General features: G+C 40.6%; 1 protein-coding gene across 2 annotated transcripts; it reads right to left on the bottom strand.

Annotated features, from left to right (window-relative positions):
• Positions 1–25,974: 25,974 nt before the first annotated feature.
• NRP1 (neuropilin 1) lies at positions 25,975–139,155 on the bottom strand. 2 transcript variants are annotated; one of them, XM_066551649.1, is made up of 17 exons: positions 138,906–139,155; positions 135,529–135,703; positions 93,033–93,214; positions 88,367–88,594; positions 80,692–80,847; positions 77,800–77,966; positions 59,719–59,874; positions 56,890–57,034; positions 55,119–55,450; positions 50,483–50,627; positions 47,513–47,617; positions 44,485–44,544; positions 37,201–37,332; positions 33,191–33,462; positions 32,621–32,714; positions 30,982–31,041; positions 25,975–29,732 (listed from the first exon to the last, which is right to left on the bottom strand). In XM_066551649.1, the coding sequence occupies exons 1-17, from the start codon at positions 138,970–138,972 to the stop codon at positions 29,440–29,442; spliced, it is 2,769 nt and encodes a 922-aa protein (XP_066407746.1). In that variant the 5' UTR covers positions 138,973–139,155; the 3' UTR covers positions 25,975–29,439. The 2 variants fall into 2 exon arrangements, with proteins under 2 accessions (XP_066407746.1, XP_066407754.1); XM_066551657.1 differs by having other exon boundaries at positions 47,534–47,617.
• Positions 139,156–144,179: the final 5,024 nt, after the last annotated feature.

Raw genomic sequence — 144,179 nt, 5'->3', positions numbered from 1 at the left:
AAATAGAACAGTTAGAAACCCAAAACCACTTAATAGGAGCTTACCTTTTTGTCCTATCTTAAATGGTAATGAGTGTAGCTGATGATACCATTGCAGCTCATATATTACCAGGACATACTAAGTTGTGTGATCTGTGTAGTGAGACATATGGGGACATTGCAGGCATTATCTGGACATGCTGTTGGGATATTTTATTAAAATACATTTTCTAGACACTATGTTATGCACCTGGAGCCTAATGTATTCATAGTTAATAAATTCTAATGGATATATAAATGTGCAGAGAAAGTAAGGTCAGTGAGAAGGTAGATGTGCCCCATAAATAGCACACTCCAGAGTTTTTTGTCTGTGTGATGACAAATCTCACCTTCCTTTTATTTTCACCCTCCCCACACTAAAATACTTCTCCTGGGAAAAGTAGCAGAAGGATCCAATGAATATGTGATTCATGGAAACATCAAGGAGGAATGGAAAGGATAATCTAGTTTTTCACATTGCCATGTGACTTGTCACAGAGAATACTGTCACTGGAAAATCCTGACAGAAAAGAAGGAGGTTTTTCAAGCATGGCAAAGGCGATAGACAGGGACAGACATGTCTCACCAGAACAGCTGAGAAGGTGCTGGCCTTACTGGAAAAACCCTGCCTTTTAGTTTTCTGTCACAATTTTATTATTGCTCTCTGTTTTATTTTATTATTGGTCTCTGTTTTAATCTGTGTCTTACAAAATGAAATGGTCCTTATCTTTCATCCCCATCTTGTAGGGATAGAACTGAGCTGCTATTACCAGGCAGACACTGGATACTGTAGTTGCAGTCACTGGAGCTGTGGGATTTCTCCTTCAGCACCACACACTGTGTGGTGCTCAAATCCCTGCAGAGCCTGTTAGGGAACACCCATTTGTCTGCAAGTGCACGCTGTAAACTGGTAAGTTTGACTTTCCAAAATTAAGAGGAGCAGAGTTTGCCAGAGGCTTGATCTGGTCATCACTTCATTTGCCTTGTGATGCCTCGGAGGGGCTGGGTCCTTGTCTGCTCTGCTGGCTCTCCCAGCAGCCAGGATCCTGGGGTGGCTTTGGGTGGGAGAGATGGCTTGTGAGGTAAAAAGGGTCTTATATTTGCAAAGAGGGACCTGCTTTGCCACTTTTTTTTTTTTGATAATCATAAGAAAGTGAGAAGAAAGATTGGAAGGATGAACTTTGCTGACCCTTAGGTGTGACAAAGTCAGTTTATGGCCCTGATAAATACCTGCCTCCTCTGTGTGTCATTGCACTGGAGCTGGTGCTTTTGCTTTTGGTTGTGCTTGAGTAAATACCATTATTCTGTCTGGGCTTGCCATCCTTCTAGCTCCTCTTGAGTTTCTAAAAGAACCTTTGTGCTGAGGCATTTCTCACTGGGCACATACTCCTGAACCCACCATGAAACATTCAGCAGTGACAGCTATGCAAACAAAATCCATGCCAATTCCACCTTTGAAAGTTGAAATATAGGTTTTTTACTATCATTTCTGAGACTCTTCCCCTTTTGTGATCTTTCTAGGCTACATGAAATGTGGTTAATTAACCTGCCATCACCTTATTTTCCATGAATCCACAGTCCCATTATCTACTTGGTATGCTGAAGCTTTTCAGTGATGTATGTTCTTCCCTGCACAGACATTTTATTTAACCTCTTGGTAATCTACTGAGTTAATTCCGTTTTGCATGAGTTGTTTTGGCCTTTTTTTCCCTTTGTGTGCTGGTATTCCTAGTCTTAGTTAGTGTTCTTACTATTAATTTTGAAGCAGAAAATCCACATTACTGTAAGGTGCCCTGGATGGTCACTCTTTCAGTTTGATTTTTAACCCTGGTCTGGACTTGTCCCTGCTTTTGTGGAAGGAAAGGCTTCTGTGTCTTTGCAGAATATACATTACAATATCTCACTAACCAAAATTTTGTTTTCTTAGATCTTAGGGATTTTTTTGTCTGTTGTCCTCGTTTTCAGTGAAAAGGAAAAGTACAAAAAGAGGAAATTTACATTTAATAAAGAGGCTATGAAAAGTTGAAGCTTAAAAATGTCCTCTGCTTGAGGGAACCTTAGGATTGTGAAATAAATAGGTTAAATTTAGATAAAATGGAGAAAGATAGCTACCACTGCAATGCAGTGAAATGGAATTAAGGAGTCTGAGTGATTCTTTCTTGTAAAGGTCAACATCATTGACTGAATTTTTGTGAACCTAATAAATTCTAAGATATGCTATAAATAGGAGCATCTCAAGGGCAATACTTAAGTCATTCAATTGAAAAATGGGACAAAATAAATAGTAAAATGATAATGAGAAATGGCAAATCAAGTTAAAATGGTATGTTTAGACCTGGCTTTCTTGATAATACAATTTTAAAATGTTACCAAATCAATTCTTATTTAGAATGCATTTTGGAAAGAGATTAATTTACTTTGGATACAAACCAGGTTTCTATACAGGTTTTCAATGATGCCAGCACTATGTGTATTTGATTATTTCTAAAGGCTGTCAGAACAGTGAATATCTCTATTTACATATTTGCAATTTGATATGAATTTTGACCTGTAAATCCAACATTTTATAAGAAAATGAACTAATGTATTTCCACACTACATTCACTGTAGAATGACAATATTTTATTTTCATTTTCACCGATGAAAGTACTATTTATTAGTAAGGAGGATAATTAGTAACAGGCTTGTAATAAATATTGTCAAACTGTTTTTTTTGACCTAGAATTCAGGGAACTTATATAGTTATTACCTTGTAGGAGATCAAAACAAATTATCATGGTGGTCCATTCCTATTTTAAATTATATTCATACCTTTATAGAAAATGTTTATTTTTATTCTATGAATCAGACTTGAGGCTTGTCTCTTTTTCAGGAAGAAGAGTGTCAATTCTCAGCATCCAAAAATGTTCTGTTCCCAGCTCCTGTAAAAGCTCCTGTAGTGCATTTCATCCCTACTGTAAAAATTTCATTGTCCTAAGATCACATCATGACTCAGAGATCGAGTTTGTCTTTGATGAATTTGGGGCTTGATCAAGTAATTACATTATCAGGAGATGAACAGGAGCTGGAGAAGGGATTTGAGCTGGTGGCTGCTCTCTGCATCAGTGCAGAGGATGGCAGCTGCCTCCAGGCTCCTCGCTGTGCTCTGCCTCCACTGATGATGCTCCAGCTTCACCAGCCAGCCAGGAACACCCTGTCCTCAGCAGAACACAGGCATCTGTCAGATGGAGAGTTAAACTTCAAACAGGGGCAGCCCTGTAGGTGTATATTTTACAAAGCTCTCTCTGATAATAGTTTATGTAATATTTAGCCTCTTTCCTGAGCTAATTCTCGCTGGTCAGTGGTGAAGGACAGCATCCAGATCATCTCTGTAAGCTGAACTGTCATGTTAAACTGCATCAGAAGAAAAATGGGAAGCTGTGGACATATTTTCTATTATATAATCCACTTCCTTGGTTTAGAGATCTTTTTCATTCCCCTGTCCCTCAGATAGATATGCTATACTTCCAAATTAATACTTTTTGACTACAGTTCAGCCTTTTTCCACTTGTTTGTCTGCTGGGAACGCATGCAGCAGATCAAGGTAAAGCAATAACAGGAAAGCATCTAAGCTTAGAAGCACAATAACCAGAGGCACTCTCACAGAGCAAGTGGTAAGGTCATGGAGAAGTCACAAGGAGGGCAGGACCTAAAAGAAAAAAGGACTGAAACAGGATATGTACACAGAAATAATGCTGATAACATCTTTGTCTTGTGTTCAAAGCACTCTGGTCTGTAACAAACAAGAGCAAGCAATACGACTCAATGAAGGATGGAAGAGTAGCAGGTGGCTCTGGGCACCTGTAATTCTTGTCTAGCAGAAGTCAGGGTGGTGATGGAGACTTGCTTACTCAGGTCAAAAGGATTCAGGATGCCAGCAGATGTGCAAGGGACAGCAAATTGCCTGAGAGCACTGGGGGAAACAGCTGAAGCAGCTGCTGGTGTTGCAGGAGCAGAGGACCAGGACGAGCACGTGCCAAGCATCAAACCAGGAGAGGAGCCATCCCTGCAGCAAATCATCCCAGTTAAACTGGCTCTTGTTCCCCACACTGGAAACCTTTAGTCAAGCAAATGTCTTTCACCTAACTGTGCGAGTGAGTTTTACTTTATTTCTGTGCACTGAAGGTCTTATGAGGTCAGCCAACAATAAGCTGGGGGTTCTTAAGCTCTGTAACATGTAGTCAAGACTGACTAGGACAGAAAAAAATGTGGAATAAGTTGTTTTAGTTTGACCTTGGTAGGTAGCTCAGCCTCACACAGACCCTGGCTCACTCCCCCACAGCAGCTGGGTGAGGGCACCAGAAGGGCAACAGTGAGAAAACTCCTACACTGCTACATCAGCACAACAGAGCCCAGATACATCCAGACTCCAGTGGAGTTTGCCTGTTGTACACATCTTGAACAGCCCTCCCACTAAAAATGGGCTTTTTTGCTTTTGAAAACCATTAGGAAAATGTATGGATTTTTTTATCTTTAGGGCAATTGCAATGAGGTACTCCAAAAGGGAAAATAAATACTCAAATTACTACTTTTCAGCTTGTTTTGAGGAACCTAACAGCCAGACAGAGCTGTGCTCTATAATTATGGTATCCAAGATAGATGAACCTAAATAGTTTTTGTATAGATTTCTGAAAGATCAATATTGCTGCTTCTTTTTTAAGCCTCTCCTGTGACATAGATAGATACATAGCTAGAAAAGTTGTATATTTGGCTGCTGCAGATGTGGGAGAATTTCTGACAGGTTCCTTAAATATACTGAATGAAAAAATTAGAGCTTTCATTATATTCTCTGACATGGAAAAGTTTAAGATGTTACCTATAAAAGTAATGTAGTGATTTCTTCTGTAAAAATGGTCTAGCTTTTGGAGGAAAGAAGGTCCTCTAAGTGTATGGTATTTGGATACCTAAGCTTGTACCTAATAATTTGAAGGGGTGTTGGTAACGCTGGGTGATTTCCTTTCCCTTTTACAAACCCCAGGGACAGCAGAAGTGAAGGTCACATCCAAGACCTGCTTTTGTTTCCGAGTCCTGTCATATATTTTCTTGGGATCAGAATTTTAACAACAAACTAAAATGCAGTTTGAATCCCACTGTTCTTTTTCCTTCATGGGGGGAATACAGAGGACCAGAAAACAATGCCAGGAAACCCTTGCATTTATTTTTAGGTCTATTCGTTAACGGCTTTCCCTCCTCCCCTCCAGACAAACTCCTGCTAAGCTGATGACTGAGGATTGCAAAACCTGCCCCTTTCTTGTTGTGTGTTCTGCTCTCGGCTGATCTGAGGGCCTGGAGAAGTTCAACAGTTCAGTGAAGCAATCCTCTCCCCACGAGGGCAATGCACTGCCCACATGAAACTGTGATTGTGATTAAAACAGAAAAGTGGTAGCTGGAAAGAATCTAAATGCACATTTCCTCCTGTCACTGTGTGGTTTTTGCACTTAGCAGATGGCAGTTTCATACTTGCTGTGAATCCTCCTGTGTGCCCTGTGGGCAAAAAAGGCAGTCCAGCCTTTCTCCCTCTCTGCTCATCTCCTTGCTGGCTCCCTTGGGCATGATCTGGCAGAAAATTTAGCTCCCAAAAAAGGCACAAAGAGCTGAAAGAGCAGCTGTGGTCTGGTTGACTGTGTGGTTGCACAAGTGGCAGCAGCTGAGTGGGAACCTGCACCCAGGGATCCTGGGATGGTGGGATAACACTTGGCTGGTGGCCATGCAGTCTTCAGGGAGCTTAAACAATTTGTGATATATTGTCAGGTAAAGTTGGTAATGTGAATTACTCAGAGGTCTGTAGCCCCACAGGGATTCAGCAGTAGATGCCAATTAAAGGATCAAAGAACCAAATGCCAAAATTAGGTGGTGATATTTGCAACAGAGAATGATTAGAATAGTGAGGTGCTAATTTATGCAGCTGGAAGAGAACTTTAGAGAACTAACAGGTATGGGTGAAGTAAAAATAATTAAAATTATATTTAATGAGTGAAGTAGGAAAGCAGGTTAGCACTCTGCTCTCTGAGGAAATGAGAAGAAAGATAGAGTGAATAGTGAATAGAGTGAATAGAGAAGATAAATAAGAGAAAAAGTAGTTAATGGAGGAAAAATGAAAATCACTAAATTTTTCCTTTGTCTTATATTTCCTTTGTCTTTGTATTATAGAAAGAAATAAGAAAAATATAATTGTAACATCAGGGGAATTTCATATTCCTTGATGATGAACCCATCTCAGCTCCAACAGTATTTGATCATCTGGATAGACATCAGTAGGAAAATCCTCTGTCAAAATTAATGAGTTTTAAGGACGATAGATTAAAAAAGCTGTTCTGTAGATGTTCATTTGTAGCTAAGGTAAAGTATGCTTTTTCTGGCTGTATAGCACCGTATTTCTGCCAGTAGGTCGTGGAAAAGCATCTGGCTTATTCTTGCTCACAGAAAAGGACATAACAGTGCATTGCATTGTATGGTGAAACTACTGACTTGAGCATCTGTTACAATTAGGGAGGAACTTATTAATATATTAATGTTAATGCCATATGGCTTATAGAGAGTTTCTTGCTCTTAAAATTCCTGCTTTTTATATAGGGCTGGTCAATTGTAAACCAGCAAGTTGCTCCAATTGTGAAGCATTACAGTCTTTTGTGGGCACTGGGAAGGTGAGAGCCCTGAGACAATGCTGTTGGCATGGAGGGAGGCAGTGCCAGAACTAGGGACAGAAAAGAAAGCTCTTGATCTCCTGACTACAGCATTTTGCATTAACCTAATATCTTTCTTGAAAAAAAAAATGACACGAAGAAAACTGGAAGGTTAAAATAGCAAGATCAGTGTACTCTGCTAAATTAGAATTTATTAGCATGAGAAGCCAGTGGGGAGAATTTCAGGAGGGTCTGAGTGCTCAGCTGTTTGCATGGCATTTCCTGAAGGGGGAGAAAATCCTTTGCAGAGCCACAAAGGTGCCCCAGTAGTTACAGGCACCCTTCCATAGCTCATCCCAGTGTTCCCATTAACTCCCCACACCTTGAATCCTTGTCTCTGAATATCATCTGAAGAAGGTATCTTGTTCATCAGAGGAGACCTTGAGTTTCAAGCAGTGTCTGGCAATTGCTTGGCCACAGACAGTGTAATTCAGCTATTGGTGTGTGCATGTGATTGCTCCCTACAAACCCTTAGATCCTGCATCCTGCTTTCCCTGGCAGGCTCAGCACCTGTCCCTATCTCTTGGCACCAGGAGGCTCTGCAGCTCAGACACCCAGCATCACAGGCTGCCAGTTCTGCCTGCCAGCCTGTACAAGGGCTTCTTGCTGGTTTATTCCTCAAACCTCTTTGGAGGTGGCTTTGTCTCACTCTGGTGGCAGCAGCCCCTGGTGCAGATGCCTCTCTTAGGCTGTGTCTGATGTCTCCAGACTTTGGTGCTTCTAGGCAAGCCACACGTGTGTACCTGACATGTGCTCAGCCACACTGGTCTCTTTGCCCATTAAGAAGCAGTGTGTGTGTGAGGAGGGAGGATAATTAACATGAAACTCATCAAGACACTTTCCTTGAACTCTATGTCTGTATTTATCTGGTGGTTTCCTGTCAGTGAGTTCTCTCATCTCTCCTCAGGAGGACAGAGACCACCGCAACATCCTCCTAGCCCTCTTAGCTTCAAAAGCATTATAGAGAATTTATACTTTGCATGTTTTAAAACACAATTAAAGGTACAATTTGATCTGTCTGTGGCCTGTCTAGAATTGCTGTATACCACAGGGTATTCTTATTAATGTATAATTAATATTCATTAACATGGATTGCAAAGAACCAGAAAGGCTTTAATGGTGTTTAGGGAATTCTGGAAACACAGAATACTTGCAAAGAGAAATTTATTATTGTCTTTCCTGACAAAGTGATTTTTCAGGTGTGAACACATAGTGTCACACAGAAATACAAGTTAACAACAAATATTGTGTTGTGGTTTAACCCCTGCCAGCAGCTAAGCACCACACAGCTACTCACACACACCTCTGCCCTTGGGTAGGGAGAATTAGAAAAAAAATTGAAACTTGTGGGTTGAGATGAGAACAGTTTAATAATTGAAACAAAGTAAAACATAATGCTACTAATAACACAAATGAAAACAACAACAACAATAATTGTAATGGAAAAGAGGGAGAAAGAAGAATAAAACTTTAAACCAACACGTGATGCACAGTGCAATTCCTCACCACCCAATGACAAATGCCCAGCCTGTCCCTGAGCAGCAGCCTGTGGTTCCTGGACGCTCCCTCAAGTTTTTATACTGAGCACCATGTTCTGTGGCATGAAACATCCCTGTGGCCAGTTTGGATCAGGTGTCCTGGCTGTGCACTTTCCAAGTTTCTTGCACACGCTTGCTTGCTGGCAGAACATGAAAAACTGAGTGAGTGCCACAAGCAACAACTAAACCATCAGTGTGTTATTGACATTATTATCTATTAAATTCAAAACACAGCACTGTACCAACTATTAAGAAGAAAATTAACTCCATCCCAGCCCTAATCAGGTATGCATATGTGCACGTAGGTGTGAACTTTTTCAGAGATTTTAGAAGAGAACTCTACAGTGTAATTTCCTGTTTAGAAGAGAATGAAGAGGTTGTCATGTATATGAACACAAATACTTTGAATTAAAAGAAATAAAATATTATCAAACTGGAATAAAATGTTTGTTAATTTCAGGCAAAATTTGAAGGAAAAATTAAACCATATTAGTATTGTGAGTTGGGCTGTGCACAATTACATTATGATGTTGGCACATTGATGGATTTCTATAGTTTTAGCTGAGATATTAAATTTGTATCTCCTCAATTTTAACCATACAGGAATATTTATTCTTTCTTAAAGCTCACAGCTGTATTTACCTTGCTAGGTTAAATAAGCTAACATTTACTGTGTTCAGAAAATAGTTACAGAGAGCTGGCAGCAGTTCTACAGCTGCTAAAGGTCCATGATGCTGTTAGTGATAAAGCAAAGACTTCTTGGTTTTTAACATACATGAGTTGTAATGACAATGCTGTTATTGCATATGGGGAATTTGTTACAAAGCTGAGCCAGTTTGCCTTCAGTAATCAATCATTTGCTGTGAGAGGTTTCATGTCTTGTTTGAAGCTGCTGGTATAAATGTCTCTCTGAGACAGGATGCTAGACTTGATAGAAACACAGAAACTGCCAGGTCAGTTCAGCCTGCAAACTTTGCAAAATACCATAGGAGTATTTTTAACCAAGCTTCAGTACAGCTCTTATGACTGAACCTATGATATGGTGTGACAGAAATTAGGCTTGATTGCAGTTTCTTTTTATCATGGTATAGTTTTTCATCTGCAATAAAAAACCTTTTCTCCCAATGTGAATGATGAACATAGAATATTGTTAGCTTCTAAATAGGTTTGTTCAGTGAGAGAGACAGAGGGAGAGAGGTTGTGCTCCATTTGGCTCAACTGGAGTCATCCCATGAGCCCTCAGCAGTTCTCTGCCTTTCTTATGGCTTTTTTCATGCTCCCTCTGGTTCCCATAGAAAACCAGCAGAAATGAAACCCTCTTTTTACTGAGTCTCTGGCTTCCATGCATAGCTCTTTCATGATCCTGCTGATGTATTTATTGGCCTTTGGAGGTTAAGTGAGGCACAAATAGCACATATAGCTTTTGGAGATGAATTCCTTTATTCTGGCTATGTCTGGACCAGAGTTTAAATAATTGAGCTCACACTAGTTCAACTTACTAGTACTGGTATTAAAATCAGAACCTCTAATGTCATTGTACGGCTTGATTGGTTTAAAAACTCAAGAGGCTTGTTTGAACTAACACTTTTATTGGTGCTCTTCTGAACCTGTAGGTGCAAAAGCTTTGACTTTCATTGGGTTTCTTCTCTGCAAAGAGAGCTGGAAGTGTCCCTGGGCAGTGTCCTGAGGCCAGCAGTAGAGCTCCTGGGAGTAATGCCAAATATATGAGGCATAGAAAAAATAATGAATTGAAAATAGTACTAACTAGGCCAATCTAATTAATACCTTATAAACCCAGGAGTTTACAAAATGATGGATGCAATTAGGAATAATGTGAGTCCTTTGAAATCCTGGCCTTGAGACACATGGATGTTATGTGGTGTAACTAGAAAACAGGATTAAGGTCATTGATAATATTCCTAAAAGAAATAGCAAGGCAGTGAATGGAAAAGACCAGGCTCAGGAGTCTGATGGTTGGGTATGGAAGTGCTTAATGGTCAGGACTCCTCAGCTCCTGTGACTGTGCTCAGTGAATTGAGCAAATTGAGTGTGGCAGACAGTTTGAGACAGAATTTTGGGCTCCTCTTTTACTATTTAAGCTATGAACATTCAGGCTAAAAAAATACATGTCCCAGTTCACAGAGCATCTGTGGGCATTGGGTTTTTCACCTGGAAGGTGAAATAGGTATTGCTGGTAGGAAGCTGTGGCGTTGTTTATAGCTTCACTGTGATTTAATGGAGACAGAGATTCCTTCTTGGGCTGCAGAGGCTCAGACTATGAGTGCTTGAGTGGCAGTGAATTTAGATTCTCCTTTTGAGGGAGAAAGCCTGTTGGTAGGGTAATTCAGAGTGGAAATCACTGGTGCAATGATATTTTCTTTTTGACATAGCCTACACTTGGGTTCAGTTTCCTTGAACTTGCACAGTAATAACCCATGCACAGGAAAGCCCTGTCTTTGGCTATCTCTGCTGCAGCATTCTCTGTTTCTAGGATGCATGGAAAATACAAGAAGTCCAAACAGCCACAAGCTTTTTCTCCTCTGTTAATCATTATCTTTTCCATACCAGATCGACTCAGTTCAAAGATCTCCTACCTGCCTGGTCCAAAAGGAGAGCTTTGCCACTAACCTTCCATGTGCAGTTGCTTGGCAACACAAGGTAAAGATCTAAACAAAAGGACAAAGAAAAATGATTTAATTCCCAAGACAGCCTGAGCAGATTTGGAGGTAGCTGCTGGTAGTAGTCTTTCTCTTGTTTGGCTTATGCTACAAAATTTTGCTCACAAAGCAGGGTGACACCCTCAGTTATCACCGATACGCTGAAAAAATCCTCGTTGCAGACACACATATGGCTGCAGAAATGAGTGTTTCCTGGCTTGGCTCTCACTGTCGGGGGAGGAAGGTGTAAATAGAACAACAGAAAGCTGCAGCTTGGTGGCATATGTTCCCCCTCACCTGGGAGCCCTGACAGCAGAGTCCCCTGCTCCTCTGGGCAGCAGAGTACCCCAAGCATGTGTCTGCTGTGACCCTGATGTCCCTTGCTCCTCTCATCTCTGGCCGGGAGGAAGCTCTGGGGGCTGATTCATGCCCGTCTCTTGCTGTCCCCAGCGCGGGTGACATGGCTCATTATGTACCGCGGTGGCAATTGGCACTTCCACTCAGTGCTGGAATGAGATGAGTCCTCGCAAGGCGTGTAATGTATGCGCTCTCCGTGCCAAAGTGGAGCCTATCTCTTGTAAAATGGCTTTGATACATCGATAAATGGAGCTAGCTGACAAAAATTCCTTAACAATGAAGTATCATTTCAAAGCCAATATTTTTTTAGAGTGCTGAAGGTACAAGGAGCCCTAATGACTAACAGAGGATCGTTATGTATGCAGGTGAAAAAGAAAGATGACAAGGATTTTAAATCAATCTATCACATTATGCAGTTACCTGCCAGCAGTGAGTTTTTCACCCCTTTCATTTTCCGCTGCCAAATACCACATATTCAGGCTGGTAAGCAGAACATTTGGGGGCAGAATTTACATTAAAAATGAACCTTTTACATAAATTATGACCTCTTTTGTTTCCCTCCTGACTGATGCTCTTTAGCTGTCACATGCCCATTGTAGAGGGACTATTCTTTCCCTGATGCGTGCATGTAATTCTCATTAACATCAAGGCGACTTACAAGTACTCATTTGGGAAAGACAGAACCCAAAGTGCCTCTAAATGCTTATGACAGGGGTGCCCAGATTGCCAGGTCCTGCAAGCAACAATCCAACATGTTCATCTGGCTGAGAGCCTTTCCCTCCCCAGTGACTCTCCCAGGCATCCTATGAGTCCCACTGCCCCGACCCAGATGTCCCCCCAGACAGTGACACAATCCCCCCCTGCTTCCCTCAACCCCCCCCAACAACTCGAATCCCTCACTGCCTCCCCCACACTCCCACATCTCCAAACAGCCTGGGCCATCACACCTTGCTGCTGCTGGCCCACCATCTCTGCTGGGTGTGCCTGCCTGGTCCAGCAGCAGCCCTGGCAGAGGCAGGCAGCGCCAGGCAGCAGCAGCAGCTGGTACAGGCAGCAGCAGCTTCTCCAGCACCTGCAGTGCCACCAGCTGCTCCCTCCGAGTGCCACATGGCACGGGTGAGTTCTGCAATCTGCTGGCTCCTCACACGCCGTGGAGCTTCCCGAGCTGGGGAGAGACAAGCACGTGTGAACCATCCCTCCTGCCCCCAGCAGGCCTCCATGAGCAAAGTGCCCTTCTTACCTGCCCACACACATCTCCTGTCCTCTAGTCTGAGCTGCTGTTCTCCCCAGGTCTGGTACATCTATCTGGTGTAGGAAAGTGAGACCATGCTGGGTGTAATGGTAACACAAACTGTGTGTGGAGCCCTGCCTTGAGGTCACTGACTGCTGGGACTGTGAAGTGATGGTGCCACTCTGGGAGGCCACCTCTGAAAGTGAGGAGCTGTGTACACTTTGAGAAACACTTTCAGCTTCATGCCCAGCTGACACGATCCCCCTGTTAGGCACAGGCAAGGAATTTGGCTGCCTGCAGTTTCTCTTATTCCCAGATCCTCTTGCAGCCTTAGTACTGCCACAGAATGTGTGAGATGAAAACTGAGTCTCCTGCAGACTGGTGGGATTGGCAGGTGGGGGAGAGGGAAAACTGCACAGTTATTCCAAAGGGAAGGTGAAGGGGAAGATGTCGGATGAAAATTTGATAGGAAAGTTTGTTCAGTACCTGTAACTTGTCTTTGTTGATAAAAGAGCATTGAAGCTTAGGTTCTCATTTGAATAGGGCTATCATTTCCTCCTCTGTAATACGTCCTTCCATCACTGTAAAATAAAAACCAGCCCAAGCAGTGGCCTAACTGATGTAGGGGAGCTTAGAGAATGAAAACACCTCTATATCACTGATTTTTAAGGGCAGTCAGCCTGTATTCCAGCCTTTGAAGAAGCTGAAGATTAAGCACAACAATACAGTAACTCACAAAATAACAAAATCTCTACCACATTAGACAGAGAAGAGAAAACAGCCTCATGGAGGAAAATTCCCTGCCAGTGGCATTGGCATCATCTTAAAAGTAGAAGTCATGAAAGAGAGAAGTATGGCAAAACTGCAGTTATGAATCATGATTTTACCTTTGGGAAGAAGTAGACCTGTGCAGAGGAGAGGAGAGAGTGAGTTGCTCTCTGGACCAGCTGTTTGAGTGCTGAGGCTGGGGTGATTCTCAAAATCATGAGGATATTGGGCCCTTGAGGTTTAGATGAATTTAGAAAGCATTTTTTAATCTCCAGAATTTGCTCAGTATGAAGTCTTCTGGGTCTATCCTAAATTAAAACAACAGAAAAAAAACATGCCTCTGGTTATCTTATAATTCTCTATAAAGATGAATCTGGGGATATGCTAGTTTGAGTTAGACATTTGCCTCCTGCCAGGTAAGTGAATGAATTTAGTTTCATAATATGTTGCAGTCAAGTAAGTTCAACAGGCCTAACAATGCACATTGTGATATTTAATTTTGCAGTTATTCTCAGTAAGAAATGTAGCACTCTTCCCCTCCCCCCACCCCCTTAATATCTCCTTCTTTATTACTAATCTTATTTGGCAAAAGTCTTCTTTTTAGCAGCAGAATGGATGGGCAAACTGAGAGTGGCAAAATGCTCTTTGCAGAGAGTGAAACTGGCAAGTGCTCGACAGATCAGAATTGTATTATGTGGCAGGGCTCTCAGGCTGGTAAACATGTGCAGTTCTCAGTATTTGCTTTCATGTGGGGAGGGCGTGTAGTCTCAGTATTTCACATATGTCACCTCAGGGGAAACAGAGCCATTATACTGGTACAGACCAGGTGTACTGGTGTCTGTGCTGAAACCAGTCTGTTTTTCAGTAGATCTAAAATAAAACAAATTTCATTGAGTCTAAAAGTTCACATATCTTTCAAGAGTTTCTTCCTATGTCTGAAGGAGGGACTAAAAGGATGAGCTATAGAAGTTCGATGTGAGAGAGGATCAAGGCTGTGAGAATGGTGAGCAATGCATATATTGACATTTCAACCCTCAATGAACCAAGGAGCCTTGATTCAGAGGTGGCTGTAGCTACATGGCTGCTGGAACATGAGGGGTTAATCTTACCCAGACAGACACCTGAGAATTGTGAGCTGAATTGCCACGTGGAGGTGCCCATCTCTACTCACAGAAGGAAATTACATGGCTGGTTTAGACCCCATTTTGAATGACTAGTGAGATGAAGATGAATCCCACTGCTGTGACTCAGCGCTTGATCTCTTTTTTGGTGTTTTGCAGGAGGATGTTAACTCACTCCTTTCAAGTTTCTGGCTTCCATGTTCCTTTCTTTGCTTCTTTCCATCCTTGTCTTTTCCTCTTCCTCATGATATTCCTGAGCAACTCTTTGGCTAGAGACAGCAAATGGAATCATGGAATAGGATCATAGAATATCCTGAAAGGTTGCAATATCAAATTTTAAAATTTGTTGTGTGAAGTGGAAAAAAAAAATGAGACCCCCATTTCGTGTTGCTTTGTTTTCTTTTTGGTGACTGACTGATAGCCTGGTGACTATACTTATCTACAGGATTCAGAGCCCTCTCTGCCCTAAGATCAATTGAACTGTGACCCTGGGTTTTACTGGGTTCCCCTCCACTTCTAGGAAATCTACCACCTGTGGACAACTAACATAGGAATTTTAATAGTAGAAGATTTTTAATAGCAGAAGAAGCAGTAGAAATCTACACCTCTGAAAGCCTTGTGTTAAACTAGTTAGGATTTTTAAACATGAGTAAAATGAAGCTGCAAAATATTGCCCATTGTCAATACATTTGGGATTTTGGCCTCACCCACTCTGTGACTCTGGGTGGGAAATCTCTGTCCCCCTTGTTTGTGACATTTTGAAGTCACTGCACCATGTATAAACCTGTCCAGTGTGATTTTTGAAGTGCTAACTTGGGTTTTGCTAACAGGACATATGATGCCTTTCTGAACTAATTTGAGTTGTCTGTGCTGAGCTCCATGTTGTGGCTACACCATCACACTCAGTATGGGGCCAGAGTGTGAACACAGCTGCCTTCCTCAGACAATTGAACATGTAAGCAGAGAAATGCTTCAGTTTGAAATAGTAGCTTTATGTTACATCCTTTTTATGCAGGAGACTTTCTATATTCTAGGACTGCCTTTATGTTTGCTCAGATGCAAGGGGAGAATCACTGCAGCAGTTCAATGGTAGCAGGAAACAGTAATGTCTGGAGCAAGAAGGAAAGAACTATAACCAATTGAATCCAGACAGGTGGACTTGTGCCAAGCTAGAACTCAATTAAAACACTGGGATTAAATCCACTTTTCTAGTAACACCCTCTTTAATTAAGGCAGTAATATGACTAAGCTCTGTGTCTTCTTGTTAGTCATTCAGTGCAAAATCTTCAGAAAGAGACAGATGAACCTGTATGTTGAATAGTTAGAAAAATGGAACAATTTGCCAGAGCCAAATGCTCTGTTTTGTGAAAAGGCAACAGTGTTGGTGACAGCTGGTTCTATTTCACAAGCTAAAGAAAACAATAGAAACCATTGTCTGTACAGAGATGAAGACATATGTTAGGAAACTGCAGTTACACTCATTGCTTAATGAACTATTTCTCTTCACTTATATTTAATTATTATATCTATGTAGAATCTAGGGTCACACATAAAATATACAGTATTTTAACTACTCCTCAGTAACTCTTTCAATATACTCGAGCTTGTGTTCAAGCAGGTTTCAAAACAAGCTTTAAAAATATTCTCATAGTGCCAAATCCCTGCTTCGGGGGATCATTTCATCTTGATTGGCTGACAAGGTATGTTTTTATTCACTCCATGGGGGTAGTTTGTTTTAGAGGTCTAAAAATACCCATGGTCTTTGGAATATTAATTCTCAGAGCTGGACTTGCATTGCTCTTCGGTGTTTGGAAAAGAGTGAAGTCTTTGCAGTCAAAAGATAATGATTTATTGGAAGGTGGAATTCAAGCTTCTAAGATCTGAACTATGGTGCAAATAGAGTTCAATTTTTCTAGAGGTGAGATGGAATTTAAAAAGACAAATCCTGTCACTACCAATGGCCATCAAACAGATTTTAGAGTCATATAGTTTTGTTGTGTTTGGAATATTGAGATGATGCCAAACCTTACAGATCTATTTTAAAGTATTCTTGCTGATGCACATGATGGCCACCACATTCTTGGGTCAGAAATCTTGGATAGATCCATGTTAATCAACCTCCTCTGTTTTTTTCCTTCCAAGTGAAATAAAGATCAGAAGAGTTTAAAAAAACCTGAAAAACTGCTGAATGATTGTGATATGCTTGCCAATAGCAAACAGGCCAGCAAGTTCTTGAGACTTTGGCTTGCACTGAATAATAATTTACAGCAGGAGTTGAGCACTGGAACTGACTCGGAGAGGAGAAGACAAGACTTGTCTTCCAAAGTTCCTTTTCTACTGAGAGAAATAAGCTCTCACAAAGTGTAATTCAGAGCAGCTAAATTGGATGTTTAATGAGTTCTGTGAGTTACGTGCCTGAAGTGAACCCATACCTGCTGCAGTCATGCACCAAACAGCATGGCTAGGGAGAGAAGTTATTTCAACTGCTTGAGGAATGAGGAGCTACTAACCTTAGAGAATGATATAAAAAGTGGCTTTGTGTATTTGCCAGCATCAGGAGTTGTTTGAAACTTGCTATCTGGGGGCTTCTTACATTCCTAACGCACATTACAAACTTACAGATCCTGGTTTTTGTACAGTAAAGTCAACAAATATTCTGCATTGAATGTAAAAACAAATTCAGTGCTAGGAGATATAGCTAAGCTGTTATGATAAAAGGCTGAAGCTCTGATCTGTGCAAACAGTTACAATGACTATTTCATATTTGAAAGTCTGGGTGAATTGTTAATGACCAGTTTTCTCTGCTTCTCCAGTTGGTTAACATCAACTTTGTTAATGTTAACCAATTGGAGAAGCAGAGAAAATTAACAATTCCTTCTACAGCCTTTTTTTACTATGGCAATTACTACTTCTCTGCTAGTAGTCCTCTAAGGCACTGACATTGTTTTTCAGCTGGCAAGAGTGAACAGTAGCTCTGAATATTTCTCAAAAAGCTCCATCTGACTTTCTGTGCATCTTTAGTTGACTAAGACCTGTCAAACTGGGTCTGGCAGCACCATTAGCAGGAAGAGCAGTGACATTTTGATTGCTCTGTACTTTCTCCAGCTTCAACATAGCTCAGCAGATCTGGGGATGTCTGATTACTCCAATTTAAAGGGCTTGGAAATGACTAGCCATTTTCCATTTCTCTATAGTCTGTGCATTTTATTTGCACAATATCTTCAGACATTTGCTAACACATGTACCTAAGAGATCACAGATGCCTCCTGTGCACACTCATATTTGTTTTAGAACATGCACCAAGCTGAGACAATAATCATAAAAGAAAAAAATGCTTTTTTTTAGAATGATTGAAGAGAGACTCAGAAAACCTTTATCTTCATTCTGCACAGTGAGGATGGAGAAACAGAAACTGTTCTTGGAAGTGACTATAATAGGAACTGTAGAGATTTGCAAAAATATTGCAAAGTAACATGGAAATAATATGAATGCCTGTGTTTCTTTGGTGTACCAAGCACCAAAATATCAGAACAAGCTTCCTCAAATTGGTGATTCATATGGCATCTACTGGGACCAGTCCTGTTTGCCCACATAAGTGCAAAAAGAAAGAAGACATGTCATGGCCCTTTTGTTAAAATATATATTCATATAAGAAATATGATTTTTCCTAATAAAAAATGATCAGAAAAGAACTGGAGGTTTGCTGCAAGCACAGTGGTGTCAATAATAATAACTGTAATAATTCTTACTAACACTTCTGATGATAGTTTCTACCAGCTCATTTCAGGGTTTTGTCAGGTTTCATTAATATACTCACTAAGCCTTCTTCTGTATTAAAAGCAGACTATGATTTTGGGTCATCCTCATGCTGCCTGTCATGGACATAAGTATCCTTGTTGCTGAGAAAAATACTTAACAAACCATCTAAAGTAATGGTTAGAAATGTGTGTGAAGTTATAAAATAAAGCTGGAAGTTTCAGAAGTTTGAGACTTCCTGGAGAGAATTAAGAGCTGCACCTCTAAAATAGATGCTTTTTATTCACAGAGTCACAAGAGAATAAAACTGTAGGTAGAGCAAATCTCTAAGAAGAAAACCTTCAGCTTTATGTGAAGTTACACACATAGATCAGAACAAAACCAAATCACAAAAAGAAGTGAGAAAATGAATAGATGATTGTGAGGTAGGTGACTATAGGTCTGAACTGCAGCACTGTAGGAAACAGTATAATTACCTTGTAGAGCCAGAGCAATACCAATTTAGGAAGCAAATTTAGCAGGCCTATAAAAAACCAGGTTGAATTCTTAGTTCTAGACTGTGAATAAAGACATGACTAGACCCAAGGCTACCTAAGTATAAGGGTAGGATAAAGCTTCTTCTTCTTCAAGGCATATCATAAATCTGGAGGTAGCAGTGGCTGACACAGTGATGAAGGACCCAGTGTTCTACCTAACTTCAAATTTCATATTTGCATCCACTACCAAACCTGAGCCAGTGGGTTTTGAGACTCCTACTATGGCCTAAGTGGTGAAATTTTGCTTCTGCTCTCCTACTAGCAGGTGCACAATGCTTCCAGATGTTAAAACAAGCTATGATAAAAATCAGTCAAAGCAGTTAGGATCCTTGTCCTTGGTAAAACCAAACAAAGCCATAACTAGTTTGCAAATAAGTAGAAATGCTTAGGAATTTTTTTCATTTAATTTTATCCATCTAAAATATAGGCCCTTAAATCCAAACGATTAATTCAAGCTACTGTACAGATAAGAGCAACTGGGGCTGTAAAAGGAAAATTCACCCCATCAGGTAGGTGTTTGAAACAGTGAATGAAACTTACAGTGTGGACATGATGCCCAACATAGCCAGTTATAGACAAGCTGGATGCTACTCTTGAAGACTAATTGACCACATTTTTCTTACCATCTAATGCTTTTGATATATTGATCCTAAAATCCAGAAACTGCTCTGGAAAATACAAGAGACAGAGCAGGAAATAAAGGTGCTTGATGAAGACTCTCTGTTCAGAACCAGCTGTGGTCACAGCAGCCATTACAGCTCCTCTCTGTGAGGTTGGAAAGCATTTTCTGCATCTTCTAATATTGCTTAGCTTTACAGGACCATGAATTGTGATCCTGTAGGGACTATCACAATAGAAACATTAAATACAAAGTCATTTATTTCAAAGAATATTATACGCATAAAATAGTAGAGCAAAGTAGTTGCCGAACATTAAAGACTTTCCCAAATCTGAGTTTTATGAAGTAAAAGAGCAGAAAGAACAGCCTGAAAATACTTCTGCTTGCAGAGAAGCTCTTTGCATTTCTAAATGCATTACACAATCAGAAGGAATCCACAAGCCTGAGTAAAACCTTCAGATATTAAATAACTGCACACGCCTTTACTTTTAGGCAAACCCTCCATTCTAGGGCTTCTAGTGCTCCTTCACTTTCTGATGTAGAACCATGGCTGCATCTCAGCAGATATGTACATATGTGTGCTTTCAATATTTAATGCATGAACGATGTGACATTGGTTCAAATGTATATATTGTTAATCAGCAGCAGCTCCGAAGAAAGTTGGCAACAAGGCTGAAAGTTCTATTGCCATTGATGTCTAATGAAGTGACTTTAGCAAATATGTGCCCATATGAAACCACAAAGGTCAGGCTTGTGATGAACTGTACACTGTATTTGAAACCCAGAAGAAACAGTAATCTATATTAAAGTTCACAACCCGTGTGAAATGAGACTTGATTAAAATTATACAAGTTGTTAGCTCTGAATTGGTTCTTCATGTGAAAAGAACAAAACTTACCACACATAACTGTTCAGTATAAAAAGCAGTGAAATCTTCTCGTGCATTTAAAGCAGTGCTTAGCATTGTAATAAAACTCATGGTTCAGTTGTAATGTGGGGTCAGTAATGCAAGGAGCAAGAAGTATGGCGTTAAATTAAGCAAAATGAGAGATCTGACTGACTATCAGTTTAGCACTATTACTCATGATGAGAAGTAAAATGAAGTTCATGACCCCATCTACTCTGCCTCTACTCTCTGCTCCTTCGTGTCCTTCATCAGGAGGCACTTCCTCAAGGAGATTCATAAATCCATGGTTTTCCCCAGTGAATTGGCAGGCACACATTCTAACTCTTCTAGCCACCTTCTGTAAACACAGAAAGAAAAGCTGCTAGTCTGAGGCAAGTTACTATATCTTCTAGTTGTGAGATGTTTGGTATTTTTCTCTTAAACCATATGGTGACATCCTCACAGCATTTTTTCAGTCTGTCTATCTAGTGCTGCATGCATTTGCATACAGTACACAGTACAGGGAACCAAATAGTCCTCATATTAGGTTATAATGATTATTATAATGCATATAACCTATTTATTACTCATAGTAATAAGCTGGTAATGTTTTATTTCACTTGGAGAGCAACCTGATCTTTTCCAGAAAGCAGCTACGATTTAGGTTTTCATAAGCAGGACTACTAACAGGATCTTTGGTAAGACACTTACCCTATTGAGAAATCCATCTTTTGCAATAATGGCTATTAAGAGCCATAAACTAATTGTAGATAATGGCCTCCCATTCAGCAGCAGTAATTCAGCCACTTTATCAAGACATATGGCTTTAAGTTGACCACTTTAAGACCTCAGTACGCATGAAGAAAAGGGTATAGATTGTGAAAAGACTTGTTAAAAGTAGCAAAGATGATCCTTAGTCACCCAGAGACTATGGCAGTGAAATAAGAGTCCGGATTTCAGGTGAACTTTCAGTAACCTCCTCTTACAAATAAGATAGTGATGTAAAACAACCATCAAGGCAGGAGAGGCTCGGTCAGCAGAGCAGCATCAGCTGGGAGAATGGGAGATCTGGTCCCACACTGGGCTTCCCAAGCTGGTAAATGGGAGCTGGGGTGCACCATACAAGACAGAGCCTGGGGAAATGTGGCTTAACTGGCAGCCCTCATCTTAAGAAGAAAGACCAAAGAAATGCAAAAGGAAGCGAATGTGGTGTAGGGCATGAAAATGCATTTGAAATGCAGGTTATGAGTACAAAGTGGTATCACTTCCCGCATATAACTGTTTGGAGAATATGCAAAGGGCTTGGTGTTGAGGGCCTGTGATCTTGCACATGAAGAGTCATGGTTCCACCTTCTCCTTGCCTCAGTCTCAGAGGTGCATGGTTGTAAGGAGAGGCTCTGAAATGTTGCAGGGTCCCCAGGCAGGTGCAAAGAAGAGCCCTTTATTCCAAAAACCCAGCCTTTTAAGGCAATTAGCTGGTTATCAGCTACATGGTTTTTAATCATAACAAACATAATTCAACCAACCACCACACACCTCATTATGAACACATGATGGTTACATAACTTGTTTTTCTGCCTCTAATTCAGCTGAGTCCCTTTCTCACAGTCCTTTTCTGCTTAGCTGAAGTAGCAGGCCTGAGCCATGATTTTGGTAATTCTAAAACATGGATAGTCCATGTAAGCTGTAGGTAGGACAGAGTTGTAGTTCAGTCAATTCCATGTTTTGCCTCCCATCTTCTGAAGACTGATTAAAAGAGAAACTAATAGAACCAAGAATAAGAAGGTCCTTTCTGATTTACTCTTAACACTCAGTATTTTCTTGCTTTACTTCCATTTTTTTTCAGCCATGCTTGGGGTAAAACCAATACTTGCCTACTTTGATATTCCTGTGTTCTCATCACTTGGCAGACTTATTAACCCTTTCCAGATGTTACAGGTTAATTTTCAGAAGGTTTCAGTGGCTGTCTCCTTACTGCTTCACAGACATCTCAAATACTATCTTCAACCAGTCTGGTGATTTTCCTCTTCACTCCACAAAAACACATTTTAAAATAAAAAGAAATTTTTATTTCTTTACATATTCAGTGGATTTTTTTCAGTTGTGTAAATAGAAGTTGGACAAAGCTATCTTTCGTGTTGTTTGTTTTTCTTGATGATAGAGCTATGAGAAACATAGATTAGCAGGTTAAAAGTAGAGAAAGATGAAACACTGTGGTCTACTTAGTAGTCTCAAAAGGCAAAATGAGAGTGACCCACTGACCCACTCTGGTATGCTCACAGTTATAAAGTTAGTAAGTAAATATTTAGTAAGAATATAGATATAAATATTTAATAAATGCAAAGATATCAGGCATGATGTTGAAAGCACTGAGGCTCCCTGGAAGGCAGATTATTTATTAAAGATGTAGTGTCTGAGTCTCTGACATGGAGTACGCATCCCCAGCAGGGATGTGGAAGAGGAGATTTTGGAAAAAGTGGGCTCTTCTCTCTTCTGACACAGTGTGTGTGGCATTGGGTGGCTTATTTCATGGTATTCATTCCTTAGTAATGCATAGGGAAATGTTATAAAAGTGTTTGAGCAGTGAAGGAAGCATAAATTGCACGACAGAAAAATATATTAATAGTAGAAGACGACACAAGCCAGTAGTTCAGCCCAGGCAATTTATTTTGAAACAAGTGGCATAAACCAACATGTTGCAGAGGAAAGGGAATAAAGGAAAGGGAATAAAGAAGAGATTTCAAGATGAAAATGATGCGAGAAGAATGCCAGTGTAAGAGCCCTGAGATGCTGCCTGGATCTTCAAAGCCACATCCACACCTGTTGCCTCTCTGAGTTAAGTAATCTGCCATTTAGGTTCAGCTAACAGATGGGTTGGTACCCCCACTCCCTTCTTCCATGCCTGTGGATTTAAAAAGTGCCTGGCAGATGCCAGAGACATTTTTATATTGCAGATATTTTTTCTTAGAATTGTGAGGTTGGTTTTTTCATTCTGTCAGGGAAAATGAAGTAATCAAAATGAAGGGAGTTTCCTGGTAATTCTCCTAGCAACTCCTGTCACCAGAAATACTTGTTTCCTCAGGCAAGCCCTTTATCCTCCAGACTCTCAACATTGAATCCCTCAGTCTTTGTCATGGCAGCACCTGCCAAACCCTGCCAAAACTTGTCCTTACCTTCTACACTTGAGAGAAACACCTGCCCTCTCTCTCTGGTAGCAACAGTGCTTCAGTAAGACTGCAATTCCTTTTTCAATTCAGACCCACCTCACCCATTATGGAAACACAGCCATCTGTAATAAAATACAGTGCATGGCGCACAGTGATGCAGTACAATGACAGGGACATGAATCAACTGTCTGAGAGATAAGTAAAAACAATGTAAATTTAAATAGGAGAATATGATTATTGAAGATGGAATTAGGTTTGGACACATGATAAGACTCCATCCATCTGTGAAAAATGCCAGAAGATTTTTTAATGAGATTTTAGGTTATAAACGTTGAGACACCATCAGTCCTGAGGTGATAAGATTAGAGCTTGATTGTGTGTAGTTATGAGAATGGAAATGTATATGGAGAACTGACCTACTGTGGAAAAGCAATTAGGGACTACAGGGGGACTAATCAGCAAATAAAACAGCTATATAACATATCCCATGGCAAAAAAAAAAAAATCAGATGTACTCTGTTATAATTTAACAGACATTTGTAGATAAAATTGTGGTTATGGGTGACTTGAGGGATAAAATGATATAAAATAGGAAATTAAAGCTCTAATAAATTAATGTTGCTTGAACCAATATGCTGTTAGGCATAGTGTATTGCAAAGGACAGGACAATTAAGGAATGGGAAGGGAATTACTTCTGTGATGAAATGTCCAGATGTGACAGTCTAAAAATCCAACCCAAGCCAGCTTTGACATTTGACTTTGGCAAAGTGGCTTAGAAGAACTGACTTAGGAACGGACTAATTGTACACATGAAAAGACTTATGAGGGTCAAAGTTATGGGTGTATTATCTTGCACCTCTCAGGTCTTCAAACACTTCATAAAAGGTAGGTTCTGAGGCTGGAGGGGCTTCATCTCCACCAGGACTGGCAGCTTCCCTCCAGAGGGCAGGTGGCACAGGTGGGCACTGCTGTCATTTCCATGCCTCACACAAACTTACACTGGCAGTGCTGCCCTCACCCTCTCCTCTGCATCTGCCTTTTGCTGTGCAATTTTATGTCCTGCCAAAAGGAAAGGAAATGGGACTGGCTATGTGGCTGCTGGATGTGGAGTGATACATTTGATTGGAGAAATAATAAAGGGATTTACTTTTACTACCAGCCAAAGACCCCTGTTACAGACCATGTCCCTCATAGCTGTGCACTTCTGGCATTGTTTGTCTGTAGCTGACCCATCTGTTATTTCCATCTTCTCTTTTTCTTCAAGTTTAGAAGTTATATTCTGAAAAGTAACTCAGATGCCATTGCACTATTTTTGTTCTTGCTTTATGCAGCCCATTTAGTGTGGAAAACTGAAGGTTTAGTGCCAAGCACTTTAAGCTTCTAGGCAAATCTCTGAATGAAAGAAAGAGAATTTTCTTAACTTTAAATACTTGTCTCTCTTTCTTGAGCTTCATCCTCAACAGATTGACTTTATAGATTTCCCTTTTTCACGGATCAATTCCATTGCCATTAATTTTGGTTGGTTATCACAGAAGCAAACAGAGTGCCATGAAGCATACTTCTAGTGAATTTGGGTATAGTGGTTCTATGGACAGCAACTTTCACAACCACCTTTTGGGAACAATCCCTACTCTGAGCAGGGATTTTGCTCAGGTGCTTGCTGAGTTCCATCTCATGTTTTAAACAGGTACACACAGCTCTGCTCCCTTGAGGAGACAAGATTCAATACATTCTTTTCAAGTGTTAACAATGATCAAGTATATGGTAATAAGCACAGTATTTTTCCCATGAGTAGTAAAGTAGCGGAAGTAAAATGTTTATACTGCACCTAATGACATACTGACAGCCTGTGCTTTGTTCATGTGTGCAATGTAAAGAAAAGATTTGTCAAACTTTAATGTGCAGAGTGCTGACTATTAAAAGGAAACAAAATAAGAAAGTATTGCATAAAGCAGGAAATGTTGAAGCTAAAGCTTCTGGTCTGGATGCAAGCTTTGTCAAGGTCTCTCTGCACATGACCATGTGTTCATGTGTTCCACAGGTGAGTTTGGCACCCAACTGATGCCAAACCAGGCCCAATAGGCTACCCTGACTGCATTTGTTCCAATCACCAACTTGTGCTCTGCCTTGGGAAATTTGGCCATGGCTGAGTAAATCCTGATGACTCCCCATGAAATTTGCAGGGAGCTTATTGGTGCAAACTTTAATACAGGAGCAGAGATTTCGTGGAGTAACACATCAGAAATGGGCAGTACTTGGCAGTAAATCCCATCCCTGCCCAAGGGGGGTAACACCTGCACAGGGTGCTACACTGGGCAGCCCACGGCAAGGGGCAGTGGTGGCAAATCTGTCCTTTTAAATCCCAGCTGTTTGGTGAAAAAGCAGGAGTGTCTTCCAGCAAGGAAGGAGAATGGGTCAGGCAAAGGTGAATGCTTCTATCCTAAACAATGAACAAACCCACCAAGGTGTCTGTTGGAGCTGCCTACTAACAAATAGAATTGTGATTGAAACACTGTGCTTGTTGCAAGATGCTAAATAAAACCATCCATTTAATAATACCAATCCATTTTAGTATAATAAAATACATCAGCTATGGGATATTTTATGAAAATGTTTAATTCAACTGTTTCTTTGGAATGTAGTAGTCATAGTTTGGAAATTTAAATTACAGTTCAGTTCTATGTGGTTTTTTTATGCTACTCAGTGTCTGAGAATACAAATGTCATTTAAAGTTAAGGCTTCGCTGTTCATTTTGAATCAACAATTTACAAGTGTCATATTGTCATAGAAAATAAAAATTTCTGTAAAAAAAATTTGCACAAAGTTTTATGATGGTACAAAACATGAAGCAATAATATACCAGTAAAATGAAATCATTTTACTACAGAAGATTTTTATAGTTTTTCAATAAAGAAAAAAATATGTTATTTTACACTTTAAAAATTATGAAACAATCTAAAACAATATAAACTGAACATTTTGTAACACTGCCTTTACAAATTAATAACTTTATAAACATATAATTTTTTTAAATATATTTATCAGTGCAAGATACTTTTCAATGTAAAGTTGCAGTATCATTTTTCCTTTATTGAAGGACAACTTTAATTCTATTACCTTCAGAGAAATCTAATCTTCAGTGCTAGATCCTCATTATCATATTAATGTCTGAAGACCACAAAGGAGATAATTTTTTTATGTTCACAATTCTCAGTATGTTAAAAGAAGGAAAAAACCCACCAAATACCAGCTTTTCTTTTCAAATAGATCAAGACCCAAAGCTGGTTCGGAATCTATTGAAAATCAGTGGGAATATTTCAAAAGGTTTTGGGCTTGGGCTCCCCAGTGGGATTTTCTCTTCAAGGCAATATAAGCATGTAACTCTTAGTCAAGTTAGTGGACTAGAAGTTTTTCAGCTAAGGAGAATAGACCCTTATTTCCTGACTCACACAGTGGTGGTCTGCTGAAAATAGTTTTGAAAAATCCTTTTCTTCTTTGGGTTAATTAACTAGCTGCTGCAATGCCATTATGGTCAAATTACAGTGTTAGAAAACCAATGCAAATCCTACCTCTGACAAAGTGAGTCTGTCTCTTGGGACAACTCATGGACTAACTTTTAGGCAAAACTTTCAGGCCTTAGGTGCACTGTCTCAGCCTTTGGAGGACCCAAGGTTGAGAGGCTGGGGAGGTAGCTCTTCCATCAATCTAAGGCTTGATGACCTGAAGTGGGTGTTTGGGTTTTTGGGATAGTCATTGCCTTTAGGACTCCTCTGAAGTAGCAAGTCTCCATACTTTTTTCCTATTGGGACTTCCTTTAAAATATTTTCAACTTCAAACCTCATTTTCACCTACTGTCTCCCTCCTTTTTCTTCCATTTCTGGGTTACTAGTGGATTTTCTACATATTTTTCTATTTTATAGCTCATACTGGTGAAATTATACACTTCAAAGCATTTGGTGTATAGATAGGGGTGGATTCTTTTGCTCCAAGTAATGCAAAGCTGAATTAGCCCTTCTTTAATCCTAATCCTGGACAGGATATTTTATTGCTCTTCTACAAAAGCAATTTTGGAAAAGACTAACTCAGAAAGTCCCGATCACTTCCCTGACTCTACTCAGGAATTTCAATGAGGAAAAACATGAGTTCAGCACTTGGTAGGATGTTCCTTTCCCCACATTTGCACTGTTTTTCTCTGCTGGCTGATGGATACCCAGGGGAAGGCTGATGCTGCCCCCAGTTATGGCTGTGCTGTGTGCAGGTCACTGCAGAAACCCAGGGGCTCCCCTTGCACCTGCAGGAGGGGAATGACCCCTCTGCTCTCTCACTGCCTTGCATGGACCCCATGGGAAACATGCTCTTGTTTCTTTTTACCCTGTTGGACCAGCTGCATAGGCTGTTGAATATTATTTGACCAATAGTATTTGCCCTAAAATATTAAAAAATTGCCCTATCATTGTCAAGCACATTTTCCTGACGGCTTTGAGTTCTCAGTTCACTGCATTGGTCACTGCCTGCACTTGCGGTCAAGCAGAAACCTCCTGCTATGAAATGACAACTGGATATAACATGATGGTAGGAACATACCCTACATACATTGTGGGACTTCATTCTGCCCTCAGTGCACACTCCTAAGCCCAATTAGCATTGATTAGCATGAAAATAGGTTACTGAGAGAACAGAACTCCGAGTTCAGGTAGGGGCAAGAAGAGGAAAGTTTCTAGTTTTAAAGGCAATCTTTTCTGTAAGGGAAGCATTTTCCCCAGTGTAATTAACAGGCAAGCTGTTCAGGATAAAAGATGTGTTTCATGACATCAGGAAAAAGGATACTGTCACTTTATGCTGTTAAGAAGAAACCCAAAGTTCGACTTTGGAGGATAAAGTTAAGAATTTTCCCTTATTTTTTAACACAAACTCTAATAAAATCCTTTGCCATTACCAGCAAGTTAAAGCTGAAATTTTCTTTCCTTGGCAATGGCAAATGCTTATGAAACCTACTCAGAGAGACAAAGAGAGAGAGAAAGAGAAGAGAAAGAGAGAGAGATTTTACATTTGAAAATACATTCTATATGAAAGAACAATAAAAGGGGATATTGCAGCTTTATACAAAAGGGTCAAGAGACATGAAGTTGAAATACAGAAAGCAGAACAATCAAGCCAGGTTGTCAAATCTGATTAGCCCTTGCCTTGGCTGAGGCTGTTTTCTTACACTAAAATATACTTTTCTTTTAGTCAGTGAGCCATCAGAATATGATTAAAGACAAGGGCGTAACTGCAGAGAAGCTGTAGTTAATGTTAACACAATGAGAAGCAGTACAAACAAAAAGGCACTTGAGAGGACATACACTAGCCAGTGCCAAGGACTTTTTTTGTTTAGTTTTTAGGCAGTACACTTGGTTACCAGTTGTGTCTGATGATGGCACATACTCTTTTATGGAGTTCACAAGCACAAAATTTAGTACAACACTGAAAAACATCAATAAAATTTGACAGTATTGCTTCGTAAACAGAGCTGACACGCTATATCGGTACTGATGCAGCAGTACTTTCAAAAACATCCTAACCCTTCTTTGCCTATGCACAACACGAGCAATTATACACAAATACAGGTGCAGAAGTCCACTAAATTGCTGTTACTCCAATATTTTCTGGGCACTGAGCTATAGACAGCATGTCCATCCAAAGGACCCCACTGGATACATTTTGTGACAGCATCTTGGATTTTGCACAGTAAAAACGAAATTATCCATTAAAGGAAAACAAAAGAGAGGGAGAGAAAGAAAGACAAAATGAACTATAAGTCAATCATACTTGGTCTCAACACCAGCATCCGATTATTTCAAATAAAACCAACAGAAAAAGCAGACTGTACATGATTCAGGTTGTTAACACAGATTGTTGTCCATGTTCATCGGTTACACACTCATTGAAGCTCCTGAGAAAAGCTTGGCTCAGTGTCATCAATGCACTTTTCAGCCTGTACAGTAAAAGATCAACAGTTCCCCAGCACGACCGAGTTATGTCCTTCCATCCCGATTTTCTGACTTCTCCAGTTGCTTTATGCCTTCATGCTTCTGAGTATGAATTCTGTGTGTTTAGTTTGTCTTTTTTCAGTTTAACACCATCGACGAGTTCAAAGTTATAATTCTCCAGTGCAGACAAGTTCCTCTCCGACATCCCATTGTGCCAACAGGCACAGTACAGCACAACTCCACAGATGGCTCCTAAAAGCACCCCGAGTGCACTCATGGCTATGATGGTAATGAGGATTGGGTCTAGGGTCTTCAGGACATTGCCTGGCTTCCTGGAGATGTTGTCATCATAGTCATCACCTGGGCTACGGTATGGAGGTGTAAACCCTGAAATTGAATAAAGAATTGCAAAATTTTTGTAACTGATCCCAGCGAGAACTTTGTTTAATGAATTGGAAATTTTGAGAAGGCCATCAATATTTTTAACATAAGTTTTTTACATAGTTTTAAAATCTAGTTTCTGCAAGGTGGTCATAAATAGCTGAAAATTGTGATGTGGCCCAAATAGCTGTGGATTTTTTCCAGACTGTTCTCCAATCTTTAAATCTGATGCCTGTTAGTAGAGCTGCGGTTCTGCCTTGGATTAAGTGGGAGTCTTGGGAGTGAATAAGGAGGTCTTTTAATCATATTTTGCCATGTTGCAGTATATAGCTCAAAAATGTTAATCAATTCCTACTCAGCTCAGAGTGAGAGGTTAGAACTTTAGACATTGGTTGGGAATATCCAGCCATTTTATTTCTACTTCAATGACTTTAGGATTGGATGTTGAAGTGTAAATAGTGGCAGAACTGACACAGAAGAGCACTCTGCCCTCTTGTGTTAAATATTCACGAGGTATCATAATGTTTTCCCTCAACTTTTTTAGTTTATGAAAATGATCCAAAAGCAGCAAACCCTGTAATTGTTGTTGGAAAAGCCAAAAAGTCTTTTTGGACAAACTCACTCTCTTTCACTGAAATCAATTATAGCAATCCTGTTGACGGTAACAGAAAAAAAAATTAAGCTCATTGCCTGAAAAATGCAAGTATATTTTATTAGTGGAACAATATGACAATTATGATCCATTTAATGATCCATTTACTGTTATCATCATTGGAAATGATAATGCTTTGCTAGACTGGTCATAAAATGGCATTTTCAGCCAGGTCTGTGAAACATTTAATCTGAAGAGATTTGAGCCTAATTACTGAGGCACAGTGCGAGTCATAAATTGTAAGATATAATGATAGAGCTTTCTTCAGCAGTGGACAAGCCTTCTAGGTAAGAAAATATTGAGGAGCTATAATGTGCTTGCATGTATATGAATATAATGTAACAAATTAGGTATATGAAATTTCAAATGTTTGAGATAGGCAAAAATAATAAAAAGGACAAAAGTCCACATGACATGGAAGAATAAAACTATTACAACCCTCAAATAAATGAAAATCTGATCATCTCCTCCAGAAAAATCATAACGCCTTAATACAATATGCAGTTAGAGAACAAATCTATAAATAAATAAATAGAATGCAAAAATTCACATTAAAATACACATTAAAATTCATTCCCCTTTAAGAAATAACACAAATTTTACCTGTTTGATTACTTTCTGGGTCTTCTTCTTCATCTATTTCATTCTCCACATCAGTTGATTCTAATGAAGCAAAAGAATTGACATTGATTATTAGGGTTACAAACACTGATTGACTATCATGCTGGCAATAATGGTATGGCAGATTTTCCTATGTCAGAGCATCATTATGGCGGCTTGACAGAGCTGCTCATTATAATGGGCTCTGAAAATTAATGGAGAAAAAAAGAAAGATTAAGAAACTCCCCTCCGCCCAGTCTTGGCACAGTTTTAGTTATCAGCAGGGGTTTTCCATGCCTGGGAAAGAGAAATCAGTGTGATGAATTAGCATCTCGTTCACTGTATTTACAATTTTGGAGCCCAATTCCATAACACTTCATCAGCATAGGCATAGTTAATCACAAGAGTAGTTTCACTGGCTGCAGTGAGACCACTTGTGTTTGGATTTCAGACTGAGCTTTTGGGTTTAGCTCCCTCAGGCAGAAATCTTTGCTCAACATTCGGTTTGAACAACCAAAACACGGAGGTAGGAAAGGAGTTATTTTCCTTTCTCATGCTGGAGTCAATTAAATGCAGACACTGTGGTCTCAGCACCTCTCTTGGCACTGGGGACAGTGCAGGAGGACTAAGCAGTGTGTCCTGCCTCCCTTTCCTGCCAACTGCCAACCTGGTGGCATTTGATAAACCCCAGGGGTTGGACCACGGGGTAAAAAGAGATTGTTTCCTCATCCTGCAGTGAAATTACCACATAGCTGAAGACTGTCATGTTACCCTCAAAAGGATGTTAGCTACAAAAGGTGAGGAACACCCTCTATTATTGCACTTAGTTGTATTGTTAAGTCACACAGAATAAATTTATCTTCTTAATGCTATGAGTTCTCATCTCTATTCCCTCTTTTATATAAAAGTAATTGCTTCATCTCTGCTATGAAGGACAGTGTTCTGTTGCTTGTGTTTATCTGGGGCTGCTGCTGCCAAATTACGTGCAGTACGCAATGTGCATATGATCAGCAGTGACTGCAATAACTCGAGACTGGTCAGGAATAAAAGGGCTCAAAGAGCATCTCAGGAATAGCCTGGCTCAGATATGGGAAAGGCCATGTCCTAACGTTGCTTTGTGTCCCACATGTCTGGGAACTGATGACTACAGCAAATGAGCCACAGCAAACTCAGAAAGACAGGACAGCAGAGGACAGAGCAGGGGCCTTTTCACCCTATCTGCTTATTCTGTAAGGGTTTGATATGGCCCTTTAGGAAAAATTAAGAAGGCTTTGTAGTAATTGATCTAAAAAGGGTGAAGAAATAAAATTGGATTTTGTGCATTAGGTAAAACAGGGTCCTGCAACAGGAAAAGCAGAGAAATTTGAAGAGGGCAGCAATATGAAATACAGGGAGAGACATGAAATTGTGAATATGCTTGTGACCCATGTCAGTAGGATGCCAATTCTGATCCAAACTGCTGCTATACCAAGGTGACACCCGTGGCACTGCTATGAATAAAACTGTGGGCTGAATCAGGATATTTTCAGTGGAAACGTAGCTAATAATTATCTATTCCTTTCTCACAGATAAAATCAGCAATCAAGACAAAATAAACAATATTTTGGAGGAGAACTCTCTGTGTTCTTATAGTCACACTTACTTCGGCAATCCTCTTGTGCTACGTGATTGTCAATTTTAATATCATCCACAGCAATTCCTCCGGTTCCTTTTCCAATTTCTCCCTCAATAACCACCTGGAAAAACAAGATAGAGTTCACATTGTTTTCATTTTAGCATACAACTACAGCAGTCAAGATTTCTTAATTAGTTGTTAACACACATCTTCACTTGAAGTCACACTTGCGCTTCAATCGTGGCCTGAAAATCTGCATTGCCTTTATGAACTTATACAGGCAAATGTAAATTATGTACTGACAGGACTTTATGAAAGACTTTTGCATCAGCAAAACTGTGGCAGAGAGGCAGTTTTGTGACTCATGATAAATTATATATAAAGTATTTATTTGGCCTGTGATAAGAAAGTGTTTGTATCGCAGTAATCTGAGATACCATGAAATATTTCACTATTATTAGTCACAGCAAGCGTAGCTCATCTCTAGGTGTAATATTGTCTACATAAATCCTTCAGTGACATCTTTTACTGTGGTATGTAAAACACAACCAGCAAGGTGTTGGTCGCGGTAGCTCAGTGAGGAACGGCCCAGCTCACCTGGTAGTGTTTCACAGACTTGTGAAGAAGAACTCGTCCCTCCTTCCAGTAGTTTGCCTGGTGCCCACTCAGGGTCCACAGCACCTGGTCGTACTCATCGGGCTTCTGGTAGCGCAGTTTGATCCTGAGGGTGCCAACGTGCGCGCCCGACATGTGGTACCAGAAGGTCATGCAGTGGGCAGAGTTCTGCGAGTAAATCACGGGGCTCAGCAGCCGGGCCACTTTGCCTTTCTGGCTCTCATCAGCTTGGGAGTAAAGGAAATTGCCATCTCCTACTGTGACAGAAGAACTGTGTTAAGAATAGCCACCAGCTTTAATTTTCTTTGTCAACATAAGAATCCCTGACCACCCCGTATCTTTTGCTTTCTTTCCATGCTTATGGGTCAAACATCACAAACGAGAGTCAGAGTGCATTGTTTTGGGAGCTCTAGGAAAGCTGATATGCTTTCAGAAGAGGACCACAAAGCTGATCAGAGCACCTGTCCTCTGAGGACAGGCTGAGAGTTGGGGTTATTCAGCATAGAGAAGAGGAGGCTCTGGGGAGACCTTATTGCAGCCTTTCAGCCACTAAAGAGGACTTACAACAAAGATGAGGACAGACAAACTTTTTAATAGGACCCATAGTGACAGCCTAAAGGGTAATTGTTTTAAACTAAAAGAGAATAGATTCAGACTAGATATAAGGAAGAAATTTGGTGGGTGTTGAATCATTGACACAGGTTGCCCAGAGAGGAAGAAGGCACGCTATCTCCAGAAACATTCAAGGTCAGGCTTGAAGATGTCCCTGGTCACTGCAGGGAGGTTGGACTAGATGATCTTTAAAGGTCTTGTCCAACCCAAGCAATTTTGTTATTCTTCCCTTCCTCTGGCCATCTCCTCTGCTGTTCACTGAGATATTTTGTGCCAAGGGTGAAGCGTAACAACATGCTCACCACATGAAACACACAAGGCATTTGTTTTGTTAAGGGAAGGGGGCACAAGCATGTTTGGTGAGACAGCATTATGTGCTCCATTAGTCAGTGTGCACCTCCTGAAAACAGCCATCCCTGGTTCAGCAGTGTAGAGAGAAATCCTTAGGGCCTGTTCTATGTTAATTGTGCAAAGAGCTATTAAAACAAAATTCTGTTTGAAGTAATCTGTGCTCAAGGGGCAAGACTAGAATGGGAAGAACACTGAGAAGGGTGAAATGGCTTTGAACAGCCATGGCCAGAGATCAGGAAATGAGATTTAAAGCATGTTCCCAAATAGAGGCTGACCATTGTCACAGATGGTGTCAGAATGATGCCCTTGATTTTTGTAACAGTATGTTGGGCTCTATACATTTATGAGCCTTTTTCCTGAAAGAGTAAGATTATAGCTTATAATATATTATATAGCTGATTATAGCTTTCTCAAGGGCATAATGGATTCGTACTTGTTGAAATCTGAACACCTAATACCCTTAACTTGGAAACTTACTTTCTCAATCACACTGAGAGAGAAGCATGTGGGAGTGTGATTAGTTTGGTAACAGAAAATTGCTAAGTAAGATACTGACTATAGAGATGTGCTTCTGAATTACATCAGCCACACATCCATTCCAGTCAGCTTTTGAACAGTGTCTTTGCAGAGAGTCATGGTGGAAAAACATGAAGTTAATCCTGGCATGTGTAAGAACAGATTGCATGTGCAATGCACTCACACAAAAGGATGGAGTCAGCGTTTATTGACATCATCTTATTGAGAGTAGGAAGGATAAAAGTAATAATAAAAAATACTATTTCTCAAGTATTGCTGAAATAAGTGTACATATCTCTGTTTATACCAATGCTCAAAGGAAAGAAAAGTAAAAAGAGGCAAAAGTTGTTTTGGAAGGGTGGTATTTTGGCAGCATTGGTCTTTGCCTATACATAATATCCTTGAATTTCATGTGAATAGTGTATAATTGGATTGCAATGATATAGTCCTGCACCAATGAAGACAGGAATCTGAGCATTGCTACTCTGGTAAGCATAAGAAGGACAGAGTAGTGAGATGGGAACCAGGAATAAGAGGAGTGGGTTAAACCCAGAGCCTAGACCTAAAAAATAAGAAAGGAACACACTTCTTCCTACATGAGACAAGGGTGTTTTCTTTTGTTTGGATCTTTCTGTGAGCAGAAGAGGTATCCAGCCCAATATGTATGTTGAAGAATTGTATAGAAGATGATGTTATATTGTAAAAAAACTTAAGCTTTCCCCCCCCCCCGTCTTTCTGCAGTAGCATCTTGTCCAGCTTCTTGAGCAGGAATGCTTGTCTATACATTCTTTCCAACTAACTTCACTTCTGTGCAGAGCAGCACAATGTGCAAATCTCATCAAAGAATGGGGAAATCCAGAGGGAGGAAAAAAGGAAAATAATCACAGCATTAGGATGGCTGTCTGAGTTGGAAGACCTACCACTGGCCAGATTTCATCACAAGATATATAATTTGAAGTGACATGCAGTGTATCCTGCCATCTACAAGCAATTGCTGTTGAAGATTAGTTCTGTGTATTTTTTCAGCTTTACACATGTGTCTGAGAGAAAGATGTGCCTGGGAGTTGCTCACTGTGGTTTTCCCAATACACAGGGTGGCCTTGTTGTGCAGCTGAGGGTTTGTTTGGGACATGAGTGCCATTCAGACTGCTCATGGTCTGTGTTCACACCCACCCCACTCACTCTGTGCCTGCTGGCAGGCAGGTCACAAACCTGGCAAGTGAAGGTGCCCTTAGACTCCAACGAGAATTTTGGAAAATACTGAAAGTGCAGTAGAAGAAAAAGGGGCAGCCTTTAAGATTTACTAAAGCTACAGCTCATGGAACAAATAAGTTTTCTGTACTAGCAGGGCACAGTGGAAACAACAAAATCTCATTTGAAGAATATAATTTCTTCATCTCCTGATTGAAGACAGGTTCTCTCTCTATAATCCTTGATGGCAAAGTGCAGATAGCTCTCATTTTCAGAATATTATTGCAGTGCCAGGTCAGGAACTCTGTCTTCATTGTCTTAATTAGAGCTTTACTTATGCATGCCTTTTAGATTTTGTCAGTCTCTGGCTAACATAGCTTTTAACCTCCTTTCAATGTCAGATCCTACTGAGCCATTTCACTTTACTCTACATCAATTTTTCCACCATTACAGCCTTCACTTCAGCTAACTGCATTTAGTTAATTTGATGCCATTTATTTGTACAATGCCATTTATAGTCAAAGTATTACAAGTTTTTTTTTCCCCTGAAACTACTGTACTTGTCTTAAGATTCAATTGAAAGTGTCTCAGAATTTAAAAAGTCCAATTTTGTCTAATTTCCTTGTCATTCTCATTAAGCAAAGGGTAGCAGGAGTGGGAAGGGGGAATCATCTCAACCCATTTGATTAATCTGCACGTATGCAAGCGAGAACACTAAAGCAAGAGGCTGTGCAGGTCACACGGTGCCCTCCCTTCTCCACTAGCCTGCAGCAAATTTATTGCCTAATTATGCTGAGCTATGAGTTAGTTACTGCAAAACAAACCAATCAATTCCCCAGCGTGATATTTTTTGAAAAACTGTTTGTGAGCAGAGGATGGCCCTAATCCCCAGCTCCTGCTGGAAAGGAGAAGGATGTGATAACACACCCATCTGGGAAGTTTCACTTACATATAACACTTTCCTGTGGTAGGTAGCCCCTGTAACTACAAACAGGAATAATGTGAGGTCATTAACTGACTGACTGTAGTAGTTGGTCAGTGATATTTGCAAAATATTTGGTCATTCAGATTTTTTTCTACCCCAGGTGATGATTACCCAAAGGCAAGTCAGGGGAAGGGAATATCTTCAGTTCCTGACAAGAAGCAGTCTTTATTCCCCAACAGAAAGGACAATTACAGTCAGTTGTGATTACTGGTAATGGATTAGGTTTACTAGAGAACCATCTTTGTATCTTAGGCATAATTCACTCTCCTGTGATTTTGGTATTAAACAGAACAATCTCATCAAGTGTGAAATGGCTACATCATGAACTCATGATTACCTGAGTGGTCTTGAATCGGCCCGGTTTTGCTGGTCAGGATTGCCCACCTTAAATCCACCTGGTTGTCGTGCTCCCAGTGGCACAAAGTCTTTTGGGATCCCCAGCCAAAGCCACAGTTGTATAGTGGTGGCTCTGCAAAGGAAGATAGAAAAGAGGGGATGAAATGGGGTTATTAATCACATAATTTGGAATTTGTACTTCAAAACAAATGCACACATTTGACTGTTAGCAGAACCATTCCTTCCCGAGACTCTGGGAAGCCATAGCAAGAACAGCCCTCCTGGGAAACTTGAAAAATCACTACTTTTTGTAAAAGATGTGGTTGCTTCTTGTCTCTTTATGATCCCTATGATGGGATTTTTTTTTTCTGTGGTTAGATTAATTCTTCTGATTTGCCCGCATTATCTGATAACCAAGTTGCAGCACAGAACACTCATAAAGAAAGCTCTGGCTTACTTATCAGATGTATTTTCTGGTTATCAATATCTCTGCACTGTAATGGTGCCACAATTTGAAACTCTCAATGAGATTTGGAAAAAAAAATAAGAACAACCAGAAACATTAATGGAATGTCCTTGGCAGGAAAGGATTTCTGATGAAGTCTACGGTTCTTGGCTTCAATAAGGAACTTTTTCACCATCTTCCAGACAGTTAAGTAGGCCCACAAGATGGCAGCATTGAAATGGACAAATTGAGAGGGAAAAGGGACAAATGTGGCTGATTGCCAAATGAACTCAAAATAAGCTTCAAAACAAGCTCTGCATAAAATAAGGGAAGTCTGGTATTATGGTCAGGATGAGATCATATCTTGTTTTCAGCTTCTTTTCAATTCTGCCCAAAGGTTTAATACATAGTAGCTTATTTTCTTCAATAGAACTAGGAATTTCAATTGAAAGATTATACAAAGATAGCATATAAATCCTTTGCATTTCTTATTTTCAGAAGCAGTTTGAAATCTTTTGAGCATTTGGTTCCTACCCCCTTGATATGAACTTTTATCTCACCTTGAGCAGTGACAACTCCCAGTAGAGCAATACTCTCCCAAGAGCAATGTGACCAAATCTTGGAGTATTTTCTCAGGCATGACTCACGCCTTATTAAAGGAATAACTTAGGTTTACTTTAATGAGATGCTTTGTGCAAGTATGAACTAAGAACAAAGGACTCTATGCTTCCATCAATATCAGCTCTGAGGGAAGAATTGTGTTTCTTGCCCATTATTAATAAAAAAAGCCAGGAAAGATAATGCGACTCTTAGAATGTGCTTGTTTATTGTGGGAAAATAATGAGAAATATGGGAAGTGTGTTGAGACCTGCAGTTGGCCATACCTTTGAGGTGGAGCTCTTCCAGTCTAAAGAGGCAAAGACCTCCTGCATGTACTGAGCTGTCAGGGAAGGCTGGTTAGGCTTTTGAACTCACAACCCAGATTTTAATGGAAGGTAAACTAGAATAATAATTTTAACAACACAAAACCTCAGGTGAGTAGGCTGAGACAGAATGGATATAAAAAGGGTTCATCTATCATTCTCTCCTTGCCTGCTGTGTCCTTGTTTGGTAGGCCCTTGCTCCCAGACACAGTTTTTTCTCAACTCACTGGATTCCTGCATTGTGGCCACCGTGCCCTCTCCCCTCTGGCCCCTAGAAAATTTCCTTCTGTCAGCAGAGACATCTGAGCCTGTGGCAGCTCCTGCCCCTCTGCTCTGCCTGTCAGTGCCTCCCTTGGCTGTGCTGTGGTGTCTCTCTGCACTGAGCCCTCATTCTTCACTCCTTTCTTTCATCCTCCCCACCCCGCCTGCCTCCCCCCTCTCTCCTGCTGGCCTCCAGAGGGGTCTACTCCACATTGTCACGAATGCAGCATCCTAGCTGGGAACAAATGAATTCAACAGATAATGTCTGGAATTACACAGGAATTCAATGTGGAGGAAAGATGTTTCCTGGAGCACCCTAGCCCTTTCTAGGAAAAAAGCAGATTGTGGTGAATAACCTCTCTTTGGGCTCAAAATGTTGAAGAAGCAGAACTCAGTCTATGCACACATGAGTGCAGAAAGGTAATCCTGGAATTCCGTCTCTTTCGTCAGTGCATTAGATATTTTTTTCTAGACAATGGGGCCGTGATCAAAGACATCTTACCCAAAAGGGGACATCTGAAAATCAAGGGGGGTTTTAAAGGAAAGAGAACGACATTGCAATGAATTAAAGAGTTTTAAGATTGTGACAAATAGCCTTTCATTGTCAAGGAGGCCCAGGGAGAGCTATATGGCATGGCTTTAACATCAGAGCCATGAGACAGAACTTTAGAAAAGATTTTAGAAAATGTGGAACAAAATTATTCTTATTAGTCCCAAAGGATTATATCAAGCAAAGTGCTGATAGCCTGTGTGGTATTCAAACCACAAGAAAGGAGAACAGTGGTAGATAGATCACATCCATCTGAAGATACCACACAGCAGAAATGAGCACAGGGGACAAAGACAGGACTGGTATTGTTCAACTCTGAAAAAAAAATAAATAGCAGAATACATAGGAGAAGTATGTAAATGAATGATGAATCCAGAGACTCAGAACAGAACAATATTCTGGTTTCTCCATTTCACAGCCTAAGTAATGTGAGATATCCAGTGAAGCTCAAGGTGGATCAAAGGAAAAAAATCCTCATATGATGTGAGTGGTACTTGCTCCATTGAATGCTGCTAAGATTGAACACAATTCAAAGAGAACTGGATAGTGACATGGACAAGGAAAACATCCAGAATTTAATAGTTAATTCTAAAGTCCAGGAAGTGACAAAAGCCTTTTACTTCATGCTCTGATGACAGTTCTGAACACTGGGATCAGAAGGAGAGTTTCAAAACAGAGCTAAATTTCACAGCTCCATCTAATAAATACTTTCTTCCACTTTCATTTGAAATATATAGTCCAGGAAATTGGCAAAGAGCCTAAGTCTGATATGCTTTGGCCATGCCTGTGTTCCTTGGCTTCAGACTCAGAGACAGCATGGTGTAGCATAAAAATGAACTTGTTTTCCACGCAGAAGTAGAATCCACTGAAACGGAGGAGAATTTGACCAGTAACCTGCACACAGTTAGCTGTTTCTTGCTAGGTTCCTGTTGTTTTCTCAGAAGTTATTGTGTTACTATGTTCCTTAGACAATCATAGCAACGGGATTGAAGGTCAAAGGCAAGGCATTTCAGAGTGCTCTTATTTTACAAGCTTCTTAAACATGCCATCTCTTATCGCCTATTCTTATGTCTCTTCCAGTGCTTCTCCCAGGGACTCATAAAAAAGGAAAAATAGGCCTGCTAGCCAATTAATAATGGACACTTGTAGCATCAGGATAGGTTCATTATGGTTCAGTATGGACAATGGATCTGCCCCAGAAAAGGCAGGCTAGTTCAGCCCTTCTATTAAAGGTCCCGGGGGGCTGAGACAGTAGCTCACAGCAAGCTGCAGGCAATCTGTCCTCTTCTTTGTCCTTGGGCTATAGCTTGGCAGCTCTGGTGGAAGGAAGGAAACTGGGGACGAGTAGCAATTGTTGGGCTCCCTCTGCATTGCTGGCCCATTCCCATGCTAGGATAATTCTCCTGCCAATAGGTGATTGATCTCTGGGTTTGTGTGTATGGAGAGGACAAAGCAAACCAGCTATTATGTAATCAAATAGCAGCAGCTCAGATGAGAATTTGGGAGGGAGGTGTGACAAAATCCCATATGCCTTCTTCAAAATGTAGGGTACGTGATACTGAATTAAAACAGATTTATCCTCTCAAAGAATAACCAACAGCTGTACTTTTTGACCACATCTTGCTCACAGCTGGGACCATTACTGCACATGAACAAGAAAGTAATTTGAAAATCCAGTTGAGTGAGTTTCTTGCAAGTCCATTAATCTTTTGTGGCCCACAGACTTTGACATATTTTTATAACTCCTTCAACAAGAGGCAAGAAGAAGCATGATGGCATTGAAAATGATATGAAAATGCACTCTAAGATGCTCTTGCCAAAGGGTAAATCAACATTAAAATAGGAAATTACACACATAATTTGGACCACTTCAAAGTGGCATATTTGGTCTGATTTGTATTTGCATTTTTATACCATTTATGCTGGCAGCACAGAATTACCTTAAATGATAGTAAATGATAATTTAACGGCCTTAATATCCCTTTACTGATACAAAGTTGCTCCAGCATAAATGAGAATCAGACCTATTCTACCTTTAAATTATTTTTAGCAGAGATTTTAACTTCAAGATTTTTTAGTTATATTTTTTCTGACATAGCTATTACATGTGTGAAAAACAAGGTACTTCTCAGAACAGTCTTCTTTACAAAGGACTCAGATTACACACTGAGAGCACGTAATGTAAATTAACAGCTTGCTCTGTATGTAAATAGCTAAGAGACAAGCATTTCAAATAGTCCTTTAGAATTTAAAAATATGTGCTCAAAAACGACTAGATGTTAGAAAGTCTTAGGGCTGAGAACGGAGGTATTTACCTTGACAGATGGATTTGTGAAAGACATCTTTTTAAGTTTGAGGAGGAAAGTAGATCCTCTCTTAAATAAAAAATAAAAATTCAAACCTTTAAACATTTTTAGCAGCTTGAAATCACGATTCTTTTTATTTTATTTCAATTGAGTCCCCTTGAAATGAAATGTAAACGTCTCCTTGATGGAACCGTTTGTTTATATACAGAGGCTTTCCAGCTATTTGCTCTTAACTGTTTCGATAGTGTATGAAAGCTGGTTGGAATAGGATAATCTCAGGCTTTGACACACACAAGCACATTAGTCTGGGATAACGAGATTAGGGATATTTGCAGGCTGGAATGCAGGCAGAAGGACAGCAGAACGTGCTGCTGGCACCTAGTGCAGAGTACCTGTGCCATGGCATGAGCTGCTGCTGCTGCTGCTGCAGACAGGGCTGGTCAGTCTCTGTCCCCAGGCACTGTGGCACAAGCTGCTGTGGCCACCACTGGCACCATGGCCCTGGTGCAGGGTCACCCACTGGAGCTGGCAAACTGGATCTGGAATAGCTCCTTGGCTTGGAGCTCATCATTTACCTCATGGTGCGTTAGCATCTTAAGGTAAACCAAGCCTTAAAGGGAATTAAGGCCAAAGCTGAAGGCTCAGTCCTCGATGTGTTAAATTCCTACCTTGTTCATCCTGAGAAGAGCTGAAAGAGTGCACTTATCCTCAGGCAGCAGAGGGCCAGGGGCCCCCAAGCAGCCCTGGAACTTCAAGGGCAGTTTAAACTGTGTTATTTGTGGCTGACAGGGCAGACTTGCTCCCAGCTGCACGGCCCCTGCTCCCTGTGTTTCACTGTGGCACTCGGGTCCAGCCATGTCCTTTCGGCAGAGGGAAATGTTTATACCACCTCCAGGCCAGGAGGGGCTTCCCCATGCTGAGGGAAATTTCTGTCTGCCCGTTTTTGGGAGTTTTTGGCTGGTTTTCAGTGAGGGATTATGAGGCAGCTGGAAACCTTTATATCTTAAACTGGAAGTTTTGGAAACCTTATTCTTATTTATTAGCGTCTGGCTGATCTCTATCTATGATCTTTGTAATGTGCTGCCATGTGGCAGCCTGGAGTTTGGGATGTGAACTCGTCCCTTATTCCCCGGAAGGAAATGGTTCCTACGAGCACAATGCAGGGAAGTAACACTGGCATGCTCTGAACAGAGCCTCAGAAACTCCTTTAATAGAGAAAAAACATGGCACATCCCAGAGTAAGCAAAGGTGGTGCAGGAGGGAAGTAAGGAGAGAAAATGAGGATATCTTAATCTCTGGTAGTAACAGTGTCTGTTACTGGAGGGTCCCGCCCAAGCCAAGGGGATCGAACACAACCTGCAGAGCAGCTGGCACTGCTGGGGAGGGAGTGAAACTGCACTGCACAGAGGCACTGTCTGAATTTGCAATTTGTTTAAATGCAAGAAGATAGTTCAAAAACTGTAAAAAATCCTTCATGTCATCAAAATAGAAACCTAACAGATAATTTCAGACATAAAAATTAAAATGCTTTGCTGTAAATCCACAGCACAGAATCTTTTCTCACTCTGCATCCCCAGCCCCTTTGCAGAACTGTGAGATCAGCAGCAGCCATCCAGCCCTTCAGCAGCACTGACTGTGAAGAGCAGGGTGTAGGTGTCCCAACAGGGGGGACTGGCTCACTGTTGTGTTTCTCATTGCACTGGTGCTCCACGAGTTGCCTCTGCTCATAAAGCAGGGCAGAGGTAAAAATAGTGTATGCTGACTTAGCCAATTGGGTGACCCTGGAGACAAATTTTGAGGAGAGTAAAAGCATTGGCCTCTGCAATATCTGAATGCAGAGGCCGAGAGTGGGAACAAAGTCTGAGCTAAGTCAGCTCTATTTCTTAATCAGATCAACACCATAAGTGTCCTTTAGGAATTTTTTTACATTATTAGTCCCTTTCTTTCACTTGAAGCAAGAGTGGATTGTGTCACATGGTTGAGGAAACAATGATAAACATTTACCCACCCTGTTAATAAATCACTTGCAAGACTGTGCCTGACTGTGCTTTAATGGAGGAAATGGGAGTAACTGAAAACTGACCTCTTTATTGCTCCACAATTATTGGTGCAAAGGATTTTTAACCAGTGCTTATAGTTTTTGGAGTTTGGGTTTTCTGCCCAAATCCATCCTCTCCCCCACTCCCAGTAAATTGCACAGGATATTAAAAAAATGGTATGAAAGCTGAGGAAGCAGCAAACTAAGGAATTTGAAAGCTTCTAGCTATTGTATTAAGTAACAAGGACCTGCTGCCAGTGACAACTTGGTTTTCCCTTTTCAAGTTCATGGTAGCAGTTTATGTAATCCCATTTCAAGAAAACTTGCTAGAAAACAATATTGTAGAACTACCAGTTCCCTGATGGAAAAAACTGGCAAACTTTACTTGTCTTAGTTTTGTAAAACCATGGATATAAATAGTGAGTGGGCCTGTGTGGCTGTTTTTGTTTTCCTGGAGTTTGCAAACACACTTTGTGTCACTGACATGCCACATTTAAACAGTGCACTCTGTGATTAAGTTAGTTTAATTTTGTCAGCACTTGGCATTTGCTGATGCAGAAGGAAATCTTGTTCTCTGCTGTATCTACATGTGGATGAAAGGAATAAAATATTTACTGTACAGAGCTAAGAGACCAGATGCTTCTTTACTTCAGAGACTTCAAGGAATGGTAAGTCAGGAAGTGCTGCAATTCATTATTTTGTCTCTGGCATGAAATTTGGGTATGGAATTTATTGTGGTTTTAATAAGAAAATTTTTTTTACCTGGTTGTAATGTATTGTCAATTACTGTTGGCTTTTCTGTATTCAGCACTGTAGTCCCACCTGGAAAAGAAATTATGCGTATCATGATACATGTGACACAACAAAGGACACAGCAGTCATTAGGAATAACCTATATATAAACCTGAAATATTACTGTCTTTATTAGGCATGTAGGTAACTGAGTATGCGACCTTAAGCATGAAAATATGACATTAAAAGTCTGGTTTTCTTTATCAAAAAAGCCCCACAAGAACTCTTCATTAAATAAAGCTGTGTATCTTTGGAGTCCTTGCAAACACCAACTAAATCATCCACAACATCTCCCTGTGACTGTCCTTGATTTATAGACACTGATTTGCTCCAAATCACATGGGAAGTGAGCAGCTGGTCTTCATGACACCTCCTAAGAGTCACTATTTTGTTCATTTACCCATGACCTGCTGTTTCTCATACCAGGGATGTGAGGTAAAACTGGGCCTCTCTGTAAGTTGTTTCATAGCTGTGTTGTGAGACCAGCTCACAGGAGAGGCGCATGGAAATTGCCAGACTTTAGGATCTAGTCTAAGGTAGTTTTCACCTCTGTCTCAAAGAGAAGGAAGAATTAAGGACTTCCCCTTTGTCCTTTTCTTCAAGCAGATAAACAAGAGGTGAGTGAGGACATGGCCTTCTCCTAAGCTTACTAATTGATATTTTTATAATACTTGACTTTTTAAAGCAAGCCTCATATTCATAAGGAAACAAAAAGGAAATTAGTACAATTATAAATGCACGGTGGGGTGCTGATTGCCAGTCAATGACTCCTGTTTTTCTTTTCTCCAGCAAGCAAGTGCTTAAAGCATTATAGAAAGGATGACTATGATGACTTCCAATAAGAATAAATGCCCAAGCTGTCTCAGCTTTATACTTGTGAGAATGATCTGATGGGAAATGCTATATACCACGCAAATAGAGTAGCTCTGTATGGGGTCCAAATAGAGCAGGAAGGAATTTGGCCTACAGCACAATTAGAGTTAATTGCAAGGGAGGCCTCACTGTGGCACTCACATATGTGCAAGTGCTGTCAGGGCAGCGACTCTGCAGTGGCACCACACTTGCACTGGGAACAGGATAGAGAGGGCAAGGCACTCATGAAATCCCCTCTGCACTGCCCTGCTATCCTTAATGGGCCACAGGACCTACACACCTGCCTCCTATGCAGTTTGAAGGAAAAAAAAGAATGTTTACAATTAATTTATTGGTAAAATCAGTTCTGTGCATTTTGCTCTGTGCATTTATAAGTAAAACCATATATAGAATGCAGCATTTCTCCAATGTCCAGAACAACTGGGCATGCACTGCCTAGGGTTTCTAGGTGTTGTAAAAATAAATTGTACTTCAGTGTCTGCACTTTTGTAGGAGGGCAATGCAGTAATTTTCAATATTAATACTGAAAAACATTCAGTTCCTTAGAAGAGATGGTGCTCAGGAAGGCTGGCAGCTGTTCCCTTGTCTTAGAGATTATAAATTGCCCCCTAAGCACAACCAGCAGAAACTGCCAGAAGGTTTTTTTTCTGCTCAATAAATGTTCCCTAAGGGACATGTGGGATGGAGTCCTGAGCTCCTTGAAGTGCAGAGACTATGAACATGGAAGGTGCTTGCATAGATCTGTCTGCTTTCCCTGACAGAGCCTCCTCTATGTGCAATATGTCTCTACCTATTGGGCTTTGCAAGACAATGTAGAGCTCTGCAGGAAGCTCTAGTGTTCCCTGACCTGCCTCTTTCTTTTCTGAATAATAAATAAATAAATTACATTATTTAGTAACATTGAAAGCTTTCTGAGCTACCTTAACACAATACAGACTATTTTATCAGACTCCCTTCATGGCTGTTTTCAAAAAGAATAAGGTTAATCTGAGACACTGATTTGAAAAGCAGTGACAGTGACCATGCACTGTCTTTTCCACTCAAGAATTGTTTTTCAATATATGATTTGCAGTGTGCAATTACAGGAGATATTGGCAAGCTCAGAAAGGGTTTGATATTGAAATTTCACTTTCATTTGTATCTGCTGCCTGATGTTCTACTTGGCTCATTCCAAAAAGCCAATCTCTTACCTAAGCTCACCCAATGACCTCTTGGACAGCTATTGCCAGATTTTAATGCTATTTTATGTCATGGATATAAGAAGCAATAAACATTTATTAGATAAGCACATCAGGGAGCAGTGATGAAATAACTTGTGTCACTGCATCTAAAAACAACCTCAATTACTGCAGATGTATAGATCTAATCAAACAGACACAGAGATTTGTGGAACAAGTGACCTCCAAGAAGAGATCAAAAGCATAGAGGTGCAGTGTCAGCTGCCTTAGAAGAACTAATGATTCTGTGCAGAAGTGTGAGGATATGAAACCTAGCAAGCTTCCTCTATTTCAGATGCAGTTTATGTTACATCTCCCCCTCCTACTTTTCTGCTGGTGATAGCAGCTTGGAGAACATCAGCCCCTCTGTGGCTGTAATGCTGTGTCGGCAGGGAAGCTCATGGAAATATTTCTGGCAGTGTGAGTATGTGGCAGTGCACTCTGATGAAACAAATCTGTTTTGTTTCTGTCTAGGAAAGATTTGGGAATGAGATTTGAGTCCTATACTAAGTTTTAGGTAGGAAACTTATGTGTAAACCAAGCAATATTCCAAGTTCTTCAATCTCAGATAATAAATCTCAAGAGTATTGTCCAGCTTTTCTTCTTAGTAAGAGAAAGTTTGATTAGAAGATTTGATTAGACTATTTGATTAGACACAATTACCACTCAAAAAATTGCCCTCTCTTCCATCTAGTCACTATTATTTTCTTCAAAAATTACATAGCTGAGAAAACAATCAAAAGTATTGTCATATATAAAAGGCAGATGCCCATGTTTTGACAGCACTAACAATACAAACTGCATACTAATGTCCATTAATATTGAGTGGTTAAATCAGCACAAACATTAAGCTGGTGATGGATATGAGCTACAATGAAGCTGCAATGGAATGAGGATGGTTTCTGCACCTGTCAGTTGGTAGTCATCACCTGTGCCACTGTGACAGTTTGCCTGGTCATCATCACACTCATCCACGGGCTTGCCTTCGGAAACGGTAGGGACAGCGGTTGGAGCTGAAACAAAATCCATTGTTCAGTTAAAACACGAACTGGAGAACCATCCTGCAGCTGGGAGTAACATCCTGATGAGCACCATGTGTTGTGTCTGAGGATTGAAGCAACTCTACTTTGCAGGTTGCTTAGTACTTCTTTGGAGTGGGGAGTATCTGCTCTGCCTCCTGCTCTGAAGGGCTGAGCAGAGCTGGGCAGCAAAGCCCCAGACTATCTATTCACTGGGTGTTTGTTGTTCCTATCAAGGAATACTGAAAGCCTGGCAAAGCAGAACAAGAGTCCTGGAGGGCTGTGTGTGGGGTAGAGACCCCATAATTTTATTGCTCTGCAAAGTCCCAGGGAGTGGGCCTGTGCAGAGGAGCAGGGGGGTGCATACTCAAGGTGGTATTTCCCTAGCACCCAATGCTTTGCTGAAGAAACCTCTCTGCAGAGCACACATAAGGGAGGAAATGTCTGAGCACGGTTCTGGTAACAGCAGCAGGAAGCCAGTGTGATGTGGAATGATTTTGTGCTCAATGAGGACACATGGAAGGTGTTTCTTTTGTTTTCTGTTGAAGCTATAAATAAATAAGACATCAGTGATGTCAGTCATCCCTCCTGGCCACCTGCTTGCTTCTTACTGGTGCTGACTTTCCGGTAGCTGCTGCCTAACCAGTAAATGTCTGAACTTTGTTATTACAGTTAAATGCTTCAGGTTCGTGTAAGATGCCAGAAAACACATAGCCCAGAATCTGCAAAGCACACCACATCTGGAAAACCAGAACACAGAGACTTGGTGCTACGTTTGTGTTTCATGCCACACATATAGTTCCCTGTCTTCAGTTAAGCATTCCTGGAACGTGATCCAGGCTTTTGTCTCTTCTCACTTACTGTTATTTTCATCAGCAATCTTTTTCACTCATTATAGGCTATGCAATAATGTATGTCTTTTGCAGATTCTTCTTTTCCCTTCTACTGCCCTCAGCATCCGTTGGCCACAGAAGATCACATACACTGACTTCTTGGCTTGAAAATGTCAGGAGAGGTTGTAGTTTTTCAAGTAGCTGTATTATGGGATAAAACATGCCTCTTTAGGACCCTGACCTATGCTTTACAGGTTCAATCTATCCCTAGTTAGAGAAACAGTTCTGTACCTATTATGAATTATGCAGAACATTTGTTACCCACATTGCTATAAAAATCCCCTCTGGGGGATCCCTCTAGCTTTCTACATCCAGTTAAGTTTCTTATCTTGATCTTTGTGTCCCTGTATAGCCTCAAGCTTGCCTGCATCTCTGCCATCATTTCATGTATGCCCCCCTGGGATGCTTCAAGCACACAAACCTTGCCCTTGCTCATTACTGCTGGAGAGCTGATTTCTACTCCCCTCTGTGCCAACTTCCATGCTTCTTTTCTCATCTCAACTCTTTTCTTGCTCAGTAAATCTCAAGTGACTTCATTCAACTCCCTTCTTAAGGTGCAATTATACAACATTAAGAATTATTGTCCTTCTCCCACAGGCAAATGGGAACTGACCTCGCCTGTCCATGGGTGACCTACAGGTGAGCATACATCAAAAGTATACCATAGCAGAAAGAAAAAATGTGAAAAGATGTGTCCCAGTGGAAAAACAAAAATGTCCTTGCTGTTACAGTTTGCCTAAAAGCAAAGGGTCCTCCATCTCACTGAGCAATATATTCTTGTGAGGTGGTCCAAGACTCACTCCTGGATGGCTGCGTGGCTACAGGAGCCCTGTGGCTGAAGGGCCTTGCCCAGAGGTTGTGAGTTTACATAAGGCAGGTGCTGGGTTTTCTTTTTTCTGAGCAAGTAGCACAATAGTTTGCAGGAACTAAGTATTCCCACAGGAAATGAGGACTTCCTGCGGGAACTAAGAAGTATTTCCAGCCTCCCCACTTTCCGGGCCAAGTAAAATCATACTAACTCAATCACTAAACTAAAAAAAACAACACAGAACTCATCAGTTCTCACAGCAAATGCCTCCCACACTTCCCTCTTGGGGGAGAAATGGTGAGAAAGAAATGGAGGTAAAGCAGTTGTTTCCATTCATCTTGGGTTCAGCTGCTTCTATAAGAGGTGTCATATGAAACCCCAAATAATATGGTTTGTTTTCCTGTATTTTTAAGCTGTGTGGTTTATAAGCCTCACCACTGTGTCATCATCCACCAGATAAAATTGTTAAATTCACATAGTGTTATCTGTAGTTATCTATGAAGTTAAATAATTATGTTTATATAACAAAAATCAAAGCGGACTTCATGTCAAAGTCCAAGGACAAATGTCTAAACTTTGCTTTTCCTGCTCTTTCATCTTCTACATATTCTTGCAAAATTAAAGCTTAGTAAAGCACAAAGAGGCCCCCTTTAGCCCCCAAAACTAACACCACAGACACTGTCCAGTCAAGTGATCTTTGCCTACCATTGTTTGTGGTGTGACTTTCAGGTCCTTTGAAGGATAGAGGGATGTAATTACTATATTTAGTGCAAAGCTCCCTCTGCATTCTCAGAAAACATCTCCTCCAGGGTTGTATCATGGTAACATAAAATTTAAGTTCCTGTCTTTATTCTCTCCTAATGGCTCTATGATTCTCAAAAGTATAATCATAAGGATGCTTAAGGGGATGGAAAACCATGTGGAGAATATCACTGTGATTCAACAAAGGAACGGGAAAAAGAATAATAATTGTGCCTTGGGTGCATTTAAATGTTGCAGAGAGGAGCTGAATAGGCCAAGAACCAGCACTAATGGCAGTCATGGAAGTGAGAGTCCAATGTGCTGCCTGTGCAGACACAGCAGTCTTCAGCAGCAGACCAAGTAGAGAATGTATTTATGAAAATAATAAAGTGCATTCATTTCTAGCAGAGCAATTACCTTCAAGTTCACAGCCCAGCAGCTCCATTCGCAGCCCCAGTCCCCCGTGCGTGGCTCTCTCAGGGTAGACACGTATGAATCGTGTCGATACAGGTTCAAAAGTCCGCAGCTCAGGCGTGTCGTAGTTGGTGTTGCCTTCAAAAGTCTGCAAAGCATGACAAATGCTACTTGTTAAAAAAGAAAGAAAAGAAAAGTCCATTTTCCACACTCATCTTTTTTCCTTCATTCTGCAGCCTTTGAATTAGGTGAGCCGTAGGCCATATTCTAACGGCTTAGTAAGTGTCAGGCATTCCTATCCTAAATGAGAATGGAAAATACATTGTTAAAGCTTCTCGGAAAAGTAATGCATTTCATTTTTCATAAACTCAGTAGCAACTAATCCATCAGGGTCATAACAAGAGCTGAGTGTTTAATGAGACATGTTTTTAAATGACGCTCTGATCTGAGGTTTAACTGGGTGACATTTCCAACACTTCTCAGGGAAAAAAATGGCTGAGGTGAAGATCCTGTCACCTTTTAAGTGGTTACAATAATAATCCAACTATTCAAGAGAAAATTTCAATCTGATTTCCCCCAGTGACAGAGCTTCACAAGTTGTAGCTATTTCAAAAGGCATAAATTAAACTTCAGGAGCAGTGGCTGCAAGAGTTCTTCCAGTGAGCTGGCTATTGAAGAAGAATTAGAAGAAAGAGAAAAAAGCTGCTTCCTGAAAAACTGCAATATAATCCAACAGGCGAGGCAGGTCAGCAAATGTACGTTTCAGACAAAAAATCTCATCTCTGAATCGCACTTTGGGCTCTTCAGACATAATACAACTCTCAATGGCATTTCTTTGATACCTTCAGTTTCTCCTTTTCACTAATCTTTTGCAAATAGAACACATTATAATTTGGACTTACAGCAACGCCTCAAGTGCCTCCATGTAGATGAGCAGTCCTTAGAAGGAATCAACTGAACAAAGAAATGGTCCTTGGCATGAAAGCTTTATAGCCCAAGATAGGCAAAAAGCAAAAAATGCCTATTTCATAGCAAAAAATGCCTTCAGAATATAATGTACAAAAGCCTTTAAAGCACAAAATATGGAAATGCATATAACAATGAAGTAAAAGTATTTCCACGTTTTCCATGAATTAGTGAAATGGCAAAACTCTAAAAAACATCTCTGAACTGCAGTTCAAATTTAAGATTAGAAATGCTACCATAAGATACTTCTAAGATATTGCTGTGAAACCGGAATCATTCTTCAGGAAGAAGCCATCAGCTGCCCTTCATTTTGGATGAGAACAAAACCCAACCTGCAATGAACTCCTTCTATTCATCTGTAGCAGAGAAAACAGAGGCCATGGGAAGAGCTGGCTGAATTCCTAAGGCAGAAAGCCAGCACAGGTAATCCCGATTGCCTCTTGTATTTTCAGTGCAGTTCTAAAAGCCTTCCTTGTTTTTACGGTACATCTCTGCATTATGATCACAATCCTTCCACCCACTGTTTACAGAGTGCCAGTTGCAAAAGCCAATGGTGATGGGAGACTGTGAAGAACTAAACCAAAAAAAATAATTTTAACATCAATGCCGCTTCTCCTCCTTCCTAGGGAAATTGCACCTCCAAGGTGGCTTCAAGGGGCACTGGCTGACCCAGTGTACTGTCAGTGCTTGGAAGACAGTTGTCACAAATTCATGTGTAGAGGGCCTGTCAGATCTAATTGACATGGAATTACATATTATTATATTTGAATAACAATATAGTGCAAATGATCAGAAAAGCTACCTACTATATGAAAAAGAATGAATGCCACTTTATGTGTAAAAAGTAGACAGACACATGTATCTGAGGAATCCTTGCTCCCTTTTTTAATAGTAGTCTTAATAGCAACATATAATAATGAAAACTGATTTATAAAAGACATCACTATGGAGTACTGACACATAGACATTAGGATTCAATAGGCATCTAGAATTACATTGAATCACTGTCCTTTGTAGAGCAGAGCTGCCTGTGATTCAATTTTGACTGTTCATTTAAAACACATACTGATACTCTTTGTGGGAGAGGAGAGAGGAGTGTACAGCAAAACTTCACTTGTGAGTGTCCTTTATATAAGCTATGTCACAAATTGCTGCACTCCACAACAAAGATAAGGTATAATAAATAGTAGTTAAACAAAAGAGGAACTAAAATGGTGAGCAGAAAAAAAATCTGCCTAACTTATTTTAAAATCAAAATAAACATTGCAGAAAAATTTTAAAAGGATGTTCCAAATGGCAGGGTGTTCTGAAGTTTCTTGTACCAGAAATTATGAGAGGAATTTTAAAAACAACAGCAAAAAACTCCCACAAAACAACTCATCCTACCCCCATAGAAAAGTGGAAGGAGGAAAAGAAGCATGAAAGAGAAAAATTACTTTATGGAGTAAGTGTGAGTAAGCAAGCCCATGGACAAGAAATACAAATTGGATCTTGAAATGGAGTTCTGCATGGTTATTTGATGATTTGTGATTTTCACTCCTTTGAGTGCTTGAGCTAAAGCACTCAAAGGGGGAAACATTTTGCACACTCAAAACCAGCTGAAATTGGGTCAGCCAAAGAGGAAGGAGTTATGGCAGTCTTTGTGAAAGCAGCTGCAGGCATGAATGACAAGATCATGTTAAGAAACAAGGTGATGTTTCACCCTTTGGACACATTCTGTGGTTATGTTTAGCCTGTCACTGCTCTTTCTTCTCTGAAATGCAGTTGTTTGTTTATTGAAAGTCACAACTTTAACCAAGTGAAACGATGTGTTTCATTTCATATAACAGGGCTGTTTCTAATCCATGTTCCTGCTGTGACTCATTATAGCATCCTGTCCCATCCAGCTCTACTTACAGTTAAAAACACTACATTCCAGTATTAACATTTTAAATTCCTCAGGCTCCAAAATCATGGGATTTATCCTATTCTCTTTAAAGAAGACTTTTGCTTTGGAATAAAGTTTATTAAATATAATGAATTTTTAGGAAGGATTATAATTATGCCACAAGAGATTTGAAGTCCAGCCCTCTCTGTTCCATTAATCTTGAAAGTTAATTTCTGGTGGTGATAAAAACTGAGGATGGGCTCAGTGCATTAGTTAGCACACTAGTTTTCTTGTCAAACTGCTAACTTCTGACAATGATGGCAAGTGCCTGTATTAGAAAACAGAAAGCCATGCAGCAGACGGCGCGCTGCTTCGAAAGCATATGGCATTATTTTTTTCCCTCGTTGAGCCACAGTGTAGAAGTACATGTCAAAACAACATCTATTTTAGAAAGAAAATGGTAAGATCCCATTGTTGATTTACACTCCCTTCACACTTTATGATGAAGTCAAAACTCATGGTAACAAGAGAAAGGAGATGACTGCAAAGGCTGAATCCATTTAGTTTTAATCCCCCAAACAAATGATGAAAAGTGAGAAAATGCAGACATATTCAGTGAGATTAAAACAGGAGAGAATGAAGTCCAATATTTACCAAATGTGCTTGGAAAAGCTACATCCATGGGCCCACTCAGCTTTTCCTTTAAGGAAACACAGGTTCCTCCAATGGATGAGTCTATACAGCAAAACAGCTTTTACATCTAATTTTCAAACTAACACAGATGAGATATGGAGCAATTCCCAGGATCCCATCTGCCAAGCACCACAACAATTTGCCTTTTGAGGGCACGTTTTGGTATATGATTCTTTGGTCATCTCAGTACTACAGCACCAATTTGTGAGCAGGGCTGCATGCCTACTCATTTCCTCAAGGAACTGGGTAGGAAGACTAAGAAAGAGTTGCGCCTTTTGAGGCAAAGCTGCACTTTGTGAGCAGAGATAGCAAAATGGGATGGAAGACTTCAATGGGACTTGGTGTAAATAAGCTAAATCCCCAGTGTAATTTAGGTCCTGAAATGCATACATCCAAAACCAAATCAAAACAGATACATTCCCAGAAACTCTTCTGGGCCACAATTATTTTCTTTTCCTTGGAATCTAACCCAGCAATTCATTTGGCCCTCCTTTGGAAATGGATTCCCAAGCATCCTCCAAGACGCTTCCCTTTTGAGCGTAAAATAGTACTTCTCACTTGAGATAACATGACCAAAATTTCATCACTTTCTTTTGGAGGAACTTGGATCAGATCATTACAGAGAACCTGTGAAACTCTCAAAGCAATCTACAGGCAGTCGAGAAACACAGTTGAGGTACCCCATTGAGCTGAGTAACACCATTCTCATTCTATAGCTCTAACAGAAAGAAGCAAACAAAAAGTAATTCAAATAATTTTGTCTCAAATAAGTTTGTTCACTCTCAGTTTTAGAGTTCAGCTTTTAAGAGTAGACTTTAAAATCCCTTTGCATGGGATTTTGCAGTAAATGGTGAGCCAGAGAGGCACCCATGTTGCCAGGAGTCAAGCCTGAACTAAGTGTTGAATCAGCAAAACTTGCTGCCAGAGAGGTAAATGTCCTAAGGCCAGCTCTTGCCCTCAGGCATGGGACAGCTCCCACAGCATTCCTTCAGGGCTGCTGCCCTTGGAGTTCTCCTACTTGGCTTCACACCAGCTGTGTGCTCTTCCTGAGGTCAGACAGAGATGTGTAGAAATGTAATGCAAACTTTTCTTCAGTGCAGTTTTTGTCCTTACCTTTATCTTTTTCTTGCTGGAATCCATGATCATTTTCCAATCCGATCCATTGTTGCTGTAGCCAATTTTGAATTTTTTCATGAACACTTTGTTTTCTCGGTGCTTGCCTCCTTGGACAATGATGCCCCTCACTATCTTTTCCTCACCGAGGTCGATCTGAAGCCATTCATTTGCATATGGATGGGTGGTTGGGGGCAGCGCCCAGCCTGAACGGCTCGTTATCAGGCGAGCATTTTCTGGGATCCAGTTTCGATCCACTTGGGTAGATGCAGTGATCTGAGAGTCAGGAATAAGGCCAGACACCATACCCAGCATCCCAGAACAAGGATAATCTACAGAGAAAAAAAAATCCAAATAAATTAAATAGTTGTTCTGAACAAGTGCCAAAACAGAAACAGGACATGTCAGTCAATTCAACTATCATAGCTAATTACTTATTTATTTCTTATATTCAAAGTAATCTATTGTATTTGTATATAATTTTCATTTGTTCAAACTTGCACATCCTAGTTTTAGCAGGAAGTACCAAAATACCACAAGTATTTTTGGCTTGGTGGGAACCAAAAGGATCAGAAAATCCTATTCTGTTCTTGTTTTCTATTCTTCTTGCTAAAAGAGTGGAGGGCCATCTGAATTTGTGAATATTTCCTCAGAGAAAACTTCCAAAACCAGCCAAAACCTGGTTGCAGATTACCTAATTTTGGTGACATTGAAAATGGAAATCTTCATAACATTAAAATATAATTTACTGTTGCACTTGAGATTTTCCTAATGCATTTTTTTGTCTCTCAGACTTTTTCAGGTGACACAGAAGCTAAATAGTTGCTTCTTTTATTAACCTAGATAAAAATAAATTAGAAGTACCTGCTCACAAGAAATTAAGAATTCTAATATAGAATGAAACAGTAGATCTGATTACCTACATCTAATCTGAAAAGATTTTATAGAATGGCTTGGAATTCTCTAACAAAGTAATCAGTAATCTTATTTTCCTTCTGTATGGAAACCAGTTCTAAGAAACATTTTCAAGACTAAAGAAATACTTTAAAAGAAAAAAAAATCCCTAAATATTAAAAATTAGTGCCATTGAACTGTATTAAGTGCTAAAAATGTGCTAGAAAAATTAGCTTTCTAAAGTCTAATAAATCATTATAATTTTCTTTCAACTCTAAGTTGTATTTCTACTTTACGGATAAAGGCAATTCCACTGTGTAGAAATTATAGAAAACCTAAAACTGTAAAAAAGATATTTCTAAAAATTTTTGACAGGTAACTGTGTGATATAAAGGAATTACTTTGCCATACTGATCATGACTGGGAACTTGACTACAGCCACTGTTATTTGCACAGGCTGCAGATCTAAGTGCTTGTACCTTGCAATCCTTTTAAACCTAGTCATGTGTAATGTGTGTTTGTTCCTTGAGAAACCTACTCAGAACCACCTATGAATAGCAGACATAAGAGAGAGGGACTGGAGGGTTAGAAGGGAAAAAATGACATGGGAATTTGCAAAATATCTGTGTATCTCTGGAATTTTGCATGAAGTAGTAAAGTGATTGCAATAAAAGTAATTAAAACTAAAATAGAGCATCATAAAAATATTCAGATAACACTGGATGTTTGGTTTGTGGTGTTTTATTATCTTATTTTTAAACATTTCTACATTCAGATCGTGGTGGAAATCATGTTCATTCATTTTACTCATAAAAATAAATCCCACAGTATAGGCACAATAAATTCCCCATATTTTATAATCTTTCCCAAGACCTACCTGTTATCTTGCAGCCATACACTTCAAATCTCAGTGAAACTCCATTTTCCCAAGACACAGGTCTAATTCTCACAAACCGTGTTAAAACTGGTTTGGCAAAAGCTCTGTAAACAACATCAGTGGGATTGCTATTCCCTTGAAACACCTTTGTGTGGAAAGAAAAAGTATATATTTGTTAGGCTTTCTCTTAACTGGTGTTTACAGTTCTGTGTTTTACAGACAGTTTTGATATGAAGTCTAACCAGGGTTGGTTATGGGGGCTGAGACAAAAGACTTGCATGGGAAACTATTTCATTAATCTACTAACACAACTTTTGCAGACAGGTTTACTTTCCTTAGGGAGGAAAACGAAGATGTAAGGTGTTCAGTGATACTAAAAAAGTTGTTCCTAATGCCCAGATCTACATGCAGGAATGACAAACCCTGGTCTTCGTCACCCAACGACTCCTGTGTCCTGGAAGAATCCCCCAATGCCCCACTAGAGCAGTTCTATTTCTTGTACACTCATCAAATAATGCAGAAAGTTTAAGAATCTCAGGCTCAAATTAAAGATTTGGATTTTAATTAGACCATATAAAAATCCTATATGGTTATGATAAAAATATATATTATTTTGCTGACCTTGGGCTTAAGATTTTTAAGGTGTATTGTGCAAACTTTGCTTTGTTAACACCCTGTTTTCAAATCCTTTTCAACAAAGTCTCAGAATTTCTTTCTCCTTGCATATTGAGATTGAAGTCTATTTAAAATCTGTATAGCAGGCTCCAAGATTTTCCCTGCATCCCCCGAGGCTGGCAGTCAAATTAGATGAACAATGAGACTTCCACCAGAAGCACATGACTGTGCTGTGCTTTCATGTTGAGGATCCTGCAGACACACTCTTTCCTAGCCCAGCCAAAACCTTGCAATGTTCCAGTCCAAAGAAGGTGATTCAGCTTCCTGCTTCTTCCTCACGTAGAGGGGACCAGTTTCCTGTTGTTTTCCATGGATGCAGACCCCTCTCCTTTTATGGGAGATCCTCCCATTTCTTACACATACTGTCCTACTTTCCTGTTTGTTCCTTACAGTAGCTGCATTAATTTGGAACGGAGGCCAACAGCACACAGCTGCCAACTCATAAGGCTCAGTTACAGATCAAGTAATTTAATATCAGAGTTTCATATCTAGTAAGAGATTTTTAATGGAACTGCATTTCCTTCCTGTAACTTTTTTTTTTTTTCTGTGAGGACCTGCTGTAGTTTTCTCAAAGTTTGCATCTGACAGAGAAAAGGAGTCTTTTCTCAAAAGTACACAGATTCTTATATGTAGTTAGTGCAACATTGGTGTATGGCTGCCTTGAGACCTGCAGCTGCAAACTTTTCATTTGAATTAAAATATCTGGGAGGGAGACTGGTGCATATGTTTTTCTTGTCTTGATCAACAGCAAAATACTGCCATTTTAGAAAACGGATTTTTTTAATGAACCCTTTGTACAAGTGACACAGGTTTAGGAAATGTTCTCACTAATTAAAGACGGCATGTGCAAGAGAAACTCATGTAAAGTACACTTTTGGGGAGTTTACAAATTGAAGCTGGTAATGAAAATCAGGCATGGCCTGATTTTGAAAGAAGCATTTGTTCAGAATCCAGAGTGAGGAAACTCTGTGTCTCATACCAGTCACTGCACCGGCCCCTCTTGTGACTTTGGGCAAGTCAATTATTGTATCTTTATATACATCACTGTACAGTGGCCACATAGTATCATCTGACTTTCAGAACTTCCAGTAAAATCAGGATAATACCTGTCAGAGAGAAGCTTTCAGTATTCATTTTTTATTGTTTTCCAAAGGATTTCAAAAAAAGCAAGACATATTTGTTAAACACTGCTACCACGTTGATTAGATAAATGTAGTGGACTTGGCATAGCCCTTGCAGATGAGTCAGGGACAAACCAGTAACCAAATATTTAGAGCTAGATAGGGTTACACTGATAGACATTGATATTGTACAGCTCTTCTGTGTCTTTACAGAGGGGTCACAAAAAAGCTGTTTTGAAGGGAGGTACCACAAAACGATTCCAATTGCATCAGCCCCTGGCAGCCTCTGGGGATGCTGCTCTCAGGCACATCCTGAGAGAGGTGGGGAGGGAGGCACAGCCTCACTGGGGCTATTCATGTGTGAGCTGGAGCACAACTGACTTCTCAGTAATGAGCTTTATGCTCATGGTAGCGGATAATGACAATTTTTCTTATGAGTGTCTAAAGCTGTTTCATTGGGGGGTCACAGAGAGCAAATCTGCTGATAAATGGAAAGGTGATAAAAATCTATAAGGATGGAAAGATGTGCCTAATCATCTGTCTGCATGACCCCCATCACTGAGATACTTGGAAGTCTAACAAACCACTAATCATCTGCTAGCAGTGCTGCATGGCCATGCACAGGGAGCTGAGGCACTGGCTTATTGCATATCCAGAGCTTCACTGCACATAACAGACAGACACATTTTTTGAAAAGTTCTGCATAATGTTTTTCTCAAGGTCACATAGAAAATCTCTGAGAAACAGGGAAATAGCAGAACAGTCCAGGAAAAAGACACAAAATGACTCAAATTATAGTGAGTTCAATACATAGGGCATCACCTTACACCATTTTCAGCTGCTCTAGGCTTTGCATAAACAATTTCTGTGTCCCATTACTACTGAGACACAAGCTGGCTTTTGGATTTGGGAAATAGTGTGGATCAACCTGACTAAACCTTATTCCTCTTTTTAAACAGATAGTAACAACTAAACAGTTCAACAGACTATTTCTCAGCTGAAGAGAGACAAAAAAAGAAAAAAAAATACTTACAACAGGCTTGTTTCCCTCCTTCAGTGTAATCCAGTCCTCTCCATTGGAGCTGACATCCACACGATATGTTTTCAGATAATATTCTTTCTTTGTTTCTTTTGAGATGGCTCCTTGGGTCCCAATTCCAGAAACAAAGCGGAGAAGGCCCAGGTCTACCTGTGGTAGAGAATAATTTGAAATGTGAGGACAACTAGTTCAGAGCATAACAACATTGTAGCAGTGGCTCACCCTGCCTTACAAAAATAACGAGGATTTTATATAAAGCAAACTGCCAAATATTGTGGACATTAACATAGACATAATCTCCTCTTTTGTAAACGGTGTCATCACAGAATTCAGGAAAATTAGCCAGGAATGTTCTTCACACACCAGAGAATTCTCTTTCCTCTGTGAGGGAGAAACCAGAGACACCATCAGTGCAAGTGGGAACCACCAGACTGCAGAGGATCTACTAGAGAAATTCCTCAAGGACCAGTCTGCTGAACAACCTTACTTAATACTTTCATTAAGCACTTGCATAGATGCTAATGAAATTCCCTAAGGACACTCAGCTGCAAGGTGTTGCCAACACTGTGGCAGTAGAAATGGGGTAGAATTTACTAGGATAATGTCAAAGTTGCACTTATCGAATGATAACAAGAATTCTGCTAAAACCCAGAAGATCATTACTTGCAAATAGAAGAGAAGAAAAGAATCCTGGTGTATATTAGTTGGTCACAAGATAATTACAAATCACTGTGTGATTTTGTTGAGAAAAAGGCAAATTAGTTGCTAGTACTGCATGATGTATTTGGGGAAAACAGAAAGAAGCTTTAGCACAAGTGTAGTAATTCTGTTCCAACTGTCAAATGCCATGAAGTTCTATCAATAGAAAACAATGTCATTTTGAACTCGCTGGAGAAATGCACATGAATGTGCATTAGAGGTCATCTCTCTTCTTCACTCTTCTCTCTCCTCCTCTCATGGAGCTATATTGTCCACTACAAATGGACAAGTGATTTAGGTTAACCTTGCTCTCCCCCATTATTTATTTTTCATCCAGGTATTTTCCTTATCTAGTTCATCAATCGGCATCCAAGAAGTATCGGCATATTTGGGAGCATGATGTGGGGTGCAGGAATACAGCTACTCAAGTAGCTGGCTACTCAATTCTGCTGGCAACAGAACTCATCCCAGTGCACAAGTCCAACTGCCAAATAGCTGAAACTGGGAAAAAAACTTTCTCACAGTTATGTTGGTGACCACAATTTTGATACCTCTGCCATTTCCTTACAGCCTTTTTTAGCCATAACAACATACCAATCAAACTCTTCACTCTCTTTGTCTGTAGCGAGAACCTTTAGCAGGTAATTTTATTTCAGTATAAAATGACTATTCACAGAATATTAATCAGTGTAATTTTTCCCCCTAACTTCAGTTGTCCAGAGTTTAGTAGGATAATAGGTTGAATTAACCCTTCTCAAGTGAATGGCCCCATGAATGTCCCAGTCTTTCTCATTATTTCCAAAGTACGTAGGATGCAGAATATATGCGTCCTGTGTCCCACAGGCATCCTTTTTCCTGGATGTATGTCATATATCCAAAGGCACTGGAGCAGTTAAATCAACATGCTGTGCATTCTCTCTCAAAAGGCTGAAGGAAGTGCTATTGAGGACAAAGTGTCACTCTCTCAGTGCCCATGTCATATGCAAGACATTTTGGAGTTGTCCAGCGCAAGAATAGCAGCCTTGTGTGTGACAGATAGAACTGGCTTTCAGGGCAAAGCCCCTGCCCCAGTTTGTTAGGCTCATAAAGTCTATATGTAACATTTTAGCCCTTGTCTTTAGGGGTGAATTAGTGCAACATTTTGTTTCTGCGTGATAAAAAAATTTCAGTCTTAAAAAAAAAAATAAAATCCCAGCACCACCTCACAAAAACAATCAAGTGATTTAAAGTAACTGGAGAGTCTCAGATGTTAGATTGTTGCAATCTGAAAGTTAATGGGGGAATCTGGGCATCATTGCTCTGAGCAATCTCAGCTTAACTTCAAATGCTCTCCAAGCTGTACTCTACTGATTGTAAAGTGTGCTGCACTGAGTTATGTCCAATACCACATTCACTTCCAGGCTGAAGTGCACTTGAAAATCTGGAAGTCTGAGGGAGCACAGAGCTAAGTTATTTAAATGATCTGCCTCTCTTACAATTTGAAACAGCTCTTCAGTTTTGAAATGATTAGGGTCCCAAGCCTGTACCATTCCAACTGATTTGAAATTATTCTAGTAGAGGCTTTTAAATATACAGTAAGTACTTCATTGTGAATAAAGTCAAGCAATGGCCTTTTGCAAGAGTTCTAGGTATTTGAAATCAAGTTAAAATTTAACATTGGTGGCTTAGGAATATTTGATATTTGATGCCTGACTTATCAATTGCTACCAGTCACTGATCATTCAGGCCTCAGGCTTGTCCTGTCAGAAAACTTCAGGCCCCCAAATTTTGCCTGGTCACAAATTCAGGGATTTAATACACCTTCTTAACTCCAGGGCACTGAATATCATACAGCATCCATCTTACTGCCCAGGATTAAGTCCCAAACACACAATGGATATGGACATGTACTTTCATGCCTAGAACCTGGCAGAACTCTCTCAGTGGGAGAGAGGGAGATTCTGAGAGGACTTCTGATTTATTGCCTATAAGTAAGTAAGGAAAGGTAACCTCATTAGCACTCCTGGCTCCAGTAACTGAGGAAGACAAGGCAGCACATCTCTTCACATGGATGTGCTTTCTCTCCAGGTCAGCAAATCTTTGTGTGCTCTTGAAAACTGGAACTATGTCAGCAGTAGTCCTCTCCTGGAGTGCCTGGAGTCTGACAGCTCGAGTGTTCAGCACAGCTTTAAACCCCTTGCAAAAACAAGCTGTGACCCCAGACCTGCTGCATGCCAGGGGCAGTTTGCTCACAAGCTGATAAAGGAAAGAAGAACAACATTTCTCCATTGGTGTTTCGTGAGAAAGAAGCAGTGCAAACAAGAAAGATGAGATTAAACAACAGAGAAGCAGAATGGTCTCTTGGAATTTTTAGTACTAACTCTGTCAGTGAAAAAGTCCAGGAGAGAGGTAGGGCTTAAGGCATTTACTTCCCTTTGACAGTTCTTTGCCATGGCCTCCAGAGGGGAGCTGCCCCTCTCCAGGTGCATGCAAGCAGAATTGCAACACTGTGCACCCCGCTGTGGTGCCTAGGTATGTTTGCAAATTAAGCTTTAAATGTAACAATCTTCTCTAAGTAAGGTGATAGAAATGAATTATGTAGAAACTGCATGACACATTTTAATGGGCTGTTAAGCTCCCCCTCATTAATTACTTTGTGATGCATTTTGTTTTTGTTCCAATGATTTTTGAAAGTTTGCTTTCTATAAAATGCAAAAAGTTGCCCATAAAACAGATTCTAAAAGTCACTGGGACTGTTCAGAATTGAAGTGCAACCATATCAATTGCTAGTAACAACTGGAAGCTGAAGGTACCAAAGTGTAGCTGTGATAAGACACAGGTCTTCTGTATTTTTCCCAGAGGAATCAGTGCAGAGGGCAATCGCTGTGGAACAGCTGTGCCACCAGACAGGAAGTCTTTTTCATCTTGAAGCTTATGTCTAGAGAGTCCACCTCTGTATAAGTTTCAGTCAACACAGTATGTCCTCTCCAAAGAAGTCTCCAAGTGTTAATGTGACCAGAGGTAACCCATTTTTCTCAGATGCAGGCTACTCCAGATATGATTGTAATATAACTCTTTAATAACTAGCTTTTTGTTTTGGCATTCTTGTCCTTTTTGTTTCAAGAACTTGTGTTTCATGTTAGAGTGACTGTGAAGAGATATGGTGTTGAAATACAGTACTTTTGAAGATGAACATCAAATGCATTTCCCTGCAATTATTTGACATTTAACGTTCTGCACATATGATAAACAAACATCTGGTATTTATTTTAGAAAATGCAAGCGATTTTGTAAGTTATTGCAAGCCTTATGGCTGTGATCTGAGATAGGCAGCTGTCTCCAAACCTGAAATCTTCACATTTTGTTTCCATGACCAGACTTTCAGCTTTGACTAACAGCAGCATGTTTCAAGTTCTTTTTCTTTTTTTTCAAATTTTCACTTTCATTCAGTTTAAGAAGCATATCTCTCTTGGAAAATGATGCCTAAGGGCCTTATCCAAAAACACAGCCTTTGATAGTTGCCTGCACTGTAATGTGAACATCTTTATTTGAAAGTGCAAGTCTGGGAGCAGACTTGCCTATAGGAATGGGCCCCTACCTTACAAAAAATGAGGAGCATCTTGAGTGTGTATTTTTTTTCTTCCAGGAGACAAATATTCATGTTTTTTTTTCAAAAAAGCCTCACTTGTTCCTATTTCTAAAATCAATTTATTTCCTACAGAAGCATATTGCAAGGCACTAGCTGTTTCTACATATGAATTACTTCCTTTCTATTTATTCTACAATATCTCCTAGCATCAGGAGAAATATTCTTATTGCTGTAGCACTGTCTCCAAAAAATGCAGGTGGGTGACACATTTTTAAGACAAACATATGCAAGGGCTGGCATATGCATTTTACTTGAGACCAGTTAAGGAGAAGGAAAAAAATAACATTTAGCTCTGCACAATGCATCACGTAGCAAATCTGAGCAAACTGCTGGATAAAGAATGACACACAACACACACAGCTTGAAATTAATATTGCTTCTTCCTGTCATCATACATAACTGGGTTGTAGTATGGAAGACCTTATCTTCAGGATGAAAATCTGCCTTGTTAAATAAAATACAGTCATTGAGGGAGCTGTAGCAAGGGAGCAGTTTTGCCAGCTTTTAGCACTCCTACTGTAGGAGTTCAACAGCCTGAGAAAATAAAGTACTGAGTGCTGGAGTTTGATTAACAACAGGAAGCTTTTTGTTGTGGGCATCTCTTGTGGCTTGAAAAGCTGTACAATCCATCACTTGACACACCATACCAAAGCAAATATTTTTAGAGAACCGTGTCATTTCCCTAGATAGCATAGAGTGCTCTGAGTCAGATTAACTGCTGTGACGCTTCACTGTTCTGTCAAATATTTAATTAAGCAAGAGTTGATCTACTTTCTTAACACTGCTGTTGATTTGGCCAATCATGCTTTCTCATGAGGTATACACAACTATGACTTAATTCTTTAATTTCTTAGATTGTAATGCTAAGTAGGAATGGGACAGGCTCCAGTAGAAATTCTGAAAATAGTCTAATTAATTTGGTTGGAAAATTACTTCCAAAAGTCTTCATTCTCTTGACATGAGTAGTCATTACAAGAGCACAACTCCTTGATTAATGACAGGTTGTAAATATTCATCCTGGATTTAAGTGAAAATAGTTAATCTTATAAACTACCTCAAATCTTTGTGTAAAACTCTCAGTGATACTTGCAGCAGCTCCAGAAAGAAGGTGGGGAGAAAATATTGCTCTTATTAACATCTCTCCTTAAGAGACTGAAGTCTTTCTCATTGACCTTGACAGCAACATCCTGAAAGCCCCAAAAGGGAAAGCAGTGACTTGGCAAACAACAGTTGTGCCTAACAACTGTCCCCAGTCAGCATGTTTTACTGAACTGATGCTTATGTGACTTGGCAAAAGGGGGAAGCATGGAAGAAGAGATGAGAAAACATTCAAGCCAAAGACACAGGAATTCTTGGCAGCAAAAGGGAAATGAGCCTTTCTTTAGCAGTTGAAATATATATTTCTCATAATCTTCACCTTCTGCTCAAATCCCTTTCTGCAGAAGAAAAAACATAAGTGTAAAGATTCCCCCCACCTGAAAACAAAGAATAGAGTCAAAAGATGCTATCAAGTTGAGCTACTGATGCTGTGGTCACAGAATTGAGTACAGCAACTTTTCTCAGAAGAAGATCAGGCAGTTTCTATAGGAGAAAATTTAGGATAATGGTGAAAAAGTATGACTGATAAACATAAGAGAACCTCAGTCATCATTATGAAGCTGGTTCAAGAAGGAAAAGATGCAAAAAGCCTAAGAAAAATGAAATCCAGAAACATAAAGGAAAAAAGAAAAGACAAGAAAAGAATAAAGCTTCTGTGTCTCTGACAGAGAAAAGATAATGCTTGTGTGGGCTGTGTTGCATCTGGATTCATGGCACATTCTCCCACTCTTATGTTAATTTTTTTTTTTGCATAAATCAGAAGCAACTAATTAAAAAAGAAATATTTAATTCTGACATGTTCTTTGAACTGGTGTTCCATCTGGTTTTGTTTGAATAGTAAAATCTGCTGTAGTCATAAAAATTGGCAAGCAGCACTCTGGTAAAGAGAAACAAAAGAGACTCAGTACAGCAGGTTAATACACTACCATTTTAACTGGAGCCATTTCCAGAATTCAGCAAACCAAATCGCTCCAGTATGGGAACCGTAAAGATCAAATGGGAAAGAGAAATGCTGCGAGGGGGCCGGGAGCGGCGCTGCCGGCGGCAGGAGCGCGCTGTGACAGCGGGGTGTGACAGCGGGGTGTGACAGCGGGGTGTGACAGCGGGGTGTGACAGCGGGTGCGACAGCGGGGTGTGACAGCGGGGTGCGACAGCGGGACAGGGGCACTGAGCTCGGTGTGACAGCGGGGCTGGGGTGCGGGCAGAGCCCGGTGTGACAGCGGGCGGTGCCAGCGGGGCTGGGGGACAGGAGCCCGGTGTGACAGCGGGGTGTGAGAGTGGGGTGTGACAGCGGGGCTGGGGCACAGAGCCCCGTGTGCCAGCGGGGCTGGGGCACAGGAGCGTGGTGTGACAGTGGGGTGTGACAGCACGGTGTGGCAGCGGGGCTGGGGGACAGGAGCCCAGTGTGACAGTGGAGTGTGCCAGCGGGGTGTGACAGTGGCGTGTGACAGCGGGGCTGGGGGACAGGAGCGTGGTGTGACAGTGGGGTGTGACAGTGGGGCTGGGGCACAGAGCCCCGTGTGCCTGCGGGGCTGGGGGACAGGAGCGTGGTGTGACAGTGGGGCTGGGGCACAGAGCCCCGTGTGCCAGCGGGGCTGGGGCACAGAGCCCCGTGTGCCAGCGGGCTGGGGCACAGAGCCCCGTGTGCCAGGGGGCTGGGGCACAGAGCCCCGTGTGCCAGGGGGCTGGGGCACAGAGCCCCGTGTGCCAGCGGGGCTGGGGCACAGAGCCCCGTGTGCCAGCGGGGCTGGGGCACAGAGCCCCGTGTGCCAGCGGGCTGGGGCACAGAGCCCCGTGTACCAGCGGGGCTGGGGCACAGAGCCCCGTGTGCCAGCGGGGCTGGGCACTCGCAGCCGGGCAGAGCCGGGCAGGAGCCGCTCCCGGCAGAGCCGGGCTCGCCGCGAGGGTGAGACGCACCCAGGGCACACGCAGGGACACGGAACCATCCCCCGGCACTCATTTGCAAGCTCCATCTCACACATTGATGTGGGGCTTTGATGCAGCGCCGTCGTTATTCAGAAGACTCAGAAAATACCTTTTTCCTAATTTATTTTTCTTACTGGAACACTATTTAAAACCTGAACGCCAAGATACAATAAACTCTGATAACAAAGGGTGGAAAATGTAATCGTATTGGGTTTTCTATAGACTCTGGGATCTAAGCAATCAGCATCTTGTGCCATTCAAATCCTCTCTGTAGCAATGGAGAGAAAGGCTGATTAACTCCCAGTGCTTTAGAAAAAGATTGTTTTACATCTTGCAGGAACATATCTTGCTGTGAAATATTACTTCTTTAAAATGAAAACCTTTGCTTCAGCACTACATTAACTTGCAAATGGATAACCTAAGACATGTACAATGACTTGGTCAAAAAAAAGGAGGAATGTGAATGGCCCCTTTCTCCAGCTAAGATACTTAGGAACTCTTGCTGAGCAATAAATGAGTCAGGAACGTAATACTTTTAATTAACGTTTTCTGAATACTTATTTGTAATTTACATTTAATTTTAAACCTGAGCTTAATCCTCTGATCTGGAATGAAGACAACTATTTAGTGCAGTTTGAATGTGACCTTCCCTGGTTTGTGTTAGAAACTATAGAAAAGGGAAACTCTATAGCAATACTTGCAGAACCACTCTTTTCTGAGAGAAGGACATAATTGTAGGACTTTTTTTCCCCTAAGTGTACTGAGCAACTAATACACAAATGGGAAACAAGTAATCCAAAGCTTCTCATTCAGCCTTCTTCACATGCGAATAACCAGACTTTGGGCGGAAAAAATTGAATTTTGCCTATTAAGTTCTTTTGGTTTTTTGTGCCAGCTGCTGTCAGGAGGTACAGGCAGGAGGGCTTGATGTATAATTGTGCTATTTTGAGTACAATACTACATGTGTAAACACACAGTAATAACTTCTCCTTCCTGTTTCACAGCATACCTGTGCTAATGGTAGGAAGCTGCTAAGCAAGAGATGATGTGCTGGGCAAAATTAAATCTCTCCTATCTCAGACAGCACACCTTGATGGCATAGATAGATCTGACTGTGCAATCACTGTGTTCACTGTCAGTTCCACTGAAATAACTGGAATTTACTACACTCAGATATTTTTGAGAGTTCAGGCTTCGTGTTTTCTATAAAAAATCACAGCAAAATGAGGAAAAAGTGCCAGTGTCTGTGATATAATACTTTTTAAGTCTAATTTCACTGGAATAGGTGTACAACCTGTGTCACATGGAAATACATGTATTTTCTTTTGATCAGCTTTCTCATCTTGGAAAATCGGCACAGTCTCTTTAAATCAGTCATTCATCCACAGGAGTCTGGATTCATTTATTCTCTGTTAAATGGAACTGTCAGTTTTGTTGCATCAAAATTCGATTTTCTATTTCATACACATTGTATATGATGATTTTAATTTACTGCTGGGTCACCAAGCAAGTCACTGCTTTTTTACAATATGAGTTTCTGCTACCTTCTAGAAAAATGTCAGGTAGCTACAGTTAGACAGTGTGGTGTGGGTGCTGCAAATGTTTGGTGAAAAATGAGAGACAGACTGCACATGCAAAGATTATTTCACTTTTCTGGTATGTTCCTCACAGCTCTGAGGAAATGAGCACATGTAGATTAAATACTTCTGAGGCTGTGACTTGGAGAACTCACTGCTGAGAGTGGAGCTCTTGTCCTGTGCCAGAGGAGGAAGTGGGACAGCAGAAGGGATGCACAGGTCACTGACTACCAAGACAACTTCCCCCAAGTGCTAAAGCAAACCTGGGAGACTGGCTACCCCCAGCTCTGCCCTTCCATCAGCAAAGCATGCCCAAAATTTAGGCAGGAAGATTTTATTTACAGGGTTTCTTTGGCCAGATAATAGTGCCTGGTTTTTGTATCCCCACTCTACCTATCTAAAAGTTACTCTATCTGCAGTTATGTAAAGAGAAAAACTATTGATTTTTAGGAGCTGTGGCTTTTAAAAATAAACACATGATGTATTTTCTTAGTTAAGCAGATCATGAAAGGGGGGAACCCTCCTATGGACGGCTAATTTTTGAGGCCTGGTAAGAACATTTAAAAATTATTCTGTGCTATGTTAACCTTTCAGTCCGTCACCTGAAGTTAATGGCATTTGCACTGGAGAAGAACCTGCTCCTGTTATGGCTGAAAGACACTTTAGTGCAATAATCTGTAACTTAAATACAACCAGTTAAAATATATCCTGGTCTGATATGTGATGGGACACATGGATCCTTTCATCATCTTCAGGAGGATCAACACCAGAAATGAGTTTAGCCTGAAGTGTTCGACACAGAACGCTGCAATGAAGAGAAAGACCAGACTCCACAGGTACAGCTGGTTGCTGAAGTTATGTGTAATCAGTACTTCCCTGATGAGAAGCCAGTTGTGCCTGAAAACTGAATCTCAGCTCAATGTTTGGTAAACTGTATTTTCTCTGCTAGCAGCTTTTGTTTACCAGTCAGCTTTGGAGGTTATTCTGATGCCTTTCAAAAGACTTTTTTTGAAACCTTAAATGAAAACATTAGAGACAAAGACAAAATGAAATTAAGTGTTTCCTTTTTGAAAGATACTTTTTTTTTCTTTTTTTTCTGCAGGGGCAAGAAGACAAATTGCTTTCTGAAGGGCAGGTATTTACCACTTGGAAGAAATCTCATTTATCCTTTCACTCTACCTATTTTGTTACTGCTGTGAAAATGTCACCTAATGGGCAGAACAGAATTGAACTGGGACAGAAAAGCAGGATGACACAAGGGCAGGAGAGGTAAATAATAGCTCAGCAACAGAAAATCTGGAGCCTGGATGCTGGGATGGGGAAGGGCCCATAGGACTCATCAACTCTACAGCTTCATACTACTGCAGGTGTGGAAAGAGTGAATAAAAATGCATAATCTTCTCTGCAAAGCACTCAGCAGCACACTCTCATCTCCAGCCCAGGGTCGGCCCCACGAGAGCAGAGACCTTTAGCTCAGTAATAACTCTGCTTATTAGAACACACCTCAGCTGTGTGCTCCTAGCCAAGGCTCTGTTTCCAGCCACTGCCCTTAGTCACTTAACTTCTAGCCCTGAGCTTTACCTCACCCTAGTCTGACACCTGCCTAGTCTCGTAGATTAATTTATTTCTGCCAGACTCAGAAAAATCTCCCTCTGAGATGCCTTCCTTCACATCTGCACAAGGTCCTGGCTGGGGTTTTGCTTAAGATGTGCTGTTTGGTACCGAGTGGGCAAAGCTGCCTCAGCCCCCACAGGGTCTGCAAACCATCTGGGAGAGAGCAGAGAGCTCCCTTACCCAGCAGAATGGCACAAACCACTGATTTCTTGGTGTGATGGCAGCTTAAAAGCCAGCAAAATAGAACAAGTATTTTGAGTCAAGCCAAACATCTGAACCTGGTGAATGGGAAAAATAAAAACGAAAACAAAAGAGAGAGAAGAGCCACTTTGTACAAAGTGGATTTAATTTCTGTGAAATAAAGAAGAACAAGATGTGATGGAAAAAAAAAACAAAAATGAAATTAAACAAGCCAGTGGTGGTTAGTTTAAAACTAGTTTTAGTTTAGATTTAAAGATTTTAATTTCTTTCCCTCCTGGAACCAACTAGTGAAACTGAGATAAATGTACAAAATTATTTCAGTAGTTGCTGAATCAGTGCTTTTGGTGGACACATTTTTAATTCGCTATCTCAGCTCTAAAGGGCCATCTGTCTGACAGCCATTGAGGGGATGTAGGGCTGGCCTGGGAAGTAGATGCATAGGTAATTACAGAGCTACATACAAACTACTCAGATCTCTGCACAGTGGATCCCCTGGAAAAAAATGAAACTATTTTAATGATTGGGCTGGCAGTGGGGGCTCAGAGGGGCTCTGCTTCTGCTGCTCCTCCATATGTTGCACTCAGGATTGCTTGAAGCCACACAGGACTCCCCTCTGTATTAGGCCTGATGTTGAAACATTTCAGAGGGAGGTAGAGAGGATTTTCTTCTAAACTGCATTTTGCACCTGCACTACCAGAGCAATAAGGCTGCCAATGGTTTTGCACAGTTCTCTGAGCATCTCTCCAGCCTCCCCAGAGTGATAAATCTATGGCTGGGAACTTTCTGGTACTAAAATAGCTCTTAAAGCACTTTGAATAATCAAAAAACCTTCATACTTTGTAGGGCCCTTTTATTTCTCACTCTCCCTCTAGTTTAATTTCAGTACTTGCCTTTGTGAAACTCTACCATTTATTCCCATGTCACAGTAAATAAAGGTATGAATGTATCCTGCTGGGTCAATTAACCCCGGTTCTGTGCTGTGTCACAGTCTGTGCTGGCTGTGATTTCCAGAAAGGAATATTCTTTTGTCATTCTTTGCCCATGTGCAAAGCATGTTAAGACCGCTAAGATAACTGTAACACTTTTCAACACAAAGCTAACTCTGCTTTTTGTGATTTCTGGAGTGCAGTTATGAACTGTAAAATGACATGAACTAAATTCATGACTTATAATCTAAAGTGGCAGAGAAGACAAAGGACTGACAGTTTTTGTGCTTTAATGTCAGTGTGCTCCCTAATGATGGGCAAGCCCCACCACAAAGCCTTGAACTCCAGCTCTTAGGTTGTCCTTCAAAGGCCAGGAAAACTGGGAGGCTGAGATTTCCCAGTTTTCATGCTATTCTATACAGTAATATGCTGCACTTTACTTCTGCACCAAACTCCAAAAGAAACAGAAATCATAATAAAAATAACAGGCACTGTTGACCAGCACATCCATGGCTTTTTATGTGAAGTATTTAGATAAACTTGCTGGGCAAAGTCAGCCTAAACATCTGCCTGATGTAAGAATAAACCTGTTAATGAAATGAATGTGCTGTGCAGCAGCAAATATAAATACTGACTATGTTTTTAAGTGAATACCTGATAAGGAAATCAGCTATGACACAGATGAAAGGTCAAGACACCAAATGATGAACTGCAATTATTTTCAGAAGTGATATGGAAATAAATCAGTATTAATCTATATACCAGTTCACATCAGTGATGCATGCTCCTGGGTTACACTTACAAAGGAGCAAATAATGAAGAATGTAGGTTAAAAAGTAAAGGAATGATGACAAATGTGGAAGGTAAATTCCATCTCAGAGCTCCCTCTCAATTCTGATGAAGTAGTGTATACAGAGAAATGTTTTAAATCAATGGGAGTATATTTTCCTTGCACAGCAGAGTTAGTGTTAAATAAACAACTGATATTTCAATCAGTGAAGGAAAGGGGGATCTCCCAGGCTGTTTTTTGAGGAGACCTATTGTTACCTCTCTGGCGTTTCTCCAGACTCCTGAATGCTGAAAGATGCAGAGGGAGAATTTTGCACCAGATCAGCTGACGCTCCAGGGCTGTCTGGTCTAGAGGTCTCGATTACTGCAGGGGTTGTAGGTGCCAAAGGGCTGGGTGGGCAGTGAGATAGGGACTGGCAGGCAGAGGCCAGAGGGAGCCTGGTGCTCCTTGTGCCAACCCCTGAGTTTGCAGGTTCATACGTGGTATCAGGTCTGTGTCCTGCTGAAAAACCCCGCAGTATAAATTTGGGCTGGTTTGGCTGGATTTGTGTCATATTAGCCAGAACACACAATAAGGAGTTCATCTTAGTGTAAGGCCCCATGACAGCTGCAGAATGACAGATAATGCTCAATCCAGAGCATACTGTCCACTTACGTTAACACCCTGTTAATGTTTTTGAACAAGTTTGAACTGGCAGAGAGTGCTTATATCAGGCTAGTGCTTTTTGGTTTATGTCTGCAAAGTTTTGATCTGATACCAGGATTCTTAAAGCTGCATTTATGGTTTTCTCCTACCCCAGACATAACGTGAACTGAACATCTCATGTTATTAACGAACACATTTTAGTCTCTGGGCAAAGTGGAGGTCTCACTCACTGTTACAGGATGAGAGAAAAATTGTGCCACCCATTCAGCTTGGTGGGAGCACAAAGATTTGTGTTATATGCATTAGAAGAAACATTTTGATAGAAAACATACAGATCCTGCAGTAAAAGTACCCAGAAGGTGTTGCTCCTTGTAGGTTTGAAAACCCACCCCGCGATGAGGATTGATGGCAGCCCAGGCTCCCAGTGACCCTGGTAATAGGCAATCAGTCTCCCCTCAAAGCCACACACGTGGGTTTCAAGTGTCCCTGTGGGGGCTCCTCTGGAGCTCCCCCTGCTCCTGCCCTGGGGCTGCTGGCCACAGCCCATCGGGGCATCCCTGAGCCACAAGGTCTTGCCAGGCACAATGGCCTGCGGCTCCTTCTCAAAGGACTGAGAAATAAGATGCAAAAAGACCCCTAGTATAAAGATTTTGCATGTTATTTTTTCAGAGAAGTGTAAATGTAACTGCTTTCTTAAACGTGAACATTAAATCTACTCTGTAAAAACACAATTACTGCTGCCATGGCAGGCATCACTTGTCCCTTTTGAAGGAATGCCTTGAAAATGCAATCATAAAATCCTTGTGCATTATGGATTTCATTAACATTGTACTCCCCTAGGATTCCCAATTGCACAATAACAGGAGTTCTTTAAATTTTAAATACCACAGACAGGAACAATTTCACTAAAACCAGATGTGAAACCCTTGCATGGGCCTTCTTACTGGTTCTAAGTCCTGAAACTGGCTGGTAATTGATACCTACTAACATGTTTGTTGTTCAGATTACAGAAAGGGAAACACTATACTATTTTTCCTGTGAAAGGATACATTAATGAGGGACAATGACTTACATTGCAATGGCAGTTCCCTGCTCATGATTAAATTAAAGATCTGGTTTTATTTTTTATTCTAAATTATGCTGTTTCAAACTGAAGGGCAGTCAAGTGTGTGAAACATAAGTGCAATAAACAAGTAGGCTGGGCTTAAGGTTGGGATGCTAATAACATCCCATATAACAATAAACTACCTTCACACATATTTTTGGCAGCCCTTGTTCCCTCATGCATATCTTTATTCCATTCATATTGGAAAATTCACAGACTTATTAATGTGTTTTTAAAGAAGAAATTCAATCTAGAGTGACTCTGTTTCTGATTAAGGAATCACTCCAAAGCTCATGTTAGTTGAGCAATTTTCAAAGTGTGTTTGAGGGTAAAAATAAAATGGAGAAAGTGCTGGGCAGACTTGCGGTGCGACTGTACTATGGTTATTTTGAATCTAAGCTTTGAAATTGATTTTCAAACAACTAAGGAAATGAAGAGAAAGGCAACTTTCACGTAACAGAGCTCTGTAAGCAGGTGGAACTCAGATGGACTCAGGAGTTCATACCTGTCAGCCACAAAGGAGAAATCTAGTTTTTCCACAAATGATAGGATTCAGGTCCACAGATGGAACTCATGCAAATCCATTACTATTAACAAGCCAACACAATTTTCCTAATTATTTTCATCAAAATGGTCCCAAAGATTTCAACAGCTCAAAGGAGACAATAATATCTCATGCCCTCCAGACGTCCTCTAGATACCAATCTCCTTTGGTTGATACTCAACGAGGTTTTCTGTTTCTTTTGTCTTAACAAAAACATTAACCTTGAAGGGAGAGGCAAAAGGAAGAGAAAGGAGAACTATAATATTTCCCCTATACAAAGAAACCCCAACACACTGAGTAGATTAATATTTGGAGCTGAATTTTCAAGCTGTTCTGCCCATGTATGACTGTACACAGCTCATATAGATGCCCTAGTTGCATATGCACATTAGCAGCTCAAAGACAGATATCTCTATTTAACCAGCTGCAGTGTTTGTGTAGGTATGGAAACCTGCAATTATGAAAAAATTAATGGTTAACTGATACACACAAAACTTCTGTCTCCCAGACAAGGGCATATAGGCAGAAATCTTCACTTTGAAAGTTCTAAGTTCAGCATTGCTGTATCCTTCAGCTTTGTTTTTTTGCTGTTGAATATCTTCTAGAGTTCTGCACTGTGCAGCAAAAATCCATTTATGCTGCACTGCACAAAAGCAAATACTTCACATAAATGACTAGTTTACAATAGCATGCACAACAAAGCAGAACAAAGTGACCTCAGTCCTTCACATACAAGTGCTTTCCTGCTTTTTATAAAATATTACAATTTTTTTCCTATGGATAATTTCAGAGTACTTTATCAGTTACATGTCCTTGGTTTGTCTGTAAGCTCTTATGGAGATGAACATCTGTTCCCAGGGATATTTGTACAGAGGAAACATGGGACTTCAATATTTTATCCAGAAACAAATTCACAACATGCACTTACTGCCAGTGGCATCAAGACTTTGTAGAAGATGGAGGTTCATATGCACAAGGACCCTCTTATTGAGGTTTCTGGGAGTCCAAAGCCCTTAGCACTCATCACAAGATGGTCAATTAACAGGAAAGCATTAGGAAAGAGTTGGAAGTTTGAATTATCGATGTCAGTGTAGAACTAAACCACAATAAAATAAGCATAATCAGAGCCAAATAAAAATTATCAGAGCCAAAGATGAGTTAAGTTGTTGTACCTTGTAAAAGGGGATGATATACTGAATCTCTGAACTAGCTCAGTTCCTTCTGCTGCACAGGTTGTGTTCTGCAGCAAGTGTAAAGCATCTCTACTCAACACAGTGAACCTTCAAGCAAGAACTTGTAGGCTCATTCCTGCCAACAGGACACAGCTACAGCCTAATTGCTCTGTGATGAAATCTGCCTTGGGGATGCTGGTCCCTCCACACAGGCCCTGGGAGCAAACGAGATGTCCAAGGGACTGCTCAGGGAAATGGCTCCTGCTGCTCTTTCCAGACCAGGAGCTGCGTGAAGAAGATGAGAACTGTGGCATGAGCAGCACAGCATGCAAATAACCACCAGCTTCTGGGCAGATGTGGTAGCTGAAGGCAGCAAAAAGCTGCTAAAAATTATGCTCAGTGGTTTTTTCAGCCCCTGAGCACCCTGGTTTATGGCAGGAGGAAAAGGAGGCTGAGAAATTCATGTGCAGGGGGCCTGAGGTACCCTGAGCTGCTTTAAGCATAAAACCTGGAGTAGTCTGAATTCTGTTATGTGTCTATTATTAAAGAAGTTTATGGTCAAAAGAAGTCCTTTGAAACTTTTTCTCAGAAAGATCTAGTTCTAAGTGAAAGGATTAAGATATATAGATATATAGGCAATATATAGGTACGTAGTTATCACAACTTAATAAAGTTAATAAGCACACAGAACACATGAATGAGATTTGACTAACTCTCTTGTTTTGATTATCTGGTCATAAATGTGCAAGTGACAGCAGAAAAGAAGGAAACAAAGGAAAAGTGGCGGCCCTGCGACCAGATGAAACACATGGAATTTGATTCCGATGCATTCCACCCTTTTTCCATGTGCATTCCATGGCTTGCAAGTGGCAATGATTAATAACAAGCCTTGCACTTAGATAAGGTTGAGGAGATTTTAGTGTTTATTCCTAAATAATGAAAAAGTATCAACAGATATTTTTTTTTTGCCTCTCTGAAGTCTGATTAGGTCCATTGTACTCAATTGCCAGGAGCTCAGGATGCACAGGGGCCCCCAGGCAGGACACCTGAGAGGCCCCTTGTGTGCCAGGGATCAGAAATGAAAGACTTCCCCCTCTTTCTTCCCTTTTCTAACTATTACTCAACACGTTTTTGAGCTTTCTTGCAGACATCAAACCTCACAGGAAACATCAGTGTGAACACTTGTATGAAAGGCTAATAAGGCATTGTTTTCATATGTCAGTTAGTAATTTCCTATAGAAAATAACAGAAGTAGGAGGAATGTCTCAAAGCTATGAAAAAGTTTTCAATATTAGTAATATAATATGCTTAAGCATTTCTCTTAGCTTTTGCCAACAGAAATATATTCTAGGTTTCAGGTAAGTATTGTAAGTCAACTTAAAATTGAGGAAAATCAATGGTTTTTCACATAATTATATTAATACTTCCCTGCTCGTATAGTTTTTTGTACACAGTAATTGATATGAATAATCTGAACCTGTTCAAGAGTTATGTACCATTCAGCTATGTACCTGATGATATTTAACAAACAAGTCCAAAGAGACTGACTGAACTCAAGGACTCTCTTCATGGTAACAAATGTTTGCAGGATTTCTCCTGTGCTAGCAGAGCAAAGCCAGGGCAGCCCATCTTGGTAATGAATGTTGTGTTTAAGGATGTGGAAGAATAGCCACCAGACAGAGACCATTGAGCTCATTCTGTGAGTAACACATTCTAGAAGGGACATAGGTCTTCTGAGGTGAAATCTGAGTGCATGAAAACACCACATTGTATTAATGCTTAACTGTAATCAGCTAGAGACATAGCACACGCTCAGTTTACTGGGACATTCCTCTTTAAGTGCATGTTAAACTAATATTGACTTTTCCACTAAACCAAAATCTCCGTTATTTGTGCCCAGAAGACTGAAAAAACAATAGATGTGGGAAGTAGAAGAATTAATCTTCCTGACCTTTTCTTTTTCTATGCCTTTGGGAGTAAGTCTTTTTTTGTCTGTCTAATGGGGAATATGAGTTATTCCCTTGCAACAATTCTTAAATTATGTAGAAGTACTTCACTGTGTTATTATTTTTTCTTTCTTTTGCATTCTTCACATCCAATAAACTCCACAGAGTATTATTAATAACATCTTTAAAATGTTATCTTTTTACCTGTATCCATTCTCTGATAGAATCTTCCCCTGGGGTCCATCCATTCTCAGGGTAATTTAGCCGGGCCCTTTCTGAAGACCAGATAGCGCTGTACTGGGAGGAGACAGTGATCTGATCAGAGTGAATCTCTCCTGACTCCATGCCTAGTGGTTCCATGCACTGGAAATCTGAAGAAAAATAAATTACCATCATTATTATGGTCAGCTTTTTGATTTAGACTTTGAATAATAAGAACATTTACCTGCTTTGAATATGAATATCTAAAGAATTTATTGTTATGTGACTTTGAATACTTTAGCAACTTTAAGTGAGGCAGTGTTGGGCTTATGGTGTCATTCTTAATACTGCCATTTGAGTTGCCATGGCAATTCCTGCAATAATAATGCTATACAAATATTTTAGCCCAGTATTGTGGCCATTTCAGTGCAGGACAATAGAACTGTCTATCCTAGGCTAGCACAGACACTCCTGTGGATTCATAATATAGAACAATCTATGTTCACCTCAAAATTATGCAAAAACCCAGAAAAGACAAATTAGACTATTTTATGAAATAATTTGATTTTAAAACTATTTACTTCAGTACAAAAAATATAAAATGCTTAAAACATTTATTAAAATTTTATCCATTCTCTTTGGATTCTGGACACTGGAATGAAATAGATCAACAAAATTTGAATTCAGGCCACAAAATTATTGACCTAAGGAAATTACCAGCTCTTCTGTAATGTGGTGCATTGTAAATGAGTTGATCATCTCCATTCAATCTCTTTTTGTTTACACAAAAATTACCAAGGTAATTTAGAATCAATTGACTTCCTAATCACTATGGTGAGTTCAAAGGTTGGTAGGGCAGAGTGACTCAATTCTTCTCTCAGTCTTTAAAAATAAAGGCTCCAACCCCTACTAAGGGAAGAGAAGCCACGAGCTTCAGACAGATCCTCACACCCAGGTGCTCCTGGGCCTTCATGTCAGTACAAGGGCACCCCAGTACAAGGGCAAGAGAAAAAACCCCATGTGCCCATGCTTCTGTTCAAGGACTTCACACTATAAAATAGAATTAATTCCTTTATTAGAAATTAAGCTAACATAACTCTGTGAAATTGAGTTGGATATATGTTGGATATATGCTCCTTTTTATTGCACCTTCTCTGGAGCTGATGTGTCTCTAATAGGGGTGGGTGCTGAGCTGAAAGCTTCAACAGCCATGAGTTGGAAAATTGAGCTTTAAATATACAAAGTTTTGTGTTTTCAATGAAAATTAAAGTATTGTGGGAAAAAACCCCAAAAAACAACTTAAATCTTTTATCAGAGATCCAAAAATTTACATTTGGTAACATTCTCAGAGTATTTTACAGGAGCTGTAGAGGGGGTTTCCCATAACTCAATCATACCAACAGCATTTCCTGTGGAATAGGACCCTCTCTTCCAGTTCTGTGCTGCTTCAATGTATTAGGTACACGGTCAAGTACTGAAGCTGAACTACAGCAGGGTAAGACTCAAAGGAAAGGAACTTCTGCATGAAAGCTACAGGAAAGCCATAAGGCACTACAGAGAATGCAAAACATGATAGGGGGAGTAATACCAAAATACCTAAAAAGTGTCTGATTTGATCCAGACACATTGGATTTCCCTGTAGGCTACTGAGAGGGACAAGTAGCTCCTGGGGATACCTCACATGCCTGGGATAATTAGGTTGGGCTGTCCTCTGGAGGTGACCAGACAGCACAAAGAGTAAGGGTGGCTGAAATTAAACGAGAGAATTTGCTTCTCTGTCTAAGTCTGCAGCATATAAAATGCTTCCTCTTGTCATCCAAAAGGGTTTTCATACACACCAACTTCTGTTCTGCTGTCCTGTGTTTAAAAGCTGAAGGCATCTTGGCATAGCAGATATTATTAATTCTGATTTCAGAGTGATGGTGCATCTACAGCCTGGGTAGGGTGACTGTGGAGGAGGGGGACATGGGGAACACAAATTGTTTGTGCCGGTTATGAAGGGATGGGAGTAGCACCTACATAAGGAGAAACCAAACTAGCTGAAGGTACAATGCTTTCCATCCACAGAGGCTGTGAGTCCCCCATTCCCTCTTCCTGCCTACATGTGTGTAAGAAAGCTGTTAAAAAGGCTTGGAGTGGAGGAGAGATGGGGAGTTACAGCTAAATTTTCAGTTTACTCATTTTTCTTTTGTCCCTTTTTTCATTAAACAAGTACATCAAATCTGTATGAATCTGCTCAAAACTCAGTAAAGACACAGAAAGGAGAGGGAGTTTGATATAAAGTGTTTGTTTTATCACTGAGGAAAGCAATGAAATCTGCAAGGACATGGTGTAACACAGCGTGTTATTTTCCTGTTTCCCTCACTTCATTTCATTCTCTGTCCAAAGGGTAAGGATGAAAAGGAGTCAACTGAGAAAAAAATACAAAACACAGAACAAAGCTTAGCTAGCTTATGAAATGGTTTAACAAGAGCACATATATTAAATGGGTTCTTTTTATTCAAGAAATCGATCATCAAAGCTTATTCCATGTAATAAAAGAAGGCTTTGGATAGTGCATTCATTGTTCATGTTTCATTGTTTTAATGCAAGTGTTCAATTGCTCTGCATTCCTGCGTTTCCTTGGTCAGCACAGTTTTTCACAATAATTATCCCAACTTCCTGGCAATACAGTGGAATAAAACTGCAAGGAGAATTCTGCTTCTTGCACTTCTTTTCAAAGGGCAGCTGTTCTTTAAAAAAAAAAGAAAAGAAAAAAAAGAAAAACAGAACCAATCTTTCTCTACCCTCTTATTTATTTAAGGTTTCTTTAAAGCTTCAGACAACACCTGGTGTGCAAGAAGACATAACAGAGAGCATTTTCCAAGAAGCTCTGCGGGATAGATAAATACTGACCTTCTGAGACACTGCTCTGTGACACACTGTAGTTTGCTGAGAAGCCCTCCTTTGCTATTGCACTGTCAGTGTAGAATACCATTGAAAGGATCCCCGTTGAAGAGCGGACACGTCCTGGGTTGTTTTGCCCACAATAACGCCCGATGTGTGGGCCAACTGCAAAGAAACAGGATACAATAGTAAACTGCCAGGGCTGCTCTGACAATAGGTGCCACTACAATATCCTCCCAAAGACAGTCCCTCAGCAGGAAACGGTCAACCTCTGTAACAGCTCAAAATAACAATGCCATCAATAATTCAGCGATGAACAATAAATTGTTTATCCTACCCTGGCAATCATACTTCTAAAATGCTCTGGATAGCACTCCATGAACCTCTGAAAATGTACAGACCCAGGATTTAGAAAAGTGTCCTTCAAAGTGTGCAGAGAGGGCAGCGATGCACAAAACTACTCATACAAAGCACCACAAGTATTTTCCAAAGTGTGATTGAAGCACCAATTTATGACAAGAGCAACTGAATGGCCTGATTTGCCAACCTAGTACACAAGATGCTGTGTACTAGGAGTTCAAACTGTGCCTTCCAGGTTTTATGCTCTATAGAGCAGATGATCTGTTAATTTCATTTCAAACTTTGAAAAAACATTTTTGACTCATATTGAGGCTATGACCAATGACTCTTCATCCCCCTTTATTTAGGCTTTCAAAACCCCATAGCTCTTTTGCCCATATCATCAATATTAAGGAATATTGAAAAAGAATTTGAGAGTGAAATCTTAATCCTTTCAAAAGAGCAAGAATTTCTTAAGTATATCTTCATGTCACAGAATACACACACATACACAGTTACATGATCTCTCTTCATGTTAATACTGTATAAACCAGATTTTGGTATTTTTCAACATTTCCTGGGCAGTGAGATAATCTTTTTCCTTAATTAAGCTACTCAATTCACAACCAACATATGTGGCCTTCTAGCACTTGAGCATTCCCTACAGATAGGTCCCTAGGCTGTGGAATGGTGGTACATCTGTGCTTACAAACAATAAGAGAAGATAATGCTAAAACCCACCCATGGAGCCAATCATGAAAATAATCATGAGGCGTCATTCTAATGCTTACACCACTGGCTTTCCAGGCTTAAATTAACACCTTGTCATTTCTCTAGGAAGTCCATTACACTTTCAGTTTAAAATGTAAAATGTTTAGATATCCTAATTATTCACAGTTCAAAGAAAATCTGCAGCTAACATAATTTTCTAGTCCTTTATTGGCATTTTCCAACAAGTAAAACAGCTCCAGCTTGGAATAACTTAATACTTACTTATGTAAGCTACACATTTCTGTAAGGCCCTAGAGTTGCCAGAAAGAGGGAGCTCAGATGTTATAGCTCTTGTTGCCAGCATGTGCTTTTCTATCCATATTCTGGCCACAGTAACTCTTCTGTTGCCTTGGCAATCCCATGGCATTTGAAATACCTGCCAATTCAGACTTTTTCCATTAAGGTTGTTCCATGAAGCATTGATAAAATGAAACATCCTATAGAGGATATGAATTGAATTCTTCCTCATCCTAGAAATCATTAAAGCTTCATGGTTTTATTTTTCAGAGAGAGAAATTTGTTTAGACTATTACCATTAATGGCTTTTTAAAAACATAAAATAATGCCCCCACATTCCAGGTGCTGCAGGTTTTTGGTTTTGTGTTTGCTTTTGTTTTCTTTTGCATTTTCTGTGTGCAAACAGCTCTGATCCTGCTCTTTCTCAGAATGGCTTTCAAGATTATAGCTGCTGATGGTGCTCTGAGCTGCAAGAATGTAAGGAGGATAAGGCTACCATGTTATGGTGCTCTGAGCCTCCCTCCTCCCATTTCCTGCAGGGAAGCCTCTTTGAAAGGGCAAACAGAAGAGAACTTTGTTTAAAGCAGACAGGCTTCAAGATTCCCCATGACTCACTGGTTTATAATTTTTAAGACATATTTAGTGATTATGCATTTGAGTCTTCAAGAGATTGGCCCTGCCATCACAGTACTATTCCCTTTGCCAGCTATGTGGATGCAAGTGCCAAAAAAGTGCAGAATATGACACAAAGAGGTATTGAATTTTTTGTGCAACGTGTAAACCTTAGCCTGCTGAGCTAATACGATATTGATCTGAGCACAACTGGATGAAATAGAAATTCTCCTTCTTCCATAAATAGCTAACACAAAGTTCCTCCCTTCCATCCTTTTTTTCCATTTAAGCCTTGAAAACTTTTGAATGACAATAAATTATCAAATATTTCATGTGTCACCACATCAAATAAATGCTGTGAAAGAAACCCATCTGAGGAATCATTCGGAGGGTGAGACTGCTGTCTGTTTAGGTGGACCATGCCACTGGTTATGTTTTACCATCTTCCTGACAATTCCTTAGGAAATGAGATGGGATTTCATATTAGACTGTATAGAGTTCTAAATGGGAATTCTGGGGCAAAAGGTGCTGAAAAGTCACTAGGCCAGCCACTAACTGTGGACCCTCCTGTTGCTATGACAGCACCCCTCAGTAAGGGCTACTCCAAATGTCACTTGGATTATGTCCTCACTCATGGATGCTTCTACACTCCCTGCAGAACAAAGGCATTGCAGTGAGCCAGCCACCTCATCTGGCTGCCCATGCTGTAGCAACTTCTGAGACCTTGGCTTCTCTTTTCACTGACACAGCATTATACAGTGGAAATCTGAGTAACTTTCTGGTTAACAGATGGAGGGACAACTAAGAAATCTATTTTGCATGCATTTCCCAAAATGCAGAATCTAATTCTATAGCTGGGATAAATCCTTGATTATTCTTAATAAGTATTTTGGAAGGTTTACAGATCAGAGTGCAGAATATATAGTAAGTGGCTGGTGGTTTAAGACTAAACAGAAACCTTATCCTAACTGATTCTTCTTTTCTTTACCATTGTTTGCCCTTCTGCACAAAGAATATTGATATGAGGAAATTCTGAATATTACTGAAATACACTTTTACCTATCTAGCTGAAATATTAGCTTTTGGAATTAGGTTTAAGAACCCCCCCCCCCAAAAAAAAAACCAAAAGCAAGGAAAAAAGGTGTATCAGACTTCTAAAATAGTAAAACAAATGTTATGTTAACTAGCCATGTATTTAAAGTTGTTTTTTATAAGCTTCCATGTATGTTGTGAACAGTATTTTCACATCACTATAATTTTTATTGAAAAATATTTGCACACAATTTAGGATGCTGAGGAAGAAACAACCAAAAAATTAATTCCATCCTCACATTCCAGTAGTCAACCACACTGAGCTTGTGTATGCTCTTAGATCTTAATGGTTTCTCACAAGAGTGTAGAAAGCAACCACAACAGGAGAAACACACTTAGATTAATAGCAACCTTCATTTGCACTGATGTTAATGACTGCAGTAAAGCATTCTGCTTTGCTCTGTAATTCAGTGGAAGCTCTTGTGGTATTGACTGAAGCAGCAATGCTTAGGCTGTGGTTCTCAAACCATATGTAAACTTCTTTAAATTACGTTTGAGCTCTAGTAGACAGCCTATAGAGCTTCAAAGAGAGCTGCATGATGAATATGTGCAATTCATCACTAAAGCTAGGCCTCCTCTTGAGTGGGCTATTTTTCTTCAAAGTCATCAAGGGAGTATTCTCAGCAGATGCTGGCTGAGATATATCTGTGCCTTGGGCAAAGATATTTTTGGTATCTACTTTATTCATGCAAAATCATATCTTTCTGTTCTGAGATCTACTCACTCTCCTGCTCTAAATCCACCTGTTATCTCTTTCAAACCATGGTCCCTTTTCTGTACAATATTTGCAACAAGCACCTGTAGTTCTCAGATATTCCTCAACAGGGTTTTTTTCACGAAACAAAATGCCAGGTTTGAGACTTTCCTGAATGCCTAGCATTCCCCTCTTGAAACAGCAAAACACTTACACCACTGTTTAACTTCAGTCCTGGAAGGGTCCTTGGTGAATTCCTTTTGAGGGCAATCTAACTTCACATGCTTCAAAGATAAGCATGCATTTTGTAGAATCAAGTAGCAAATACTCAGCACTTGCCAGCTTCAATCCACTGAAAGGACAGCCAGGTAGGCTGAGGACTGCATGATTGTGACAGAGCATTTCAGGATTTATGTCTTTTTGAATGACTGTTACAGTTGCTGTCAAATTCTCTAACAGAAAATTGTTTTCCATCAGTGAAATAGAAATTATGTAGAAGTAAAATGTAAATGTAAGCTTACTGACTTTGACATATCCTTTTAAACATCATTGTGAAAATTTGTTTAAAAGAACATTTCTCTTCTCTACTTTTTTGCTTTTTTGGGGGGGGAAGGAAAGAAAAAATAATCACAGCTGTATAAAACAGCAAATTTATTTCCTGCTGTTCTCTAGGGACTATAGCTTAATAAATTCTATAGTGAAAACATTTTCTACTTATGTTGGGTTTCATCTGCTCTAACTTAGGCATCTGAAGTTTACATCTGACTTAGGGATTCATAGCTTTCATTATAGTCAGTGAGACAAGACACTCCAGAGGTCTTCTAACCATGTCCTAAAGTAGATGTTGAGACAGGACAGGGTGGGATGCTGTTCCCTGCTGGGAACAGAGGGATAGCTGTGCCTGGCTCAAATAAATGCTCATGCCTATTTTCCAGAGATGCATGTTCAGGGGGCTGTCCACCTAATTCTGCTGTAGTTGAGACAACAACTATTTTCCAAAAAACTGTTCTCTCTCTCCTATTACAATACTGCCATCATTCCAGGAAACCACAGCTGTGATGCTGTGGAGCAGGGGATGTGAACTGAGGGATAAACATTTTTTTCATATATTAAAAAAACACTGTCACATTTCTATCAATGCAATAGCAGCTTTAACACAACTGGGCATGTGAGCAGCAATGCATTACAACAAAGAAAAATAACTTCCTTTTCTAAACAGAGTGGGCCAGGGGACACCCTCTGGACCTGCAGCCAGTCACAGGGACTGCTCCTGGGACCAGACCAAAAGAGTGACACAACCTGCCCCTATGGGGCTCTTACTGGCTGGCCATGTCCAGCTTGCCTGTTGAGAATGATCCCTGGCTTTCACTGTCCTCCAAATCATGCTTAGGAATTTCTTGGGAAAGTGCAAATTGATGTGTGCTAAAACTGTGCAAGGGAGTACACCAGCAAATTAGAAGTGCACACAAGCATATTAGTTAATATCAGTTAATGCAGAATACTTTTGCACAGGCTAAAGGGAAATGGACAAAAGGCTCAAAGACTCACCCTGGGTGAGTCTCCCTCCATCAAAGGGAGCCATACTGTATAATTTACCACTGTGCAGAAATTTACTATTTTCATGTGGATACAAGTTAGATTTATTTTTCCTCAGATACTCTCTCTATATATTCTCCAGCATACAGACATTCTCTATCTTCAGTTCATGGCCAGGTTGTACCAGTGGTTTCCTGTGCCAGCTTTGCTCTTCAGCTGAAATAGTTCTCCCTCCCAGGGATTCATCCTGACATGCATTTATAGAAAAGCAATCACATTCCCTCTTTCTTTGTAGTGTTAAGTTAAACAAGAGAGACTGACTGCTGGCTGAGGATCATCCTACAGTGAAATGATGCAGCAAACATTTTTCCTACAACATTTTTGCTGCAACCTCCAACAGTTTATATCAAAGAAAACATTTTTTCCAGCCTACAATTTCTGTTGAATATTTACAAGTAAACATGCAAGTACCCTTAGTGGATGTCAGGATCATTTTCAGTGCAGAGAGTTTGTGAGACAGTTTGCAGAAGGCTGATAATGCCTGTTGATAATTGGTCTTCAGTATGGCTCAGCCACTTTTTTGAACCAGGAAATTACTGCTTTGAAACCCTCCACATTGACAATAATGCATTTCTTTTTGGTTATATTACACATAAATTGATTTACTGGATCATCTTTTCAAATATCATTTTAAACCCAAGCTCTACAGGACAGATTTGGCCTATATACAAATAAACCTATTATTAAACGTTCCAGACATCATTATTGTACTATTAAAATATTGTTTTTCTAATTGAAGCATTAAATACTAAATAGTCTTTTAGCTACTGTTATGGGTCTTTCTTCACTCATTATTGAAGTGGACTGAAAAGAGCCATGATAAACCCATTAAGCATAAAATATGAAGAGAAAAGCACAAATATATGCTAAAAGACATATATTTCCTGCAGCATCAATGGAAGCTTTAAGCAAAATTATATTGGGGATTTATTTAGGAAAACAGTCAAGTTTTAATACATTATTAAAGTGTATTCCTTAAGTTATGTTTTCATTTAAATCAAATATTAATGTAGGATTAGCAGTTTGTAGAAACTGCCACTGCTGTTCATAAAACAAACCGAAAAAATCTATTAATATGGGTTATCACACTAGTGGAAAACTGAAATAGTTGTAATTAGTGCCCTATACAAACAACATAAATCTTCAGTCACTGAATTTTGCTACAAATTAAAAATTAAGAAGAAAAAGGACAGTTTCAAGATGCTTCTCTTTATCAGCTTATGCCAAACACAGAAACAGTGAAAAAGGCATCACTAAATCAGCTTTACATAGCTGTTTCCACACAGCTCATATAGGCATTTGGGCACCCTAAAGGCTGGGCATTCAGCTTGAACAATCCCTTATAGGCTGGAGCTGCAGCCTTTGGCTCCGGCCCCTTGGAGAGTTGATACATGGCTGCCCTGCCTAGGGGAGATTTGGATCTTGCGGACCCAAGATTGTACATGAAAATCATAGAGAAATCATGTAGCTATTTTATTTGTCAGACTCAGTGTAAAACAGGGGTATGGGGTTGGGCAGAAGGTGAAATGAGGGCTCTCTGGCTCCATAGGGTTAGCTAATATCTAGCTATGCACTTAGTGAATGTGCACAAGGTCAAGTGTGGTCAACAACTAAATGGAAAATTACTGAGATGGCAGAGACATTCCACAAGGGTACCCAACACACCCACCCTGACAAATGAGGCCATCTAATCAGAGATTATAAATTAACAAATTAAGATAAAACCTTTGGATTTGCTTAAAGTGTTGGAAGAGAGATCACTATAATGGAGGAACCCTGCAGTGCCCAGTCACTGAAGTCACCTGAATGAATAACTCAGTGACTGTTTACTGACCTGGGTAATTGTTTAGTCACTATGATTTCAACTGCATGGACACCACATTTTCTCTGGCAAAAAGATTCTCTGCTTTGGCAGCTGGTCTGTAACACAATTCCTCTGCAAGTCAGAGGGTCAGTACCTGAAGTCCAGTTTCTGCAATTTGTTGGAAATGTCTGGACTATACTCTTGGGTTAGCTGTGAAAATTTGAGGACTCATTATAAGACTTCACATTAATTTATTTTAGTGTAGGAGGTTCATCACATATTACCACTGAACACAGATGTTTCTGCTAAGCCAACTGTTAAAACTGAACATATTTCATTAAAAAAAAAATCATTCACACTATGATATGCTTTACTGAATGAATTTACAGAGCATTTTCTCCATTTCTTTTTAATTCAACTCACTTCACATAAATCAAGCAAGGATCTCTCTAGCATGACAGTTTAAAAAATGGGACTATGCCTTCTGCCCGCCACTACATAGTAATGGTTATGCATATTACAGTCCATTTTTCTCTTACCATCGGGGAATCCATCCCAGATTTCCAATCGGTCATAGCGACAGAATGCTCCCCCTGGAGTATTTGAATCGGGTTCTAGCTCAAAGCTTTCAAATTCCAGTACAATCTCTGACATCTTTGGTGCAAAGATAATGTAAGTGCATTCAAGGCTATTGGGATATTTTTCAGGGAATCCAGGGGACTTTATCACTCCACTTGATGAAGTAAAGTTTCTGGAACATTCAGGTCCTGTAGGAGAAGGAGAAAAATCAACGGGGTTAACACTGTGCTACTAAGCAAAGCAGTTAGCTGGAAAACAAATTAGGTTGTATTGTCTCTCCAGCAGCAAAGGTGGCTTTTCAATGAAACACCTCATTTTAATCGCCGCATTAATCATTCAGCCAGCTTGTTCCTATTATTGATAGTCAGTCATTTAAAGCCCAATCCACATATACTGTCTGATCTTCAATTTTCAATTTGTATGGAACAATATGAAAACTTGTACCAGCTCTAGAAAAAATTATGACAAATACAAAGTCATGTGGGAACAATGAAAGTGTAAGCTGCAGAAATCTCGACAGAGCCCTAGAGAAATAATTATAGCCCCTTCAAGCTCAAATCTTTAAATCTTATGGCTGACAGGCTTTTATTGGTGAAATAGAACTTTTTACAAAAGCGGGTGAGTGAATTCAGTAGAGGGAGTAGTGGTTTCAGATTCCTGGAGCACTGACTCAGTAACTCTGCCAGATGTGACCTATGCCTCCTTGACAAACTAAATGTGAAAGGTAATTCGTACATGTACTGAGGGTGAGTGACTCATTCTGAGTGGTGTTGACACAGGTGCACCAGTAAAATGTTGCTGTTAGTGTGGGCATGATAAACTGTGTGATTACAGGCAGTGTTGCTAGAAGTCACCTAATGTCAGTGTTGACACACCAGCTTTCCCTGATGTTCCCACCATGGCATAATGGGATGCTCCAAACAGCGCTCTTGGTGGAGCAGGAAACTGGTAGTGAAGATTGGAGGGTATAAAAGGCCAGGTCACTGGATTTGCCTTTGTGAGTACCGGGACAAACTGGAATCCCTCTCTTGTTGATAGATCTCATTTCTCCTTTATTCAGGTCCCTCAGGAATCCTCTCTGTGGATCCCACACCTGCAGACGTACTCAGAAGTCAGCTGCAGGCACTGCCCACACATCTTCCCACAAGGTCTGCCTTTTGACCCTCCAGATTTAATAGAGTGATTTACAGGACTTGGGGCATTGGTGGATATCAGCTGACCTGGGGAGTTTGAGTAGCATGACTCAAATGAAGGTCCTTAGACATGGAGCAGAGGAAGGACACAGGGAGCAGAGCTTGGTTGCAGCAGGCAGGTCTGTGCTGGAGGGTGGCGTGTGTGAGGCCCCAATCTGGATGAGGATGCCCAGCATCCTTAGAGACTGTAGTCAGGAGCCTTAGAGGATTTCCAATGCCTAACACAGATCATTGAAGGAAAACAGTCTGGCTTGTTGCATATATGAATACTCTTATTTCACTATAGAAAATGTTTTCATTGTGAATGTGCCAAACATATTACCCTCCACAGATCTGGCCACCTCCCAGCTAAATTCAGCACTCAAGAGAGAGGTCTGAATGAATTTACTCAGTTCAGGTATCCTTGCCCTTCAACAGACACTGAGAGGAAATTCTTGAACTATCACATCAATATTCAGAACACTTCATGGCATATTTTGGAAGATGTGGATATTGATGCTCATGTAACCTGACCCATTCCAATTTGGGAAATTACATTTTGCCTATAATTAAATCACCCCCTTACACATTAGTTGAATATTCCTCTTCTCTCCCTGTCATTCCCTTGTCTCCTTGTCATGTAGGGGAGGGTTATATTCTGGTTGTTGCTCTTCACTCCCACCAGTAGCTGCTGTTCCAGGATAAAATAGCTTTGCTATGCCATTCATAGTATAAACTGCTCTGTACTCCTCTTGGAATCCAATAAAAGATGCAATATAAAATGTAAGCCAGGATCATTATTGCTTTATTAAATACAGCCAGATCCTGGCTCCAAGTGTGTTCACTCGTCAGGCTCTTACACTCACACATAGTATCTCGATGCCAGCTTGCTTTATTTTAAACATGTTTGAATCAATCTGGTGCAAGAAACAGAAACTGTTTTCAGGGGTGCTTTCTCACTAAAATGCCCTCCAAAGATTTTGACCCTTTACTGACACTGTGAAGCAGCTGCAGGAATTATATCAATACTGAGGCTATGAGGAACTCCATGGGCCAATGTGCATGGAAAACTGGCAGAAAAGGTTCCAGTGGAGATACCAAAAGTAGATACTTCTGAGGTGGAGAAACTACATGTGTACATGTGCATGAAACAAAGGAAGAAATATGAACTGAAGGAAATACAGAGAGGAGGCAACAGAGAGAGCAAAGAAAAAGAGATGACATTGGGGATCATTTAATCTGCTATCTGTGGGTGTCACTGAGCCAAAAAATCATTTGCCTTCTTGGTCGACACTTTCTTTTCTCTCAGTTTACACCATAAATTTAGTTGACTAAAGTTAGGAATGTTGAATGTGAACTGTGTAGATCCTTTCCTGGTGAATACGTCACTCATGCGTCCTAAAATAGAATGTCTGCCCAAGCCAAAATGATGCAAATTTTATGTGGGCTAAGTGTTGGGCAAAATGTTTTAGTCCTGTTTTAGTTTTACAACTTCTTCAGTGTCTCTCTGGCTACGGAGCTGAATGAGAAGTAAAGAGTAATGGGCAAAAATAGATTGTGTGCTGGAATGAAGCTCAGCCTTCAGCTCAGCACCACAGGACCTTGGGCTTGGGATCATTCTTCCCAAGCCCATACCTGGGAAATGATGAGCTAAGTTATGAATATGCTAAACCAGACATACTTGTCTGGTGTGAGCAGCTGAGCTTCACCTTTCACCTGTGCAAAAGGGTGAACTGATTTATTTGGCACAGATATTAAAATGCAAAACTGGTACAGCATATATGCATTTTTTCAGAAGTTAAATAGGGCTGTGTTCCCACAGCAATGATAATTTGTATCCTTTGTGTACACATGGCATTTTCTAACACTGCATGGTGATAACTGTCCTGCCTTAATATACAGTTTATGTGGAATGAACTGGAGTTAAAGTTGCTCTGGGAGCCATAATTTTGCGTTTCCTGACTTCCATGTGTGTAAAATCACATTCATAATGCCATCTTAACATGGTAAATGTGCATCTTTGAGGCATGTAAATGACCACACAAGGAAATAAACACAATGTTCCTGTCAGAGTTCTGAGTTGTCACTACACTGTCAGGAAATAAATAAAACTTTTTTTCTTGAAAGGGTTCAGTTACTAAAATAGATTGTTTCACAGATCATTCTTTCACTTCCTCTTGTGTTTCAGCCTTGTTCTTCATGAAAGATGGTACTGCATATATAAGCACTGAGAAACGTCAGAACACATTTTCAAGAGTTTAGGCTCCAAAGGATATCAAAATAAATAGAGATATTTTTTCAGGAAAGCTTGGTGTCATTTGGATGCTGAATTCTTTCAAAAAATGTGACCCTGAAGGTCAGCAAAAGAATTTCTGGGAGTCAAGAGTGGATTTACAGACAGGGAAGATGGTGAACAAGAGGTCTGTGGCCCCAATTAGCACTGTGCAGAGCAGCAATAGCAATAGAAAAGAGACTTCACTACTGTGTTTCTCCTCATTAACAGTACAGCTGCCACCAAGAGTGTGAGCTGAACACAGCTAAAAATCTGGCTCTGGTTTAGGTGCATAAAAGGGACTTGGACTCGTTCTGAAAATGGGGCACCGACTGGGAGTGGTGTGCATTGGAAATTTGAAGTTTTGAGCTGCTTTTGTGAATATGACCCTAAACATTGATGTTGAAGTCAAATTTTTTTCCTATAAAATGAATGTTGTCTTTTCATACATGATGAGTTTTGGTCCTGTATTCCCCAGGAATGGAATATATGAATTATTACTCTCCATCCAGCTATAGAGAAGATGTATGCCAAAAAGAGTGACCTTACAGCCCTTCTAGCTATTGACTCAGGAAGAGTGTTATAAAAGAGGGAGTGTCTCTGTCTGGTTAATCCTGCACTCTCTGTTTCTCTGTGCCTCATGAAGCTAATTGTGCTCACTGGCACTAATACCTGGCACGAGCATCCAGCAGGTCATGCCTGATCAGTGTGAGCTGCTTCTCCCTTTTACCTCCCAAACATGATTTGTGAAAGCAGCAGCAACATCATCTGCTGCCCACGTGTACTCAGGTCCTTTCCGAGCCCGCAGCCATCTCTTGGGAGCACAGAGCAAAACACTAACCAAAATAACCCAGGGACTCAGAAGGTTGCAGTGCTGTTGAGGCAGTAACATTGTAAATCATACAGTAATTATTAAAAAAAAGGAAAGCAATAAAGCTAATGGTTTTAAGATGGTTGAAACAAACAGCTGACGAAAACTACCATATTTCATGCAGAGGAGTCAACCCTCAGACGCAGCTGACCCACTGGACTCATGATGATTTATACCCACTGAACACACACCCCACCTTGGAATGACTGGGGTAATAAGATTTTCCTTTTCAAGCATTTTCATGCATTTTCCCCATTCCAAAGAATTAAGGTGAACTTTCTGATGCAATGTAAAAATGAATAGTTTCTTACCTCTTTTGAAAACTTCATAACGGATAGAAAATCCTGCTCCATGTGTCTCATAGTCAGAAACAAATTTAATAAAAAGATATGGTCCTGTAGACACTACAGGAGGGGGAGCAATTTTTCCACAGTACTTTCCCCATAAGCGTCCTTCAGCATTATCTCCATCAATCACTTCAACATAATCATACCTGGTAGATAAATGGAAGGAAGAAACTTTTAACTTCCAGGAAAGAAGGAGACCTAATTAATTTAGAAACCATAACACAACATAGATAATCAAGAAAAATGCTAGCTTGCTTGGAAAATGCATTATGCTGAAAGATGTAAGCAAAATGAAATAATTAAAATGGACTACATTATGTCTGTAGACATCATCTGGCAACATGGAACTATTAGGAAGAATGGTGTCCATTATGCTTGCAGACAATGTCAGCTAAAGTAACCAATTAACAAAAAAAAAAAAAAAGGAAATCTCACGAGCACAATTCTGTATTATTAAATTGTGTTCCTTTGTCTGTGTAGTGTTGTTATCAATACATAATGCATAGCATTCTTTTCAAACTGTGAAGTTCTGTTATGAATTCAAAAATGTCTTCTTGGCTGTAGCTCTTTATGAACAATGCTTTGATTTCCATATGCTGTCCTCCAAACATATGTCCACAGAATAATAAATAAATCCCTAAACATTAGATTTTGCTCAAAACTCCATGATGCTGCAGATCAGTGGTAGAAAAATCTGTTCTTTTCCTTATTATCTGGACAAATAGTTTGGAGCACATCACAAAATCCACAAGTCAGTCACAGCACTTGGCTTTTCTCAGACAAAAATTGTTTCAATACAAATCACCTTTGCTTAGGTATTTGAATCAAGAAGTGCACGTTACTACATTTATATTTGTACAGCATGTGATTACTAGACAGACTGGGCTAAAAATCTCAGTGATGATTTACATCAAACCTAAGACTGTATAAGGAAAAGCATGTAATAACCAAATAATGATTGCTAGTAAAAGTTTGTCTGTGAGCAACACTTTAGGGCTCCTCAGCCCTGTCACCAGAGATGCCAGTGTGCCGTGTCTGCTCTGACAGATTTGGTGTTCAAGGGCTGAGGAGAGCAAGCCCAGCAGGCTGGGGGTGCTAAACCAGCCCAAGGAATACAACTGAGAATGAAAGGAGGGAGAACTGCAGGTGCAGAGACAGGTCTGTTCTTAAGTTTTATTAGCAGATGATTTCACTTGACCACAGACAGGAAGGAGGATCAGACCCAATCTGTAGAAGCAGTTTTATCTTCTCCTAGAAAGTGGTGGCTTTTGGAGCTTGGGTTGTGAACTGTGACTCTTTCAGGCAGCAGCAAAAGGCTTTTCCTTGCTGCTGCCTCTGTGTCTCAGCCACGCTGCCCTTTCATTTAACAAGTTGCTGTTAGCCAGACAATCTCATTTACTTTTCATTATCTTACTACGACTGACATTAAAATGTTGCCATTAATTTGTTTAGACCTTTATATTCTACTGTTATGCTTACTGAAATGTTCCAAGCATATTAATATACAAGGAAGAGCTAAAAATGACAGGACAATAAAGTGTGTCTGGCATTTTTAAAGAGATCAAAGGAAAAAAGAATGTCTTCATGATGACCAATGTCATTTTTAACAACTCTGCTCCAAACCATCCAGGGCACATTACTTATGTTTACATGAAGTCCTGTGAGACAGCTGCAAAGATGATATCACTAGTTAAAGTGGACAGCTTAAGGCTCCCTAAATTAAAAATGACATTACCTCATCAGTTAAAATTGTGTGCCAGCTTTGGTGTATATCAAATAGAAAATAAAGCTGACACTGATGGAACTGTAAGCATTAACATATGTGAAATATTGTGCTAACTGCATTTCTTCTTATGCATTTGGTTTTTCTAGTAGCAATTGCTCAGCTCACTAGCTTCACTGTCCCAGTGCAGACTGGTGGAAATACAAAGCGGAAATATGCATTTCTGAGATAATTTTACAGATACTTAAGTAGCCTGTATTTTTTAAAATTTGACTTTTGTTCTTTCTATAATGTCTTTATGATATGTGTATAACAAGACTTGAAAGTAAGGAGAAGAACTGTAAAGAGACTTCAGAATTCTTGGGGTTTTGTCTGGTTTGTTTTTTATTTTCCCTTCTCAAAAATATCTTTAAAAATGCCAGCTCTATGTTCCCTGCAAAACCCATTGAAAGTACTCAGGGATACATGCTACTAGTTTTTATATTTTGGGAAAAAAAAGTATGCTGAGAATTTTTAACAAGGCAACCTTTCTCCAAATAATCAGCTGCTTGTTAAAAAGAAAGAGTAACCACATAAACCCACAGCATCTCAGTGACAGTCTTTGCTCCATTTACCCCATGGTGACATTATTTCACCATTTTCCCAGGCACCATTCTTTGCTCAAGATTCAACAGTAGGCAAATTTTCAAATGGTGTGAAAAAAAATTAAATAAAAATGCTAAGCAAATTTTACATTCTTTTTTGCTTCATATATAAAGGAGATAAAAATTCAAAAGGCTTGGATTTGGTGCTTTTATTCTGGTACACCTTGAAAATAAACAATGTTATATAGTCTTACTATAGTCTTGCTTCCATATACAGCCAAAAAATAAGTAACCTGTAAGTACCAATTTTGCTATTATATGAAGTAAATTAGGCAAAAACCCCCTATTTAAATTAAATTCTATCACTCTCCTAGTTTTCCTCCTTTATAGCAATAGCCTGCCCACACTTTCCATTGTCTGCTGTAGTGACAGAATTGTAATTTATGGTGCTCTTCCTGGCTGCTGTGCAGTTGTAAATGACACAATTTGGTTACTAAAAGGCTTTCTTCTAATGGATTTTTGCAAGTTAGAGGTCATGCAGCCCCATGGAAGATTGGAGGATTTTTCAATTTTTTTTCTTTCATTTTGAAAAATTACTGACAGACAGTGAAGAAGTTTAGCTGTGAGACAAAGGGTAAGAAGAACAATTTGGAAAGAGGAAGCTTTAGAGATCAGCCCCACAACCTTCATATTCTAATGATCTTGTTTTACTTTTGGCAGTTAACAAATGGATTTGGATTCTCCCACACTGGTGGCAACATATGATAACTGGGCTGCAGTAAATGAGTATCTATATTATTTTTTTCTTAGAGAAATAAAATTACTCTGGATTTTACTAGTTTATACTTGGAAACCAACATCCTGCTGTCATTTTTGCACTTTTCAAAATCCTACCAGAGACCACAGCATATCACAAACAACTGGTCTTGTAAATAGGAGAAAGTACAGTCACAACTTGGAAATGGAGTTGCTGCCAAGGAAGCTCAGAAAGCAGCTTGCATGTCCCTCTGGACTTGGTAGCAGTTCTTTTCCATAAGTTTGTCAGAAGATGCTGTGCCAGGGATACAGTTGGCACGTTGGCATCCCTGTGAGAAGACTGAATGTGTCACCTCCGCAGCACCCAGACAGACTTGGCACCCAGCCCAGAATACTGAGTTTGCAAATTTGGATTTCCCATTTGGCAATTCTTCACTCAGTTACTGCTGTCAATGGTGTGGCAAATATTTCTTGTAATTTTATAGTCCTTTAGGGCTTATGGCAGAGAGATGTAAATATAAACATGGTGCTAGCCACTGAGTGCAGTTTCGGGTGAAAGACTCGAGCGTGAGTTCAGATGTGAAAATAGGAGATGCCTGCCCAGAAGAGAGGACAGTTGGTGAATGTGTTCATGGAGCTGCTTTGCCACGGTGCAAAAAGCATACCCTTTTTGCTTGCCTGGGTCTTTGCAAATATCCCACTTCTGTTTGCACCCTCTGTAGTGTGCAAGGCTTTTGGGTGGGAGACTGATAAATAGCTGTGCAAGAGCTCACACACACTTCCTGCTCCTCCCAGCTGCTGCCTGCACAGGCCATACTAGTTAACCCTAATTTTATGGTTTAGTAAAGCCATGACTGGGAGACATTTCCAGTGGAAAGAAAGGGAATCTAGAATTCCTCTACAAAGTTTTTAAGGAATTGCAAAGAACTTGTTCTTTTTTGGAAAGTCTAAGGCATGGTTTTAGGGAAAAAGCCAAACAATACCTATAAAATGAGCCCTGGGCAGTGAAAAACATAAAGAACTGCAGAATTCAAATTTTGGTGAATTTTCTAGTACCACTTTCTAGTAAGTGGTAACAGTACTTACATAGAGGTTCAGTTCTGAACATGCTGGAGACCCTGAACTGCACCATTGCATGTTGTACTGCAGAAAGTGAGGTGCTGGAAGTGCTGGAAAGCCCTGCCTGCTCCTGAAGCCAGCCATTCTGCCAAGCTACATTCTGCTTCTACACATTTGCCTATTACCAGGGCAGTGAGATCTCCTGCCTTTTTCCTTAAAAAATTCCTTTTCAAGAAATAGGCAGAACTCAGCTGAAATCTAAATATCTGCCATTTAATCTTATGAAAAGTCAGTGAAATATATAAAACTATAATTTACATCCAAGTATACCATATTTTTCTGCAGCCTACTGTGATCTACATAGTTGTTATGAATACTTTGGCTATTCACCTGTTAGGATGAAAAAATTTCCCAAGTGTTTCTTTATCACTCTAATTCCACATCCAACCAAGCTGCTAAATTTCTCCCTGACATGAATTATCCACCTTGGTCAGACTATCTTTGGTTCCGAAAATTTTCTTCTTAGTACGTATCTTTCTTTTGCCTTTATTTTATAAAGATTTTTTTTTATTCCTCACAAGTCTCCACTTTAGTCGAACAGAAGGCATCGCAAGGAGAAATCTAAATAAAGAGCTTCAAGTTGTTCTGCACTGTGGCTTTGTGCCCCATTAGTTACTGAGGGTTAGAGGTGTGGGATTTACTGCAGTGTTTGTGGCACAAGGCAATCTGTATCCCAGAGCTAAAAGCTTAAAAGCTGCAGGCACTCGAGGGACACCAGCCTTAATCCCAGTTTATTAGCAAAAAGAAAAAAGAAGTACATGCTATAAAAAATAAAAAATTAGGCATAGCCCTGAATGGGCTGATTTTCTGCCTGTAACCTCAGCATCTGTTGCATTTCTCTTCATCTGAGCCTCCTCTGTGCAGCCTGAGCAGTCTCCAGGGCCTCCTGTAAGGTACCCCATCTCGTGGGCCCTGGGGCACTGACCCATTGTGTGAAGATGCATCAGCCTTCCCTCTAGCTGGGACTGTCAGGGCAGGTGTCTACACCAGGGGGAAATAATTCGTCACACGTGGGCCTGACAAGACACCTTGATGGAAGTGAAAGCAGCATGCAGCCCTCAGAGGATCCTGGGTGACTGCTGTGTCCTTAAAAGTCTAAGCAGGGCACAAGTGTTCCCTGATCACTGGGTGACAAGGGAACGGCAGGGTTTTTTCCCTTTTTAAGCCCCACCCCACTGTGTCCTCCCTCCCTCCCTCCCTCCCTCCCCTTTTTTCTTCAAGTCTATTAAAACACCCAGCCGATATTTCTCCAAGGATGGACATGCACACTGTTGAATTAGGATGAACCAGGCAGTGCAAGCTCCATGAGAAGGGAAAGTGGGAGTCAGTGCCCATGGCAGGAGCTTTTAAACTGATTTTGCCTGTACTGGATTCATGGTGCAGAGGCAGCCCCCTGAGGGAGACAACAGATCATCTAAACCCTAGAGTTCTTTAAAGTGCTGGATATTTAAATGCACAATTTGCAATCGATTAATGATTTGTAATGTACTGTCAGTTTGGGGGGCCTTTGTTTCCATTGGTCTTTTGTGAGCTGGTGTTTTTATGGTGTTCACCCAGGGCCAAAATTCACTGGAGTTATTCATACAAAGGTCCTGTCAACCTAAGAGATTTCTGGGAATAAGGCCATTGGGATTTGGCCACTGTTCAGTAATTTACTAATGCCATTAACTGACGGTGGGTTTCCATTAAGAATGAACTACTGAGGGTCTATTTTAGTGCAAGACAATGAGGCAGTGAAAAAGAGAAAAGATGTAACAAAGACATCAATGAAGATCTACAGTTACCCACTGCAACAGTTAAATTCCAACCAATGTTAGCAGCACTCTTGTTATTACACTGGTTTCTAGAATAATTGAATGCATTGGGATTTGCACTTTCATTTAAAATTAAGCTTTTAATTCTCTGCTGAACAAAGGAATCTCATATCTTAACCAATAACATTTTAAAATCCAGAAGTAACAAAAATAATCATTACTATTTTAAAATCTGAGTATCCTTCATCTCATCACATGCTCCTTGCATTTTGGCTCATGTTTTTTGAGTACCTGGGACTGGCAGAACTGAAGATCTGAACCAAATAAGCAAGATTGTATCTGCACTTTTATCTGCACAGCTCCAGTGAGAACAATAGCCAGATCTTTATCTGCTGCAAATGAGATTAGGCCCTTTATACCAATGGATCTAAGTCGGTTTACACTGACATATGGCTAAAGAGGGTGCAAGTGGTGACAGAATATTTTACCTTGTGTTTACTTGGTTCTATTCTATTAATATCAAATAAAATCTGGAAAATCCTTCAACAGAAATGAGAACACCAGGATTCACTTTTGGAATGCATGTAACATTGTCATGCAGAAAATGAAGAAGGACCAGAGGTTATGGATTGGGTTTTGAAATTTTAGCATTACAATGTCCTAAGGGAAGTAAAAGCAAAATTCATCTGCTAAGGTCTTCAGCACATCTATTTGCAAAAAGCATTTCACCAATGAAAAGACTGATCTTGAAGTTACAGTAAATTCCACTGATTTCACTGCTTGCCACATACTGTAATAAATTATAATATAATGATCCCAGTATATAAAAATGAAAACCTCTTCTGGGAAGAAACTTTCAATTTTAAACCTCTTCAGTGAGAAACTTCAGTTCATAACTTTCTGGCACAGAAAAATGCTATCTTTTCACTGAAAAGGTTTCTGTCTGTCAAATAAGACAAATTTACAAATGCTTGACTTCCACTTTAAGTGGGGAAAAAAGAAACACTTAGCAGTTTAAAGACTTCAGAGAGGAAGGAGCTTTCTAGTGTCAAACTGGTGAAGTTTAGTATTTATAGGAATTTCACATGCCTCTAATTACTTTAAACTCAGTTCCCAAGTAAAATATGCCATCTGGAAGATATTAGAGTCATTTACAACTTGTTCACTTCCCTATTTCACTGCAAAATCTTACCTCTTGCCAACTTTCCAGTGTTCTTCACAAAATGAAATGCAGTCTAATTTTTACTGGTTGTTTAATAGTTACTTTATCTATGTTGAGACAGCTAAGGGTTTTAGAAACTGGAAAAATAGTTACATTTTTTAAAAACTAACTTTCTTATTACTCACTGTACCTCAAGCTTTTCATGTAGATGTTTCAGGTGTGAGGGTTATGCCTATGCTTATATTAGCATTTAGCCACTAATTTTACACGGTTAGATTTGGAAAGATATTCTAGGTGATAAGAGAAAGAAGAAAGATGGCACAAACAGCCATCATGCATAAGAATAGGCTCTTTAAAGCAAAAAAAAAAAAAATTCAAAAAAATTGACTATATGGTTTTGTTTTTGTTTCTATGACCTCCCAAGAGATGCCCATCAATCAGAAAACTTCTTGTTAGTACAGCAACTTCATCCAAGTATGCCAATCTGTTTATAAGTGAAGCTTTGCGACATTCCTCTGAGGTAAAGTTGTCATTCTCATTTTACATATGTGGAGACAGGAGAGAGAGACTGAGTGCCAGCAGTCTTACAGGAATTTTGCAAACAGCAAGGAACAAAGCTGAGATAGCCATATACTGTGTTTTGAGCATAAGAGCCCGGTCTAGCTTCTCCTGAAATAATGGAAAGATTCCTAGTGGCTTCTGTGGGTTTCAAATAAAGCTTCTTAACAGAGGCTTGAAACTTGGAAGTTTTCCTAAGCTATAGAATGACTGGAAGAAGGGGCTGCAAAGTCTCACACAGAATCACAAATACATTTCTGTAGGAGAACTAGACTAAATAACTTGCATACAGAGACTCATGCATATATACACACTTGCACTCACTGTACACCTCTATATCCATCAAACATTGTTTTCATGCGCCTAACAAGTTTAATGATTTGTGGTTGGATGAGTGCTCTGTGCATGTACTGCTGAATTCACTAAAAAGCCTGCCTAATTGGTAAGTTAGAGAAGCCTTGGGTTTGCCTCCTCGAATGCTGAAAGAACAGAGAAAGAACTGTATCAAATGGAGATCAGAATCGGTTGTGACTCCTTTTTCTTTCCATGAAAGGAGGAAAGAAACGCTTTAAAGTTATGGCAACCTTATAAAACTCCATTTGGGAGTTTGGACCACTGATTAATTTGTAATTATCCTTTGGGAATCTATGTAGTATATTAATCACAACCTTAGGAACTCAACTTTTAAAAATATAAGGTAGATGTTAGCTTTTCATGAAACTGTGAAAGTTCAGAACATAAAATAAGTTCCACACTTTGGAAACTCAGATATTTGTCCCTTGTGGGCTGTCTACAACCTCTCTGACCAATACCTGTAATTAATGAAACTAAAAGAGGCTAAAGGAGAAAGGAAATTACAGACATACATATCAGCTTTAGATCAGAAGTTATAGCAATTCTCTTCCATAGCAACTATGTCCTGAAGTTCTGTAAATACAGTAAAATGATGGGCATTTTCATTTACTTCCAGTTAGGAACTACATAAGGGAATATTAAGGATGCAGTTTTAGGCACTTGGAGTTCAATATTTCTCAGTGTTGTTCCTTTTCTTGTGATTTCTGCATCACATGCCCTGTGGGCAGACCTTGGGCCAAGTGGAAAATCCACTGCGGGGTTAGTGTCTTCACATACTTAGTCTGTAGTGATATAAATGACTGCTGTGGGTCTTCCTTGCCTGAAAGGGTGACACATGTAAATGATTGGATTGATTTTTTGCTGAGACTGTATCTCAAACCTGTATATAGCCACACGATTAGGCATATGCACAAACAAGTGGAGTTATTGGAAAATGTCCAGCTTTGCATTTGAAACTTTTTGGCTTGTCAGTGTTTCATCATGTGCAGTTATTAGAGTTTTTCCTGTGGATTTTTACTGGGGAAAGGAGGGTCAGACTCTCTTGAACTATCACTGAAGAAAAACAGAGTTTGAACTACATAAAGGAGATCCAAACTTTCAAACTTTTTTCTGTATTGAAAACAGAGTCCTTAAGTGTGTGAGATACGTGGCATTATTAGGTAAACATTCCCATAATGCTGAGAAGATCTTTGGCAGACTATTGTAACATGTAGATGAAAACCATCTCCTTACTTCTTTCTAATAATACAAACTTGGGAAGGCAAAGTGCCTGGCCATAACATCTAGGAGTGCTCTCTGGCACAGGAGGCACACAAAGCTGAATAACAAACATTTGTAGTTCAGAGATCAACCCACTTGCAATGTCTGCAAGTTTCTTGGCGAGCCGTTATCTCAGCACAAAATCATTTGGTTGTGTACATTGCCACTTTAACAAACAACCCTTAAGCACATGAGTAATACCTAGGGTTGGCAACTTTAAAGGAGCCCTGGCTTTGTGAAATCTGAATGATATTTCCTAAGAGCAGTGCAGGGAACATTTACTCAAGGATGGTGCTTTCAAATTCCAGACTTCTGATCTGACTGTGTGGTTGAAGAGCTGCCTGAAAAAGTCCTGTGGCTTGTCTTCTGTTTTGCAACTGGAACGTGTATGCACATATGTGTGTGTGTTTCTCTGTGTATATTTTTGTATTCTTTATACAAGAAAAGACCTGAATAATTTCAGATGTTTTTTCCTAAAGTTCATTCTCAGCCAGAGAACAGCCTAAGAAACTTTTCAGCCTGGAAGGTGTTCATTTCAAAACCACTAAAGCAGATGAGAGCTGGGAAACAGAGTGTCTGTGTAAATTTAAACTATAGTAATTGCCAACCAATGCTTTTCTATTAATTTGTTGTCTAACTTCAGTAGAGACATTATAAATAAGACCCCTGTTGATAATGCATGACTTATGCATGTCCTTACAGGTGTAGTCTGATTTTGCACACATCAGTGTGTCAATCCAACATGAGTGCAACCTCTCCCTGAGATTCTGTTCTTGAAATCTGCATTAGGAAAGTCAATATTACCCTCAGAATTATAATTTTCTTATAAAGTATGATTACTTAATGTTTATTGCAAACAGATCACTATTTAAAGTGTTTCAGATTTACAGTTTTTGTAATAGAGCTCACAGTTAAAGCATACCAATTTGAAACACCGGAATATAAAAGTTTGTCCCATTGAGCAACTTTATTGCCATTTTATTGTAGGTATCCTAGAACTGAAAAGTATATATAACTTAAATAAATGTATTTATCTTATGCTAAAATATACCATAGATGTTTGAAGCTGCTAAGCCTGAATTTAGTTAATTTTTATCCTGTATCACAGAGAATGTCACAGTTTTTATGTGTTTTGTGACCTTATGATTTATATGGGTCTTAAGAAATAGCTATGTCTTTAGAAAAGAGGAAAACAGTGGCCAATAAACATTCCCAGTAGCCTAAAAACAGGAACAGCTTGTTAGCTGAGGTCAGCCATATGACCCAGTGCCCAGTGAAACTGCATTGTTATAGCTGGAATGTGGGGCAAACCAGCCATGCAAAAAAAACCCACCCCAGTGATTCACCTTTCATAAAAATGTCTTAGAAAGAGAGGCATGTGATAATGACTTACAGGAAGGAAAATGTGCACAGCAGATCAGCATCATCTCTGGTACAGATTTACAGGGTTTAGTGGCATTGCATCTGAGGTGCATTGCCCTACACTAATTTAAAATGGAAAACTAAGTGGAAAACCTATCAGAATTCACAAGGATTTGCTGAACAATTTGTTTTCCATTGTTTTCTTCTGGTACTTAATACTTTGGAAAGCAAGCAGGGTAATGGACATACACACAACACAAACATATACACAGCTCATGGGCTTCAGTAATTGGGACCATACTGAATACATGCATGCCAGCTCAAACCCCCAGCGGGAGCTGCACAAATGTCAAGGAAGTATTCATTAAATGGGACTGACTTTGTCTTCTTTCCACTTCCTTTTCCTCTCTCATCAGTGCAACTTCTTGAGCTGTACTCTCTCTTAAGTCTGCTGAGCATTTGGGCTCACACTCAGTGGATGCTGGATCTATTTTGGAGGGGCATGGCTGTGAGATGACCCCTGCCTTGAAATCAGGGCAATGTAAAACCTAAGTCAGGAGTAGCACACTCCCAAAGAAATTGCTGCTTTTGAGGTCAGAAGTAATATTCTCCTAGAACCACTCTCCCATCCTTGTATAGGCTGCTTTGACAGCTGTAATCAGGAAAAAGACACTCTTCAGGAAAGAGCTGTTACTGGTCCAAGAAAGTATGGATTATGATGTTGATATGTTTTCTGCATTTCATGGGTCAGGCTTCTGCCCTTGCTTTCTACTTAGAGAAATGGACAGTGTGACATGGGGCTATAATAATATATTACCTGGCAGACCAAGGGGATCTGCAAATAACTCAATGAATTGCAAACAAAAATGGCATTGCATCTTCTTTCCTTTTGTAATCCATAAGGGAGCGGTGTTCTTAGTCTTGTTTAATTAATTACAATAAATAAGCCTTGAAAGGCAATAAACTATTATACAGCTGAGGGAAACACTGCAATTAAATGGATAAAATACTGTTTTGATGGCTTTTGTTTAGTTTACACTTTCAGTAGGTATTTATAAATGCTTTTACTTTTGTTTGTCTACTTAGTGGTGATAAGCACATCCAAGAGCAACCTGGGTAAGACTCTGTGGTATTAAGCATTGATTCTTTCCTCTCCTTCACTCCTGGCAAGCAGCACACTAACTCAGACAGACAAGCCGTGAAATGTGTTTGGGCCGGATCCTCTCGTACGTGCAGAGAATCTGTGCGAGATAACGCCAGGCTTTCCTTTATGGTTTAATAATGCAAAAGACAGGCTTTCACACACTGGGGAGAACAAGGTTTGTTTGCCTTATGCATTCTTAAAGGTATAAATTGCCCAAAACAGTAGTAGGAAGTCTGGGAAGGAAATGAGATAATACACCATCCCTTTCCTCACTCTGAGCGCTCTGAGCAGGCTGACAGAGAGGGCTGACTTGCACAGAGGGACTCGGGGACTCCTTTTGGCAGCACAGCCTCCATCCTTCTGTTGCAAACCTCCCTGTGCTGTGTCTGAGGGGGGGCAGACCCCAGGGTGCTGCACACAGGGCACACAGTGCCCCTCTGGAGCTGCCTTCCCTGGCCAGCAGTACTCCAGACCCTGTCACCTTGCAGGGTAGCAATGAAAGAGGAACCGTGGGTTTGCTCTCTCAGTACCCAAATAACCAACAGCACGCCCAGCTTTGAGCCAGGTGGTAAATGCATCCTGTTCAGCCCCTACTCTGAATAAAACTGTTGGTACCTGGTAGGGGAAGGTCTGTAGCTGGAAAGTCTCAACCTTTGTGTCAAAACCACTTGTTTTTATCTCAGACTGAAACATTATTTTCATAATTTTTAAATACAAACCCTTCCTGTCTGAACAGCTCATGGGTTTCATGCTGCTGAGTCTAGGTGTCCCTGCTAGTCCCCCTTTAAAATTTTACGGTGTAACATAACCTCATTTTGTTATACTGTAAACATTTTCAAGATTCAGGATCCTGTTTTTTACTATGGGGGGAAATGGTAATAAACCCCCTCTTCCCTGAAACATGCAGAAAACCCTGTCAACAAATTAATTGTACGTGTTCCTCATTAGCTTTAACCCGGATTTGGTCTCGTGGGCACTGTAAAGTCCCTCTTTCTCCCTGAACAAAGGGATGTTAGGAGAATTACAAACCAATGTAAGTGGCACAATCCTGCCTGACTCACAGTACCAACACTCTGTGATGAACAGATTCCTGAATCAGCTTCATTGAATTGAATTTTCACATATTTGGCATATAACATCCCGTTTTTCAGCTTTTCCTCAACTACTGCACGTTACTCCTCAAACAGATACCACAAAGTGTCCTCTGTCCTTACATGATTGCTGCATGGCTACTATAGGAACCACTCCAGCCAGACAACTTTGAGAAAAATTTCAAACCTTAGTCCCTTCCCCCTGTAAAAATGCCACTTGGGAATTAACAAAAATCAGAACTAGCAGATGGATAATAGACAAAGTGATGAAGGATTACCTCTTTTTTCCCCACAGGGATAAGGATCATGGAAACATGTGTCATGCCAGCAACAAAAGGATATGTCAGCTGGAAAGAACCTAAGGTTTCTACACAGCCCTGTGCTCTGGGAAAATCACAGTATTCCTTGTTAATGGTGCTGCTCAGAGCAGTGATAAACTCTACCAAAAACTGCAATCCTTGCATTTGGAGATGTGATTACAACACATGTCTGAACTGTTTTTATTTAACTGGCTGAGGTACTTATAATGTCATGGACTCTGCTGAGTGCTGAATGTCCCCACCAGGAACAATAAATCCTGTGCCACCACAGCTTTGCCACTGACTGGGCCAGAGTCTGGCACCGCTAGGCATGCTGCAGTCATGCTTTGACTGCAGTGCAGATGCAAATACCCAACCTGCAGCAGGTTGGAAGCTGGGAGTCGTTCTGCTTTCATCAGAGCCACTGCCTGGGAAGGCAGGAGCATTGGAAAGGAATTGGGCTGCCCAGGGGTTGCCTGTTCAGTCAGCTGTAGGCTTTCTGGTTTGTTACAGCTCTGTTCTGTTCACACAGTAGTTAGCAGGGCCATAAAGCTGTGAGATTGCAGAGAGAGTTGGTATTTTAAGATGCAAATGTGAGCCTAGATCACCCTCAGTACGATGGGGCTTAGTTAGGTCATTTAGGGACATAGGAGCTGATGGGTGAAAGTGGGCAGACACTGGACTGGAAGGCTGAAAGCAAGCTCTTTACATCTGCCATGGCTATTCAGTGATGCCAAGTGCCAGCTAACTTCCCGGTGCCACAGCTTTCTGGACTGGAAAATCAGATATTGATATTTCCCTGAAAGAGTTTGAAGGCACAGGATGAACAGAGATGGCCACAGTACTAGTGACATTGGCATTAATTCTGTGATTCAATACATCTCTTGTAAATAAATATATTTAGTTGACAGCTCTTCATTCTTGCTTCTAACCCTTTTTAGCTGTGATTTCAAATTTTTACCCTTGAAGATGGACAATAACAAGAACAAAGAGACCTAAAATACTGTGTATTTTTTGACTCTCAATTCCAAAACATTCATAGAGTGTTTTGCTACTCTTGACACTACATCAAACCTTCTTCTATGAAGCCCATTATAGCAAGCAAAAAAACTTCTTTATAACCCAGAAATAATCATTGATGTAGCCTTGCCTAGATGTGCAGGGATTTAGACAATTAATACTCAGAAGTATTAATAAGCCCCTGCATAAATCCCTAGGTGCGGAAGAGGCAACCATGTATCCCTAAGCTCCTTAGGGTAGGTACATACAAGGAGCCTGAAAAACAAAGGATTTGGGGCACAGTCTGTACTTCAGCAGAAAATGAGTGTTTGACATCTGGGAGACACAGAGTTACTTTGAGTTACCCTAAGTGACCTGTTGCTTTGGAGAACTGGTTATCTGAAGGACGTGCTCTGGCACGTCATGGTAGGGTGCCCCAGCAGGTTATCCACTCTTGTTTCACTCTTGACTAAACACATTGGGCAAGTGGATTCAAAGGATTTCTCCTTTGAAGAGGAGTATTTCCAGTAGCTGAGCTCAGGTGTGAGAGGTTGGCCAGCTTTCCCCCAGACTATCTAAATAAGTGATGATGATGATGATGATTATACTGCTGTCAGCAAATTAGAGTAGGAAAAAAGGAGGTGTGCTACCCCCTTCATAATCCTGGCAGAATTTTCTATTTGAATCTCATCTTATTATGCTTTTTTACTCTGATAATCCAGTAATTTTGCTGTGAGGTGGAGTCTTTTCACATAAAGTTATTGCAAAAAAACCTCTTGTTGCATAAAAGCCTTAGCTAAATTGTATACAGGATAGATTGTATACACACCATGAAGTTGTCAAAACATTGTGATTTGATTAATGAGGCTGTTAATTTTCAGACTTGTCTCCCATACAGATCTCGAGCCTCTTCAGTCACATCAAGACCTGTGAGGTTAATGATATTCCCTGCCAGCCTTAGCATGAGTCTGTCACATTATAAATTACTCTCCCTTCATTTGCCATGTAGGAATTGTCTTAGGTACCTGGGGCAACACGAGAGGATGAGAGCACATTAGCAAACACTTTGCTATGGCAGGCATTCTGAATGTGACATGCCTTTCACCCAGTATGACCAGCACCCTTTGCACCCAGAAGCTTGCTCCTCCTCAACATGCATTTTGTCTCCCAATGCCTTTAATCCTTAGGGATGCAAGTCCTGCTCTGTTCAATTTTGCAGTCTCCTGCCCATCTGCATTAAGCCAACGTAATTGCGAGAAGAAAATCAGGGAGTTACTATAAGGTAAGTGAACACGGTTTCATATTAATTGAATCCTAAAAATAGCCTGTTTTGTTTTCCTAAATCTGCAATATCTGTGTTATTCTGTAAAGAATCCCAAAGGCATTGACATAAGTAAGGAACACAGAACAGTGCTGAGATCTTTTTCCTCTTTCAGCCCATCCTTCATACAGACTGACACACAGACATGCAAATCCACAATTAGGAGACATGGTTCAAACTGCTTTTAAGTGTGATCATTAATCATGTGTATATTGATGACCTTTTATTTGCACTTCTTTCATGCTAAGCACATAAGTCTTGACTGATTGGAGCTTTTTAAATTGGTACTATCCGCTACTCGTACGATTTAGGAACATGAATTACTCACTAAGCTAGAGAATTTTAATATTCAGCCAGTCTCATATTCAGGCCATATGCTCTACCATACAAAATCTGAGATAAAAACGACAGCAGCAAGAATTTATATGAACATGACTTATTTTAAGAATTAGACTGTGCAGCCCTGCTTTTGCTGACGTCAGTGAGACTATTCATGCACAAGGATTTAGCAGCACAGAGGTTACACACAGAGCTTGGGAAAAAGGTTTTAATGTTCCGCAGTATGACATCAGGTTGGAACTGTATCTATCTTTCAGCAATAAAGCCAATCCAAATAACAAGAAAAAAAATCTCTGCTTATATGGTCTTAACAGTTTCAATTGTTGAAAACTCAAAAAGGCCTTTTAGCATATGTATGTGAATTAGAAATGCTCAATTCTTAAAAGTTGAATCACTTAACAGAATTACAGATAAGCCCTTCTGTGTTACCCAAGTGCTTATCAGCTTCACCTAAGGCAGGTTTCTGGGTTATTTTTTGTCAAATAAGTTTTATTTCAGTCAATATGGGTTAAGAACCTGTTACAAATCCCCCAGTTTCTGCATGACTCAAATACCTTTGTATATTACACTGTTATACAAAAGCACATTTTCAAATGGTGTCCAGTATTTCTGTTGGAGAGCAGAAATACAATTTCTACATGCAATTGCACCAGCCTGTCAAAATCAGCATAAAGGGAGAGAAGAAAACAGGCTATGTGGTATGTTTTGCTATTGTCAAACCCAAGAGGGCATCTCACCTAATAATTTAAATGAGATCCTGTTGCCTGACATTTTTAAAGCCTTTTGATCTTTTTCTTCTGGTTGCCTGGGTTGTGGCTCTGTAGGGTGCAGTAGACAGAAAGCTATGGATTAAACACCATGTTGCCTATGCCCCCCTTTACTTTGCCAAAATCCCTGTTAGTGGACAAAATGAATGTTTGCTTTTATGAAACACTACTCCACTGGAGATGGTGGAGAACAACCTTTACTAAAGGTTTTTAGACACGGGCCAATCTATAAAACTGCCAAGTTCAGATTTTCTGTTATTATCAAGGCAATAATTCTTAGGCCCTTTGTTAAGAAGATTTGACAATTTTGTTGGCACAAATTAGGGACTGAGATTAATCTGATTTTGATAATCAACATAATACTCACTGGATCCCCAAAATCATGTAGAGGGGTTTGTTTTGCAATTTGCTGCACTTGGATAGAATGCTAGGAAATGACAAATTTTATCTTTCCAGAACAAAGACAGAAAGAAAGATACCTTATTATCACTGGTTCAGTGAGAGGAGATAAGCCTGAACAATTTGAGGATAAAAAACTTAGCAGAATGTTTAGAACTTGAGCTACGCATCTAATTTAGGCATTTTCTCACTGAATGCAATGTCAGCATGATCATTAACTTCGATAGAGGAAGACATTGCTTAAAAACTTAGAGATATTGAATTATAAGAAGAATTTTGTAAAAAAAAAAAGAAATAGGCATGAGAAATCATAGTGACTGGGAGCAGACCTTTTTTCTGTTGTAACCCAATTAGTTTCTAAAGAATTATATGAAGCATTACTACAGACCCTTATATTTCCAGTGGCTCAGATTTAGCGTAGGAGATTGTAAATTGCTTTGTGGCAAACAGCTCAAAGCATTTGCATTCAATTTACATTTAGAACATGTAACACAAGCTGAGAAGAGGTTGTAAAAGTCCTTTCAGAAAGCTCCATTTTATCTGTACATAAGCATTAGCTCCAAGCATATCTGTGAGATCCGTCGGCTCCTTTGGTTTGGCAGAAGCCTCTGGGGGAGCTGGGTGCCACTCCCCCTTCACAGAGAAATGCTTATTAATTATTCTCCCAACCAGCACTGATAGAAAAGTGTCACTTCCAGCCTTGACTGTCTCCCCTGACAGCCTGCTACTTTGTTTAAGTGATCTCACAGTTACAACATTTTTCATAATATTTAACCTAAATTTTCCTTGCTGCAGATTAATCCTACTCCTTCTCTTATCAAGTAGAATAACTTCACGGCTTGAAGACAGCATTTCTAACATGAAACAGGGATCTAAGCAAGGGCTCTTAGAGTACATGATGTCAAACTGACCTTTGACTCTCACACTTTAAATACATCTCTTGGCATCCTGTGCAGAAGAAAACAGACACCACTTGTTTCCTAACGATTTTACAACTGGCTTGGGCTAATTAATCAGTCTCCAGCACACACAGCTCTGTGCTTACCTGGCTGGAGGAAGTGCAGATAACAGGAGCAAAGTGAAGCTTCTCAGATCTGTTGTTCTCCAGGTACTTCATTAGTTACCAAACAGACAAAGGGAAGTCTCCTCATGGCTGCTTTTTCCTTTCTGCTACTGTGCAGCAATCCCATTACCCATTTGACTATTTCATTATATGCAAAAATAGATTTTGGTTCCATGGCCCATTTCGATTCCTGGTGTAGTTTAGCCAAAGCCAGTGAAATTCCAGTAGGAACAATTTGGCCCACAGTCTTTAAGCATTTAACCATCTGCATAAAACCCACAAAAGAGACGCCCAAACCAAAACCACTCATTTACATAATAAGGATGTGAACCTACTACAGCCATGTGAAACTATCATTTTTCACATGTGCTTGTGAATCTTTTCCCAGGCTTTTGCAGAGGGAGGGGCAATCTGAGGGCTGAGATATATGAAGTGAAGAGAAATGTGTGGGTGGGAAAACCAAGAGTTTTAATTTTTTTCCTTTTATACTGTAAGAAGTATGCAGCAATTACTTCTGTATTTTAAAGAAATGGTAAAAATACCCAGAGGTTAGAGAATGATGCTTTTCCTTAATGTTTATACAAATATAAACATGCATCTAAAATAAATACAGAAGTAACTGGAAAACACCCACCTCTACAATTACAAAGTCACTTTCCCATGGGTAAATTTTATCATATCCCCATCTGTTAGAACTTGGATTGTGCCATGAACCATTATGGCTTATATCCCTTAATTATTTTGTATCATATGAAATGTAATTGTGGATATTCCATGTCTTCATTGAAAATCCCTAATTTTCTTTTGTAAAGCTACCTATATACTTGGCCTAGTTCTCTGTTGTGGAAATGAATTCCCAGGGTTAATTAGGTATAACAGAGTAAGCTGCAGTCCCAATCCCACAGTCTCTACGTAAGTTAAATTCCCACAGAGAGAACAGAACTTTTTCCAGGCTGAAAGGAAAACAAAAAGGAAAAACACGCTCAGTGTGTCTGAGACCAGGACCCCCAACAGAGACACGCAACAACTGCCCTGGGCAGAGCACCATGACAGACACCTTGCCCAACAGGGAACCCAAAAAATCTGCACTCTGCAACCACACTCTCCTCTCTGGCATCTAGCCAAACTCTCCAGACTTTTGGTAGCAGAGGGCATAGCAGCACAAAGGTGATGCTGTCAGGAGGGGAAGAGATGTTCCTGAGTGGAGAATCTCAGCTCTTAAAGAGCAATATGAAATCTGCACTTGGAAAATATGTTCAAGTCTTTCTCACAGAGCTTTTCTGGTCCTGCTTGCAGGATGTGCATCCTGTTCTGTCCCGACACTACAGCTCCACCAAAGTTGTTAACTCCATTAGTTTAAGTGGAGGCAATTTAACCCGCTGAGGTCTAGCTCAAGGCAAGTCCTCCTAGTGCACCTATAAACATGTAGCAGTAGGTTTATTTAATAGCTGCTTTTATACCTTGCAGCTGAATTGTGGAATTCCTTGAGTGAAGAATGTGGAATTCATAAACTGTAGTGGTTTGACAAAACTCACATAAGACCAGAAAGTGCAAACCTCCCTGTGTAACCTATGGGCAACCAGATAACTTGCTTCTGAAGCAGGTATGCCAGACTCCTAAAAGCAAAGGGAATCTATACTCCCGAGTTGTATTCCTAAAAGAAATAGTGCTTGTGATGTTACCAGGTAGCTGATGAAAATAAGAATTTTGTGATTTTGACTTGAAGATGTGGATTTTATTTTTCTAAGAACATTCTTCCATGACTTTGAACTAATACCTGCTTTAAAGCTGTGCCAGTTTTCTCATACTGTACAGCTGCTTTGCCCCTTGGTCAAAAAACAGGCTTATTATGGCAGACATGACAACATCATGAATGTATTTTCATGACAGTTCAGCAGAAAGCCTCAGATCCTCACATCCAAAAGGCTGATATAAAAAAGAAGATAGACAGCCTCTGTTTGAATTACAGGGCTCTCCTGACAGAAAAAAGGTAATGGATTTCTTACACATCATTTCTTACTGGATATTAGATATCCTCTAATAGACTCACAATAAACTGCAGCAGATGTTTGAAAAGCACATAATTTGCAATTGATTATACACATATATCATAAATCAAACATTATACAAATAATAGTTTCACTGTAATCATATTGCTTTTGTGAATGAGAGATTCATCTATTCAAGTATTGGTTTAATTTTTATAACTGGTCTTCTATAGTGTCCCAGCTTTGACTATAATAGAGTCAATGTTCTTCCTAGTGGGTAGTACAGTGCTTTATTTTGAATTTAAGCTAAAAATTATATTGATAACAGCGATCTTTCAGTTGTTCCTGAGCAGTGTTTACACTAAGCAGTGTTTACACAGTGTTTACTTACTTTCAGCTTCTCACATCACCTGACAAGGGAGTAGGCTGGGGGTACAAGAACTGGGAAGAGACACAGCTGGGACACCTGACCAAAAGGATATTCCAGACCATACAGTGCCATGCTCAGTTTATAAACTAGAGTGAAAGTTGGCGAGTGGCTGCATGCACTTGCCTGGGCATTGGTCAGTGGATGGTGAGCCACTGCAATGTGCATCACTTGTTTTGTGCATTATTATTACTGTTATTGTTATTATTATTTTCCCATCCATTTCTCTCCCATTAAACTGTCTTTAGCTCAACTCATTAAGTTTACTCTTTTTTTTCCCACATTCTCTCCCCCATCCCACTGGGTGGGAGGAGGACCAAACAAGCAGCTGTGTGATGTTTAGCTACCTGCCAGGTTAAAGCAAGACATACAGGAAATATAACTTTGAGGTACTTAATACCTCCCAGCTACAGTGACTTTTAGGTATACATAACAAAGCTGTGACTTCCCTGTGTGCAAGCATGCTTTTTACCTGCAAAATGAATCAATCAGATGAGAGCAGCTGCGTTTGCATAAATTCACCTGCAATTTATTACTAAGCTTGGGATCTATTCAGTTATATAGATAAGATACAGTGAAAAAAAAGAAGGTATTCTGTTCTGCTGTCAGGTAAGGAGGAAAAGCCAGTATTAGCGTTTGGCCTCCAAGCATGAATCAGCTGGAGCAGAGGAGCAGAGTCAGAGCTGGGAACCCAACACCAAGAGCAGAGTGTCAGGCTGGAAGGGGTTGGAAATAAATTTCCTTCCACTGCTTGAAAGCTGGAAATGGAAAGAAGGGTTTATTCTGAAGATTTTGAAAAGAAGAATAGATACATCATGATCATTTCAGTATTATTCAGCCACTTTGACATAATCTTTGTCTCCTTGGTTTATTCCTGTCTGCTTTCACATGAACTGAGAAGTGTTGAAAATATACAGACATTTCCACACAAAAGAGCACAAATACATCATTTGAATGTGAAAGAGGTGCTAAACAGTGTTCTCATCTAAATGATGTGTAAAGCCAAGAGACACAAAGTCTAAGATATATGAGAACAAGACACAAAACCATCTCTACCATGTTTAAAAGCACATTTGTATAACTTCTTCATGCCGAGATTACATTCAGCATTTTTCCCTAGGCCTGGAGTTGCTGAGACAGACAGAACATAGCTGACCTTTGGAGCAGAATTCTTGCAAAATAAATGAACTGGATGGATGAGCATAAAAGTTACAAACCTCTTTAAAACACCATATGTGAAAATCTTGTAAACAGTCCATAAATATCACCTGCTGGGTAAGATTTGCAGAAGCTGCTGCAGAATTTGCCAATAATATCTCCTCACCAAAAACATTGAACCATCTCATAATGGCAATTTATTCTATAGCTTTCCTGTTTTTGTGTGCCTACAATTATAGAACCTGTTATCAGCAGCTTTGGTCTGGAAGCAGCACCATCCCACAGCCTGGGATCAGGAGCACTGACACTTGGACTGAAATGCTGGTAAGGCTGAGGCACCCGTGGTGACACCAGCACAGTGTTTGTCTTCCTCCCTTTGGAGGTAACTTTGCTGTTATTATAGGTGACAATTTTAACAAGCACAGTGGTTGTAAAACTGAGCTCTTAGTTTTTCTTCCAGACTTCAACTTCCTGAGGAGGAAGTTAGCATTGATCTAATTCTCACTGATACAAATGAGGTTTTTCCATCTGCAAGCCAGAGCAGGACCAAGCTCAATAGTGTAACTTTTGCGACTATTTCTGCTAGGACTGATTTTGTGAAATAACAAAACCACTGTCTGCTTTAAGGGCTAATTTTCTACAGAGGAAATTTTTGAAGTAGATTTACTTTTCAGTCACAGATCTATGAAAAATGTTTGAAAAGCTTATTCTTTTTACATATGAAACTTCTAAAGTGTAAAAATTATGCCTTTTTATTTTAATAATTTGTCTTTAAATAGTCACTCATTGGCTGGCTTTAATCCTGGGAGTGAACTTTTATGGCTGACATTTAAACTCTTGAAAATAGAGTCTTATAACAGAATCTCCAATGCAGTTTAAACTACTGTGCAGCAGTCCTGGCTGGCTCTGCATTAGGTAGCATGCTTTTTAATCGACTGTTTAAATACACAACTGAATAAATACTCTGGATTTTAGTGGACAGAATAGTTATAGATCCTAAATGACTTGCCATGAGAAATGGAATTAAGAACAGTACATATGGTTTAATAGCTTTATCATTATGAACAGGCACAAAGGCTGACATTTGAAAGTCATTATCCTCTTGCACAAGCTGGTACAATTATACTTTTAATCAAGAATTTCTACTTCTTTTGTAACTTCCTGTCTTTCCAAGTTCCTGTGATATACAGTTCCCATTTTGGCCTCATCCTGTTTTGCCCTGCTTCTTGTATGTTAAGGAGTCTTGCTCTACTCTAGGCTAGCATTTTTCAAATGCAGCAGCATACAGTAAACAGGAAAGATTCCCTTAGGGACACTGTTGTTTTTAGCTGATCAAAAGGCCATTCTGACATCCGCTTCTTGCTCAATAAAAATATTATTTAAGGAAAAAGAGAAACAGCCCCAGATTAACATTGTGTCCCTAGCCAGACTAAAGCCTCAGCAAAAGAAATTACTGGCGTCATTACTGCTTAACCTATTGGTGTTCCAGTCCACCCTACTTCAGTTACATGGGGTAGAGACAACAAATCAGACTGTAAGTGAAAATGCAGTGTCCTCTGTTTTTCCTGAATTTTAAACAGAACCTCTTACTACAGTTTAGCAAAACATCACAAACTTAAGGACACTGCCCTGACCATATGCCAGGAGTCCATGAACTGCATCCAGTTTACATGTTTCAAGCCTGTGGGAATTTTGAAAGCAACAGGAACTTCAAGATTTGGGCTTCATAAATTGGTCTAAGACAGTCATTGCTTTGACCCTGATTAAAAAAGAGTTTTGAGCTCAGACTCGAATGGATGCACATGAACAGTCTTCTGAACAGAAGCATTTCATAGTGTTTCATCGTCCATGTGGTGTGGTCTGTACTGATCACAAATCCTAGCGTGCAGTGCTCCATCTTAATGGAAACAGTCTTGTCCATGTGTTAGAGCAGGAATATTTTGGGCCTTAATTCAGGCACATTACTAAGCATATGCTTAATTGTAAGTTGGCTACGTTATATTAAGCAGGATTCAAGCATATGTTAAACAGGACTGAGCGTGTGCTGAGAGAAGAATGAGGAAGTCTAAATGAATTAATGACATTTGTTGAATTAGACAGCCTTTGTTGTGTGCACTTACACTCCAGTATTTTTCTTTCCATTCCCTTCCACTCCAGGGATGTTGCTCGTATCACTGTGTCCTGTACCAAGTACCTTTGCTACAGAAGATCTCTAACTGCTGACCCCTGTGCTCCTGCAGTGCCTGTGCTCTGCAGGAGTGACTGAATGCCACAGCCCAGCGAGCACAGGTCTGTCAGCCTGTCCCACCCAGACTCCCACAGGCTTTGAGCCAAGCCAGGGGCGCTGCAGGCAGCACTGCCTAAGCAAACGCAATCTGACGCTATCATCAACGTGTGACACAGTGCAACACAACTCTTTCAGTTCTTGAAGAAAAGTTTACTTTCATAAGAGCAGAACTTAAAGGTCTTGTGCTCATTTTCTGTTTTATTTTTCACTTGTAAGCCAATTATGCCACTTGTAGTGCATTAAGCCTGTGACACAACAAAAAATTTCAAAACAGTAGTAACTTTTTTTTCCTCATCAGCATGGGCAATATTGTACCAACCCTGGCAATCAGCTCTGTGTCTGCCATGACAGAAATGAGTTCCAGCAGCTATCTAAGACTGCCAGCTTTCCTGTCCACTTAGGGCAGCCATTTGTGAGGATTTGGGGTGGAATTTATTTCACCTTATAATAGTTGTCTAAAACCCAGAGAGATACTCTGAGCTAGTTATCCCTTGGTAGTCTGGGGAGAGAGATAAAGGCACCTGGAAAGAATGATTTATCCTGGTGATTGGTCTTAAGATGGGATTTATTTTTGCTCCATAAGCCACAGAAAAAACCCACATACCCAGATTAGATGACACACACATTTTCTGGGAAGATGAATTAGGTGAAATTACGTGGATTTTGATGCTTTTTCATAATTTTCCTCATGATTATTTTTGAATGACACTTGCTTATCATTCCTGCTTATGCCTTGCACTTTCTTCTGCACAACAACTCCGCAGCAAAATACCCTGTTTATTTCCTACCCATGTGCCAACACTGTTTTCTGCTACATGTTCCCTCTACAATGAAATTAATACGGGGCAGCACTCCTTTTGCCAGGAAAAAGCCTCTTTGGCAGATCACTGTTTCCCAGCTCTTTAAAAGGGCCTCATTAAGAGCAGTTTTGAATTGCCAGATGAAAAGAAAAAGTTGCAAAGGAACAACAGGTAGGATAGTTTCAAACATTAACAGCGCTCTTCTGAAATCTAAGTTGGAAATGCAGTTATAAGTGTGGATGAGAAAGGTGTTACGTTGGGGAAAGACAGGAAATTTAGCTTCTAAGTTTGGCTTATGGCTCTAATTTTCATGTGTGCAGCATACAGTTACTAGACACCTGTGCTTGGGACTTGAAACTTGGCTGGCTTTGCATCCACATGGTGTAAAATGGCATAATAGGACTTTGATATAATGATATGACCTAATCTTGCAGGAAGGACAACTCTGCTCCTGACACTGCAGGTCTGGGTGAGCTAGCAGTTTTTGTGGCTGAACCTGCAGCAAGATCGGAGAGTTCAAAAGTGAGGGTGGCTGCTCTCGTGGACAGAGCCAACAAAGGCAGGCACTTGGCAAATACAACCAATTCCTGCCTCTCTTATCTTTGACATTCTGCCACAGCTCTCCAAACACCTTCCAAAGGAAACGTGCTGCAGTCGGGCCAAAGCAGCACAGTGTGCTGCCACTGGCTGGGACTCGCTAGGGTGCTGAAGTGGTTGTGCACGTAAGCAGGGAGGATGTCAGGCATTCCCAGAGGAGCACGTAGTTTGCAGGCATCAAAGGAAGCTGAAACCCAGGAGATGGCCCACAAACCATGTGTTCCTGCTGTTTGTGGCCTGCAAAATGCAGTGAAGCACTCCCGGACAACTGAGGTACAGATGTGGGAGCTCTGGTACATGAGACAAGACTCCAGAATCAGTCTAGGAGCTACAGAAATGTTTAAAGTCTGATTTACTGCAAATGGGATGTTGCTTGGCTGTTGCGTGTGATCAAAATGGGTCATCCTTGCCAAAGAAGGCAAATGCAATTCTGTCAAATAGCATCTAAGTGCTTCCTTTGCTAAGTGGAAACAATTGCTTCTCCTCACTTTGCAGACTCTTCCTGGTGTTTCCTTAGGTGGCACTGACACAGTTCACAGATAAAGCATGCCTGTGCTGCTAATATTAAAAAAATAATTGGAACAAAATGTAGGAATGTTGTTTTTTGATTTCCCACACCAAAATTTCAACTTCTTCTACAAAGAAATATGCAATAATGTTACTATCTGTGTTGCTCTATTCAGGCCCTATCCACGCTGCAGCTAGGAGAGTGTTCCCATGCTGAAACACTGCATCATTATTAGCAATTACCAATGTAGCTGTGTTATTAGTAATGGGACATCTACAGCCAGTTTGCATCGTCTGTGCTGCTCTTATTTATTTTGGAGAAACAACAAACATAAAATGTCTCTGCAGGATGCTGACATGGTGTGTATAAAGGCAGATGTCTCTTGCAATCTCGGGGGTGGACAGGGAGGAGGTGTCCGAGGGAACTGCTCAGGCACTGAAAGGTACTTTCATCAGTGTTTCCTTTGGAAAAGGCTGCTCAAAAAAATGCTAGGGGAAAGGTGGGAGGGAGGCGAAGAGGAGAGGGAAGGAAAGAGTCAGAAAAGCCAAAGATGAAAAGTATTTTTCTCACTGTAGTCAGCTCAGAAGCTTTTTTGACAGATAATTGCTAATTATTTGAGAGAGATGGGCACTTTTCTGCAGGTAACTGTCTCTCATGCCTTAAAACCCTGTAGAGCTAGTATGGAATAGCCTTTAACAGCTACTTAAAAAAATCCTAAATACAGCAGACAGCAAACAGTCTATTTAACACCTGGGAAAAGCAGATACACTGCAAGAAAATATTAATCTCGTTTCAAAAACAGATGATTCAAGAGCATATTTTTAGAGTGCCTTTTAACTTAGACACCAATTCAGTTTTCTGGTTACTGGGTCAGGGTGCTCAATGCCTGCGTCAGACAGGGACGATGCATGAGTGAAGTCCTGGCTCAATGGCAAGGGAATGAGATCTGCTCTAACGTCTGAGTGCACAGTTGTGACTGCTTCTCTTCAGAATTTGCCAAGAATGCACATTAAAAGAAGCTGCAGGGTAAAAAACTACAGCTGCCTGACAGACAGGCAGCAGCCTCATTTTGCACAACTCTTGTCTGTACTCTGCTGAAATAAAAACAACAGGCTGATTCATAACTTCTAAATTATCCATGCGAGAAAAGTGGATTTTCCCCTGCTATAATGAGAATATAGGAGCCTCCTTCCCAAGCACCATGCTGGGGCAATGGTCCACAATCTGCCCCCTCACTGCAGCTGGTCCAGACCATACACACTACAACAGCCTTTAACAACTCCTTTGCTAAAAGCTTTTCCATTGACTGTGCTTGATACAGTCCTTAAGAGAAAGTCTATTTCTGATCCTTTTCTCCAGATCTCAGTCTTGGTTCCAGATACTTTGGGAGGGTTTGCCATGCTGGCTGCAGCCATGACTGCATGCTCTTGCCACGGGTGGAGGTACAGTGGTGATTCCTTGGTACAGAGTGGAAATTGTCAGATAGCTGCAGCCCTGATGAGCTTTGGGAAAAACCTGCCTCCACCTGGACCAAAAATATTGGGTATTTTGGTCCTAAGTCCTGCCTGCCCTGAGCCTTAACACTGAAGTGTTTCATCTTCATGCTCTTTCTTTAAAAAAGTCTTTTTAGGGCTTAGCTGAGGGGACAGACCATGACCCAGCAGGGCCCTGCAATCACTGGGTAGGGACATGCTTGTGGCCCTACCCCTCAGTCCTCCCCTCCTAGGGAAGGCCAACCCTCCATGACACTTACATGTATTTTAAAAAAGAAAAACAGAAGGGAACCTTATTTTCAATAAAAACATTCGATCTAAAATTTAAAAACTAATAAGCAGAGCTAGTGACAAACTAGTATTGACTTAAGCAGAAAGGTTGGGATAGTCAGTGAAATAAATGTTCTGAAACACCATAATTAGATCTTTGTTTTTATGGAAACAGACATTTGCTTTACATGGATTGTTTCATTTTATCTTTTGCATTAAATAAAATGCAATTTCTTTGATTAGTAAGTTGAATGACCTCCTAGACCCTTCTAATCCAAATAGTCCTGGGATAGGGTAAACAAATCTAATGCAACTCAGTAAAATTTTATTTTCATATAAGATTAATAATAAAAAAATTCAAATTGAATAAACCTTTCATCATTTTATCATCAAAATTCAAATGAAATTCATGACAAAAATTGAATTGAATGCTTCCCTTTTGCTTTGTGGGGGAAGAGAACTGAACAATTGGAATTTAAGACATTCCAGATTCAGACAATGGACTTTGCCAGGTCTATACAATACATGTTTACAATAAAACTTCCTAATGTGATTTAAACTAGTTTTTCCCATGATAAAGATATTTTCTACAAAAGTCTTCAACTGTTAGCAATTGTTGCAACCGTGTTGTATTTTTCAGTGAAGTTCCCCCCACGCCCAAGTCAAAACCAGACAGTCATCTAAATAACACTTTCTCTGATGCTGAGATGGAACTCATCTGGAAAATTTTTGTAGTACTTTCCTGCCAACAGCTATCTAAGATCATACCTTACTAAAAAAGCATTTTCCCTCCAGGTTCCTCAGTGGCAATACAGCAAAAAAAGGTGTTCCCTGGGATGCAATAAATAAGCACGTGCATGTGTAGATGTGCAGATGTGTGAGATTTCCCCAGCACAGAAACATACAATTGAGGTTACAGCAGTGACAGTTCCATTATAAAACCATTTTCACATGTTTGGAGCTTTCTGAGCTGTATTATTTTGTCACAGAGGTTTACATTTGGCCCCTAGCTTATAGGTGATATTTTTTTTGAAGTTTCACAAAGTCTATTAATCCATTTTGAGTTACCAGAGGGTAAAGAAATGCTTTTCCCACCTCTTAGACTCTTGTAGCCCTGTTATGGCATTGATTTTTGCACAGAAGTCTCTGCAGAGTTTAATAGCAATCAGCAGCCTGATGTGCCTTAATGACTTCCTCTGTGCATTCAAAAAATGGCTAAACTTGACAAGTTGAAACCTTCCAAGGGGCCAGTGCTCACTGAGTAATGGCTCCCAGGCCAGTTTGGGATTATTATTGTAAAGCAATAACAGAATAAAGACATTAAGATTTCCTTGAGTTTATGAAAACGTTTCAAAAATTGGTTTTGTCTTCAGAACAGCCCCTGAGTTTAGAGCTATGCATCCACTTCTCAGCTTGTGCACATCAGATTAGACCCACTGCAGTTATTGTAACTGCAGCAGGGAAGGATCCAAACCATTAAGGAAACACAAAGTGGTTGGCCACAACTTCATTTACTTCACTAGAAACATGCTGATAAAAAAATGGTACAGTTAAGCGCAGGATGGGCCCCTTTATGTCAGTGTTAGCTGCTTTGCACCATATTTTTGTGTAATATCTGAATGAGAACAATCCCCTGCAAACATAAGCCTGCACAACACATAAAAGAATGTGGCAGAGACAAGTTTCTTGTGTCAGTGCACCTCATTTATGGAAAGCAGGACTGGCAGAGGACAGCTGTGGCACAGGGAAAGGATCCTGAAGCAGCCAGTGTGATCTTTGTACCAACCACGACAGCAATTTGCAGATCAGGTTCTTCCTGAGCCAAAAGTCATGTCCTGGTATTTAATGGCTTTCAATCAAATTTTTTCTCATTGGTGTAATCTGGTTTTTAAGCCAAGCAAATATATGGTGGTCACCATAACAGTTCAACTCCTAATGCTATTTCATGTGTTCTCAGAGAAAAGGATGGTAGACTCAGAGGTATTTTCTTTCTGGGATGAGTTTTGATTTCTGCAAATTTTGATCATACAGTGATCAAACATAGATCATCAGGTGAAGAAACATAGTCATGCAATGAAATCAATATAAATTAACAATTCAATTTCCTTTTGGTTCTGTTTTTCTTCTATAAATCTTCCCTTCAGTGGGAGTTTCAGGGCTATGACTGAGAACAGCAAAAGCATCAGGAAGTTGTGACTTTAGGAAGAATCTAACATTACCAGCTCTCATTATTTTTAGCATGAGTAGCATGGAATTTGGTTGCATATTTCAAAGCATCAGCTGTTGATATTGTGGTATTGCCAAACTTCTCATTTATGGCAGAGAAAAGCACCCAAAATATACTTGATAAAAAATGAAACAGGAACCAGCAGTAAATTTTGAGATACAAGGACTTTTATAAAGTTTTGCAATTTTTTGAGGCCTGACTTATGATGTCCAAAATTTGGAGTGGACAAAACTGATAAAGGGAACTGCTGTGTTTTACTGAGGAGAGTCTGAGTTTTCACATCAGCTGTAGAGAGGAGATAGGGAAGGACAAGGCATCAGGTGGAACAAGTAAATCATAAACCAGCCTAAAATGTTCTGAAAGGAGGTTAAGAAACAAGGCAGATGACCAGCACAGTACCTCGTGCATTACATGTACTCTAACAACAGAAAATGGTTGTGGGGTGTTTCTTGGCTTTGTTTGTGGTTGGTTGTTTTTTGATTTTATTTCATTTTTGTTCCAGCAGTACAAATTACTTTGAATAATGTGCATTGAAAGAAAAATAATGTCCAAACTGAGAAAAATCCTACAAGAGACACTGGCACCATTGAAGTGCTCTTCAAAAAAGGGTTTTTTGGGGCCTAAAATAATTTTTTTTCAGTCCAAGCAAGACCGGGGAAAAATTTTGTCATTGACTTGGAAAAAGTCAGAATTTCACCCTGTGTGCAAGAATGGGGAATGCTCCCCTCACAGCAGACAGAACAGGTCCAAAATCTTCTGTGTCATCTGCTTCCACCCAATAACAGCTTTATAGAAGTAAGTTAAGAATGAATAACTCAACAGCTGCCCAAGGCAGCTCTAAAGTGCTGCTCTCCCCTGCTACACATGAGAAGACAGCCATTAGTGCTGCTGCTGCGAGGTTCACTGCTCCTTGGGGGACTCTGCATTTGCAGAATGGCCTGGTTTTGTACTGGCAATATGCACACGTCTGAAATTGCTTGCATTTGGATGCTGTTTGCTGCACAGCTTTGACTTAGTGCCATGTCTGTTACAGATTCTCCTCATCACAGATAATGTGTCTCTTGTGAGCATGAGTGCTATTCTTTATTTTTGTTTGGATAACACTTCTTTCTGAACGTTAGAAGATTGCCACATGCATTTTTACACTGCAGTATATTGTTAAAAAAATTAACAGTTAGAAGATGAACAACACAAAACAATGGAAAATTACTATTATACTGCTTTACATTTCCACCAGCAGTCTCTAAGGGTTTTGCAAACACTAATAAGCACATCCTCAGATATTTGAAAACCAGAGAAATATTATGCTCTCTAAGGAAGCAGAAGCACAAAGATGATGATTGACTGTCCCAAGATCAAGCAGTAGGAGAGAGTTATCACTATAAAGAGTCACATAACCACAGCATCCAATCCCATACATTTCTTTAAAGATGTTAGTGGAAAGAGAGTTTTGTACACATATAGAATTACTTTTGTCTTTATTTCATCTACTTTTAAGAAGCTCCTACCCATTCGTTCTAAGTATTAAAGTGCAATCCTGATGAATGGCAAAACTTTAGCTGCCTTCGCTCTGAGTTAACATTTGTTCAGCTACAATACTGACCTTTCTTCTGAGAATTTCTAGGGAGCTGTGGAAGTGTAGAGTCAGCTCCTCACTCAGATGATATAAATCACCGGGGTTCTACTAAGTTCAGTAGAATGATCTTTAAACAAATTAGGAATATAGTCCATGAAAAACAGGTTGCTTTCTTTACATATTTAAATCAAAATTATCTGGTGTCTCTCAGATGGGAAAGAGCCGAAGCTGGGATGTTGAAAGGAAAGATTTATTTTCTTTTCTATGCTGAGCATATGAGGACATGCAAAAGTTACCTGGGGATCAGATATTTATTTTCAGAGTAGTCAGAGTTTGATTTCAGAGCATCAGATGAGCAGTGGTTAACATCTATGAGCATGTTTTTACTTTGTAATTTCAGGTGTGGGGGAGGAACAACTAAGAAACTTGCACGTCACATAGAAGATCACAGGGTGAGAGTGTGCATATGGATAATTTCCATGGAGTAAGTCAGGTGCTTGAAGGTCACACCACAGTAATTTATGTAGCTGCCTAGTAACACAAGCTCAAAAAAACCCTTCCTGGAAAGCATAAGTTACAGCAGGCAGAGGAACTGCTTAGCTTAGACACTTTGGCTAAGCTTTTGTTTGAAGACTAAAAGCTGGGAGAAAATGGATGTGTCAGGAGGGCCCTCATATGCACATCTACATTCACATTGCAATTTGCAGCTTGCAGTCACTAAGGCAATCCAATTAACTTTTGCTGATAAATGTAGCTAATATGGGATCCCAAATCCTCTGCTAGCCTTGGTGACTAGTTATGTCACACAAAAGTAGGTTTGTACATTGTTTTTACAGGCACTATAGCTTCACCAGTTTAGAAACCTCTCTAGATAAAGCAGTCTTTGTTGAAAGCTGCTGACATTAGCAAGGTTTATTCTGTGAAAATACTGACATTAGACACCTTTATACTAGAATATATGCATCCCCCAGTGCATGCTGAATTGTTTTAAGTATACACAAACAAAGCCTTAATTGAAATTAAATTGGTCCAAAAATCAGTGCATGAAGACTAGGCTTAGAAGACAAAGATTAAAATTCCAAGGAGTACACAGGTACAGTTAGTAAAAAAAGTATAAAAATGTGCAAAGTATACATGTAATAGCCAGTAGAAGGATTCTAATTGGCATATATAAGACTGGTGCTTGGAGGTAAGTTTTAAGTTTAGTTTGGGAGAGAGCTATTTGTGTGGGAAAGGATGGTTTCTTGAATAATGACTTACTATAATGAGAAGAATGAGAAGCAATTTGGGCACTATTAGCTACACTATTCAACAGTAATAAGGAGCTTGAAAATGATGTCAGAGAAATGAGATAAAGATGACTATTATACTGTTGGAAGGCCATCATCTAGTATAGCTGTGGAGAATAAATGAAAATGGAAACCAGTAAGGAACATAATACTATATACTTATGGTATTTTGTTTGAGCTATTAGCAGGTGCAGCTCTACTGGCATCAGTGGAGCTGTCTTCACTTGCTTCACAGCTCAGTGTAGTCCTGTATCTATTTTATACACGTACATTTTATAGTCTATGTGCTATAAGAATGCATTGGAAAACTTTTGAAATGCATTAGAGCATTAGACTATGTGGAGTGGTTAAAATGTGTACCTGATTTAACTGCTTGCCATCTGGAGCACAAGGAGATGAACCTAAACTATCTGCTGTAATGCATGTAAAGAAGTTTTGGATTTAGGCCCAGATATGAATATACAAATAGATAAAGTTTACAGAACTGTGACACAAAGTCCCAGGGGTTTTCTGGGAATGTCAAAAAACACTCAGCAATCAGAACATATGCCTTCCATGTTAATATATCTTATGCCTCTGTCTCCAAAAGAGATTATAGAGATGACTTTGAAACATGAAAAAAAAGAGTTTTCATTTAAGAGCTACCTTTGCATATTTTTCTAGACTTAACTAAAGCTACTCAAATGAAGCGACAGCCTAGGATTTCCTCTAAGAAGGGCTTTTAGCATGAAGGATATAAGCCTCTCATTTTGCATCTGGCAAAGTGGTGTGATTGCTATGGAAATAGGCAGTGTAGCCTGCATTTCTACATGGTGATCAAACTAAACCTTTTCTAAATTGCTGATCTGCTTTCCTTGTTACAGATGAATACATCAGAAGAAAGTCAGTAGAAGTTGTCTGGCTTAATGACAGATTGGCATAAGAAGACAAACTTTGATTGTTACTCATGCACTTAGGAACTTGTTTCCCTAGTAAGACCTAGGAGCTGGAGAAGAGCTAATAACCTATTTATCATGATCTATGAAGTATGAGGCTGAATCTTCTACTGTGTTGTAAATTGCTCTGGAAACATCTGAAAACCACTGTTAAGAAGCGATTATTAATTTGTGTAGTGCCAGAAATGTATGTCCTACTCATTAGCCCTGCTCAAGTGAGTCTGTGGTTTTAATTGACTTCAGTGTGACTGTTTATGTGAATGAGCAAAACTTTGGCTTTGAGGGAGCAGTTCTCAAAGCTCGAGGCAGAATAATCACTCTGGTGTGAACAGACTTCTAGTTTTCTCTAGGTTACCAAGTTTCAATTTAATACAGAGTGCTGCAAGAAAAAAAAACAAAAGGAAAAAGACTACCAGTATAACTTTTTCAAAGAATGGCATGGCCCCAGCACAGGGCTGAGATGTGAGCTCAGTCCTGCCCCATCTGCAGTGGGGTGCTCCAATCCCACTGCCACAACACAGCTCTGATGGGCTCTGTGCTCACGTGGGGGCACAGAGCAGCCCAGAGCACAAATGTGCAACAGGGCCCCAGTGCTGGGAGTGTAGGGAAGGGATTAAGCCAAGCTCACTCAGCTTGAGGCTCAGCCCATCTGTATTTAGGGAAGGCATGGGACGTGTGGCCACTGCAGCTCCATGTCAGTGTGGAAGGCAGCAGACAACTGCCCAGTTTCTCCTGAACAACAGCTGGTTATTGCGCTTCTGGGATGTGCATAGTTTCTTCTGGATGAAATCACATTAAATGGGTGTCTCTTACATATATGGAGATATTTTCTCAATGGTCTTTTTGAGCCATCTGAATTCTTCATTTTACAGCATTACATAAAACCCTTGTAATGATATTAACCTTCAAGATGAGTCTAAATATGCACATTTTGATAATGTTTAAATAAATTATTATAAAGTTCACACAGTTCATAACCAGCTCTGCAGATCACAGAGTTTCACAGTACCTTGTGCATGAGAAACAATCAGAAATTCAATTTCTGAGGTTACACTTTTAAAAACCTTTGATACTGCCCATGAAAATCAATTTCCTCCATGGAAGTTTAGGACTTGGGAAGGGAGTTATTCTCACATTTTTGTGAATTCCTACAGAAAAGCAAATGACCTATGCTCCCAAAAAGTTGGCAGGTGACTTATTAAACTTCTCTCAAATCTCCTTCAGGAAGTTAATTAAAAGTCTATTTGGAAATGGCCAGGTGCTTGCTTCCCACAGTGCAAGAGGGAAATCTGTCACCCTGTTTAAAAAATTGTTTGGTTACTCAGGATAAAGAAATAATCATTATACCAAGCTGTGTGGTTTTATGATGGAAAACTGTGGCTTGGTGAGAAAAGTACCAAGGTCAATACAATGAAAAACCCACAGTGAACTCAGACATGATTTCCAAAGCCAGTGGTGGATAGAGGCCAGGAGAACAAAGTCTTTCCTGCGGTTCACTCAAAAACAATTTTTAAGATTATGGATAAAAATAACTCTCTAGCTTGAGAGAGTTATTAGCTTGAAAAAATAATTAGAAAATATTTTTTAGATGTTTTATAAGGATTGCTAAGGCTGACAAAATTACCTTGTTAAACACTGGATCCTGTCCTAAAATACTATGGCCAAGTCAACTAACAAGAGAATAGTAGGGCTAAGCCTTTTTCATTCTTTATTCTGCCAAACCACTGCCTCTTGCAATCAGGATTGATTACAAACACCCAATTAAGAGGCATTTGGAACATGATCTGAACACTAATCCTGTGTCTTTTTCTCTTTATACCTAATTATCAGCCTTAAGATGGGTATTAGGGCTTTAATTAGTAGATTTACTTTAGGAACTTCTACATAAACTAAGAAATCTATAACATATACATAAATACAGGCATATATGCACAGCCCTAAAGAGGTGCACATAAAATATGCCTATATCCAAGCAGTTTGGTGTGATATATAAGCCTAGACATATACATGGGAGTGCATGTATATCTAGTTTTCAGACATAATTTCATTCCTTGGAAATACTGCAAAAGAGAATAATTTAATTTGGGTTCACATTAGCTGTAAAAAGATCTCTATATCATAATTATCAAATTATGATCCAATGTTATAGCTTTCAATAAACTATGATTAAGAAACTAACAGAAACACAGTTTTTTGTTCCAATTAGATTAGCAAAGGAGAGGAGGGTGGAGAGAGGAGCAGTGTGGGGTTGACTGAAAACATATTGAGAGTTTCACAGAGCTAATTCCAACAACTCTGGGTTTCAATTTAGAAAGGACTTAGACCTTTGTTCTGAATTTGTTTATCTCTGTTCACAGAAAGGATGAAGGATTAGGCTTAAGGGAATCCACATTTGACCCTCAAATTTTTCCTGTCTGAAGGGCATCTGGTTGTAGCACATCTAGACAGAATTCCCCTCAGAGTTAAGTGTTCAGAGTAATAGAAACATCCATATATGATGTTTATATCATATATACATATGTTTCATATATACATCCATATATGATGTATAAATAAAAACCCATGTATATGGTTTTATAGTTTTAGTGTGCTGCTGTACTGAGACCCAAGTCAAGACTTTTCTGTGACAGGGGATGCACCCATACACAGAGTGCAATAATGGGCTCTGCAACCCACCCCTCAGCCCTGAACACAGTCCTGCAAGACTCTCTAGCTATGACCAGGCACTTTGGTCATGGATTTCCTAATACCTTTTCCTGAGAAAACTCAAACTAAAACCATTACTCTAAAAGAACAAATTGTTAAACAGTTTGACAATAGAGACTCTCACAAGAGTTAAATGCTTGGATAAAAACCAAAGGAATTGTTTCATTACACTGTATAATCAGAAAATAATATGATTTCCAAATTCTTTTAATTCTCATTTAGTCCCTACAATAAAATAACAGCATATTCATCTTTAAATACTTGCTTCTCTGTGTGCAAATACGCGTGGAATCTTGTGGCAAAGAGATATTATATATACTTTCATAATGCAAAATCTTCAAGTTAAAAAAATTTTTGGGGTACAAGAGTTTCTTGCTTCCTTGCTCCTGCACGGGGTCTGATCTGATTCCTTTCCTTGACAGGGACCTTTCCTGCAGCCATATGGAGGGTACCAAACAGCAGTGGTCTCCAGAAGGGCTGTCTGGGTCTAGCCGAGTGCTCCCTGAGAAATCTTTTCGTGTGCTTAGTACACATGGCAGAGAAATGCCCTCAAAGTACACCCAGAAACATGAGATACCACATGGCTCCCAATCTACTGCAACAATTCTTCTCAAACTAAGCCAAACCCACTTGTTTCTTGTTTTAGGAATAGAATGAAGGACGGCCCACTTCATCCCTTTAATACTTCCAACTTTAGTGCTTCTCTTGGTAACCCCAAACAGCTCTTAGGGACAGATTTTTGAGGGAGACAAAAAGGGTAAGATGCTGCCTCTTCAGCATAGGTATGGCCTTGCCAGTGTGTCAGTGCCCACATCCCACTCTGGCTTTGACAGAGAAATGTCCAGGTCCCTGCCCACCTCTGCCTGGGCAGTGCAGCCCACGGTGGCTGACTCCACACCTTGGGCTGGGTGGATTAGTGAATCCAGTCCAGAGCAAGTAGGGGAGTGCAGGCATCCTTCCAGCTGCCCTCAGCAGTGAGGAGGGGGCATTCCCATGTCTCCTGGATACCTTGTCCTGCTGAAATTTGCTCAAAGGCCAGTGCTGATGCTTAGCTGATAGTGCCAAGCCAGTGAAGCCATATTTCTATTGGAAACCTAAGCTAAAGACCTTGGCTCCTTCAGACCTCTCTGCTCTGTGGTGGACAAACACAACCCCTGCCTTCCCCAGACCTGAGCAACTCTGCTCCTGTGCTGCTCACCCTGCCTTGTCAGCTGCAGGCACTGCGCCTGCCGAGCCCCATGGTGGCCAGGCAGAGGGAATTAGGAAGCTCTGACTGACATTTGCTATCCAAATAACCAATACAGTCATTAACCACCCTACGGGGCCTGCGCTGAGCCCTTCCCCACAGTCACCATGAATGATGGGAGGCAGCTCGGTGGGAGTGGAGGGCAGAGCTCCCACTGCTCCCACGGCCAGCGGGGCTGCACTGAGCCCAGAACACTTTGGGGCAGTTTGTGGGAGCAGCTCAGGGCTGTGCAGGCTCCAGGTGCCCCTGGGGCAGTCAAGAAGCAGCTGTTGTGTGCAGCTGATGGCAGAAGCCTTCTGACAGGCTCAGTGGCAGCCCAGCCTGGTGGTTCTGCAGCTGGGCAGCAAGGACATGGGCACTCTTACTCCCATCAGCTCAGCCCAAAGGGCTTGAACCACCCCTGCACAAAAGGAACCAACACGAGGCACGAGGCCTGCACAAAGCAGACCTTGCTGCATGGAGGAACAGGAACCAGGATTTAGACAAAAGCAAATGAAAGCTTAAACTTTGCAGAAACTAAAGGAAGGCCGAGCCATGACTTCCCTTGCTCCTGTTTATTTTACCAGCCTGAGTTTGTTATACCTACAGATTTGTAGCATAAATCCATTGACATTATTTAGAAGTAAAATGGATGAATGAATTTCTAACATCATTAGGTCTATGGGAATTATGTGGAGCTATACTTTCACTCTGTAGGTCTGAATACCTACGCTTTCTTCCTTACCCAAGGATCTGGAGGAGGCATTTTCTTCTATATAAACATAGATTTTTTTTCTCTGTATTCTATAACTGACTGCAATTTCTGTACAGCTCTGCTCTCATTCACGTAACTAACCCCTAGTAAATGCAATATGAAGAGTAATTATTTATGACATCTCTCCTATAACTTGAATGTTTCCAAAATGGACAATTTTTCCATTCTGAGAGATTTGACAGCACTGTTGTATATAATCCACAAGTGTTAAGCAAGAATTATATTTATTTACTACATTTATAAATGATGGCCATTATAATAATAGTGCTGTGTGGCATATCTCTGAAAACCTTGTAAAACAATACAGTCAAGTCTGGCAACAAAGTTAATAATTTGTCAGTAAGAAAACCACTGTTGGGCTTTTTCTACCCAACCCTCCACCTTTCTTAAGCCCTTTTCTTCTGAAGCTTCACATTCATTTTCTTAATGTTTTTAACCTAGTGTCTGTGAAATTTTTATTGCTCCCTAGATAATGACATCTGATCTGAATGTAACCACACACCTCTTTGCTCAGCAACATTTGTCACAAACCATTATAAATTATCATGCTGATAGTGTGCATTGCTGGGAAACCGGAAAAGTTCCATAAATTCAAAGTACTGTATCAGTGACATTCTTGTTTATTATCTAGGTATAAAGTTTTACTAGATTCAAGATGGCTACATTTACACAGTAGGATACTTCAGCAACACGAGACTTGTACAGCTTGCACTAAGTGCTGAAAAGCATTTACCACATGCAACAAACACTGGAGCATTTTAACTAATATGTGGCCATATGTTTTGTCTCTTCTATTCATTTTAACCATGTTCCTGACTCCAAGAATGCATGCTTATTTTTGGGACTTGCTTGAGAAAAGGCAAAATGGCAAACAAAAACTATTTTTCTCTTAAAGTACAACCATAATTTCTGTTTCTTGGCTTCTTGAAGAGGAGGCATAACACTCATTAAAGCTAAATGTTTAAAGACACTGTGAATTTCTTCATTATATATGTCCTTGATAACAATCTGTGGTCGACATGTTTGTGTACTTCCTGTCGAAACCCAGTATTTCCATAATGCTGTACAGTAGTCCTGTCTAGAAGATTCTTTATTAGATGAACCCAGCTTGTGTGAACATATTTTTAATTATTTGCCTGTCTTTATTCTTCAATACTGTGAAAGTTGAGTCCTTTGGAATGCTTCCAGAGAAAAAGGAATTTTCACCATGTTTACTTGAAATTTAAAACAACTCAAATGGTTCTGATTGTCAGAAAAACATACATATATGAATTTTATTAGCAGTCATTTGAGAAATACTTATTCATTAAAGCATAGCATAATAAGTAGGTAAATCAAGGGCATATTCTTAAATTAATTCTAAACCCTAACATACAAAGAGACTAACTGGGAACAGCTTCAGTAACAACTAGTGCTTAAATGTGCTGCTTTTGATTCTCCCCAGAGAATCAACCTTTCACCAGTTTTACATTTCAATACATCTAGCTCTCTATATAGAGCAATATTTTTTAAAGTTAGGTAAAGCCTCTTGATTTTCTTGTTGGCACTACGGAACAAGAAGGTAACCTTTCCAAAGTCAAAATGTCTCCCTTCCTGGGCTCAGGGGGTCCCTGTTATTAAAGTTGTTTTCAATGCTAACTAAGGTCCAAGTTGCAATGAACAGCATTATAAAGAGGATTTTGGGAGCTAGGCCAGCAAGCTAATCTTCTCTAGTCTACTCTAATTGTATGGGACATTTTTTGTTCCCAGACATGAATTCCCTTATCTCCCATTTTCTATCTGCATTTCATATTTAAGTGGTTATTAATTTCCAGTGCTAAACCTTTCAATAAACTAGACTGTAACCTAAATTACACATTTCTAGATTGCAAACTGGGTTTCTAATAAGCTAAGCATATTAGAGAAACAAAATGTACTTAGCTGAAAACCAAAAAAATCTCGTGATACATTTATTGCATTAATCACCCGTTGTATTCAATATTCAGTACAAGGAATGTGAATTTTGTAAGTAGATGCTGAAATTTCAGACCAGAGAGATTGTTGACAAATTCCTGTTGCTGAAACAATTGCTCTGGTCCTAAGGTTTTGGTGTTTTTTTTGTTGTTTTTTTCCCCACAAATACAATCCCTCTCAAGTTAAAAAGAGCAATTTTCAATATAAATGAAGTAGCAGCTGAGTAATTTAGCATAGCCTAGAAAATTAGCGTTTCAGCACAGACAAAATAATGGTAAAGTCATCACCATCATACACTGCAAACACAATGCAAACAACCCTGTTGAGAGACTTCCTTCCACCCACTACCATCTCATTACTGCTTTGGGCTCCATTTCAGGGGCAGAAATAATGCAGCAGGGAGAGTGGACAATGAACACTGAAGAAGGAAGCAGCAGAGGGAGGGAGTCAGTCCTTTCCCTGGACCCAGTTCAGCTCAGTCTAGCACTGTTTAGCACAACACTGTGCCGCAAAGATTAATTGTTCTTCAAATAATTGTAGGCTGTACACCATTTTACTGCTGCCAAAGACTATGTTGGTTTTACAGAGTTGGAAAAACATGCATTCTACCAATGGAGAAAAAGGATTTGACACTGAAATATGCTTGATTTAATTTCTTAATTTCTCTATAAGAGGCAAAGAATGACAAATATTGTAAAGCATTAGCAGCATTCCACAGAATGAAAGCAAAACGTGTATCAAGAAGACACAGAGAAGTGAACCATTGCCTGAGTACAAGACATTAAAAATTAAAGAATGGGAAGTCAGCGTGTGAACATATGGTGTGAATATGAGCTGCAGCTCCAACACCACAGTAAAAACTCATTTTCGCAAAGTTTCGTTTTATGAGCACAGGGTTTTTCTGCGTTATCACTCAACTATGGCACTGAAATGCTGATCTATAAGTGGTTATAAAATATCATAAAAAAGCAACTAAGTACCACAATGCATCATTAAAAACTTCATTTTAAGAAAAAACAATAATTGCGATCTAAGTACAAGTTATTAAATAATAAGACAAAGATATGCATAGTAAAAATTAAGTGCTTGATACACTTGCTCTCTTTCCCTAAGTCCAACACTCTCATCTCATGGTCTATCACAAGCACTCCTGATAAACTGAACATCATTTTATGGGACCAAATCCTGAATACTACCGTGAAATACCAAGCACCACTGGCTATTGAGTTTAATCTTTCTGACAGGCAGAGAAAATCTTGACTGGTAGCATTAATCAACAGCACCTCTCTTGCAGTTATCAGTAGGGGATAAAAAATTATGATACACAAGAAATATTTAAGTAACTATGATAGTCCAGTCCAGAAATATTTAAATAATGAATCACTAAAATATTTTCTTCATGCAACAAGCTGGCTGAATTCAGAGGGCATGTTGAAGAGGGGAATGATCTGACCATATGTTGCCTTGTGCAAGCTGTGAGATTTACAGATTTGGGGAAATGTGGAGAAGAGCTTCTGGGAGGTTCCGATTCTCCTTCTCACTTTTGGAATGGGTGGTCAAAGGGAATGCGAGGACAGGGGACAAAGGAAGCTCAGCTCCCTCCTTTCTCCTCTCAGGGCACTACAGGAGAGCAGGAGGAGGGGAAAGAAAAACTACTGGCTATAAATCAGCAGCAAAGGGAGAAAGAAGGAAATACGACTATCAGTCCTCCAGTCCACCGCCCCTTGAAGAGTGAGGGTAATTGCCAGACTAACTCTGCATTAGGAAGATTTGCCAATTTATAAACGGCCTGTCTATTCCATGGGCTGCTTGTAGTCGTGGGGGTAAAAAAGGAAAAAGAGCTCCTTTTTCAAACTCCAACTCAAACAAGAGAGTTACAAAAACAAACGGGCCAGCAAACGGTGCCTCACCACAACCGCACCCCCACTCCGCGCATCACCACCGCCCCCCGCTCGCAGCGCACCGGGCGGGCGCAACTCAGAGCAGCTTACAAACCTCAGAAAGATGTGAAGACATTTTTAACACCCACAGACACACACGCACACAGGCCCACCCGGACACACACTCAGAGCTCCCTGCCCCGCTCGCCGCCGGCCCGGAGCTGCCCGCGGATCTGCCCCTGGCGCTGCCCGCGGCGGCCGGCAGGTGTCGCCGTGGCGCTCCGCAGCGCTCCCTCCCGCGCTCTCACTCACTTGCAGTCGCGGTCCTCCAGGTCGAAGTGCGGGTTGAAGTTGATCATGATGCGCTGGTAGGGCTCCGGCGCCTGGATCAGCCACTCGCACTTCTGGCTGGGGTGGTAGGACTGCGGGTAGCCGGGAGACGTCAGGTACCCGGGGCTTAAAATTTTGATCGTGTCGCCACACTTGTCTGCGGGGGAAGGGAACACATGGGCTGGTCTCAGTGCCCCCGGCAAGCATCCGGGCACGGCCCGCAGCAGCGGACCCGGCAGACTGCCGTGGGAAAGCTGCGCGGCCGCAGCCTTCTTCAGGCTAACTTAGCATTCTTCTGCTTCTAAGGGCATCTGGGCTACTATCTACCGGCTACTATCCTTAAATCCGCTGGCTGTAAAGGCAGCAGACAGCAGAAGGCACTCCCATTACTAAATAGTCCTCCACTCCAACAGTACCCCTTACAGTGTTAAGGCCTTGCCCCTTCATAACTGCGTTAATGTTGGCTGAGAAGGGTACATGGGACACAATTAACTCCAAAAACTGTACTCTTCTTAAGTATGAAGTTTCAAGAGAAGCTGGGAGGAGATGTTAAGAGATGCCATTTGACCCCCTGCCCAGCTATGGGATAAGTCTGGTCTGTGTCACTGACCATTGGGATTCTATTGGTGGATCCAAGCTCATTCACAGGACACCCTCCCTTTGTTTTATCAGTCCATAAATCTAGGCAGGTTGAAACTATCTGTGCTCTTCAAACCCAGGATAGAAGAGAACAAAGTAGCTCTAGTGAAGCAGAAATCATCCGCTATTTACTCTTTCAAGGACGTTTGTTCATGCTTGGAGACTGCATCAAAGTAATGGAGCAGAACAACCTCCCTTCCTCTTCCCTTCATTCCTTCCTCCCCTGAACAACAACAAAGATTTATTTCTAATAGCAAAATAGTTGCAAAAGTTTCTAGAATCACAAAGTGTGACAATTGCTCCTTTGGGTCAGCATTGTCAGGGTTGCATTTTAAGCTTTATAGGAAAAAAAAAAGGGAAAAAAAAATCCAGCCTACACAGTCACTCACTTCACTGTCCAGTGCAGGTTTGTGTTATCACTTTTTTTACTACTATGGATTTCTTTCTGTGCACCTTCAGGTAGGAAAAACTTTCTCCAAGTGTTGGTTGTTTAATTTTGAGCGATAAAACAAGACAGTAAACTATGGACAGGAAGAATGTCCCCACTAAAGCAAGACTATATATCACTACATCTCAATAATGGTATACACAGTCTGCAGTGCTCTATCTAATACATTCCCTGTGAAAGCAAAATGGCAATCCTTGCTCTCAGCATGAATTTATAAATATACAGGATTTTATTGTAGGAAAAAACAGGTCAAATGGAAATGAATGAGGAAGTGCACATCAAAAATGCATAAAGCAACACTCTTTATAGAAATTATTTGCCATAAATTAGGAGGGAAGGGGTTGATAGGTACTCAGATGTATGGTCAAATCCCAGATACTGCCAAGCATGCTGCTGGGAAAGGCTATCTTATTATATTTCTGCCGTGCCTTTGCAAAACAGGCTGTTTTCCTCTGACCAGAACAAAAGGCATTGGTGCTTAAAGTTCAAAAGCTGTCACTGGTGATCTTGCTAATCCGCTGTCTGGGGCTCTCAGGGAATCTTGCCTTTTCCTCCCTGTGTAAGCATACTCGGAAAGTGATCTTGTCTCATTAAGCCCACTCCAGCCCTGCAAACATCATGGCAGGGTCTGGCATCTGTTAAATGCCTGAAATAAAGCAGTGCTGCTTCTAGTCACTTGACAGAGTCACTTCAGAGGACGCTGAGGTGGACTCACTACCACCAGCGCTCCTTAATCTGCGACTTCTGGGAAAGTGACAGTGTAATAAGATAATGCGGTCTGCTAGACTCCTTGGCTCTGTGCAATCTCCCTCACACTTGATTAAGAAGAGCAGTTTCTAATGACTTTGGACCATTAGTTCCAAATAAGGTTAATGAATTAATTTAGTGGACACTAATACTGCATGTAGGTGAAGGTGGCATTAGTAGGTCTGGTAGGCTGCAGAGAAGGTTAATGGCCTTGGTGACTCCAGCAGGACCACCACATCAACCACTCGTGGTGGAGGCTTCTGCTCAGCAACTTCCTCTCCTCCTCTGCACAGGAAGAGATGAGCAACAAGAGCATGGGGGTGGCCCCCTTCTGTCCCTCAGAGGTACAGGGGGGCAGTGTGGGTCTATGTGGGAGGCAGCTGCCCACACCCCGAGCTGGGCTGGGGGGATGAGCAAAGTGCACCTCTGGGAGCATCCCCACACCAGGCTTGGGGCACCCCTCTAGCACCTTTGCTCCTGTGCCACAGCACTGCAGGAGGAAGCTCCTGATTAAACTAAGCAGCCTCCTCAAAACATATTGGGAAAGAGATTAACTTCCATCATAAAACATGTGATTTTAATACTCTCGCTTGACACTCCACTTGCAGTCCCTTATTAAAACAATATACCAGTGTAAGTGGAGGGTGCTCTCTTCTTTTAATTACTTTGATTGAAAACCCAGTCAGGCAAAAGTAAATATTTGATAATTAGTTAATAATAATTGCTCGGGATTTCTTAGGAAAGGAAGATTCACATGAGCTGTTTCATGTGCAAGAGCTAAACGTCAAGCAGTCCCACAATTAGACCATCTTTAAAAATGCATCATGCAGTGAAATATTCACAGTGCCCTGGCATTGTTCGGGGAAGGAGGAGCACGCTGCTTTTAATTAGTTGTGTTTTCAAGGGTTGCCTGACAGTAAACTAGACGCATCACTCATTTGTTATGGGATTTTCTCCTCCTGGAAGGAAGTCTCGAGCCTTCACAGAGAAGCTCAGCTCCCCTCTTGGCACAGTGTAAGTTGCACGTAAACTGCAGACTTGGGAAAGAGGTACTCTAGAGAGTCCTCCGTGTGCAGACTATTCGCAGGTACACACACAGCTGGTAGGAGGCATGAGCTAAAATTTTACGCTTTGGAAAACAGAAAGAGAGGGCGGGGAAGAGAGCCTTCCCTTTAAAGCATTCATTATCTTTCAGATATCGAAGGAGAGACGTTTAATTGCCTATGGGACGGGACGCTATTAAGATAATTGGCTGTCCTGATCTAGTGAGAATGAGCAGCCTGCTTTATACAATAACCCCAAAAAGCAGAAAATAAAGTCGGAAAGCAATGTCGGGGAGGGCGATCCTCAGACGAGGACTGAACCGCATCCCTCCTCGGGCAGAAAGTTCCCCCCAGCCGGGTTTATGCCGGTGCCGGTCCCACGGCCCGCCGGGCACCGCCGCCCGCCCCCAGCGTCCGCAGCCCCGGAGCCCGGCCCCGCATCTGCCCGAGCTGAGGAGAGCCGACGTCCCCGTGACACTCACCGCTCCGCAGAGCCCTGGCGAGGGTGAAGGTGAGGGCTGCACAGTGTAGGAGAAGTCCCCAATCCATTTTCCCTTCCGACAGCAGGGAAAGGAGGAAAAAAAAAATAAAAATGCCTTCCACGCACAACTCTTCCTTAAATCCTCCAGCCGGAGTGAGGAGCAGAAAGCACGGTCCGCAGGGGCAGTCTCGGGGACAGAAGGAGGCTGGCTTCTCTCTGTGCCTCAAGCCGCCCGCATCCTGTCATTTAGCTCCGGCTCCCTCTCCCTTTCCCCACACTTGTTCCTTCTCCAGGCGCCGCTGCCCTTGCCATTCCCAGCGAGACTAGAAAGCCAAATAAAAACGAGGGGAAAAAATAACAAAAACAAAACCCAACAAACACACAGACAAGACAGATAAAAAATACTGGCGGCTGCCGACACCTCGGGAGCGCTTTGCTGGGCGAGGGTGCTCTGCGGAGGGGAGATAAGGAAGGGAAAGAGGCCGTGAGCGGCGACCAGCCAGGCGCTGGAGTTTGGCAAACTGCGTCCCCGCTGCCTGCCCCGCTCTCCAGCGAACGCGGCTCCCGCGGGGCCGGAGCCCGGGAGCCCCGGGGCGGCGGTGCCCGGCGGAGCCCGGTGGTGCCCGGCGGTGCCTCGCACTCACCTGCCCCGGCGGGAGGCGAGCGAGCGAGCGCGCTGCCCAGCAGGCACTGCCGGCCGGCCGGGGAAGTGGGAAGCGCCCGGGCGGCTCCTGCTCGCAGCCTGAGAGAAGAGGAGCGCAACTCAGCGGCAATAAGAGAGGCCGAGGAACCGCCGTCTCCCAAGCCCCAGTCCCCTCCCCCTCCCCGCCCTCCTCCTTCTCCTCCTCCTCCTCCTCTCAGCCCCCCAAGACATCGGCAGCGCGGAAGAACGAACGAACAAACAAACACGGCAAGCCCCAGCTCTGGCGCTCAGCCGAGGCGGGGACAGGCGAGGGGAACGCGCGGAGCAGAGCAGAGGGGGGCGGGAGGCGGCGGCCCCCGGCACGGCAGGTACAGCCGATGCGGGCGGCGGCACCACCTGCGCCCGCCGCCCCTGCCCGGCCCTGCCCCGCCGTGTCCTGCCGTGCCCTGCCCGGCCGCCCCCGTCGCCCCGGCCCCCCACACACAGACACGCACACACACACCCATCCCTGTCCGCCTCCCGGCTCGGTACCCCGCGGGAACTCTGCCCCGTCCCTTCCTGGGCCATCCCCTCTGCCACCTTTGCCTCCTCCGCCACCTTCTCCCCCTTCCAACACTCCTTTTTTGTTTCATGCGAGAGTGCGTGTCCCTCGATGTCCCTGCCCTTTCCCCACTGGGACACCACCGTCCCTTCTTGTCCTAGGGAAAGCAGGCTGCGCTGACGTGGGGTGAGCTGCCAGGACCCCTGTCAGAGTATCCCCAGGTGTCAGGCTCATCTGGCCACTGCATATCTGCCTCCCTGTATCCCCTCCCTTCCCACCCTTTTCCCACCCTTTTCTCACCTCCCTTCTCACCCACTCTTGCTGTCATTCCCGTCTCTCTCAGCTCCTGTTGCAGTTTTGCCCCCCTCACTCTGTCTGTCTCTCATGAAGCCTCTTGAGGGGCTGAGGAGCTACTGGGGTCCCCCAGGGCCAGCTCTTCTCCCGAAGGAGGCTGTGCAGCATGAAATCCCCACTGGGGAGTGTGTGTCTCCTCCTGAGCATTCTCCCCGCCACCACCACAGGCAGCAGAGGAGTGCAACAAAGCGGGGACATACCAGGCTCTGAATCCTGCTGCTTTGGCTGCACGGTCTGGTGCTCACCACCTATGGGCTCTGTCTCTTCCTTGCCCTATTCCCCTGCCTTACAGGCTGTCCCTGCACCTGGGGAGTGATCGCCTTGCTGAACCCAAATGCTTTTTTATGTGGAGTACTTTGCACACCCTCTGTGTGAGGGCAATCCAGTTGCTGAGGTAGGGGTTAGAGGGAGAGCTCCAAGGCTGAAAGCTGAAACACAGTGTTCAATGGTTCCCAAAGGTGGGTCTGTGCTCAGAAAATTACCTGCAGCCAGGGGTGGATGTCAGCCTCTGTCATGTCCCAGGGCAGTTCGAAAACAATTTGTTACTTGTGCACCGTCAAGGCAAACTCTGTTAATGCTTCATCAGGAAAGAGGCCTAAGAGAATACCTACTCCAGAAGGAGTTTTTCTGAAGGATGCCGTGGGAAAAGAGCTGGATTTTACTGAGGACAGGGTCATCCTCCAAGTGTAGCCATGGCAGTAAACCCCTGTCCACTCTGAAGATATAGCCTTGTTTGAAATAGTTTTCAAACATAGTTGTCAGTCTGCAGCCACACAGATTAACTACAAATGTGTTACATCTGTGTACAGAAACCACACACAAATCCAGCCTCCTCCATCCCTTTGTCTCTAGCCCTGAGTCTGAGATTTCTACTCTCACTCTCCCTCGCTGCCCTTTTGAAGCCCTGAGTTTAAGGTCAGCTGAAGTCTGGAGATTAAGTCTGTAGGAAATCTGTCTGTTGGTTTCATACTGCACACTCTCTCACCACTACTCTCTGAGTTTTTTCCAGACATTCCCCTTCTGTTCCGTGATTACAGTTCCCTAATATTGTGCACTCAAATGCAGTTTGATCCTGTTATACTTTCTGTACACCTAATTCTTTCCTTTGTTGGCTTCTGCTTCTGCCCCTGCCCATGACCCTGCTTCTGCCCATGCCTGTGTCTGCAGGCGGGCTAGAAACAGGCAGGCTGGAACTAGTCAGATTGAGTTATTGGGTTCAGTCTCATTTCCCTGTCTTTAGGCAGTCTCTGGATCATCATTTGCAATACTTATGCATTTTCCTGATTGATTGGGATGTATATTTTATGGGTAGCACATTAAGCCCCCTTTATTTTTTTTTTCTTTTAGAGGCATTCCCAGAACATGGGGGAAGGGGAGAGTTAACAGTGCTTTCTGATTATTAAAACTCACTCTGCTGGACAGTCCTTGAGATAAATGGGTTCTGACCTGATCATAGTTAGGCTGTTTGAGCAACAATATAGCTTTTACAATAAAGCAAATCTATTTTTGAAAACAGAAATTACCTGCTGATGGTTGCTTACTAAGGGTTTGCAGAAATATATACATACATATATGTTTGTTTTAAAACCTGTTCCAGAAACCAAGATTAATTCTCTAAGTGACAGTTACTCAGAAAGCATGTGCATCAAAAAATACACTTACTGCATGACAGTGATGGCCCTATTGCTTTGGGATTAGCATTGTCTGTCAGGTGATTTCTAGGAATCTGCAGAAAGGAAATATTCATTGCCAGCTGTACACTGTAAAGATGCTCCAACCAACCAACCAACCAACCAACCAACCAACCAACCAACCAACCAACCAACCAACCAACCAACCAACCAATAACCAACCAACCATTGTGTTTCATCAGTTTTTTTCCCTATCTGATCAATAAGTTGATTTTTTGCAGATGGAGACATAGTTTTTAGTAGCTAGTGTATTTTAAAGAAATTCCTTTCTCTGGAAGAAAACACTTAAATGCAGAACATGTACATTAGGGAAGATGGTACAATGTGATAAATTGTAAGATAATGATGAAAGTTGCTTTTTATCACCTGAGCCTAGCCAGTAATCACTAATCCATATCCCAAGGTTTATTTCAACATGCTTATGTCCCAAATATCAGTGTTTCCTCCTCTTGCAGAGAGAGATGTGCAGCAGGCTGCAAAGAGAGCTGAACAGGAATGGCCTCTGTTGGGGCTACCATGGCCCATAGAAAAGGATTTCTGCCCTTCCTCAGCACTGTGGGGGCATTTTGGATTCGACAATGGGGCTTTATTATTTTTTTTTCCTGTTGATGTCTCAAGGCCTAGCAAATATACCAGAGTCTGGTACATTAATGTCCTTCCCTATCATAACATGAATGACACCAGTCTAATTTTTCCACCCATCTTTTTCTCTCTATATAAGCACAGTTTTCTCCTATGTATGAATTGCCCTGGAATGATGAGTAAAGACATTCTATCCTTGGTTTACATATATTTACCTGAAAATGTTTAATCTTTAATAATCTTGAATATAAACTGGCATCAAATGAAACATTCAGAAGTCTCTTTTTATAATCCACTTCTCACATTTTAGTCACGGAATTTTAGGTCCTGATCCTGCAACTGCTTACACATTTGTTCAGCTCTCCATTTTCACATCAGTAATGGGATTTTATGGCAAGGATGAGTTAGTGTTACAAAGACTGAATCTGAATCCAATGTATGTAAAAGTTAATGGAGTGGCTAGCTTTGGGGTTTGGGTTCAGGCCCATCTTTGCTTCATAATTTGACTTGGTGTTTATAATGCTTTTTTGAAGATTGTCTGCACTTCTGTTATAAACCTGTTTCTCAAGAAGTTTATAATTCAGCCATAAAAAAATATTTGCCTTGGGCTAAATAATGTAATATAAAACTTAAAATTCCAAAGGAAAAAACCATTTTTTTCCATTTTAACAATAGCAGAACAGAGCAACTTTGATGTTTATTCCTTTATGTACTCACACAGCACTTTTAATTAAAAACTAAGTTTGGCAAATGATTAATCAATGGCTGAAGACACCTTTATTTGGTATTATTTTGAAAAAGAAACACAACAAATTAAACTCATCCATAATATTAAAGCCTGAAAATAGAGACTTCCTATGAGTATTTAGTGCAGAATATAAATATATTTACTTTATGACTATGTCTACTAATATCTTCATATACAGTCTGGTGCTCATTTATATCCTTTTCTCTAATGTTTTCCTTTTTTCTTCCCTCCACTTATCTTCCCCAAGAATCTCTTCAAAACTAGGCTTCTGTGTCATCTCCTCTTCTGTTGTTTTGGCCATATGAATCACTACTTGGCTTCCTGTTGCTTACTGTACTGAACCAAAGCTATTTACCCTTATCTTTAAGATCAGACATACATTTTACCTTGTCTATATCTCTCCTCTCTCAGCCCTTTTATCTCCTACATCTTTTATCCTCCTACTCAGTCTCTCACACCCAATGCTTTTTCACCCTGTCCTCTCACGTTACACCTCTTTTCCACACACAGCCACACACATCTAAATGATCCTTCTTCTTTCCCTGCACATCTTAGCCTTCTCCAAAGAACCACTGCAAATACATTTATTTTCATAAACTGTGCCATCTGATTTATACATTATTTACATTTACATATGTCCATGTGTTGCAATATACACTCATGTCCTAGACTCCATTGGTTAGAGATCAGATTCATTTGCTTTTACATCATCTCCA

The sequence above is a fragment of the Molothrus aeneus genome, chromosome 1 (genome assembly GCF_037042795.1).
Source record: "Molothrus aeneus isolate 106 chromosome 1, BPBGC_Maene_1.0, whole genome shotgun sequence".
NCBI lineage: Eukaryota > Metazoa > Chordata > Aves > Passeriformes > Icteridae > Molothrus > Molothrus aeneus.
Note: the sequence above shows the minus strand (reverse complement) of the source record. Positions and strands in the feature narration are given on the sequence as shown.

What these genes read in the sequence shown, in the direction of transcription:
- NRP1 (XM_066551649.1), bottom strand. Translation starts at nt 138,972, where the DNA reads ATGGATTGGGGACTTCTCCTACACTGTGCAGCCCTCACCTTCACCCTC. An exon ending in GCCGATTCAAGACCACTCAG is followed by an intron (nt 33,463 to 37,200) that starts GTAATCATGAGT and finishes CTGTCACAGTAG; the next exon opens with GAGATGGCAATTTCCTTTAC. An exon ending in AGCACAAGAGGATTGCCGAA is followed by an intron (nt 31,042 to 32,620) that starts GTAAGTGTGACT and finishes TTGCTTCATTAG; the next exon opens with AATCAACTGATGTGGAGAAT.